This window comes from Papio anubis, chromosome 6 (assembly GCF_008728515.1).
Source record: "Papio anubis isolate 15944 chromosome 6, Panubis1.0, whole genome shotgun sequence".
NCBI classification, from domain to species: Eukaryota; Metazoa; Chordata; class Mammalia; order Primates; family Cercopithecidae; genus Papio; species Papio anubis.
Genome location: NC_044981.1, coordinates 18365082 through 18509260, shown reverse-complemented (window position 1 = coordinate 18509260; position 144179 = coordinate 18365082). Strand labels below are relative to the sequence as shown.

Genomic DNA, 144179 nt, shown 5'->3' with positions numbered 1-144179 from the left:
CTCTGAAAAACATCAGTGTCATATTTAAAGCAGTAAAAGCAGCTTCTGTATCTTCTCCATCTGACTTCACATTCCTTGTGATCAGGGGGTTTCCACAGCACCCAGGAAGGACTCTTGATAAATATTAACTAAGGAAAGACAGACCAGGAAAAACTCTTAGTTTTCTCCCGTCCTGGCACAGTCATTTAACTGTGAAAGGTCACAGGAGCCTTTGTGTTTAGTCTGTTCCTGGAGAATCACCCATCCCCAAAGAGGAGTGGCCCTTCTTTAGTCTGTCTCAGACTCTCAGGTGTTAAACTTTCGTAAACCTGAAAAAGCAACTGTCCCAATTCCAATACCCTCAGAGAAGCAAGTTAATCATGGGGGGGCTCTCTGCCATGCCACCTATCCCAGCAGTGTTTATGTGGGGACGTTTACTGTCGGAACGTTCTAGTGCTTTGTCTATCACTGTGGCCATCTTGCTCTTGCACTCTCTCTTACTCCATCTTTCTACCCAGGTCAGTTCTTTCCTGCATCTCTCCTATGTCTCTAGTCAAAATACCTTCACTTGTCTATCTTGTTTATACCTTTCTTAGAGCACTTACTACAGTTTGATTTGTGTAATAGTTACTTTAAAAGATGCCCGTCTTCCCCGAAAGACCGTGAGCACCTTGGGAATACGGACTGTGTCTTGTTTTCACCACCTCCCCTGACCTTCATCCATAGCACATCGCCCCACCCATAGTGAACATTCAACAGAGGATGCTGAACTAGATTGAACAGAACTCCTACTACTTCATTTGTTCATTTGTGTCTAAAACCAAGTCTCAGGGAACTCTTTCCTTGACATAATATCAGGAGAGAAGTGTTGTTGTTGTTGTTTTGAGATGGAGTTTCACTCTTGTTGCCCAGGCTGGAGTGCAATGGCTCAATTTCGGCTCACTGCAACCTCCGCCTCCTGGGTTCAAGCGATTCTCCTGCCTCAGCCTCACAAGTAGCTGGGGTCACAGGTGCCTGCCACCACACCGGGGTAATTTTTTTTTTTTTTTTAATTTTTAGTAGAGACGGCGTTTCACAATATTGGCTGGGCTGGTCTTGAACTCCTGACCTCAGGTGATCCACCCGCCTCGGCCTCCCAGAGTGCTGGGATTACAGGCGTGATCTACCGCACCCAGCCAAGAGACAGCATTGTTAATAGACAAGAAAGAAGGATCCAGAGAAGTAAGGAAGCTGGAGAGTAGACAAAAAGCTTTCTTGTCCAACATTCATAGCTGTCTTTTCTATTTGTTTGTATGCCACATCTGCCTATTTGCCTAATCCTGCACTACCGATTCAACTACGATTTGGGGACTGGTTTTACCTGAAAAGCAACTAACTCAACTTTCAAAGACTTCCTGGATCTAATGACAATGACACTGCATTTCAATTTAGAATCCTTTCTGCCATATCTCTAAGCATTTTCTAACTAAAGAACCAATCTCTCTTAAATAATATGTTCCGTTGGCTCCCACCCACAATTCTCTCCATTCTGACCCCCTGTAGAGGGGGATGGTGTCCTGCAAAGCCTAACTGCCCACACTGCTCTCTGAGCATCTGTCCACCCCCGTAGTGGTCATTCAACCTGTGCGACTGCTACTGTCGCCAGTGTAACACATGATGTTGCCTGGGAAGCAATGCTGGGAGCCCTTTTGCAGTGGCTGGAACAATATTCCCAACATATGTTCCCACGGCCAGAACAATGCTGAGGCTCCTTCCAATTCTCCTTCTCCCTCCACGGGTTTGGTGATTGCTCTTTGTGGGGCCTGGCTGAGTCACAGATGGACACAGTGTTCTCTGCCCTCACCGCCAGGATGCCTAAGGCATTTGCATATGGTGAATCCCCCAGCCAAGATATTTACAAAAGCCAAAGAGAGGCATTTTTCTCCTTCAGAACTGACAATGGCTTTGATGCCTAGAGTATGTTCCATTAGCAACAGAAGCCAAAAAAGGTTATACAGAAAAGTTTCCCTCACAATGGTTTCCACCCAGTGGTATTTGAAAAGACTGAGTATCCAGGGGCTCTGGGGCTACATCTGAATTCTATCTGAATTCTATCTTCACTTATGCTTCGGACAGTCAGACCATGGACCATGGGTAAAAACTGGTTACAGACCTTGCATAGAGCCTACCATGACTTGAGCAATTAGGATACTGTTTGGAGACTGTCACCTTTATTTGGGTTCTTCCCATCCAGCATATCTGGAAAAATAAACAAGACATCTCAGATTCCTATGTCTATGCCCTTAAAAGGAAATACAGAGAAATATTTGTTTTGTTTTGTTTTGTTTTGTTTTGTTTTTTGAGACGGAGTCTCGCTCTGTCACCCAGGCTGGAGTGCAGTGGCCGGATCTCAGCTCACTGCAAGCTCTGCCTCCCGGGTTTATGCCTTTCTCCTGCCTCAGCCTCCCGAGTAGCTGGGACTACAGGCGCCCGCCACCTCACCCGGCTAGTTTTTTGTATTTTTTAGTAGAGACGGGGTTTCACCGGGTTAGCCAGGATGGTCTCGATCTCCTGACCTCGTGATCCGCCCGTCTCAGCCTCCCAAAGTGCTGGGATTACAGGCTTGAGCCACCGTGCCTGGCCAAAATATGTTATTTATTTATCACGGACTGTGGCCTTACCACGCACAGAGCTGCTGAAATAGAAGACCAGCGTCATTCTGGTTGACTTACTCTCCCCCATATCCAGCAGGTTCATTCTATCTAAATGGCTCTCTTACTCTTCTCTTGTTCATACCCACGATCATATGTTACATCCAACTAATTGTATCAGGTTCATTGATTTTCTTCCTACTTCTCCCTCAACCTCCTTCCACAAAACTATCAGCATAATTTTTCTGACACGTAAGTCTCATCTCATCACTTCCTTGCTCAGACTTCAGCAATGCTTCAATTATCTTGGAGATAAAAGCCGATTTCTTCAAGTCACTTCCGGATTTGATCGTCTCCTACCTGTCCATCCATCCTTATATCCCCTCTACCCGTTATACTCCAGTGATTCTAAACAACTTTGGACTAAGCAAACTTGCTGGGCTCTTGCATACCTCCAAAGATGTCTCTCTCCCTAGAATGCATCTACTCCCTGGTTTGTTCCCAGTCTTCAGGACTGCCAAATATTCAGTTGACTTGCCCAGTTTCATTTTGCTTCCCACTCACCAGCCAGGACACATTAGTCCATTTTTTATCTGTGCTCTGTTTCTTCAATTGGCCAAAGTCAGCAAAAGTTTGAGGAGGAATTAGTTCATTTTCCCTATTCTACCATCCCAAGTAAGAACACCTTAAGGAGCACCCCACAGGGTGGAATCTGACAATGAAGATGACCAAGTGATAGGCAGAACGAGGACGCAGAAAGGAACTGGATTCTTGGTAACTTTGGGTGCCTGAGTCAAGTTTGCCTGGAGCCTACTCTATATCAAGACTTTTCTGTTTCATCAGCCAACAACTTCCCTGTATTGTGTAAGCTTGTTTGAACTGGGTTTTCTATCTCTTGCAACCCAGAGGAGCTTATCTGATGCAACAGAAATTAATATTATTCTCTTTGAAAGAAATATATTTCCTTAAAATAAATGGTAAAATAATATAAACTTGCATGCATCAAAGGAGCTCAGTAAATGCACCACTGATTGGAGTCAGAAAGCTTGAATTCTGCATGAAAATTTGCCTGTAGCTTCTTGAGGCCCTAACCTCTCATGCTTTATTCTTCTATCTATAGATTGACTCTACTCCTACCAACTCATTTCTTAATGTATAACATAGTTGCTAGTTATAAAGTCTGGAAAGAGTTCTGTTGTTCCCTTACATGTGCAGTTATTTAAAAACATTTATTATTTATTGAGCACTTACTGTGTGCTTGGCAGTGGGTGTCAAACAGAGAAAAACCTGAGATATGTTCTAGGCCAAAGTTTGGCAAACCACAGCCCAGGGGCCAAATATGGTTCCTCTCTTGTTTGTATAAATACAGTTTTATTGAAACACAACCATAATGACTCATTTATGTGTTGACTGGCTGCTTTCACACTACAACAGCACAGTTGAGTTGTAACCACAAAGACCATATGGCCTGTGAAGCCTTAAGTACCTACTATATAGCAATTTACAGAAAAAGTTTACCAATCTCTGTTCTAAGTTATTTACCACAGCTAAATAAACCTCCCTTCCCTGAAAAACTGTAGCAAAGTATCTTTCACCCGCTTTCGTGTAATGCAGACCCAAATGTCAAATTACTTCCCTAGAAAATAAGTATAGGGGGGAGAAAGAAAAAAAATTAAACATACATTCAAATGAATGCACTTTTAGTTTCCAGAATTAATTGGTACCACAAATAAGATTCAGGCCCTGTGAACCATCATTAAGGTCTTCCTTGAGAGAGGAGGGGCAGAAACGGTCCCAGCTGGTGTCAATGAAAATGCAAGTGCAGGCAATATGACTCATTACAAAGAAAAGAGGTTTGCTTGGCTTTTTTCTCCTTCATCCTTTCCTCTTGTACAGTTTACTTCTCAGAACAAGGTTCTGGTTTCAGAAACTATAGGCAGAGACATAGATAGATAGATAGATAGATAGATAGATAGATAGATAGACAGACAGACAGACAGACAAGCTTATTTCTAAGTATTTAATGCAAAGGCTAAAATCTAGAAATTAGGTTTCTGATTTTTTTGTATTGGTCTATGATGACTCACAGGTAAGCTTTTAGACTAAATAAGCTGTTCAGAATAGTTCCCATTCCCATTGTGCATTCAAGGTTTTCATAAAGCTCCTTTGCAGTATCAGGAGGATTAACACCATAATCACTTACATTGTTATACCGTGGAGTGGAAATACCACAGGCCATTGAGGCCAACAGTTGCCTGTTTCAACTTGTTTTGCCACTTACAATGTGCACAACACAGAAGAATGTATTCTCCTTCTCCTCTGAACTGCAGTTTCCTTAAGAGTATGTGGAATATGAATCCTCGATTTCTAGAGTTGTTAGAGAATTGGATGAGGTCATGTGGGAAAGCATCTAACACTGTTACAGGCACAGAGCTGTGTTTCCATAAACATGGTTTCTTTCCTTCTCCCTTCATCCTTCTGTATCGGAGCAAATGAAAAGCATGCCCTAGTCTAAACAAGAGAATCACAACTTCCTAATATTCAGTCTTTCCTGTGTTAAATAGAAAACAAAAGTTACAAATTGAGAGATACAAAGAGATTTAATTGTGTTCTGGGACTTTCTCCTCATTACCTCAACTTCCAACCCTAAGATTAAAGATGAGAATAGGTTTCTATTTGTACATGAACAGAAAGCTGCAGGCATCAATCACTAGTAACCACTAATGGAAACTTGGCCACTAGTACCCTCTCTGAGTCTGTCTGACACATTTGGATCTAATTGGCAGTCTGCTTTAGAACAGCCAAAAAATATATTGTCATACACATCATGGATCAAAGCGGAGGCAAACTTGCTCGCAGCCACAGGGTTTTGGTTGCCAAAATTAGGCAAGCAGGTCTGTGGGTTTTGTTTCGAAACAGGTCAATGCTTGCTAGCTTATTTAGAGAAAACCTCTAAAAGACCCTGATTTAGCTAGTTTGGACCCAAAACATGAAGGGACAAGAAAAAGCATTCAGGGTGGCTGGCATCTTGGGTGGTCAGAAGGAAAGCCCAACCTATTATTTTCATCCTGCCTCCAAGTAAATTGGAAATTAATTAATATTTTCTCCGGGCGTCTGAGTGACATAGGTTTTTCAGTAAGAGAAGTGCCCCAGGCCTAAGCTCAGAAATGTCAACTATACCTAAAAACAATTTAAAATTCACTATTTGTAGGACAAAATGAAATTTCTCCTTTTAATAAAAATCAACAAAAAGAATGTGGCAAGTCTAATATCACACAAAAACACCTGTCAAGAAAAAGGTAAATGATGTGTTCTCATTGTATAGTTAATATTTTTAGTGTCACAGTCCCCTAGAAATGGTGTACCCTCCTCCCAGAAAAATACATCACAATACAACTTTACATGCAATTTCAGTAATCAGTGGACTTCCTGAGGACCTCCCATGAACCCCTTGGGTACGATACTTCCTAGGTTAAAGATTCCTGTATGAAATCTATTAAACGGAAGGACAAAGCCATTTACTAAATGATGACTTACCTCTTTCTAGGTCTGCCATGAGTTCTGTATGATTATGCCAGCCTTAGCCTATTCCCACCTGCAAGGACCTCCGGCTTACCAGTTCAACATTACTACCTTCATCTAATATCTTCCTACTCTCAGAACCCATTGGAATATCCATTATAGAGAACTAGGAGAGCCATGGCCCAAACTCTTAAATAATCTCAATATGAAATACTGAAAAAGAGGGAGATATGGGAATCATTCATCCAGTCAACAAATGTTTACTGAGCACCTATTATGTGATAGATAGACACTCTTCAGCCCCCAGGGGTAACAAGTGAACAAAACAGTTATAATATCTGCCTTCACAGAACTTATACCCAGGTCCAAAACTTGGCCTACATCAAATTATCTAAACTTTGTAAGGCTCAGTTTTCCCATAAAAAATGATTATAACTTGCATCTTATAAGTGGTGGTAAATATTGTTTTAAATGGTACTTAGCCCATAGTAGACATTCAAATATATCACTGCTATGGAAAAATAAGATTATGTGACAAGCATTAATTATTCAGATTATGTATCACAGCAAAAAGGTCTTATAAAATCTCCATTCTCCAAAATCTCTACAAGCATTGAAAAGAATTCCAAAAAGAAGGTTTGGGCACAGTTCTATAGTTCTCTCAGCCTTTTTTGGATCACTGTTTCTTTCTCTGGTTGCTCCTTTCTCACTTTATGCTATTGCCTTAGTCTTCTTCATAAAGTGAGAAAGGAGCAACCAGAGAAAGAAAATGATGACTAGAGTTACCATAGAAAGATTCAGTGAAAGGTTGGATTAATTAACTAAGGAACTACAAATTTAGAATTCTGTAGATAGAAAACCACAAAATGCCATTGTTCTGTCAAGGCAGAGAAACAACACCTTGAAGCCAGACATGCTTCTAAATTTTAGACCTCAAGAGAAATGTCAAAATGAAAGTGTCAAAAGTTTACTAAGCAAATATTGCAAGTAAGAAAACCAGTAAACCATCAGTAAGACATCAGCAGGATGAACACTGGAATATGATATGAACTTTCAAAGAGATGATTCATTTTAGAGAAAGTCACAAAAATTTATCCTGTTGTGTCAGTTATCAATTTATTTGCCTTGGGGCTCAAAATCCATCTTTCATATCCTGCTCTGTAAAAATGCATATGGGTCTTTTACACTTTCTTTTTGCCAGCTAGCACATGTTAAGCTTTGTTGGTGGAGGGAGAAGGAGAGACATTGGAGGAGAAAGGGTATTGTTCTCTTGGTGGTTCTTATATGCTCCTCTTCTCAGGCTGCTACAGCACCCAATTTCTTTAGCACTAGGCTTCCGCAGTCATGGCTTTGCCACTGACACCTACAATAAATAGTTCCTATAGTGAAGAGCTCCTCTAGCACCTGGCTCCTGCAGCATATGGCAGCCAGAAGCACTCAATGGCCAGTACCTCCCCCAACATTCCTCAGGTAATGTTGAAGTGAATTGCGAGGCACAGCATGTCCCTGTCAAAGTCTTCCTAAGCACCTCAGAAGAAAGATTTCCAACAAGTTCATCAAGGTATTTCAGGGACTCCTCCACTATCCAGTGAGCCACAGCTATGCCCATTCCAATGAGATATGTATCTTAGCCCTGAGAGAAAGGAAATCCTTTTCCTTGGGTGCTCTATCTCAGTCCTATACATAATGGCTTCTCCCTGTATCTGCAGTTCCTAAATTCTTTAGAGTTCTCTTTACTTTTTACTAGCCAGTCTCTTATCATTCTAATCCCACATGGATAGTCATTCTTCATATTAAACTTGCCTTATTCTAATGACTGTGTGGCTTTTATTTTCTGATTGAATTCTGACTTATACACCTGAGAACCATCTGTGAAATTCCAGATGCACAAAGGCCATTGTTTTAGAAAAGTAAAATGCTGTTTTTCCAGGTATAAATACCACAGAATGAATCTTTGTAGTCAAGATAGAAAATTGAAGCCACAATTATTTGGAACCTTTTTTGGGCCCACCTAAGGACAACTGCTCACTCCCTCTTATGTTCCAGGACTTCACTTGGAATAGACTCTGTTATTATGCTTAGAACACTGTATTAAATTATTTGGTTGCATGTCTGTCTCTTTATTTAGACATTAAAGCATAGCTCATGTTTCATTTGTCTTTGTACTCCATACACCCACCAAAGTTTTTAGTACACAGTAGGAGCTTCATAAACATTTTGTCCAAGGTAAAACAAGGTAATTGTAGAACTAATGTAGTTTTTCTTTCCAAAGCCATATTAATATTTATCCTTTAAGTTTTTCCAGTGATAGAGATTCCAGAACCCTCTATAACGAAAGTATCTCTGAGATAAGAGACCTATTAAGTCAGTCTTCTCTATTATTAATATTGAACTCTTTCTCCAGATTGCTTTGGGTTTATTCTTTGCTGTGACTACTATTACTGAAGTTTTCCTGGTAATCTACTAGAAATCATATTCTCCGCCTTGACCAGATGTTATATTTATCTTAGCATGAAAACTCTAAAGATTAATAATAGAGAAGATCACATGTGAAGGAGAAAGGATTTATGAGAACTCTGTACTATCTGCTCACAATATTAAATAAAATAAATGCTAAAGATTTTAAAATTACAGCAGTTAAAAAGACAATGAAAGCTGTAATATTAATATCAAAGTTAAATTCAAGACAAAAAGCATTAAAAGGGACAAAGAAAGTAATTTTCTTGGCCAAGCATGGTGGCTCACGCCTATAATCCCAGCACTTTGGGAGGCTGAGGCAGGTGGATCACCTGAGGTCAGGAGTTCGAGATCAGCCTGGCCAAGATGGTGAAACCCTGTCTCCACTAAAAATACAAAAACTTAGAACCACATCTCTACTAAAAATACAAAAAATTAGCCAGGCATGGTGGCACCTGCCTTTAATCCCAGCTACTCAGGAGGCTGAGGCAGGAGAATTGCTTGAACCCAGGAGGCGGAGGTTGCAGTGAGCCGAGATCGTGCCATTGCACTCCAGCCTGGGCAACAAAAGCAAAACTCTGTCTCAAAAAAAAAAAAAAAAAAGCAATTTTCTTTTTGCACAAGGTAGAATGTAAAATGTAGGTATGACAGTCCTGAACATATCTGCATCAAACAACAGAGCATTCATGTTTAATTGTATAAAACAGAATTCCATCTCTGAATGGTAGGTCTGAAGAAATAAAAGTTTCTATTTTCTTTCTATGATACCTCACTGTAACTACAGTAATTTTTAAAAGTATAAACCTCCAAAAATAAAGAATAATGAGACCATGCCATCAGTGGATTAAAGAGTTTAATAAATTGCTGGAATACAGAACACAGATGGAGAAACATTGACCAATGGATAAAGCAGAGCAAAGAAAGTAGCCACTTTATGTATAAACGAGGCGGGGAAGGTGCTGCTGCAATGAAGGAATTAACTTACTTGGCTTCCTACTCCAGAATCTGAGTATATACAACAGAGATAAAGAGTGAGAACCAGATCTGAAAACAGGGGAATTTGTTGAAGGTCTATACAAGGAATAGCCAACCACAGCTTCCTATCTGCCTCCTTCTCTTCTTTCAGCAGAAGCTGAAACAAGACATTTATTCCTAGGCCAAAAATAAATAAATAAATAAATAAGTAAATAAATAAACAGTCTTTTCAAAAGAAAATCGATAAAATGTCTGGAGGAAACTAGGGCAATTAGCATGGGTATTGGCACATTAGAGAAAATCCTTCCTAACTGTGACACTCAGAGGGCTACTGTGTAAGGCATAAATTCCCTTTCCACTCAGCTCAAAGAGAAGCCTCCCAGTCAACAGAACCCAACTGTCTACACAGCGCTCCTGACCATTCAATTCAGTCATTCTAAACATAACCAGACAACCAAGAGACATCAAACATTTCGATGAAGCCTGAAATACAAAAGAAAAGAACTGTGGAGAACCTTTTTGAAAAGTAAAATTCTTGTTCATGTCTTTAGAAAAATTAGAATAGAGATTGCATCTATAATAGGATGCTCTGGAAATGGAGAATATGAAAATTAAAAAGAGCTCCAGGAGATTAAAAACAGGATTGCTAAGATACACAATAAAATAGAAGGGCTAAAAGGTAACAATAGAGGAAGAAGTCTGTCATAAAGGAGAACAAAAAGACAAAGAAATGGAAAATGGGAGCGAAATGGCAAGACACATAAGATCAACTCAGAAAACTCAATATTTAATAGGGCTTTTATAATGAGAAAATGGAGGCAAAGAAATAATAAAAGGAGGTTTCCAGGGCTTATTAAGAAACTGTACTTCAAATTGAAAAGATTTACCAGTTAATAAGCAGGATAAAGGAAAAGGGCTCGCAGCTATAAACATTACTTTGAAAGTTAAGAACAGAGAAAAATCCCCTGCAAACAAACTAGATATTGAAAGATACAGAATTCATATCTTTAGATTTCAGTCTAAAATTCAATACTTAATGGAATAATTAATGAAATGTGAAAGAAGACAAAAAAAAAAAAAAAATGTCACCCAAGCAAAGACCCAGAACACTTGCCTCCCACACACATTTCAGTGAAGGATTTACTCCAGCAAAGCAAGGAAGGGGACAAACCAAGAAAATAGAAAGAAAGAAAGAAAGAAAGGATCCAGGGGACAGTAAACCAGAACCAGGAGCAGGGAAGGGAGGTCTCAGCATGACAGCTATGGAACTGACCTAGAGGTAAAGATGGAGGCAGGAAGAAGGAGGGCTCTGGGTGGGAAGTCACTGGGGAAAAGGAAAATACCATTGACTAGATAGAATTTGAGAAGGGGAAGTACCTGAATATGTGATAAAATCACAAGTGCAATAAAAAAGATACGCAACACTCAGAGAAAAGCAAAAAGTTATACAAAAATTCAGGGTATCAATATAAAAGGAATTAACCAATAAGAACAGCACCTTGGCCAGGCATGGTGGCTCACTCCTGTAATCCCAGCACTTTGGGAGGACAAGGCGGATGGATTACTTAAGTCAGGAGTTTGAGACCAGCCTGGCCAACATGGCAAAACCTCGACTCTACTAAAAATACGAATGTTAACTGGGCATGGTAGTGCACTCTTGTAATACCAGCTACTCTGGAGGCTGAGATTGCAGTGAGCTGAGATCACGCCACTACACTCCAGCCTGCGTGACAGAGAGAGACCATGTCTCAAAAAAATAAAAAAGCACCTCAATGGATTCTGAAACAAAAAATAAATTTCAAGCAAATATAGAATAAGTGGGAATTTTAAAAATTATAATGATCTAATACTGAAGATAAATGTTTCTTTTCTCAATTAGAAAAAGAAAAGGCAATCAGAAAATCCAGAATAAATAAAAAGCTTTTTAACAAAGACATGGTCCAAGATACAGCATTTTGAACAATTAATGAGTGTCAGAAATAACAATCTAGTTTGACATTCTCCTTTAAATGTTTATCTAGTTAAGGAAACATAACCATAGAACACAGCTTGACTCTATAATGAGTGTTTGACTCTATAATGAGTATAGTTAAATGTTCATAAAATGAAAATATTTCCTTTTAGAATCAGTTGACAATGTAAGTGTAAAGAATCAAATTATATTACAAGATAGAAAATAAGGCTAGGCGCGGTGGCTCATTCCTGTAATCCCAGCACTTTAGGAGGCTGAGGTGGGCGGATCACCTGAGGTCAGGAGTTCGAGACCAGCCTGGCCAACGTGGCAAAACTCTGTCTCTACAAAAAACACAAAAATTAGCCAGGCATGGTGGTGGGCGCCTGTAATCCCAGCTAGTTGGGAAGCTGAGGCAGGAGAATCACTTGCACCTGGAAGGCAGAGATTGCAGTGAGCCAAGATCATGCCACTGCACTCCAGCCTGGGCAAGAGAGGGAGATTCCATCTCAAAAAAATAAAAAATAAATAAATACAATCTACTTTGATATGTATTGATAATAATAAAAGCAACGAACCCTTAATAAGCATTTACTATATACCAGACATCGAACTTAGAAACAACCCCTAGTCCCAATTTACAGATAGAAAAAAAAATAAAGCACAGTGAGATTGTATAACTTGCCCAAGGTCACACAGACAGTAATGAGTGAGTGGGTCAAAAATAGGAATGGTCTGGCTCTTGAGGCAGAGTTCTTAGTTACTATACTATACACCCTACTCACTTCTTTTTCATGGCCTTTTTTTCAAAGTAGCTTTAGGTTCACAGAAAAATTGAAAGGAAGGTATATTAGTTTGTTCTTATGCTGCTAGTAAAGACACACCCAGGACTGAGTAACTTATAAAGGAAAGGAGTTTAATTGATTCACAGTTCCACATGGCTGGGGAGGCCTCAAAATCATGGCAGAAAGTAAAGGGGAAGTAAGACATGTCTTACATGGCAGCAGGCAAGTGACAGCTTGGGCAGGGGAACTCCCATTTATAAAACCATCAGATCTCATGAGACTTATTCACTACCAGAAGAACAGTACCGGTGAAATGCTCCCATGATTCAATTATCTCCACCTGGCCCTGCCCTTGACACATGGGGTTTATTACAATTCAAGGTGAGATTTGGGTAGGGACACACCCAAACCATACCAGAAGGTATAGAGATTTTCTGTATACTCCCTGCACCCAAACATGCATAGTCTGGCCCATCGTCAACACTCCCACCAGAGTTGTATATTTGTTACAAATGATACACCTACATTGACACATCATGACTACCCAATGTCTATAGTTGGCATTACTGTTCACTCTTGTTGTACATTCTATGAGTTTGGACAATGAGTAGATACAATAATATGTTTTGAGATAAATATTAATATATAAATACTATTATATAACAATATATATTAATGATATAACATATTATTGTATCTACCATTATAATATCATACAAAGTATTTTCATTGGCCTGTTCATAATGATAAACATAACATTAACAGCAAATATTTAATGAGCATTTTAGTATGTACTAGATACTGATTCTTCATATTCTGTTTTTACTTTAAAAAAATTTTTTCAAGTACAACTGATAAACTTTACAAATTAAAATGGGGAGAGGATGGAAAGAGAGGTAGAGAAAAGGATAGGGATGCGCATAACTTTATAAAGTACGGAGTCAAGAGGTGCTGTCTACAGTTGATGGAAAGAGGAATGGAGGTCTTAGGAATTCCTAAGACTGGAAAGATGGCCAAGAAAGGAATGAAAAGTAAGTAATGATGTGACAACACTGGGAGGAGCCAGGAGAGTAGGAGAGAGTGTATAAGTGAGCTAAATCCTCATAACTCATGGCAAGAAATCAATTGATATGGTGGTTATGTCAAATTTAAATTTCCCAAGCAAGAATTTGTGGTGTATACATACCATTTAGATATGCAAAGGCCATTTAGATATGCAAAGGCACCACCAAATAAACTCAAAACCAAAATAGTTAAAAGGGGTTTCCTGGGGTCTACTAAAAATACAAAGAAGAGGTCAGAGGCTCTTGTTTTATTTTATCCTATCATTTTTTAAATTTGTATTAACAAAATATCCTAATATGTTAAAATGTGAATGTTATTTTGATTGAAATTAAATAATTTTAAAACACATAAGCAAGAAACACTAGAAATACAATGAAATCAATAAAAGTGAGAGTATATGGAGAGACCAACACCTTCTTTCCATGTAGATAAAGTAAGCTAAGAGTAAACAAAGACAACATGGAATTGTATAATAGAATTAATAAGCAAGATTCAATGTTTATATGTCAAACTGTGTGCGCATCACAGAAAATACTTACTTATGGAATATTGTCTAATTTTTTCCACAAATAAATTCTCAGTGAATTTCCAAAACTAGAGCTTGTATAGGCAACAAGATTCCAATGCAAAAATGAACGAAATTAGAAATTTGTCATCTTTTTATGGAAAAGCAAAATATACTTGAAAACCAAAGCCTATATAACCAAAACAGTTGTTGAATGAAAGTAGAAATCAATATAATGGTTACTTATTTTGCAGAAACGACCAATAATAACATTATTTTTTCAAGGCTATCAAATTATACTGGAAGGAAAATTCAGTTTTAAACAAACAAGGAAGAATGAAAATAAGTGATGCAGTCAACTCAAGAAGTTTAAAAAACGGCAATTAAAAAACAAGAAAAGCAGGAAGAAAAATTAATAAAGATTAAGACCAAATTAATGAATTAGAATGCAAACATAAAATCAATAAATCTAAGAGCTCATTATCTGAAAAGGCTAAGAAATAGACAAATATCTGGCAATGAAGAAACAACTATGAGGAAACCAAGAAAAATTAATAAAGATTAAGACCAAATTAGTGAATTAGAAAGCAAACATAAAAGTAATAAATGTAATAGCTCATTATCTGAAAAGGCTAAGAAATAGACAAATATCTGGCAATGAAGAAACAACTATGAGGAAACCAGATAAAAACACCATTCTGAGATTCAGAGTTTGTTTTTACTTGTTAAAGACCTTTACACAACTCAATTCTTAAAATGTTCACCCTCTCAATACAACACACAGTATTAACATAATGGATAGAGGAATATTTGCATATAGAAGTGATGCACATGTTTTAACGCATACATATACATATATATAACCCATGTACGTATTAACAGAATTGATAGAGGAACATTTCCAAAATTTATGGAATAATTTAGGAAAACTGTTCAAGCATTTCTCCAAGTTTCACTTATCCTCCCTGAGCTTTAACTGATCAGCACACAAGAAACCTAGGAAGGCTGAGCTTTTCTTACACTTTTTGTTGCATTGAATGCCATGCTGGTCTCTGATATGACAGGCAGCTTCTCCTTTCTTTCCCCTCCTAAAGTAATGGATATTGATTAACAGAAGGCCAATTTGGCCAGAATGCAGTGTTCCTCCTCTCTCTTCCCGGGCCTCTGGGTTCAATCACATTAAGCAGAGCTCTAACAGCTACTGTATCAGACATACAGAGAGCAAAAAGTTTCCATGGGCATAGGGCAAAAGAATATTCTAATAAGGACAAGCTAATCATCAGTTATAGCAGAAATGTTCAGCGGTTTCGTGACAAGCTTTAGTTCTTCACATACAAGATGGAAGTATATAATATCAGATTGCATCAGTTTATCTTACGAGCAGACAGAGTGGCAGCGGAGGGGAAGACACACCTCATACACTTTCAAAGAGAATTTCTTTCCAAATTAATGAAAACAACATGGTCAATTAACTTCCTCAAAGCACTGTCAGAACTCAACTCCATTTCCCGTCTTTGTCAAGCTAGTTATGTACTTCAGTGCTCCTGGCTTTCCCCCAAAAAGGAGAAGGCATTTGGGTTGAAAGCATCTCTTAAATGAATTAATTCATCACTCTAAGAAACTCTCCTCTACCCCCTACTTTCATAAGAATTAACTAAAGTTATAAAACCAAGTGGAAATGCATCTCCCACTCAGTTTTTATGCATCCAATCTGGCTGCTCCTTCAACATACCCTATGAGTAATTGTATTTATTCCCCGCTTTGTTCCAAAAATGATTTAAGGGTGAGTCCTATGAGTAAGCTTCACATTAATGAAACCCTTTCTAAGCTGGCTCTGGGTAAAGACTGATAGCAATTGTATGGAGGTTTTAAGATTGGATACAGTAACATGTTCGAGTACAAAATAACATTACAATGGAAAACTTTTTTAAAGCACTAGTTTGGTGGATGCTATAGTTACCAAAGTGTCATTGGGTTTGGTTTTGTTTTATGTAAGATCTTTCTCATTTGCTTTCCCCCGACCATTCCCTGCAGACACCACCCTGGATCAGGCTCTCATTAAATGATACCTGGACTATTGTAGTACTGTCCTCAAATTGGCTATACCACTTCCAGCTTCTCCCCTTGCAATTTAACCAACAGACAGTTGTCAGATTGTCAGATTAACCTGCTAAAATGTAACTTTGCACATACCACTTTTTTTTTTTTTTTTTGAGACAGGGTCTCACTCTGTTGCCCAGGCTGGAGTGCAGTGGCACCATCACAGCTTACTGCAGCCTCAACCTCCCAAGGCTCAGGTGGTCATCCCACCTCAGCCTTCCGGGTATCTGGGACCACACGTGCATGCCACCACACCAGGCTAATTTTTGTAACTTTTGGTAGAGACGAGGTTTTGCCATGTTGCCCAGGCTGGTCTCGAACTCCTGGGCTCAAGTGATCCTCCCATGTCAGCCCCGCAAAGTGCTGGGTTTACAGGCATGAGTCATTGCACCTTGCTCCACTCTTCAAGCGCAGAACCCTGAAATGGCTCCTCACCCTAAAAAGAACCTGTCAACACAGGAGCCCGGCACTCCAGGTTCTCTGTTTCTGCATCCCACAGGTGCTTTATTTCTGTTTCATTCCGTTATTTCTCACTCCCCATGCCACACTGTTGTTGTCATGCTTCCTCTCTGTAATGCCCTTGCTGATCACAATCCTGTCTTTCAACACTCTGATCAGCACCATCTCCATGAAGTGTGAATTGAAAAGTTCCAACAATCTCACTCCTTCTCCACAGGTTCATGGCACCTGTCTACACCAATCCCCTGGCATGTACCAGGCATGACCCAATGCAGTCATTCCTCTTTCTGTAGATCAACGTGTTCTGTCTCCTAAACCTAACTAAGCCGCTTGAAACAACTAATTGAGACACATTTTGTTTGTACAAAGAAGGCACTCAATATATGCTTGGTGATTAAAATAACAACTTAGTAGACTTGCTCATGCTTCTCAAACAGTTGTATGTGCACCCCAAGGTATTCTGGGATACTGGAGGATACAAGACAAAGATAATGTATCTTTAAGAAATTAATTTTGGCCGGGTGCAGTGGCTCCCACCTGTAATCCCAGCACTTTGGGAGGCTGAGGCAGGTGGATTACCTAAGGTCAGGAGTTCGAGACCAGCCTGACCAATATGGTGAAACCCCATCTCTACTAAAATATACAAAAATTAGCCAGGCATGGTGGTGTGCACCTGTAGTCCCAGCTACTCGGGTGGCTAAGACAGGACAATCACTTGAACTCAGGAGGTAGAGGTTGCAGTGAGCCGAGATCTTGCCACTGCACCCCAGCCTGGGTGACACAGCAAGACTCTGTCTCCAAAAAAAAAAAAAAAAAAGAAAAAAAAAAGAAGTTAGTCTTACTTCAGTAATTTAAAATGTAATCTTTAAAATGAAATCAGGCCAGGTCTGGTGGCTCACACCTGTAATTTTGGGATTTTGGGAGGCTGAGGCAGGAGGATTGCCTGAGTTCGGGAGTTCAAGACCAACCTGGGCAACATGGTGAAACCCTGTCTTTACAAAAAAAATTAAAAAATTAGCTGGGTGTGGTAGCATGCACTGTAGTCCCAGCTACCTGAGAGGCTGAGGTGGGAGGATCACTTGAGCCCAGGAGGTTAAGGCTGCAGTGAGCCGAGATCATCACGCTACTGTACTCCAGCCTGGGCGACAGAACAAGACCTTGTCTCAAAAATAAAAACAAATAAAATCAGGCCAGTTGTGGTGGTTCACACCTGTAATTCCAGCACTTTGGGAGGCCGAGGTGGGAAGACTGCTTGAGCCCAGGAGTTTGAGGCTACAGTGAGTCCTGATCTTGCCCCTGTACTCCAGCCTGGGCAACAAAGCAAGATCCTGTCTCTACGAACAAAATTAATTAAAATCAAAATAGTATGGAGGTTATAATTTTTAATGAATTTTAAATGAACAATAAAATTGAAAAATAAAACCGGAGACCTCAAATAAGTATCTAACCCTCAGCAGTTAACTTGGGACTATGCTTCCAGGTCATCTTCTGTTCCTTGTAGTAGTAAATTAACATTCTTATACCAGTTGAGGATATTTACTGTTTGAGAAATACCCTGCAGGTTATGAATGGGGAGTAGGGGAAAAATACAATCACTTATTTTTATCATTTTCATTTTAAGGTGCAATCAACACACATTTTTGTTTTCCTTAAGATAGATAACAGAAATTAAGCCTGAAGATTTTTTTCTTGTTTTACTTCCTTGGCTATGATACGCTTGTGATATCAGATGTAAATATGAGGACTGAGTTTTAGTATGACCACTCTTAAAACTTTTAAAGCATTCTTTGAATATTTAATTAACTTGTTTTTTAATTAACTTATTTCTTAATTTACTGTTTTCGAAGTTCACAAGTAGTTTTGTGGTCTACTTTTGAAAATCGAAGTCATTAAAGACTGAATAAAAATTTTGTACCAAAGTCGATGTGCCTATTAATCTTCTCATTCACACAAATATACATATATATACTATCCTATATGCTATCAATATATGTACCTTAAATTTAACTCAATTCACAGAAAATACAATGTATACTGAAAACAAAAAATTAATAACAAGCCACTTAGATTAACACACTCATAATAATCCATGGTGTGCTTCAAATGAGAAGACTGAGGTCCTGATATTTTTCGTATAGGTACTAGAAGAAACATGTCCCTGGAAATTCCCCAAGTAACTTCGATTATAGTTCGTTTTAGCCACCAAGAGCTGTAGATAAACCATGAGGTTCAACCATTACGCTTTGAATTTGCTCATCTTAAGTAAATTGGCAATACATTTCATATGCTTCTGGCATTATCCAAAACAGCATCTGGAAGCTGCTTCTGAGGATTACTTTGTCTAAGAAGGAGAATTTCCCTTGAGCTAACCACTGTCATGCATCTAGAGCTCACAGTGGGGGCTAGAGGTTTTTTCCATCTTAGTCAAAATGTTAGGTTTGTACTGATCCTAGGAAACAATTACTTCCTAATATTCTAGATGAGGCAACTGAAGCCAAGAGAAATAGTAACTCGTCCACAAGAGACTAGGAGAGCTATCAAACTTCCCTCCAGTCTTTCATTTCTGGTCAAAAGCATGACTATGCTAGTTTAAAACATCTAGAGCATCTGCCCAGGGTCTGTATTGCTGCACTGGGGGTGGGAGAGGGGAAGAGGCAACGACCTTGACTTTTGTTGCACGTCCCTCAGTAATAGGCAGTGACTGTTAACTCAGATCCATCTGCTTTATTGGTCTGACTTGAATGGAAACACCATCCTGTACTTCAAGCCAGCTCTTGAAAGAGTTGCTTTCCTGAATCCAAAACAAGATTCAGTCCAATCCTGAATCTTCTGAAGGTTTGTTTAGAAAGCTCAGATCAGGTTTTCTTCGGAGTCCATTTAAGAAAATCTATGCCACATATAGACCAAGCGGACCTCCCAAGGACACTAGCCAGAAGCAGAACTGCTGATCTCGTTGGCTATACTAGACCCAGTTGCAACGGTAAGTCATCAGTTCCCAGATAGAAGTTAGATTTTGCTCACTCTTCCCCAAGTTTATATGTCTTCAGGCAGATTCTATTACCCGTGAAAACTCTTTGCCTTCATGAGGCTGGGAAACAGTACAGATTTTAAAAAGCTAAATTTCCTTTTGAAAATGACAAATATACATACTCTCATAGCCACTGAAAATGTAAAATGGAAGCCAGAGATGTGTCAGAAGAAGCAGCCAATGAGATCTGAAGTATGAGAAAGACACAATGAGCTGTTGCAGGCTTGAAGATGGAGGGGGCCACGTGGAAGGTGTGAGAAGGAACTGAATTCTGACAACACCCAGACAGCCTGGAATAGGACCCTGAGCCTCCCACTAGAGGAGAACACAGCCCCATCCAACACCTCGATTTTTTTTTTTTTTTTTGAGATGGAGTCTCACTTTGTCACCAGGCTGGAGTGCAATGGCACAATCTCAGCTCACTACAACCTCCAACTCCCAGGTTCAAGCAATTCTCCTGCCTCAGCCTCCTCAGTAGCTGGACTACAGGTGCCCACCACCATGCCTGGCTAATTTTTGTATTTTTAGTGGAGACAGGGTTTCACCATGTTGGCCAGTATGGTCTCAATCTCTTGACCTTGTGGTCCGCCAACCTTGGCCTCCCAAAGTGCTGGGATTACAGGCATGAGCCACTGCATCTGGCCAACACCTTTTTACCCCAGTGAAACTCTGAGCAGAGAACCCAGCCACATCATGTCAGACCTCTGATCTATAGAAACTGAAGTAATAAATGTGTTGTTTTTAGATGCTCTTAAAAATTAAAATAATGCTAAGAGGTCCTGAGTTAGTTCATGCAAGATGTGGGTTCAAGTTCTAGCTTTGCCACTCACCTGCTGTACGACCTGCACCATGTCTTCTAACCCCTGAGTCTCATCTCCCATCTATACATTGGGGGTGTGGGGTGTGAATAGTAGTATCTACTTTCTAGAGTAGTATGAAGAGCAAAAGGAAACACTTAGCATACTATAAGGCATTATGTAAATACTAAGTTTTTACCATAAACCTTCCCCCCAAGATCAATGTGTTGATATAAATTCTGCATTTCTCTTCACATATTCCCCTCATTTTAATGAAGCATAAACTTAGATCACTATTTTGTGAAATTCTTGTTAAACAATGACATAGGATTTTTTTAAAAAACCTAAAAAGAAAATACATTTACTGAGGGGATCATACCTCTCTCAATACAGACAAGCTTGAAATGTATTTCAGGACTACCCTCCTCCTGCCCCAACTGTGTCCCCTCTTCTCCTCTCAGAACAATGACTGGCTAAAAACTGATTGCTTCGGCAGGGCGCTGTGGCTCATGCCTGTAATTTCAGCACTTTGGGAGGCCGAGGCGGATGAATCACTTGGGGCCAGCAGTTCAAGACCAGCCTGGCCAACATGGTGAAGCCCTGTCTCTACTAAAAATACAAAAATTAGCTGGGTGTGGTGGCACATGCCTGTAGTCCCAGCTACTCAGGATGCTGAGGCAGAAGAATTGCTTGAACCCAGGAGGCGGAGTTTGCAGTGAGCAGAGATAGCACCACTGCACTCCAGCCTGGGCAACAGAGAGAGACTGTCTCAAAACAAACAAACAAAAAACGGATCAACTACACTTACGGCTGCAAGCACACCTAACTCAGTGGCTCGCTCTCCTCTCACTCCCCTAACAACCAACACTTAGAAGCACTTTGACATTCCGGATTTTATTCGATCCACCTAAGCCTGACCTGAGATAGGGATGAAATGACACTATACAATAAAGGGCTGGCCCCAGACCATACCACCGGTCAAGAGCACAGCCAGGCCTAGAGCTGAAGCCATCTTATTGCCAGCTGGGTGTCTGCCTCCAACTGCACACCACCTGGATTGGCAGAGGGCCGGGAGGACAGAGGACGCTGCGCACTTGTTCTGTGGCCAGGGTGGCACCAGTTTGCCAGCCCTCTCCCAGCACCCTGTTCACATGCCCTGGTGGTGCCAAAGTCCCAGGGCTAGGTTGGAATTCAGGACACACCACGCAGGGTGGTACGTGGATTTCGGAACTTGTTTTAAAATGAATTGGCTTGCCTTCAAAACGCAAGTCAAGGCTGATCAATAATCAGAAGTCCCACAACTTATCTCAAAAATACCCTCACGTTCATTTTATCTGAATGTGTTCAGTGCTATTGATGTTAACCATCCCTCTACTCCCCACAAAAGAAAACAGATCTTCTTGAATCATGTCAGGTCCTTAAGGAACTACAAGATAAAACGACCAACATTCGACTTAATTTCCTTCTCATCCAAAGCCTGAATTCCATATTTAACATCTTAAAAGCAAAACTGAGGGCAAATACAGCACTGACAAAAATCGCAAATCATAAAGGCAGAAAATGGAATTGAAAGGACTTCTTTATGGATGAGAAATTAAGTTCATTATTTGGAGTCCCCTTTCTAGCTTCTGAAACTGCCAATTGATTTATTTAATGGTAGGCTACAAATATACATTTGAGTACAAGTTAGTAATGTTAAGAAGAAAGGAGTTAGATCTGAGTTAACAGTCCCTTTGAGTCTTGATTGGAACTTCTGAGAATGTACTTTGTAGGAGAGAGGCAAGCACTGGGGCATTTGGGGTGAGTATATAGATTCAGCTATAATTCTGCTTCCAATATTAGCAAGTCAGAGGCAGACCACTGTGTTATCTTTCTAATTACCTTCCATCTCCTGTCCTTCTCTAGCCAAACCTAAAGGAGTGAGGTGAGGGGATCTCAGAGGTACCCACCAAAACATAGCCTCTAAGTGATGATTTGAAATAATATGTTCTTACGTACATCTCCACTGATACAGATAAATGAGAGGGTACTACGTTCTCTTGGGACTCACAGATTTGGGAGTGAAAGACTCAAAATTACTAATGAAAGAGCATTATAGAACTTTCAAGTCCTAGTGCATTCTTTTCCCGGCTGTCACTCATCATTATGACTCTTAGCAAGACATGAATACAAAACATTGCTTTCTCCATAAAATGGATCTAATCTGCTCCATTTATCTCAAAGGATTGTTCTCAAAAGTTCTTTAGTTTACGTAAAAATATACAAATAAAACATTATAATTGCTATGAACGCATTTAAGCAGATTTGTTTCCTTTTTCTCATAGAGTTGGGCATTATCTTGAGGGTCTAAAGAAAACTAGATTTATTATCTAACAAATGAAAATAATTGAATTACAGAAAAACCTAATTATTATTCTCCTCCAAATCACCAGATTCATAATTTACATGGCAATGAGTTTCCTGGTTAGGGCACTGATTAAAATCACTGCTATATAAAATGGTTCATTCAATATTTCTTTGGGAATGCAAATTCAAGTTTAGCAAACAATAAGCACACTTTCAAAATGAAATAATGTTGACATTCTAGGAGATGATTAAGAAAATTAAGAAACCACAACCCAAAAGTCTTTTAAAATGATCTTATTGATTTCCTCAAAACAGAATGATTAGAAAACGAAATTTGAATTGTACGTCAATTGTAAACCTTTGTATGCAGGTACCATTTTAGAAGCATCTCGCCTTCAATAAAAAGGCTTCTACACCAGTACAGGAGAGTGAGCTTTCGGTTTTGTAGAAACAAAAGCTCTAGTTGTTAAGTAATCTTTGGCGCCCAACTTAAGGCCTGCCTTGAATACTAATTCAAATGGAAATGACCTTAACACTCTAAATCCTTTGTTAAAAAATCGTAACAAGGAAACACATTCCTCTGCCCTTTTGGAAGGTTAGAACTGACCTTAGCATTTAGTCCAACCTTCATTTTACAGAACAAATGGCTTTGACACTTGGCAGCATTTTTTATTAGAATGATCAAAGATCTGTAGTATTCGTTATTTCTCTGGATAATGATCAATTCCTGTGCACGGGCAGTGTGAACTACCACACCTACAAAGAAGAAAGTGTGTAACAAAGACATTACATTTACTCCCGCCCCACCTTTTTTTTTTTGTTTTTTTTTTTTTTTTTGAGACGGAGTTTCGCTCTTGCTGCCCAGGCTGGAGTGCAATGGCACAATCTTGGCTCACCGCAACTTCCACCTCCCAGGTTCAAGCAGTTCTCCTGCCTCAGCCTCCCAAGTAGCTGGGATTACAGGCATGCGCCACCACGCCCAGCTAATTTTTTTGTATTTTTAGTAGAGACAGGGTTCTAATTTTTGTGTGTTTTTAGTAGTGATGGGGTTTTACCATGTTAGCCAGGCAGGTCTCGAACTCCTGACCTCAGGTGATCTGCCCACTTTGGCCTCCCAAAGTGCTGGGATTACAGGCGTGAGCTACCATACCCACCTGGCCCCATTTCTTTTAAGAAGTAAAGTAGCAAGAGTTATTTCTATAGACGGTATTGCAAATTCTGGTACATTTTGTAAATTCAGAACCTAGGATTTAACAGTGACTTGGTTGGTTCTTAGAGGATAAAATTGAACATGCTTAGAATTGTGCAGCGCAACAAAGGTTAACACAATTGATTTCCTGCTCACATTTATTGTGGCTAGAGAGCCTATTTTCTTCTCCAAAAATTGGAAAAATATAACACAATAGCAATTTTTTAAAATACATAAAACTTCCCAGATCATGACATGAGACATAATAGCCTGTATATATCAATTGTGATCGCTTTATAAAATGTCATTCATCTAATGCATTTCTGAAATTGCCCTTAAAGCTACACATACACACATGACTCTATATCACATAAAGGCATCCATTCATGAACAGAAAGAAAAGTCTTTTATAAGTACTGTGTAGGGAAGGCTAAAGTAATACATACTTAGATTCAGAATAATTTTTAAGAAAAAACGTGGGGTTCCAAGAAACGGTGATTTACATTCAAATGAACATGTACATTTGCAAACCTGGATAAGTAATATTTTCATGAAGCACGCTACTAGAAAATTCACACTGAATTATTTGTTTTTCAAAGGCCTCTTTCAAAGTACAGACTCCAAGTCCAAAGCAAATACCCACAGCATGAACAAATAGGATGCCTAAGATTCTAACATTTGCTTCTGCATGGCTTTCCTCCTCACTTCCCTACTTCATAACAAGAAAAAATTTCCTAGATGGGACAATGGTAAGATGTTGTGCTAATACATTCCATAGGATTTCTGGATGCTGGACTATTACATCCAGGTTACAATTTGGGGATGGATTTTTTATATCTATTGCAAATGGACTACACTCCAAACACAAAAAGATTCCTGCCATAGCAGAGAATCCAAATATCCCTAATACAGAAAGAGAATCATTCAGAAAGGACAAAGCTGGCAGACTGAGAAAGGAGGCAAGAGTAAACTCTGTCACTGGCCAATTATCTAAAACAAGAATAGCAGCCTCTGTTATCAAAGTTGCCAGTTAAAATTGTCAGCTGTCAGGCACAGTGACACACACCTGTAATCCCAACACTTTGGGAGGCCAAGGTGGGTGGATCGCTTAAGCCCAGGAGTTTGAGACAAGCCTGGGCAACACAGAGAAACTCCATCTCTACAAAAAATACAAAACTTAGCCAGGTGTGGTGGTGTGTGCCTGTAGTCCCAGCTGCTCAGGAGGCTAAGGTGGGAGGAATGCTTGAGCCCAGGAGGTAGGGGTTCTGTGAACCATGATCATGCCACTGCACTCCAGCCTGGGTGACAAAGGGAGACCCTGTCCAAAAAAACAAAAAGTTGCCAGCTGTCTTCTCTATAAACAGTCTCTAGATTGGTTTGCATCATGCCCTTTGATGCACCAGATATGTTTAACCAACCTAGTTTTGTTGATTCTGACAATCTCACACATTTAAGAATTTACCATTCTTCAGGCACTTTTCAACGTTAAAAAAAATTAAATCCAGTTATTGAAAATCAGTTTGACAAACAACCCCCACTCCGTAGCCCTGGCCAAAAAAAAATAAGCAGCTAATTCGGTGATACGATCTCTGTAAGGCGGCAAATTCCTTCAATTTTCCAAGGAAATAGCATATATATTTTCTTCCATCTTAACTCCAAATTTGGGACCTCTTCCTCTGGTAACACAGTATTTTATGTTACTTGAAATCAGCCCCCATTTAAAAGACTCTTTGTGGCACCAAGCTTAAAGAGTTTACTGACAGAGGACATCGCCACTATTAACATTCTTGTTACAAAAATTCAGTTTCAGTTGAGTTCCCCTGAGCAGTTATAAATGCCTTTTACCTATAATGAGGCAGTAGGCTATGTGTAAAACAAAGCAAATGAACTGTTCAAATATATGTAAATCTATAATTATACTAACATGAACTACACTGATAGAAGACAGTGTTTTTTTCTCTGAAATATTTAGAGTTTCAAAAGAAAAAGACACAATATTAAGAAATTTCTAATAGATGATTAAAAATGATTTTGGTTGGTTGCCATTCCCAGGTTTTCCCAGAGTTCTCATCTATGTTCTATACAATGTGTAAATTAAAATGTACATGACCAATTGATGTACTACACATACATCAGATATCAATATATACATGTGAATTAAAGTTCCTTAAATATACACATCCCCACTTAGGATATATCCTATTACATAGGCAAAGCATCATCCTTTAATAATAGGTCCAAGATAGCAGCAATTTGATATTCTATTATCTAGTTACCTCAGAAAATATCATAGATCCTGGATAGTTCCTGATATGGTATCCCTGGCTTCAAGAACTCTACAGTAACATTTAGCATAGGTCTCATGAAGCACCAGGCTACACTGTCAATAGCAATTATATAATCCTGTCATTGGAGATAAGGTTTTATCCTTTCAAAACCTCGTTATTCAAATCTGACTAATGGTATAATGGAAAAAATAAGTCACAATGAGGTGATATATAAATTTAAACTAAAATATATAAAGCATTTCTATTTTATTTCTTACATGTTTTTGTTGCTGTTTTATCAGTGCCTTGTAACAAAGTATTCAGACTGTCCTAACAGATGCTGAAACAGCAATAATAAATTATGCTGAGAAAAGAGCTGCTCTGTGTTTGAAAATATGTAAATGACTCAGTTATCAATTAGTGTTTTTACAAACAGAGATGGCAGGATATTGTACTAAGTACTGTTTTAAAAGAGTTATGAGTCTATACCCTTGGGTAAGTTATGAACTTACAACCAAAATTCACATATATAATATGCAAAAAATCTTTAGGCAGATTTACAATAAACCATTTCAGTCACAGAAGGATAGAATGGCTCTTAAGTAAACATTTATTTTGTGTGTACTATTGGGTGTATCCATGCATGCTCAATGGATAGAAATTACAGGCAGGCTGCAAGTCACATGGATTCTAGATGTACATAATATACACTTTAATATTTACTCTCCATGTGTACTCTTAGGCCCGATTCCAAATCTACTGGGTATGTGAACACAGATCCTGAGAAAGGTCCCAGTCATCTATGACGGAAGTTTTGAAACTCTACCACTCTACCCGTATTTCATATGAAACAATTTTGTAGATCACAGCTACCGGCTGTAAGAGACAAGTTGGCCAACTTAGAAAACTTACATTTGCCAAGGGAGAGACACTAAATTAGAACATATTGTTTAACAGGCTGCAACTCTTTTACTGGGAAGGGGCAACTCCCTCTGCACAGCAGTTTCTCCTGCTTGAAGCTGAGATCACACAAAGAGAAACCTATTGTGTTTCTGCCAAATCACAGCGGGAACACTGGGGACAGCACACCCAGTAGCCAGCAGAGGCACAACCACCATATCAACTGCTGAGATCAGCAGCCTGCTTTACAGCTCCTATGAGGATTTCTCGTCACACAGTCTTATCCTTCTCCTCATCAGGTTTCCCCTGTGTTTCTCGTGGTAGTCAAATCAACACAGAACAGGCTCTGGCTTCTTGGTTATCTTGTATGTTGCCAACCATGACAACACACTTGTTATATCAAATGTTCCCTCAAGCTCCGTGAATTTGGCTGGAAGTTGAACAGTCCAGTGAGATCCTTTGGAAGATAAAATGGTATGTGCATTCATCTCAAGCAACCCCAAAGCTCCTGACATGCTCCATAGACACAGCTGGACTGTTGAGCCCAGTTCTTGTTACACAGGAATGCTCACACCCAGGACTTGGCCTTTCCTGATGCTGAAGGTGGGCAGGCAAGTTCAAAGTCTGGACACAGAGGCACTTTCAAAGTTGGCAAGGAGAAGGAGGCAAGGTCACTAAATGGGGCGTCATCACTGTGCCATCTCACGTAACTCACACATCTGGGGCAAACGAACACAGAGATCTTTAGGTTGTGGATGGGTCGTGCTTTTTCTTCTTGCCCCGACAGGACTTGCAGACACAACAGATTATACATGGGGAGGCCAGGAGTAACAAGGGTGAAGTAACCAAGGCAATGATGCCCAAGCCTACGAGAATCCCCACCACCTGGAAATTTCAAAGAAAAGCATATCTCAGCAATTAAGTCTTTCAATATGTATACTTATTCCAACTATACTATCTGCTGTGGGCCAAATGTTTGTGTCCCCCTGAAGCTCATATGTTGAAACCCTAAATCCCCGATGTGATGGTATTTGGAGACGAGGCCTTTATAAGCTAGTTGGTTTATGAAGGCAGGGCCCTCATGATGGGATTCGTGCTCTTACGAGAACACATGCCAGAGAGCTTGCTTCCTTTCTCTAGGCTCTATGCCATGCGAAGACACAGCAAAAAAAAATGGCCATCTTCAAACCAGGAAGAGAGCCCTTGCTAGGACATGACCATGCTGTCACCTGAACCTCAGACTTCTCAGCCTCCAGAACTATGAGAAGTAAATTTCTGTTCTTTAAGCCTCCCAGTCTATGGTCATTTGTTATAGCAGCCTGAACAAGACATCATCTCAGGCACATAGAACAGTTACATTTCTGGGATCTTTCAGCTAGTGCCCAGGATTGATCTGAATTGGAGAGAAGCCAGAGAGATACAAAGGACCACATCAAGGATGGAAACCATCCAAATGCCAACTCAAGCTGTCGCAAGCTCAGGATAGTCATGAATTATCAGTGTTGGTGCTCTCTCTACCTGAATTTCCTCAACTAGCTCATGGGGATGTTAATGATTACTAGGATATTAGCACTGACTCCATCCAAAGGAACACGGCCTTTAATAAATATAAAACACTATTAAAAATAAACCATGACTCCTTTTGAACCTGCCACATAAACACACAATGGCATGTACAGAGGGATCTAAGCCCCAGGAAGGGCTCACAGGGTTTCAGAGCACTGCCTGATATGGTTTGGCTGTGTCCCCACCCAAATCTCATCTTGAATTGCAATAATCCCCATGTGTCAAGGGCAGGGCCAGGTGGAGATAATTGAATCATGGGGGTGGTTTCCCCCATACTGTTCTTGTGGTAGTGAGTAAGTTTCATGAGACGTGATGGTTTTATAAATGGGAGTTCCCCTGCACAAGCTCTCTCACCTGCCGCCATTTACGATGTGACTTTGCTCCTCCTCTGCCTTCTGCCATGACTGTGAGGCCTCCCCAGCCATGTGGAATTGTGAGTCCATTAAACCCCTTTCCTTAATAACTAGCTAAGTCTCAGGTATGTCTTTATTAGTAGTGTGAGAACAGACTAATACACTACCTTTGAAAGGTAATATGCCTTAAAGGGCTTTAGGAAAGTCATTCCACTGTTTCTCAAGAGGAAAGAATATCTGCCTGCATTCTGCATGTCACTGTTCATTGCCTGGCAGCTCTGGTGCCCCTGCTCCTCCACTTGTCCTTAAGGAGACCGTGCTCATGAATTAACTTTAGGTAGTTACCCCATTACTTTTCCCTAGTCCTGCCCTGGCACTCTCCAGAAGCTCCCAGGCTGAGATGGGACCTCCCAGGAGGGAACAGTGCAGGGAAGAGGAAGAGGGGGGCTCTTTAAGCCATCACGGTTTTGGTTTATGTCACGCTCCCTGTAAGGTCAGGGTACCTGTGTTCGGTTCCACATCACTGACGCTCTTGAGTGGCCAAGTTTATTCCTGCATGGCCCTTTGTCATAATGTCTGAGGAAAATGTCATTCTGAAAAATAAAAAGATTGGTTTCAGTAAATATGCAGTTTTAAATTGAGAAATGAATACAAACCACATCAGATCACCAAATGGAAGGCAAAGTTTTTCTCTGGTGATATCAGTGACTCCCTCTAGAATTCCAAGCCCATAATCTTTATCTTGGTAGTTATGTAAATCACCAAGTGAAAACAGATCATAATCAATAAGAATCTCAATTAATTTTAAGAAAGAAAAGAAAAAAAAAGAGTAGTAATGACCTGACTACTTATCTTAGCAAGGCAGCTCTGGCAGAGGTCCAGTGGAATGGGAAGACCAGGAACAAGGTAGCTGAAAGGCTGGTGTGGCAAACCAGGAGAGAGAACACGCCAGTGACTGAGGACGGATGGAGAAGAGGAAGTTACAGTCCTAAGATATTAAGAAAGTAACTAGAGAGAAACAAGGAGAAGCAATCACAGAGAAGGGAAAGTGGTTGGGTTGAAAGAAGGCAGTGGCTTTATTGAGAGAAGTGACAACACAGAGATGGAGTTTGTTGGGAAGGTAAGTTTGGACATGTTGAACTTGAGAGATGGTTGAGACATCCAAGCAGGGCTGTTCAAAAAGTTCATCATATAGAACTACACTGAAAAACAAAAACAAAAACAAAACTTGAACCTCAGCAGAGAAATTAGCTCAGGGTCCAAATTAGGTGTAGATAATCTATCTATTTGTTCATTAGACAAATGGAGAAAGGGGTCTCAATTGGGCATCAGTGTACGTGGGACAGAAGAAACCATAGAAGAGACTGAGATTAACTAGGAAGAGGGCTAAACTGAGAAGCAAAGAGGCTGCTGAACACAGGCATTTAAGACTGGGTCAAAGAAGAGGCTAGAAAGGGAACTGGGATATGACCAGAAAAGGTAGAAGAGAAACCAACAGAGGTAGTATCACTGAAATGGATGTGGTCAAGATGTTAAATGCAGCAGAGAATCTAGGTACACTAAGAACAAGTATTATTGGATTCTGCCAGTAAGAAATCACTCAAAATCTGGGAAAGGGGTACAGTCAGGGTATGACTACATGGCCATCCGCGCACATTGCAGTGTTTGGAAGGTAAGTAATGTCAGTAGCAAGAGGTGATTAGGCTTTTTTTGAAGCTTGGCTTCCAAAGGAAAGATAAATCGAGGGGTAGTAAGGAAAAGATGCAGGCTTTAAGAAAAACGTTTACTTGTGTTTAAATGTGACACAGTCGAATGCATGGATATGCTGAGAGAGTGTAGAGTGGAAATTGAAACCACAGGAGAGGAAAGAGATAACTGAACAGCTCAAGTCTCTAAGGCTATGGACAGGAATAGAATTCTAAAGCAGACAATTAAGCATAACTCATCCTCTGAAACTACAGGGGTGAGAATCAAAGCAGGAACAAGCTCAACTCCAACAACGCTCAAAATTCCTGTTTCGTGTCGGTCTCAGGCCTGGATTTTAGACAGTCACCCCTGTCCTGGCCCCAGGCTCTCACACTTTTCTATAAACAGAGATCCACACCATCATCTGATGTAGAACTCCACTTGCGTAGAGAAAAACATCATTACCAACAATCCAATGCCCCTGGCTAAAACTGAAAATGAGATCTTAGAAAACAGTCACCAGAAAAAAGATGCTTCAACATTTGAAGTATGTGTATTCAGCCATTTAACATCTGCACCATTTCATCTCCAGAACCAGAACAGCACAAGAGACAGAACAGCATGTTCTTTGCAACACCATCCCCCAAACACATTTCAGCCAAAGGATGGAGATCTGGTGCACATAATTGTTCCCTTATACTCTGGCCTCCTAAAGAGAACCTCATGGGCTCGGCCTCCTTGTGGCTATGAACCCAATTAATATTCTGGTGAAACCTGAAGGAAAACAAACAAAAAAAAAAACTGTTTTTCACTTGTAATGCATGTGTAATGTACAGTCAATAAAATCCTCATCCAGAATATCACTCATTTAGGTGTGTGCTAGGTCTTAAATATCAAACAAAATTGTAACTCAAGGGCCTATGACAAATCAATTTCTAAATGGAAAATATATCTTCCAACCTGAGCTGCTGAACTTCTAGAGTCTAAAATGTCCATTTTCTTCCCCCCAGTTCATACCTCTTCTTAAATCACTAAGATGAAGGTTATTATTATTATTCATACATGTCATCTTAAACAACATATCGAGTTTTCAGTTAAAAATCAAGCAGGTGGTGGCCAGCAGACATTACATGCTAACTGTACACTCACTACCCACTAAGCTTGTCTGAACTAAAGCACTACACAAATCACTTGTTGGATTAAAGCAAATCAAGCAATCAAAACAAAGAGTGAGAAAAGAATAGCAACTCAATGGTAACTGAGGGCTTACACTGATATGGACATATTTCAGAGGTCCAAATTGCCAAAACAGAGTGTTATCTACAAACAACTTATGCTACCCCAAACTTTAAAAGACCAGAAGTGAAGTAAGACCTACTCACTAACCCTTCACACTGCATTTTTAACTCTGAAGTTACCATTAGCCTTGGCACAGGGCTGAATAAAACTGCACCTGAATGTGAGAAGACTTGATTCATGAATGGTGAGAAAAAATTAAGCCAAGCCCCTTGATCTGGGAAGGGAACACTGTCAAAACAGTAGTGATAATGCTGCATGCCCATGAACAAAAGAAGAGAGAGAGAGAGAGAGCGCGCGTGCATGAGGGAGAGAAGAGAGAGAGAGAGAGAGAGAGAGCGCATGAGGGAGAGAAGAGAGTTAAGAGACACCATTGATTTGAACCATTTTCCTTTGAATTCAAAAAGAAGAAAAAAACCTAATAGTGGTAGGCAGAATAACTACCTCCCAAAGATATCATGGCCTAATCCCCAGAATCTGTGAATGTGTTACCCTATATGACAAGAGGGATTCTGCAAGTATGATTAAATTAAGAACCCTGAGATAAAGGAGATTATCCTACATTATCCTGATGGGCCCAATCTCATCACATTGGTCCTTTAGGCAGAGAACCTTTCCCAGCTGTAGTCAGAGGCAGCAATGACTAAGAAAGAAGGGAGTGAGAGATCTGATGTTGCTGGCTTTGAAGATGGAGGAAGAGGCCACAAGCTAAGGAAAGCAGACAGCCTCTAAGGCAAGAAAACAGATTCTCCCTTAGAGCCTCCAGAAAGAAATGCAGCCCAGCTGACACCTTGATTTTAATCCAGCAAGACCTATATCAGACTTCCAAAGTGAAAAACTGTGGGATAATTTTTTGTGTGTGTGGTATTTTAAGCCACTAAGTATGTGCTAATTAGTTACAACAGCAATATAAAATGAAGACATTAATAGTCCTTTATATAATAGAGACAATGTCCAAATAGCAAGAAATGCCCCTAAAACAAAAGCTTGCCTTTAACACCAAGGTGGCATATGTAAGGTCATCAAAAAGATGTTTTTAGATATCTAAAGTAGCAGACTTAGGAAGTCTCATTAAGAAAAATAAATTCCTTTTGCAGGACAAAAATCATCTCAATATTTTAAAGGAAAATCTGTAGGATATCGGCTGTGGTGCAGATACAGTATACAAAAAACCATACAACAAACCTAGGTGGCACTTACGTCCAAGTTCTGGAGGCAGTACCAGCAAAATGTATGCTTGCAGTTTTTGCACATCATCTGAGCGCAGCCTTCATTGCGTTCAATATAAACCCGGCAAACTGGGCATTGCTTAATGGGGGCTTCTGCATCTGTCCCAAAGAGGGCTCTAGAAACAAAATGGATGAGAAATGGTCATCAGTTGAATTCCCAGGGCTCCTGATGGTTAGATAATGAACTCATAGTTATCCATGCTTAATTCACTTCCAAAAGACAGGGTGTGGGCAAAAACATTATTAGATGTACAGACAACTCATACAAGAAAGAATATTTATTTTGGCTTTCTGTGAATTATATAATTACAGTTTCCACCACTGATTTAACTCACTATTTTGTCAAATTAATATTTCATTCCCTAAGCATGCATTGCCTAAATAAGAACAGCAAGGAGTTGGCTACACAGCAGAGAAACTAGGTTAGGGTCAAACTGGGCGTATATAATCTAATGGTCTGTTCATTAGACAAATGGAGAAGGGGGTCTCAAATATCAACACTTTAAAATAATGTCCAATACTTTCAAAAGACCTTCTCCAAACAGACGAATAGACCAATACAGGCTCACAGCCCCAAGGGGCACAGAAAATAAGCAATAGGAATTGGAGTGGGAGAGACAGATAGGTGAGCGATAGCACCAGGTAACACTTTAGCTACTGCCCATCAAAACTACCACCCAGCTCACAGACATAGCCAATTCACAGAATGTTGTCAAATCTATTATCAGATTTCATATGAACAATAACCTCATATTGTCATAAGACAGTTATTACAGGTTGAGCATCCCTAGTCCAAAATTTGAAATCCAAAATGCTCCAAAATCTGAAACTTTTTGAGTGCCGACATGACAAAGGAAAGGAAATGCTCATTGGAGCCTTTCTGACTTCTGATATTCAGAGTACGGATGTTCAACCAATAAACCTATAATGAAAGTATTTCAAAATCTGAAAAAACTGAGATCTGAAACACTTCTTACCCCAAGTATTTTGGATAGGGGACGCTCAACTTGTATCTTAATTCCCTTATTTTCAGATAAGGAAACAGACTCACAGAGGCTGAGTGACTTCTATGAGACACACAGATGCTAAGTGACAATGTCAGAATGCAAACCCTCCTATCCTCTGAGTTCTTTACATTGCCCTGTGATACCCGCGGAGCTTCCTGCTACGGCCACGAAAATGTAGGCAACACTGGTTTAAAACTGGCTGAGAGGGCACATGCGTGCCACGTGTATTAGCTCTTTTATTCCTCTCCATTTGTTTGTTCTGACATTCAAGCACAGCATCATAGCCAGGTAGCATTACTATTCCTGAAGCCTGGTTCTACACATTCTGGGTGCACTGTGTGATTAAGCCAATGGGGTTACAACACTGGTATTTTGTTCTTGCTGATGCAGAACAACTATAGCCTCAAGCAAAGCAGGAATGAAACACAGAGGTCTCTCACTCTGGGCACTGCTGCTGTCATAAAAACCCTCTGTGTCGTCCAAGTGCAGTGGCTTATGTCTGTAATCCCAGCACTTTGGGAGGTGTAGGTGGGTGGATCACTTGAGGTCAGGATTTCAAGACCAGCCTGGCCAATATGGTGAAACCCCATCTCTACTAAAAATACAAAAATTAGCCAAGCATGGTGGCAAGTGCCTGTAACCCCAGCTAAAGAATCGCTTGAACCCAGGAGGCGGTGGTTGCAGTGAGCCAAGATCATGCCACTGTCCTCCAGCCTAGGCAACAGAGCAAGACTCTGTCTCAAAAACAAAACAAAACAAAACAAAAACCCCACTGTACTAAAAAGGTACAGATTTAATTGCTTCCTATCACAACAAAATCTCAACCTTTACAAAGCATAAAGTATCACAAGAGAACCCTCCTTTCTAGGTGCTGAAAGAATTTAGGACCATTGTTTCTATTCCTGCATTCTTTCTAATATGACTGTCACACATCATGAGCTGGCAATTTAGTCAGCTAAGAAAATTTCTGTCTCATTTTGCAAGCAACAAGAATAATATATCCCAATACAGGCAGATACGGCATCTGAGCAAATGGCTGGGACAAGTCACGATTTCCTACTGAGAACCAGTAGACCGCAGTGCCTTGCTACCTAAAGAGAAAGCAAAACTCATACAAACTTTAATTCCAGCAATATCTGGAAGATTCCTCTGGGGCGAACAACTAGAAATGCTTTTGTATTGGCAACTTACCAATTCTGAGACACTTCTACGGGAAGTTCTGCAAGAAAACAACCAATCTCTAAACTCCATCACAACGTAATTCCTTCTACATGTAACGTATGTTGAGTTTCTAAGAAAACTATTGAATAATCCCAAAGACAAAGTTTCCTTTCTTACCTGTGCTCTGTTGGCAGGACAACAGGCTGATTGTCTCTACAGGAAACCTCTGCATGCCAAGCATCCTTGCAACACGAGCAGAATTTCAGGTGGCAAGAAGGGCATTCCACCAGCACAGGCTGTCCTGGGTCACTCGATGCAATAGGGCACACTGTCTGACAGTCTGCAACAGGACACCATGTTCGGTAGGGGTCCAGATGAACTTCTAAAGTGTAAAGAAAGAAAATGTGATGGTCTGCCCGATTCACATTTGAGTCTTTCTCACCTTCATTTGCCCTTTTATTTATATAATGTATTTGGAACCAGAGTCTCACTGTGTTGCCCAGGCTGGAGTGCAGTGGCACGATTTCAGCTCACTGCAACCTCCCCCACCCGGGTTCAACCAATTCTCCTGCCTCAGCCTCCCAAATAGCTGGGACTACAGGTGCACACCACCATGCTTGGCTAATTTTTGTATTTTTAGTAAAGACGGGTTTCACCATGTTGGCCAGGCTGATCTCGAATTCCTGACCTCAAGTGATCCGCCTACCTTGGCCTCCCAAAGTGCTGAGATTACAGGCATGAGCCACCGCACTTGCCTCATTTACCCTCTTTTTTAAACTGACGTTTATAGAAGTATAAGACTCTCAGTCTTCATAATGGATCCAAACCTATCATTTACAAGGTTGCTAAGCCCTGCCACATTTCTCCAAGTAGGTACTAATGGAATAGTTCACCATTGCCTTTATGAACAGATAAAAAAGTGTTCTCTATAAACAAAATTCACAAAACTTTTAGAATATTTCCCACTTTTGAGCATGTAAAATAGGCAAAAATCCCAAATCCCTTCTACAATTATTTGGGCACTATCCTGGAAGAGAATTGAACATAAAAAGCAAATTTTTAATAAGGCATTTTTCCAAAAAGACTTTGTCCTTTCAGGCACTGAGAAACAGGTAGTGAGATTTCTTCCACATTCCCAGGAAATTAAAGAACAAGGAAGAAAATAATCGAATAGTTGAGGGACCAAACAGTATTTCGTGTGGCTTAGCCAAGAAGTCGGATTACCTGTCAGTTTGGATACTCTGCTTCCCCACCAATACGCAAGTTAGGAACAATGTGTAAAAGACCCACGTGTTCTAGAAACAAAAGGTAGAGACTTTCACAGACCATTATAATAGCCAGTCATAACACATAGGCTAGTTCCATATGACATGCAGGAAAGAAGGTAGAGCTGGAGAATAGACAGCCATTTATTCAAGGATTTGAAAATCTTGCTTGGTATCTCTTTTTTACTCAGTAGCAGACCCCATGTTCTTTCCATATACTGTGACCTTTAAGGGAACATACCATGTAAAAAAATGTTATTTGAGGGGTAGAGTACCCCTTTTTTCTCTGGACTCATGTATTTTGCAAATTTTGAACTGACGAGATTCTAGTTTTAAACCTCCTAGGGCTCAGGATTTCATGATTCCTAGAAATGTACACACATGAGGCAAACAACTCCAAAGGATGGTGCAAAAAGGAAATAAAGGTATTAAGTAGGAATTTAGTTTCGAAAGTCAATAATTTTACACATTCAATATCAGGGAGAAAGTCTGAAATGTTCTGGTAAACTACTGTCTCCACTGATGTCTCGCCTAGAAATGAAATAATTGGATCTATCTTTTATTATTATTATTATTATACTTTAAGTTCTAGGGTACATGTGCATAACGTGCAGGTTTGTTACATATGTATACTTGTGCCATGTTGCTGTGCTGCACCCATCAACTCGTCAGCATCCATCTACTCGTCATTTACATCAGGTATAACTCCCAATGCAGTCCCTCCCCCCTCCCCCCTCCCCATGATAGGCCCTGGTGTGTGATGTTCCCCTTCCCAAGTCCAAGTGATCTCATTGTTCAGTTCCCACCTATGAGTGAGAATGTGCGGTGTTTGGTTTTCTGTTCTTGTGATAGTTTGCTAAGAATGATGGTTTCCAGCTGCATCCATGTCCCTACAAAGGACACAAACTCATCCTTTTTTATGGCTGCATAGTATTCCATGGTGTATATGTGCCACATTTTCTTAATCCAGTCTGTCACTGATGGACATTTGCGTTGTTATAAGTTTTCATTCAAAAATTGTATCCTTAAACATACGGTCTTATCTAGGAATTCTGGAGGGTGGGGGTCAAAGAACAATGAGCCCTTCACACAAATGCAATCACAAGGAGGAAATCCTGTAATTCACAGATGCTCAGACCCCAACAGAGATGGACCCTCCAAGATCCCTAAAACCTTAAGAAGTCAAGGAAACAGTGGCACACATAGGATCTAAGGTCTTGGTCTTTTATTTCTACACCATTTAATATTTTCTTCCAAACTATGACAACTGCTTCACAAATACTAAGCCCAAAGAAATGAAGGTTAGTATGTAACTGAGAGTGAAAGACTCCCATATCAAATATCTACTTAGCATCCCTTCTAAATCAGAGGTCTTTTAAAAGTTTGATGAAAAAGAAGGAAAACGGAAAGGAAAGTTAAAACACATATTACTGTTAAAATGTATAGCATCCCTAGTGATCACCTTAAAAAGATACAAGGATGCAACTTGTTCTCGTAGCTCTAATCAATTAAAACTACTTGGTACAAGTTCTGACTTGTTTCTATCAGCTTATTATTTCAGGTATCTGGGGTGACAAAATGGAAGCACAGACAATAAATAAAGGAGCAATGATAGGTTTTGATGAATTACTAAAAAGAAAGTAAGCAGTGCAGCTATGGTGCAGTGCAGCTATGGCACAGTCCAATGAAAGCAAGGAAAGAGTTTGAGCCACAGAAAACAGTGACCTTCTGTATTTTTCACTATTATGACAGCACATAAAGGACCATGCAAAGGAGTGTAGAAAAAGAAAAATGGGGAAAACATTACAGTTTTCTACACAATTCCTTCATTAGAAGTCCTTATTCCTTAGGAATGGGTTACAGAGCTTAACTAAGAGCAATAGTGGAGTTACTAAGAGACAGATTTTGACTCTATCCAAAAAGGAAATTGACTACTCTAGCCAACTCTGTAGAGTACGTATTCTACATCTCTCCCAACCCCCCTGAACCTTCCTTATGACGAAGACATATCACTATAAAATCTGGACATTCTAGAGATATTCTTTCCCACAATTCCATGAAACTAACTCTTGGGCATGTGACATGATTCTAACCAATGAGAGGGAAAGGCAGGTCCACCAAGGGGCTTCTGGGACTGGATCTCCACCTTGATATGTAGGAAAGAAAGGCCATTCTGTTTGTCTGCCTTTGGACACAACTGTGTGAGGTTATGATTCTTGGACCATCAAAATAATCTTGCACCTCTGAGGTAAAGCTAAGTGATTCAGAGATGCTATTAGGTTGGTGCAAAATAATTGCTGTTTTAATTAAAAACATTAAAAACATGGCAAAAACAGCAATTACTTTTGCATGAACCTAATAAATTAACCAAAACCCATGACAGCCTACCTCTGGACTTCTTATGAGTGAGGTACTGAAATGCCCTTGCTGTTTAAGTCACTTTTAGGCAGGCATTCTGTTCCTTGCATCTGAAAGCATCTTAGCTGATGTGGCTATTTCTGGTAATAGCAAGCAAGTACCCAGTTCAAACAAGGACTATTCCTCCTATGTGGTAGATATTTTATCAAGAAGATTAAAGCATCATGTCCAAGATGACTTTTAAAGTCTTTTTCAAACCAATGATTTTATCATTCTAAATGTGAGGCACATGGAAATGTGTATGTAAGTAGAAATTTAAAAATGCATCCACATACATTATCCTGTAGAAAACATTGTATACAATAAAAAATTTATACACCTTTGTAAAAAGTTAACATGCTATGCCAAGTCTATAAGATTTCTATGTAGGTGAGCAAATAATATACATTCATACAGTTGAACGCCACATAGCTTTTTTTTTTTTTTAAAAAGGAAATCAATATAACAATTTGGAAAGACCTCTAGGATATATTAAATGTAAGAAAAAAAAAAAAAGCAGGCTGGGTGCAGTAGCTCATGTCTGTAGTCCGAGCACTTTGGGAGGCTGAGGCAGGTGGATCACCTGACGTCAGGAGTTCAGAGACCAGCCTGGCCAACATGGTGAAACCCCGTCTCTACTAAAAATACAAAAATTAGCCAAGTGCGGTGGTGGGTGTCTGTTATCCCAGCTACTAGGGAGGCTGAGGCAGGAGAATCATTTGAACCCGGGAGGTAGAGGTTGCAGTGAACCAAGATCGTGCCACTGTACTCCAGCCTGGGCGACAGAGCAAGACTCCATCTCAAAAAAAGAAAAAAAGTGTAAAAAAAGGAGACAGAAAGAGTATAAATGAAACATGCTTATAAAAACATGTATATATAGGCCAGGCACAGCAGCTCACTCCTGTAATCCCAGCACTCTGAGGGGCCAAGGCTGGCGTACCACATTAGCCCAGGAATTCAAGACCAGCCTGGCCAACAGTGGTGAAATCTCATCTCAACAACAACAACAACAACAACAACAACAACAACAACAACAACAAAGTAGCCAGGCATGGTGGCGCACACCTGTAATCCCAGCTAAGTGGGAGGATTGCTTGAGCCTGGGAGGTGAAAGGTACAGTGAGTTGAGATCATGCCACTGCACTCCAGCCTAGGTGACAGCCTAGGCTGCAATCCAACCCTGTCTCAAAATAAATAAAATAAAAATATGTGTATATAGAAATATACTTTAACATTTGCAGAAGAATATTAAAAAAATAAGTTACTCTCGAGTAAAGGCAGGGGTTAGGGGAGGAGACGAAGATTTACTTCTTCACTAAATTTGAATTTTTTTAAAAAAAAGTTCAAGTATCACTTTCATAATTTTTTAAAATTGGTTTTAAAAAGCTACTTTTGATCTGGCATATGCACAGATAAAGCAATTCTGGAACTAAGCTGTCCCTGGAAAATCATTTACTTTTTTATAATACTGAAACACATTCAAATTTCCCCTTTGTTTCACATTCTTCTCCGTATATACAATTCTCATCCTATGCTTTTACTTTGCCTTAAAAATTCCCTTTCTTCTTCACCACGTCATAACCTATCCTTTTTTTTGGAAGCAGAATATGGCTTTGCCGCCCAGGCTGGAGTGCAGTGGCGCCATCTCAGCTCACCGCAAGCTCCACCTCCCAGGTTCACGCCATTCTCCTGTCTCTGCCTCCCGAGTAGCTGGGACTACAGGTGTCCGCCACCACGCCCGGCTAATTTTTTGTATTTTTAGTAGAGACGGGGTTTCACTGTGTTAGCCAGGATGGTCTCAATCTCCTGACCTCGTGATCCGCCTGCCTCGACCTCCCAAAGTGCTGGGATTACAGGCGTCAGTCACTGCGCCCGGCCAACCTATCCATTCTTAAGGGAACTACCTTCTATTGTGCACAGGCCTTAATTTGGGGGAGGGGCATAGAATCAGCATCTTGTTAATTGCTGCTCTCTATTCATTTCATGGAGATGGCCTCTCTGACTGTAGGCAAAGCTGTTTCTTGTACTATTTGTGTGCTCCTCCTTACCTGACACAGTGAGGGGATGCCTACCTATTGATTCAGAGCAGTAATTTCTGGGTTTTTCAAAAGCATATAGATGTATTTCTATGCCAACAATTGACTTATAATGCATATACCAATAATACCATCTTGAATTGCCTTGTATTGGAATTTTCCAGTTCACTTCTAGTACTCTCAACAGATGTGCACAGCATATTAAAATCATTCAATATCAATCCTATTGTTGAAAGCATTTTATGATTTCTATTAGACCATAGATCTCCACCCACCTCAATTAGGGTTCTCAAATCTAGAGAGTCATCAATTTGGTAAGACGTGGAACTTTCCGTATAGCACTTAAACATTAAACCTCCTTTATGAAGTGTCACTTATAAGGGCAACAACGAAAAAAAATTTAACATTAAAGCAAATAACTATCCCTTCTAGAATTCTACTCTTAATATATAACTTTTATTTTACTTCCTATCTCAGCTTAGTCTTGGATGAGCAATTCACATTCACTGGTTCTCATTCCTATCCACTCAAATCCTTCTTAAGTATCTGAAATGAACTTTTGCTCTAAACACATTAACAAACTGCTGTCTAAAAAGTACAAGTGACATCCCTCTATAGTCACATTCAGCGAATGTTTCCAAATCCATCTCTGACCCTGGACTCTTCTCGTCACTCTGTCTTCTATGTGTCAGGCCCTGCCCTCTCTTCTCTTCTCATGGTCCTTTCTCCTTTATCGTCAATACTGCTTTCTTTCTCCCATCCACGGATGGTATCCAGGCCTTACTCCTAGGTTTCTTTCTTGCTTATTTACGGAACTCATATCATAACTAAGCCTCAACTTCAATTAAATTTGGATTAGTCCAAATGACTTCTCCAGGTATGACCTCTTGTGACTATAAGACTGAAAATTAGATACATGTCAATTATTCATTGTTTATTCAACAAAGGACTGGTTTCAGGTAATTGTTAGAGACCCTGGGCATATGAAGATGAAAATAGAGGCTTTCTTCTTCAGAAACTTCACAGTATGAAAAGGGAAATAGATGTTTAAAACAAATACAATGTCAAAAAAAAAAAAAGGGAAACCAAGCAATGCAAATAAATGACAGTGCATCCCATGAGATAACAAAAATGAAAGTATCAACAACTATTGATGAGCATCTCTTAGGGGAAGAGGAAAGAAATATTTAATAGTTACATACGGAAAGTTTCTTATGATTTTTTTTATCCAAATATCCAAATGTAGTTTTCCCTTTAATCAACTCTAAAAACAGGGAGTAAAACTAGTCCTTCCTAATCATAAAACAAAGCAGGAAACACATACTGAGACAAATTACAATGACATTACATTACAAAGAGATAAAGCGCCATATAAACAGATCTTTTTTAAAAAAATCCCTGAGGTAGCAACTTTGCAGGCAGCATTTGGAAGCTGTAGAAGACAGAACAGACTTTTTCTGGACATTAGAATTAAAATTCTGTCCTTAAAGAAAACACTGAACAAGGGCACTGGCATTCACATCCCAAAGTGGGATCTTCCCAGCTTCTCTTTCCAACTCCAAGTTCAGTGACATTACCTTGGTAGCTTAAAATTAGCCATAGTGGAAGTATTAATATTTCACCGTAGAAACTCAGCCAGGTGTGGTGGCTTACAACTGTAATCCCAGCACCTTTGGAGGCCAAGGTGGGTGGATCACCTGAGGTCAGGTGTTCGAGACCACCCTGGCCAACATAGTGAAACACCTTCTCTACTAAAAAATACAAAATTAGCCAGGCGTGGTGGCACACACCTGTAATCCCAGCCACTCGGGAGGCTGAGGCAGGAGAATCGCTTGAACCCAGGAGGCAGAGATTGCAGTGAGCTGAAATATTGCCACTACACTCCAGCCTGCGCAACAGAGAAAGACTCCGTCTAAAACAACAACAACAACAACAACAACAAACAACAACAACAACAAAAAACCCGGCAAGCACTACAATCAGAGTTGTTCCCCTCATCCCGCCAAAGACTGTTGACCAACACCTCATTAAATACAGACCATGGAAGTAATGAATTGGAAGTAAACATACCAATATATTAATATAAAACCTACACTCGGCACAGACAAGTCTGGGAAAGTCAAGTGCAGAATTTGCACAGCATGAAAAGAGGAGAAATCAGAACTGGAACAGCGACAGTTGACTTATCCTTTACAGTCAAACAGCTACACACAGATCATTTACAGAAATTCATAAATGGCATTTTTGGATAAGAAAAGGGAAATTGGTAACTCTGTCTGAAGGCACAAAGAATACTTATGTAATTTGTTTTTCCGTCTTTCTCTATTTTTGATTCACGGTAGGGACCTCTGAGCTCAAAGTACACGTTTTGCTCTTTCAACTGGGTAACTACTAACTTAGAATTGCTAGACAGTATTGTACAACTACAATTGCGACTATACTTAATATATTACATTCTTGAAAAATGCTAAGAAAGTAGGTGTAAAATGTTTTCATCACAAAACAATGACTATATAAGATAGATAATGCACGTGTTAATTTTAGTTATTTCCACAATGTGTATGTATATATATATATATATATTTCAAAACATGTTGTAGACAGTAAATACCTACAATTTTATCTGTCAATTTTTAAAAATTCAGTAAATACATGAACAAATAAGATAAGCTCTTTGTTTTTAGTAAATATATATGCAATACAAATGAATAGAGCTAAAAATATTAAGGGTAAAGCAAGCTTCAACTGGTCTTTAAATAAAGGGATTTTAATTCTTTCTTTACTTTTGTGTATTTCCTAGATTTATCTCTTGTCTATGTATTATTGATTTTTGTGAAATAAAAATGTTAAAACCTTTATAATTTTTAAAGATAAAAAATGCCAGAGATAAAGCCTTTGCGATGATCACGTTTGTGAGAACCGGATGACACTGAGCCAATTCTAAGTCTAGCTTTTGAGAGTTACTGACAGTTGCACATTTTTTAAAATTGCATTTAAACCTATAGGTTAGAACCATGAATAAGCAACCAATCTACAGATAGTTTTGATCTGAAAGATTTCCACATTTTATCCAAATAATGCAAACGGAAATGAGATTCTCACATGTAATAAAGCACTTGAATTTTACAAAAGCAGGAAAACCCAGAGTGGAAGTAGCCTTTTGTTTTCACTGAACCCAGCTAGGGTTATCATAGAAGAAAGTGTGGTTTTACTCACTAGAGAAACCATCTAACACAAGACTTCTTTATTTCCTATAAAATAGAGATGTTCAAGATTGAATAGACACTGTAAATAAGACACTTAACACAGTGCCTGACACGAAGCAGGTTCTACACAAGAACTAGTGAAATTTCCCCCAATCCTCAACCTTCATGTGTGACTTTAAACTCTTTGAAAGGGGACACACAAATCTGTATTTTTTATCATGATGCTTTTCAAGCAATGGGGATTGAGATACCAGTTTAATGGGTTGTGACCAGCATAAAAATGAAATAGATTAGAAAAGAAAATAGAGTGCATCTCACACTAGTTTCATGAAACTTTTGCTGGTTCCATCTTGGTGTGTGTGTGTTTGTGTGTGTGTGTGTGCGCGCACGTGTGTGCTGGCTTTCAAAGTAAAATGCATTTATTATTCTGGGTCACAGTTCTATACTTTGAAAAACAGTAACTTACACAAAGTTGGTGCTCTATTAATATCTGCTGGATGATTTATGAATGGATGCAACCTGGGAGGTATTCTATAAACTTCACGTTCAATATTGTTAGGTTCACTATACTTTCATATTATGTAAAGCTCCTCTTTTTGCTTCAAATCTGCATTACCCCTTTCCTCTTCTCACTCTCAGCTGATGACCCTCCTTATTTCACGTAGGAAACAAGCAATTAGAAGAGAACCCATGCACAACAAATCTACTAGCCCATCTGCATTCATGTCTGTAACCTCTCCACCTTCTTTTCTGATAGAGAATATGACCTAAACCTACCCCCTAGTAAATCCAATCCCTCCACCTGGCACTGAAATCCATTTTCCTCACAATCTCAAGGATTTGGCTTCTGCAATTACCTCCCCCATCCCTCTCCTGTATCATCCCTTTCTGCTGGATCATGAGTTCAAGAGAAAAACAAAATAAAACAAAACTCCTTGAATATTCACTGCACCCATTTTTCTTCTCATAGTACCCTGAACCCTCTCCAAGCTGGTACTTCTCTGTCATTCCACTAAAACTCACTTGTCAAGATCACCAAAGACCTCTATTACCAACTCTCAAACCATATCTCTCCTCATCTGTCAATAGCATCTGACCCAGTGGACACTCTCCTCCTTAAACACTGTCTTCACCCAGCTTCTAGATTCATATTTCTGGCCATCCTTTGTCAGTCTCCTTTGCCAGACCACCTTTTCTTCCCCACCTCTAAAACCTATAGTGTCCCAGGGCTCAGTCCTGAGACTGCTTCTTTATCTATGTTCGGTTCTTAGATGAGCTCATCCCATGTCACAGCTTTAAACCTGACCTCTATGTTGATGATTCCAAAGTTTATACTACTGATCCTGACTCATATAATCCAGATGTATCTCTACCAGGGAATCCTGACAGTTCCACCTTCAAAATAGACTCCAAATCTGGGGATTTTCAATGCTTCTGCTTTCAATATATAATCTACTGTACTGTCTTGGATTCGATCACTACCACAGCCTCCTAATAAATCTCTCTGCTGCCATGTCATTCCATTACCATCCATTCTTGCACAGCAGCCAGAGTAATCTTCTAAAATGGAAATCATATTATGACATTCCCCTGATCCAAACCCTCCAGTGGCTTCCCATCACACTGGGACTTCATCTTCATAATCTGTGGGATCAGGCCCTTGACTACCACTTCCAAATTACCTCCTATGGCTCTCCCCTCTGCTCTCCTAGCTCCATCGCAAGGGCCTCCTTGCTGTTTCCCAAACAGAAATCAGGCTCGTTCTTGCCTCAGGGGCTTTGTACGTACCTTTACCTCTCCCTGAAATGATGCTCTTCCCATAAGTATTCGCATGACTTGCTCACATCAAATCAAGTCCTTTTTCAGATATAACCTCGTCAAAGAGGTCTTCCATGAAAATCCCATCCAAAATAGCCTCCCCCATCTATCTCTTTCCCCTCACCCTTATTTATAGAAAAGGATATATCCCCACCATCTAATATTACTTATTTATTATCTAACCTCCCACATACACACATGCACATATGCAGGATCCTTTAGGGCAGGGATTTTTGTCCTGATGATCACTGTATTCCCCATCAGCTAGGAAAGGATTTCTCAACAGCAGCACTATTGACATTTGGATTGGATAATTTACTGTCATGGAGACGTCCTGACATATCTGTTGAGCCAACACACACACACACACCCCTAAAATAGAACCAATAAAACTTTTATGAATGATGCGTTACATGTTTAGCAGCATCCCTGGCCTCTACCCACTAGATGCCAGTAGCTTCCCACCCAAGTCATAACAATCAAAAATGTCTTTGGACATCACCAAATGTCCCTGGGAGATACATTCACCCTTCTCTGACAATCACTGACCTAGCAAGATGCCTAGAATGATGCATTTGTGTAAATAAATAGAGTGGCATAACAGAAAGATAAGACATAGCATCAGTAAATCAATTTCCCATAATAAAAAAGATAATGATAGCATATGTAGCCAAGTTCTAGATTGTTCAGCCCTACATTCAGATATTTCCAGAGAACAGCAGTAACAACCCAGAGAGATATCTGCAATAGGGCACTTTTGAAGAAGTGCTTCCCCCCAAAAAACAGGGATCCAGACATAGAAGTCTGGCCAGATTCCACTGAAAAGACGTCCCAGCACAGCATGGCACCTACACTTCAGAATGCCCTTCAGTTCAGCTCCTAGAAGAGCAGATACAAGGAAAAGCCAATGTAAGGTATACAAGTGGTCTAGAGGCCAGGTTTAGTAGAAACAGAAAAAATGCAGAAGAGTCATCAGACACCAACAGCCCTGGCATCTAACGGGACTACACAGAACCCAAGCTAAAAGCAACAAACTGGTAGACACCAGTGGGAAGTCAGATTGCTATCACATGAAGAGCTGTTCTTCTTCTCCTTCTCTCCTCACACCAATGATCTGTAAGGAATTTGAGACAAAGTGGAGCCCCATAGGAGTCACAGGATATTTTTTTCAGCACTTTTTATTACTTTTATTGTAAATTCAATTCTACTTCCTGGCTTTTGGCCTAGGAAACACAGTTATAATATAGATATACAAAATGCACAATTATCCAGAAGTTGAAGGTCCGGTTGCTCCCCCTTCAAATTTCTATTCCAATGTTGGAAGAAAGTGAACTGATGCCTAGTCAACTAATTACTTCTGCATCAGCAGTGATGAAAACATCATGTAGCTTTGAGATGGGAAAAAGTTCAGAAATCTAGTAAAAGAGAAACCAGGGACCTGTAAGTCAGCCCCCAAATAATAGTGCCCTCAAAATTTTACATTACTATACATGATTTAGAAGTGATTAACTCTGACATATTTACATCAGAGATAGAGACAAATTGAAAGATGTAAACTGCAATTTACTTACAAAAAGTCAAATTGATTACTGAAGCAAAGCCCCACAGCTATTTGATCTTGAGACTCTGCATGTTCATGTAAATTATGCAATGCAAAGAAAATGCTATTTAAAACTATTTTCTACTTCTGTATTCTAACTATTACTGGGAAACAGAAACATACTGGGAAATTAAAACTGCCATGAGACCTAAAGACCATATCTGACCTTAATGATTGCTTTCAGTTTTCAAAATCTCAATCTAAAACCCTTGGTTTTCCCACCTGGCACCATCCCCATTACATATGCTGAGTTTCCTTTTGATTCTGTTGTACATTCTCTCTCCTAGCAGGAGTGGTTTTCTGTCATTCTCCACCATTGTGCCAAAAAAGACATCACACGAACTTTTATTATTGTGGGAAACACTATGCACTTAATTTAATTATCAGCTGTAATAAACAAAACTGTTTTAGTAGACTGAGGTATGGGAGGTATTTAAAAAAAAACCAAACTGAGCAAAGTACTTAAGCATCACACAGTCTAAAAATAGGGGGAAAATCACTAAAAGAAACTACATAACTACATAGGGAGCTCCGATGGAATAAAACCTTTTATGATCAGATACAAAAGCTGGGGTGGAAGCATGTCACCAAGAAGAAATAAAAGAGTAAGGTGAAACTACAGTTATGTCATAAATGTGAAGACACAAAATGAAAGGAGGCTTGAGGAGAATGCTGAGAACAAAAGGGCTTTCAAAGAAAGATGGAACCACAGCTTGAAGAAGCACTGGAACGGCACCTGGCATAGGATAGACACGCAATACATCAGTAAGCACGTAATGAATACAGGAGTGAAGCCAGTAATATTAACAGACAACAACAGAAAGACAACTTCCTATTTCACTTTTTTTAATGAAGGAGAACAATATGACACAACCCCTCTGTAAGAGTTCTTAAACTGCTATATGATAATATAAATAAATATTCAAGAACAGATACATCACCCTAGCGAGGAACAGTTATAGAAAGTCAAACGAGGTCACAAAAAAAGGAAAAGTGCTTAAGAACTCGAGATGGATCATCTTAACCCAATTTTCAAAAAAAAAAAACTATTTTGGAAAAGTAGACTCTGGAAACAAGAGGCAAGAAAAATTCTAGCATTAATCATCAGGCATGTACTTGGAGAACCACTGGAAAGTAAAGCAGTGGTCATTAATCCATGCCAAACTTAGCATTCCCTTTTCCTTGTTAATACTGGAAAACTGATGCAGAAAGAGAAAGCCAGAAACATAGTGGTAGCCAGAGGAAAAGTCGCAGATGGGTGGAAAGTGGGTAGAATAACCAACCAATATCAGATAGTGTTTCTTTGAGTTGCATAAGCAGCAAGATGATTTTTGTGCAATCCTATTCAAAATATTTTCTGTCAGACTTAGCTGAAGACAAAGACATAAAGGACAAGCTAATCAAATACGTAACACAAAGCAGAGGACAATTCACACACTGAACAACAAGCTAAAGACTAAAAGAACTTGGCAGACACTAATTAGAAAAAACTAAGGATGATTTTTCATAACTAAGAAATAGTGCTGCATCTACTCTGATTCTACGTTTTTCCAGAGCAGCAGCTATCTCTACAGTTCTGTCTCACAGTCCAGCAATGAGATTTTCTTTCAGTCAATTCGTCATTTAACTCATTAACAACATTAGTGGGTATTTAATGCACCCCCATATCCCCTTATAAACGGTTTCACTTTAAATATACATTCACAACATAGATCTCAAAGTCACCTAGCTGATGAAGGTCTTGAGTTTGAGGTAGATAAGAAGTCTATTTTATATACTTTAGATAAAGTTTAGATAGGATTAGATAAAGTGTATCCCAACCATGTAAATTCCATTATGTAGCACTCTATTAACTTAAATTTACTCTTACTTGAAATGTCCATTTTCCAATAATAATTATAATGGATGGTAATGAAGAATTACATGATTACAAATTGCCTTCCAAAATCACCTAAGAGGCCGGGCACAGTAGCTCATGCCTGTAATCCCAGCACTTTGGGAGGCCGAGGTGGGTGGATCACCTGAGGTTAGGAGTTCGAGACCAGCCTAACCCACATGGCAAAACCCCATCTCTACTAAAATATGAAATTAGCCAAGTGTGGTGGTGGGCACCTGTAATCCCATCTACTCTGGAGGCTAAGGCAGGAGAATTGCTTGAACCCAGGAGGCAGAAGTTGCAGTGAGCCAAGTTCGTGCCACTGCAATCCAGCCTGCACGACAGAATGAGGCTCCATCTCAAAAAATAAAAATAAAATAAAAACAAAATCACCTACGAGGAAATTGTCTCTGGGCCTCAATTACGTTTTTTATAAAATGAGGGGTTTAAATCAAAAGGTCACTAAATCTAACACACTGCAATACTTTATGACAGTAAGATGTCTAATTAAATTTATACTTAAATTATAGGGTTTTACAATTTGGCAGTTCCTCAAAAAATAAATGTAAAATTACCATGTGATCCCATAATCCCACTTCTATTACTTTACCCAAAAGGACTGAAAGCAGAAACTCAAGATAGTTACGCCCCAGTGTTCACAGCAGCATTGTTTACAGCAGCCAAAGGTGGAAACAACTGAAATGTCCATCAACAGATGAATAAACAAAATGACGTTAAAAACATAAAATGGATGACTCAGCCCTAAAAAATGAAATTCTCATATGCTACAGCAGGAATGGAACTTTGAAAAACATTTATTAAGTAAATAAGACAAATACAAAAGGACAGCTATTGTATGGTTCCACTTACATGAAATATCTAGGATAGGCAAACAAGAGAAAGTGGATTAGAGGTTATTAGGGGTTGCAGAGAGGAGGAATAAGGACTTATTGGTTAATGGCTACAGAATTTGGGACCACGAAAGAGCTTTAGAAGCAGTGGTGATGGCTGCCTAACTGTATGAATGTGATTAATGTCACTGAATTGTACATCTAAAAATGGTTTAAATGTCAACTTTTATGTTAGGTATATGTTTAATAACAAAAAGAAAAGTATAGAATTTTAACATTTGTATAGATGAGGAAGGTTAGCCACAGGCTATGTGGTCTTAGGCAAGTCTCAATCTGCCCTGTTTTCAGTTTCTTCATCTATAAAGTAAGAACAACAACATGAATTGTCAATGCATGGGATCCATAGTGGGGCATCTGCCTAGAACTCGTGAGAAAAAAAAAATAAATTCCATGTATGAATAAAACTATTTGATCAATTTGTAACAGAGCAAAGTAGAAATATGCCATCACCACCTAAGAAAGAAAGACTGGCTCAGAGGCTTGCCCAACTTAATTGTAGCCAGACTGAACATATTATCATGTCTAATGAAAGAATAAGCCAGTCACAAGTAGGTTTGAATACTACTTGAAAACTCAAAAAGCCAACCACTATCTGGGGAAAGAGTGAAAATCTTGGCCAATGATTTTCCACATCTACCTTGCCCCACATAAAGATGGATGGTGCCAATTAACTTCAAGTGTTCTAATCCCACTGACAACAAGACAATCAATAATATCTATTTCAGTATGATGTTTCCTGAAGAACAGTATGGTTATCTCATGGGGGAAAAAAGTGTACAGGAGAAGAACATTGAGAATAATTTAATTTAAAGGTGCTAACTTTAACTTATTTTTATTGCCAACGACTGTTAAAATTTTGAACACTGAGACACAGGAAGCACTCACAGGAAGTGCTTTACAAGTATTAATTTACATAATCCTCATCACAAACCTATGGTTTAGAGATGCTCGTTATCCCCATTTCACAGATGAGGAAGTTGAGATGCAGAAATATTGAGGACCTTATCATGGTCACACAGCTTACCAGTGGTGGAGCCTGCAATTGCACTCAGGCTCTTAGCTACCATTCTAAAATAAACCAAAACTTTATATTCATCAGTGAGAAGCAACCCACAGAAATCTGTAATTCCTGGTAATATTAGAATATTCTAATTACAAAAAGCCATTTGAGGTAACAGATGTGTTACCTAAAATGTAAAACAATTAGGAATAAGGCCTGTTGCTGACATATGGGACAGTGAAGTTAGCCGGGGAAGTAACAGGCAGTCATGGGAGAGGAGAAGTGCTGATGGAGGCATGAGAATACTGTAAATAGACTGAGTCCCAGTGACTGAGTAGGACTGACATGGTTGATAGGTCACATCTCACCATTTAAGCAGCAACCTGAAAATCCAACCTAACTCTTTAGGCTTTCTCCAGGTAAAAGCCCTCAAATCATGGTACTTGCTACAGCCAGTCATCCACAGGGTGAATACTGGGAATGTCCATGTTCTAATTATAATTGATTTTTATAGTGGAGGATATTGGGATAAAGTGGGAAAATGGCAGGGCAGATGGCTGATGCTCTTATCTTTAGCTATCACATCTGGCGTTATAATACTCAATCTAATCAGCCCATGTGGATGGATTAGAGAGGGTCAATATTAACTACTCCCATCATTAACTTATCACAGGACAGAAGCATCAGATTACATCATCATCCATTAAACCTAAAATCCGTCTGACTCCCTGGTTCTGATTCCATGTTCAACATTATAAACTATTATTCCTACTTCCCATCTGGATATACAGCTAAAACGTACCCACCATTTGGAATTCAAACAACCTAGTCCAAGATTTTTTTTTTTTTTCCCTGTAAATTTAGCTTAATATATCAGCCTTATGAGTTAAGTAATCCACCCATGAGATGAATCTGGTTTTGGCTGCTGGATTTAAAAAAAACACACACATGCAAAAACAAAGTCAGTGTTCTTCTCCTATAAGACCAAGCCAGATCTAGATCTAAGGTTGCGATTAACAACCTATGAATCCCCAACAAGCATTCCTACTCTACCCCTCTTCATGCTCTTATGTTTTTTTTTCTTTTTTCCTGTAAGAATTATTTTTCAGGGTAGTTGTAAAAAGTAAATGAGATAAAAATAATTGTACTGACCAAACTTATTGGCACAAGACAAATATTCATTCCCCCTCCCCCCCGCCACCCTCACCTCTAGACTTTACTAATCCATATTTAAAAGTTAGCAATCAGAAAACTTTATGTTCATGCTAGGCTTCAGTTTAATATACTCAATGAGACTATACCAGTCCAGTGAGTTCTGGGAGAAACAATTTTTTTCCTACTTCTGAGACACTAAGAAATAGTCCATTTACCTCAAAAATAGATTAGGGTATGACAAGAGGGAAATGGCTCCTAAAAAATATCTGTCAAAAGCCAAATGAAGTAAAAACATAATTCTTATAGCTAAATAGAAAAGCTATATAAGTTACCCCAAGTCCAAAGTCAGAAAGAAAATCAGTCCAATACATTGTAAATTGCACAAGAATGATACATATCCACAGTCTGTTATTACATGATTACAAAAGTAGTATCAAAAAAGCAGGTGGTATTTTGAGGAGCAGTAAAGATGTTTTGGCTGGTAATGTTTCCAAGTGATCTTCAAGAATCGAAAATTAGTGGTAAAACCCATTTTGAGAGTCACTTTCTTTTGTATTATTGTGATTACAAAGCCATCTAAATTTCGCAAAACCTTTCTTACATAAGCCAAATTAAAAATACAAAACAAACAACATAAGGAAAGTTTCATGCTATTCTGCGTTTTTTTCTGGTGGTAGCTGAGAGGCTTGAAATTTTATGTTGCAACTACAGTATCCTCCTTTCGGAGTACCCGTGTGGCTTTGTTGACAGCCGACAGCTGCCTTTATCTTCCATGCGAGTTAGTGTAAAAATGACACATGTAAAACCACATTCACCATCAGGAAAAAAAGAAGAGTTCATACCTCTTTCAAATTTTAACCTCTGATAAAGCTGAAACTGGTCCACAGGTACCAAACAGGCAATCTGAAACCAGAGACATAAAAGGTTGAGACTTCAGTCATCATAGGGCCCTGAGTTACCAGCCTTTTGATTTCTCTTTCTGGCTTTGCTTATTATACTTCCTCTACACCAACTGTTTGCAAACCTCTTTTTCTCTACACTGTTCATGTAGTAAAACACATGCAACAATTTTCAAGTCATCCCCACTCCACCACCACAGCTGAGAATCACTGCTCAAGGGTTCTCATTGATCACCTTCTATCCTTCAGTCAGTAGCTACCAAGACCGGACAACAAAATTTTATTACAGGTTCTTCTAACACTATTCATATTTATATATTACAGATGCTTCCTTTCTCTATATCTTCATTTAATAATTTTTTGAAGTTATAGTTCTAGCTTTGGAATCCTTAAAAACTAAAGTCAGGTAGACAGCAACTCAGGAATTATGCAAATGTCATTTGTCACCTAGGAAAGATTACCTTTTAAACAATATAAAAATCATTTATTCTGACAAGAGTCACTTCCTGGAGCCCCCGGTTATGGGACATTGACATCCCAGACCCCAGTAGAAAAGAAATGCCTAAAATATTTCTTGCAACTAGACCCCTATTCCATTTCAGATGGCAATATAAACCTAGTAAACAACAATTCATACTTAACTGAATGACATTTCAAATTACTCATTTTTAAAGGCAGATGCAGGAAAAGCTAACTGCTCTTAAACCAGCATTCTAAACATTTTAATTCCATTGACATCAAATGTAAACATATTGACATAACTTAAAGATTTACATATGAGAAAATTAAAGGATTTGATATTAGCCTTCCAGACATCCAGTGAGTTGATACAGGACAGAGTTTTAGTCCTGACAATTCCAACTCGAAACCATCAACTTTTTTTGGCACAAAATATACCTACATTGACATTCTTGCAACTAAGGAAAGGACATCTGCTTTGAGAACACTGGAGTAAGAAAATGATGCAGCTAAAATTGTACTTAACAAATATTATACCTTTTATAATGCATTCAAAATCTAATCCTTTCCCTTATTCATTTCACAAATGAATCTAAGTTAGCTAAAATGTATAAAGGACCACAAAACAAGTTTGGTCTTCCTCATTCCACATAAAGTATGGTAAAACATAACTTTAATTATAAAAACATTTTTATCCAAATTTTCTTTCTCCAATTGGGGAGAAAATGTTGCATTTTCATGTGGTACCTTAAATTAAAGCTCCTTAGCATTTTTACAAAAAAACAAATTATGCCCAATATCATGTTATATGTATTTTACCATAGTTCTTTCAATGGTATGGTTGGACTTTCATCACATTGAAAGTCAAGTTTATTCATCTGTTATAATGCTACCCAGACAGCTTTCCTGAAAGACAAAGGTGTCTCAAATAAAATTCAGAGTTGGAGACAGAAGGTACAGGCAAATGAAGTGATAGGAAGCATTTAGGAGCCAGAGTTTAGTTCCTGAATTTGTCACTAATGCATCATTGGTGGAAGACAAACAAATGCTATGTCAACTGCTGGATCAACATGACTTGGGGATGATACCACCTGGGCCCAAGAGACTTCAATAGTATTCTATGAATCTTTTTTTAACCACCCACCCTCTTTGATTCTAGAAGACAGTCCTGTACCCCACTCACCCTCATCTAAAATAGTTTTTGGATTGATGACCTCCTTTTAAATCCTTCAAAGTCAACCCCTAAAAATTCTGATTCTCTTTTCGATGATGAGCAATTTATATAAAAGTCAAATACAGTTTATGGAAGACAAGGCAAACAGAAGATGTTTTAGATACAGATGAAATGCTAATGTGAAAAATGACAGAAATTCATGCAGTAAAAAGTAAACAACTGTAGAGATGAATGTTTAATTTTAAATTAGAAAAATAAATTTCATTGGAGTACACACTATTGCCAACAGGGAAGTCATAGATTTCTAATTTTTGGTATTTTATGCTACTTTGGATTTCTTATTGAAGCCAAAGGTTGTATGGAACTAAGACTTACTAAGGTAAATCAATTTTTTAATTGAAAGTTGTGATTACAAGAAGTTAATTACATTGCTTCTCATTCTATTTTGTCCTTTTGGAATGAAGACACCCACAGAATGCACCATTCTCTTCCCCAGTTCCCCTCATTTAGACTTACATCTTTTCTATTATTATTGTTTTTTAGGAGATGAGGTCTCACTTTGTCAACCCAGGCTGGAGTACAGTGGCACAATCATAGCTCACGTTAGCCTTAAACTTCCAGGCTCAAGCAATCCTCCCTCCTCAGCCTCTCAAGTAGCTGAGACTACAGGCACGCACCATCATAATTGGATAATTTCTTAATTTTCTGTAGAGATGGGGTCTCACTATGTTGCCCAGGCTGGTCTCAAACCCCCAGCTTCCAGTGATCTTCCTGTCTTGGCTTCCCAAAGTGCTGGGATTACAGACATGAGCCAACTGCACCCAGTCACATTTTTTCTAAATATCTGTTGACAGCTTACCATGAGTAAAGCTTTGGTCTGGAAGCCTGGCATACAATGAGGCAGGACATACAGAAGTACACTCAAGGGGCTGAAATTACTTAGAAAGCAATAAACATAAGATTCACAGAAGGTCTACCCCTTGATTTTGTCTGTTGGATTTTGCAGAATAGAACTAATTTTCTGAAATATTTCTATTATACTTTTGGCTTTAGATGAGAGCTGCACAAAAACAACAACAACAACAACAACAACAAATGATACAAAATGTTAAATTACTGGTTCCACTGTCATTTGGAGCTAAGTCACTATTGCTTGAGACCTCCATTTCTACAACTGCAAAATTGAAATATTAATCCTTGTGTTAGGATGATGATTAGAAGACTGAATCAGGCTGCAGGTAAACGGGCTACAACCAATTTTTTGAGGATATTCACAAGTACTCTAAAATTGACTGCTACACCTGACAATCCTAGAGAATAAGAGAGATTATAAAGAGGTATCTTGTGGTATACATTTATCTTCTTTCTGCCAACCGAGAATTTCCAAATCATTCAAAATCACACCAGACCATTACATAAAAAGTTGCAAAACTTGTATAGAGTTACCAAATGCCAATCCCTCAACTTCCCCTAATGATAACACTTTCTAAATTTAGTTCCTAAATGCCATTCCAACTTCCCCTAACGATAATCTTAGTACTCAAATAATGAAATTTATATTTTGACACAATAGAATTAAAACATCTTCAGGCCTTATTCAGATTTCACTAATTGTCCCACTAAGGTCTTTTATTCAGTCTAAGAGCCAATCAAGGTTACCAACTTGTATCTAGTTGTGGTATCTCCTTGACCTTCCAATCTGGGACAGTTCTTCAATTTATCTTTGCCTTTCGTGACTTTGATGAGTTTGAAGAGTCCAGGCCAGTTATTTGTACAATGTTCCCCTAATTTGGATTTGTCTGATGTTTTCTCATGATTAGACTGAGGTTATGCATTTTTGGCAAGAATATCACAGATGTGTCCTTGGGGCTATCAGGAGTTACATGAGGACAACATGTCTCATTATTGATGATGTTAACTTTTTAATGTGGTTAAGGTGGTATCTGCCAGTTTCTCCATCATTTGGAATTAACAAGTATCTTGTAGGGAGATATTTTGAAACTATGCAAAATCCTGTTTCTAATCAAACTTTGCCCACTAATTTTTGTATCTACTGATAATTCTTGCCAAAAATAATTATTACTGTAATATTTGCTTAGTGATTTTTCTATTTCCATCATTCATTTTGTACTGGTGATTAAAATTCCACTGTAAGAGAAAGCTGTCCCTTCTCTATTTATTCATTTTTTAAATTTCAGTCAGCATAGACTACAGACATTTATTTTATTCAGTGGCTTCTAATTCATTACTAACCAAATCCATGTTCGAGCAGTAAAAGCAAAGCTCTCTAGGTAATTCTCAGCTATCATGAGACCACTATCCTCAGATCAACTACTTAACAGTCTTCAAAGTTAATTTTTGCTACTTCTCCTTTGAAAGCTGTGCTAATTTAATGTTAAACAGAAATTTATCTCTCCTCCCATCCAAGCACAAAAGACAACTTTTGCTCCTCATCATCATTCTAGAAACTCTTTCCAAAGGGGGGGAAAAACCCAAACTTTAATTCAAAGATAAAATACATTCAGTTTCATGTTAATAGAGTAAGAGCAATAATATCAGAATAATAACAACAAAAGTTACTAACTTTAGCTCATAATCACTATTTTGTTTTGTTTCATTTCTGATAAAAATGAACCTTATGATCCTTCTTAAATACTCAGTTCTGCCCAGGTAAGGTGGTTCATGCCTGTAATCTCAGCGCTTTGGGAGGCCAAGGCGGGCGGATCACTTCAGGTCAGGAGTTTGAGACCAGCCTGGCCAACATGGTAAAACCCCATCTCTATGAAAAACACAAAAATTAGCCGGGCATGGTGGTGGGCACCTATAATCCCAGATACTTAGGATGCTGAGGCAGGAGAATTGCTGGAACCCAGGAGGTGGAAGTTGCAGTGAGCTGAGAACATGCCACTGCACTCCAGCCTGGGCAACAGAGCAAGACTCTGTCTCAAAAATAAATAAATAAATAAAGAGAAGAAGAAAAAAATACTCAGTTTCTACTCAGCTGAATGTCTTCCCTTTTCCATTCCATCTCTAGCAGAGCATATCCAGGGAAGCCAGACCACATCTACACACAAGAGTGCTGTAACAGTTACACATAACTGTGAATTAATCTCTCTAACGTACACAACCAAGAAGAAATGGAAAGTCAGGCACACCCTGTTAATCAGTATTAACCACAATCATAACATTTAAACAAGCATCATCATCTACACTAACACTGACCTTACCCACCTCCCCCCACCCCCCTGCAAAAAAGAAAGAGAGGCAGAAAGGGGAGCCTGCTCACCACAAAAGTATTGATGCCAAAAGTGGAATGAGTACCCATAAGAAATGTTAATAAATACAATGTATATTGCGTTTTAGTTAGGAAAAAAACACTCAATTAAAAAAGTGAAACAGAAGTTGGGGATAGGCTTTAGAGAAATGTTACCCATCAGAGTCTGGAAAGTCCGGACAGAAGGAAAAGGCGCCCAGACTTCACTTAGGTTTGGTCCTTCAAATCATGCTTCCGCTACAGTTGCTTTTAAAAAATTAAACAGGGCAAACAAATAATAAAACATATCAGTGCATCTGGAGATGGAATTGACCACTAGTAAGTAGATCATTACAACCTGTCGAGGTTTGGGCAATTTGGAGGATGCTATGACTTGCAAAATACAAGGCAGGGGAAATAACACTCACCTTGCGGATCAATGTCTAATCACATTAACATAGGAACTAAAAATGTTTTCATAACCCAGAGAACGAGAGCTGGTCTTCCTAACAGAGAAGAAAAACAGCACATTCGCCCATTCACCTGAGTGAAACTAACAAGGTGAAGTCTCTCAACTGAATATTAGATAAAACGTCCTGATTAGAAACCACATGTGGGCATCACTGTCTGAGAGGCAGAAGGCAAGAAATGGAATTCCAGCACCACAGATCTTCGCAGTCCACTGTAGAGGGCGGCTTTCGCTGTTCTTCGTTTCACGTGTGCTACAGAAGTCTCTGTACATGATCTAACCAAGATCATCTTTCCACATATCATCCCCTGCCTTTTCTCCCTCCACTCAGTCATAAGTAAAAGGGACACATCCATACACTCACGTGACACATTCAACCCATTGTGGCTTAGTTTTCTATGTGCCATTAGTTAAAGAAGAATCTTAGAAATCTTATTACCCACTTACACAGTTTTAAGTACATTTTAAAACACAGTTTTAAATACTTTCTAAAATGTAATTCAGCCAGGAAACTCAAAAACATCTACTAACTCTGGCTTGGCGGATTCCTCTATCCCCACCATCCCAAAGGTTTACTTTTCTCCAGCCAAGACATATTGCAGCCAAAGGTTATTACAGACACACTCACCCCTTCCCATTCAGATCCTTACACCACAGTAACAGGAATATGGCCTCTTGCCTGGGCATTCTCATCCTTCCTTTGCCCCAGCTTCCCACCATGACAATGGGAAGGAAGAATGTTAAGAGATGGCAAGTGGAGGCAGAGGATGTGGAAAAAACACTTGGATTCCCTATCATTGTAGCCAACTTTCCCAAAGCCAGCCAAATAAACATGCAATCTGAGTAAAAACTATATTTATTTTGCAAACGTAACTTCAAATTCCCCAGTACTCGATCCCTCCTCCACCATACCTCTAACCCAGGTCTCCAGAGTGCCCCGCCCTAAATCCCCTCCTATAGAAATTCTGAAGCCTCCATTCTTGGGCAGAGCAGCTGCACCCACCCTTTCTCTGGTGCACACTGGGGCACTAGCAGTAAAAGGCAGGCTGGTCATTTCAGTGTTCCAGGGCTAGGAAAGAAGATTAGTGAGTGAGAAGCTCTTCCCTGCCCTCCACTGACACCTAGCAATTGGAAGAAGTTAAAATTCTCAGGCCATGTAATGGCAGGTACTATTCAAATAGGTATATGCACTCACCACTCAAAATTTACACAGCCCAGACAAATGGTTCAGGCTTCCCCAGGAAGTGATGGATGCTACTTCAATAAACTATATGGGAACTGCTTAAATTAGACATCACCTTTTTTAACAGGGCTACTAAATTCAAGTAAGGGCTTTGCCTGAAGTAATGCTATTGGAATAAACAATCTGTGTCCTGCTTTTCATAATTTCATGTTGGACACGACTACAAGATCAAGTACATTGGAAAAGCTCTGCAGAGCAAAAGCTAAAAGTACCAGATGATGCAATAGAGGAAAGTTTTACTTTTCCCTGGCTCCTAGTGGGTTCACCTCTAGCCACAAGTCCTCCTGAGTCACTATCTCTCAACAGCTTCCATGACACTGAAAGGGAAGCTGCCATTTTCTACCATTTCCTATACAAGGGAACAGTAGATGAAGGACACTGGTTCCAGGACCTCCCATAGATGCTTAAGTCTCTGAAATAACATGGGGTAGTATTAGAATATAACTTATGCACATCCTCTCTCCTGTATAGTTCAAGTCATTTTTAGATTACTCATAATACCTAATACAATGCAAATGCTAGGTAAATCATTATACTGTATTGTTTAGGGAATAAGGACAAGGAAAAGTCTGTACATGTTCAGTAAAAATATTTTTTTCTGAGTATTTTCCATGTGCAGTTGAATCCCCAAATGCAGAACCCACGGACACTGAGGGTCAATTGTACTTGAACTGGGCATTAAGTGCGTCACTAAGGAGGCTACTCTTGATAGATAAAAGTTAGGAGGCATAATCACAGCTGAGCCAATTTGGAAAAATCAAGAAGGCAGATACATGGAACATAGACAATTTTGTAAGTTAGACCTGCATAAGGAAGTGCTCAGAGGAAAGAGCTTACATTCCTGCCATCCTTTGAAGATGAAGAAATGTTAGACTTAAATGCATTTGGTAAGACAATGAAGAATGAAGAATCACGTAGCAGCAGGACAAAGGGAACCAGGCTTAATCAGAATTATTTTTAACAAGCAAAGCATATTTATGTGTTACCTGTGTAATTAAACATTTTTTAAAAGGTGGAAGGCAAGTAGTAGTCGTGGAGATAGAACCTAGTCAAGCATCTGTGAATGAACCCCATTGTGGTATATTCAATAATACATAGATTATAAGCCACATGTTATAATTGTATGCAATAAAATCTTGATCTCAAGCAAGTTAGAAATGAAGGTGGTACAGTCCAATTCATGTGTGTGGTATTTACTTTCAAAGGGGGAGGCCTATGTAAACTGATGCAGCTACCTACATCTCCAATATAATCTTCTATTCCATTCTCAATTCAAAATGATTATCAATCATCACTACCACATATTTTTATCACTGAAAAAGACAGTAGCAAGTTGATAGAGAACATTTGATTCTTTTTTTTTTTTTTTTGAGACAGAGTCTTGCTCTGTCGCCCAGGCTGGAGTGCAGTAGTGCAATCTCGGCTCTATGCAACCTCTGCCTCCTGGGTTGGGAGGCGTAATTCCTGCTGGGATTACAGGCACCCGCCACCATGCCTGGCTAATTTTTTTGTATTTTTCATGGAAACGGGGTTTCACTGTGTTAGCCAGGATGGTCTCGATCTCCTGACCTCATGATCCGCCCACCTCGGCCTCCCAAAGTGCTGGGATTACAGGCGTGAGCCACCGCGCCTGGCCTCCTTTTGTAATTTTTAAGACTCATTATGGGTTTGTCTGGTTTTAATGCCTAAAAGTAAAATTGTTTTTATAGTAAAACTGGATAAAGAGAACCAGAAAGACAGAGAAGGTATAGAGCGGGGAAAGGATAAGGAGAACAAAGGAGGGGGAAAATACAAAGAGAAAATGTCTATTCAAAGAAAATGAAGCCAGGTGTGGTGGTTCACACCTGTAATCCCAGAACTTTGGGAGGCTGAGGCAGTAGGATTGCTTGAGCCCAGCCTGGAAAACATAAAAAGACCCTGTTTCTTCAAAAAAAAAAAAAAAAAATTAAAAATTAGCCAGGCATGGTGGTGCACATCTGTAGTCCCAGCTACTCGGGAGGCTGAGGTGTGAGAATCGCTTGAGCCCAGGAAGTTGACGCTACAGTGAGCTGTGATTGCACCACTGCACTCTAGCGGGGGCAACAGAGGAAAACCAGGTCTTAAAAAAAAAAAGAGAGAGAGAGAGAGAAAGCAAGAAGCAAGAAAAAAAGAAAATGAGAAGACTACTTAAGCTCTGCTCTAGAGAACTGCAAGACAGACACTACAGCCCGTCCTGATCCACTTGTCTGGGTACACTGGTCCCTTACATTAGGTCCTCAAAATGTCAGTGCCTGGTGGCTACCATTTACTGAAAATTCTAAAACACTAGCCACGTGAACTTTCTGCACTGACGGAAATATTTTATTCTGTGCCATGCAGTCTGGTAACCATTAGCCACATGTGACTGAACACTCAGCAATTACTGACTAGCATGATTGAACTAAATTTTTAATTTCATTTAAATCAGTCTAGGTGTAAACAGCCACATGTGGCTAGTGGCTACTGGATTAGTCAGCACAGGTCTAGAATACAGGTATCCAATAAATTTCATGGGCTGTTTTTGAAATTGAGCTTCCAATTAGTAAGTCGTTTATCATACATTCTATCTACCTACCTAGTTCTATGCCCCCACTCCCATTTTTCTTTAAGAGATGAAATCTCACTCTATTGCCTATTTATCTTTAGGGTATTACAATTTACAAGACGACTCACTATTCAGCCTCTGTATGAGTCCATTCTCACACTACCATGAAGAAATACCCAAGACTGGGTATTTAATTGACTCACAGTTCCACAGACCTGGGAAGGCCTCAGAAAACTCACAATCATGGCAGAAGGGGAAGCAAACACGTCCTTCTTCACATGGCCGCAGCAAGGAGTAGAGCTGAGCAAAGGGCGGAAGCCCCTTATAAAACCATCAGTTCTCACAAGAATTCACTATCATGAGAACAGCATGGGGGAACCGCCCCCATGATTCAATTATCTCCACCTGGTCCCACCCTTGACATGTGGGGATTATTACAATTCAAGGTGAGATTTGGGTGGGGACCCAGAGCCAAACGATATGAGCCTCCTAACTTCACATTTGGTAAATTTGATTTCTGGCACTTTTGCCTTCAATACAGCTTCTTCAATACTCAAGATGGTATATGTAAATAGAACTGAGATAAATGACAGCTTTAACAGTCTGTATAAAAAATCCAAAGGTATGTTGCAATAAAGTGCTCCTTTAAAAAGTTAACCTCTGTATTTTCTTGCTAGACTCCCTGGTAGGGAAATACATCAGGGCTCAAGATCCTAATAAATAACATAAATAGGAAAGAGGGGAAGATAATGGCAGTCATTCATACCTCAGCTTCCTGCAGGGTCCCGTGGTTTAGGCACACCATGTCAGGGCAAGTGATGGGAGATCCACATCCTTCTCGGATTGCCAGCTGCATGTACTGTTTCAGGCACTGGAAGTTAAGAAAAAAAAGACAATTACCTATCCCATTACAGTAGCAGAAAGGTTATATAACAGAACCACCACTGCCTCTTCTTCCTTAATTGGCTGTCCTGAGGCTCTTGTACTCAGGAAACTTAAGTTATCACAAGTGTGAATACTAAGAGCCATCACTTTGGAAAGAATGCAGACAGGCAATTAATTATGCATTACTTCATCTTAAGAGTTTATTCAAGTCAGATTTCCCTATGCTCACACATTTCAGCCACCATAGATTAGGAAAAGAAAAAACACTATTTTCTAACACTAAAGGCCTCCTCCTTTTTGAAAAAATCCTGTATGAGTTCCTAAGTCCATTTTTACCTAGTGGTCCTCTCCATCAAAGTTTACCCAAAACTAGAACAGAATGCTGGGACCCTTGCACTGAGCTAGCCACACAATCAAAGTAAGCTTAAGGCAGTGACATTTCTAGGACCACTCTTAAGAGCAAGTGCACCTGGAAAAGATAATGTCAAATTTGGGAAAGTCAGGTGACTTCCTGCTGACTGGGGACAGCAAAGATAATTTGCTTCCCAAACACAATGATGCATTGTCCCAAAGACATTATCTCAAAGACAATGAGACCTTCCCAAAAATATGGGCCTTGGTGGATGCCATGTAAAGGAGGTTTGAGTAGGAAAAAAGGCACTGGTCCCCAGGGGAAAGAAGAAATTAAATAGAAAAAAAGAAACCCAGAGAAGAAATTGAATAGAAAAAAGAAACCCAGAGAAGAAACTGAATAGAAAAAAAGAAACCCAGAGAAGAAACTGTATAGAAAAAAGAAACCCAGAGAAGAAATTGAATAGAAATAAAAAGAAACCCAGAGAAAAAAATGAATAGAAAAAAGAAATTCAGAGAAGAAATTGAATAGAAAAAAGAAACCCACAGAAGAAATTGAATAGAAAAAAGAAACTCAGAGAAGAAATTGAATAGAAAAAAGAAACCCAGCGAAGGAACTGAATAGAAAAAAAGAAACCCAGAGAAGAAATTGAATAGAAAAAAAGAAGCCCAGAGAAGAAATCGAAAAGAAAAAAGAAACCCAGAGAGAAAAGGGAGAACACCAGGAACAAAGTTGGTCTGCTCACTGCCTGTTGTGTCTGGATGTTGGACAGTGGGTGGAGATGTGAGTCTGACTGAGAAGTTAGGAGACGGACTGATAGCTTTATGGAAACCTCTAACGCCTCCCCCTATCCCTCTCTACCCGTCCGCACAAGAAATTGAAGGCAGTAGTTCCAGGAAATAAACCTCTAAGTAATCCAAAATTGGTTCTTCAACTTCCACTAATTTGCTCATAATTGGTAAACCTTTTCTACATGCATGACAAAAAAAAAGTCAAGCTCAAATGTTTGAGGAGTACCTTCCACCAAAAATACATAAGCCAGCCACTGAAGCAGCGACTCTTACAAAGTGGTGATTATTTACAACTGGGCTTACATTTTTCAAACTTATACATTTATGTATCAACTTACTGCATTAAAAATATTGTTGTTGCACCAACGTTTTAAAAAAGCACGAGCCTAAAGTAAAATTCTAGGGTCAGAATACTGATGATGTAATTATGAAATCTATCCCTGTTACTGACCATCTTTACTCATTTTTTCCATCTGAAAATAAAACTAATATCACTATTATATTACTTCAGAAAACTAATCACGTATTTATCTGATTATAAATAACTTACAGTGTACTGATGAATCAATGACTAGGGCAAACCATTTAAACCAGACTTGTATCTCTTCAAATAGTTAACAGGTTTTTTCTCCAAGGAGTTAATTTTTTCTATAATATTCACCACAGCAAAAACTAGAAAATAACCTAAAGACCCAAAATAGAACACTGAAATAAATGTTGCTAAATTTATGCGATAGAATGTGCAGAATCATGAAAAGAGTCTTCAAATGATGTTCAAAAGACATGCACAAATGCTCATGATTTAGTATAAACTGAGGAATAAAAGGTATCTGGGAACAGAGATCCTTTGTGGTCACTCCTCCATTGCACTTGACCGCCATATAGATACTGTGTTTTAACCCTGACCTTCTTGTTCAACAGAAGGGAGAAAAATCACTTGCTCTAGGATTTACTGTGCCAAACATGGTATCCACCAGCAGCAGCAATGGGACATAGAAGAGAGCAGCAGAAAGGAAATATGAGGAAGAATGTCAATGGGCAGGCTAACACCCAGGGGAACCATCAAGGCGGCTCACCAAAAGGAGTGTCGTGCCAGGGGACAAATGAATAAACAGTGTGAAAGCCTGTCCATCCTGTTCTGCTGCTGAGGACATCTCAGCCTTCCATCAGCCACACCTGCTCCATTGTTACTGCCTTGATCTTCCCGCTGACCCCCAGCAGCCACTTAAATAAATTTAAGTAAAAAGACTGGAAGATATAGTTTCCAGGCTCAAGGGGAAGGTGTTTGAGGAAAACAAAGTGAACAGTGCAAAGAACTTCAGATCCTAACACCAGGGTGAAGGATCCACTTTACTAGGTGACAACGGGAAAACGACTTAGCCTATTACCTAGACTTGCTTTCCTTAATTTAAAAAGTAGGGACAATAATACCTGTTGTAGTGACCTCACAGGGTTTAACACACACACACACACACGTGAAATTTATATATGGAAGCTCTTCATGAGTTTGCAAATTACAGAAGAATAGGTCATTTATTACTTCTCTTCTCCTGTTCTTAGACTTTTCATGAAAGACTTTGTGGGAAAATGTTAATCCTTTGGCCTTCTGAGATATCCTTTCTCCACTCCCTGCAAAGGACCAGTTAAACCACTTAAGGTGGAGAAGCTATGTAGACAGAACAGATATTTGTAACAGAATATCCCAGGTGCCTCTATGCAAGGCTCTTCTTAGAAACATTTGGGTCTACAGAATAAGTTTAGCATTAAATAGGAACTAAAGATACTATGTGAGTCCTTTTAGGCAAACACATTCATTTCAAATATAACTGCAAATGTGTTAAGTTGAAATATACACCTTCCCAAGAACTTACAATGGATGTGCCTCTTACTAATAATGTAATGTTCCTAGGTACACTACAAACCACAATATATCAACTAAATGAATTTTGAAACTTCATATAAGCACTCTCCTGACCACAATATTATATGACCCATGATTTTGGGGTGAGAAGTTAGACCTCTGTACACTGACTCCAGGGTTTAAGTACATACACCCTTTATTTTTAATGCTAAGAAACAGTGGTTCAAGATAGAGATTTGTAAGGGCAGGTTGCTAAGTAGTCCTACAGCACAGGCACTTGACACTCCATCAGTGTGGGCATGCACTTCTATTCAAAGGCAAAGAGGGGAAACAACCAGCCCTAGTTATTGCTTTTTACTGAATTTTCAAGTACCCCAGGCTTGTTAAATGCCATCCATTAACTTTTACTAAAATATTTAATCTCGAGTGTCCCTCTCTTCTTCTGTATCTCTGGCTAAAAAGTGCAAAATAACTGAAAACATTGACATGCATCCGAAGTGCATGTCATACAAAACATAGGTAAATGGTGAACAATTCTAGGGGGAAAACTGGTATCTAGCTTATAAAGAGAGAAACACAGAAAACAAAAACAGATTATAGCAATGCAAGAACAGCAAAATAAAATAATAAATATTTTTTTAAAAAACTACCATCATTTAGTTACATTTTGAAAATTACATTTATTAAGTAGCATTCAACAGATACTTAAATATGCAATTTTCTTAACAGGTAACAAATTTTAAGGAAAATGTTTCAAATAGAACATCTCAAAACTCAAATGACCCAAGGAAAAAAAAACTTTTTCTTTTGAATAGTCAACATTTAATTAGTTTAGTAAAACACAGAATTATTTTTAGGCCATGAAGGGTCATGCAAAACAATAAGGATTGTTCATCAAACTCACTCCACAACCCTTTAAGGACTCATACGGAATCTAACCAAAAATGTAACCAAACACCTGGTGAACCAGATGACTCATATTGTCTCTTCCAACTCTGAGAGTCTATGAAGTGTATGCAATAGAATCTTCTCAGAAACAGGTGTCTCCTAGACCCCTTTCAAGGGTATTAGATTCCGACGTACCGAAGTCACAGGCATCCTTCATATAAGGCGTTCTCACCTATTATGATGGATGTGGCAAAAAGGGTCACAGTGTAAAGACAAAGCTACTATGTACCCACCCAAGAACAAATCACAGGAGCAGGCAGGGAACATATGCATATTTTTAAAAACTTACTATATAGTTCCTCATTCTCTATCACTAAATTATGCCCTTCTTAAAGTTTTTTTCTAAGAAAAAATAAAGCATTCTAATGAATAGCCAGTGGAACTGGATTCCAACCATCCAGGTTGAAGCACAAGCTCTAAAGTCTCCTCTGCATCTTGAGCGAGTCATTAACCTCTCGAACTACAGTGCTCTCATTTATAAAATGGGACAATCTCACCTGTCTAGGCTGATCTCAGGGAAAATGGAGAAAAGTGAAAAGAGGTATGCAAACGTAAAGTATACTTGGAGAATGGAATAGATGTTTCTGAGTAGGCAGGAAGCAGAAACGAAAGTCCATAGACAAACAGGAACCTTAGAAAAGCTTCCTGAGGGTGAGGTGAATAGGTAAGAGAATAGGTACTGTTGAGAGGAAAGACATAATGAGTGCCATTAGTTGATTTTTTTTTTTTTTTTTTGAAACTGGGTCTCGCTCTGTTGCCCAGGGTGCAGTGGCACAATTATGGCTTATTGCAAACCTCAAACTCCTGGGCTCAGTGATCCTCCCACCTCAGCTCCTGAGTAGTTGAGGCTACAGATGCCTGCCACCACACTCAGCTATTAATTGATTGATTGAAATGGGGTCTATGTTGCCCAAGCAGGCTGGTCTCAAACTCCTGGGCTCAAAGAATCCTGTCGCCTCAGCTTCCCAAAGTTCTGGGATTACAGGTATGAGCCACCACAGCTGGCCCATTCATTGAAAATTTAAGTTGACTTCCAGGATCTTAGATGCTTCTGGATACGGGCACTGGGGTCCTGTGGTCAAAGGAGGACTGTCAGCCCACCTGGCTTGAAGCTGAGTTGGTGAACTATTGACCTAGGTTTTCTCATCCATAGCTCAGCCAAGTGGGAAGGAAGGTGATGAGGGGGAATGTGCCTAAAGGCCAAAACCCAGACAGGCCTTGAGTACCTGTTTTGCTTTTTATCACTCCAGGTACAATGCAAACATTGAAGTAGATATTCCATAAAATGTAGACTAACATTTCCCTGCCTCAGTGCACAATGACATCACAATGTTTCCAGTGTGTTCTAAATAACATCTCACACTGAGGCCAATATTCTGTTTATTCCACTTCAGACTATGATCTGTATACATGATCCAAGAATAAAGCTGCCTTTGTTAGATGCTGTTGAGTTAAATTATTAGTACAACTCAAGATAGTATCTCTCCCTACTCAAAAGCCTATCCAACACACCAAAAGTAATCTGGTTTGAAAACATTCAAACAAATTAACAACCTACAGCTAGGCAGGAAGCTGTTTCCTGGTATAGTCTGATCCTAAAATTTTTCTTACAAAACCCCTTTCAGATACCTTGGGTTTTTCACCAATATGAGATTACCTAGGTGACCAACTTCCCCTTGTAGGTGTTTGCCAACCACAGAGGACATCAGAGGACTGATAGGAAAACCTGGCGCCAAATGATTAAAGGAAAAAGCACCAAATCAAACAGCAAGCCATAAATAAGCACAGTTTAAAAGAGACCTTGGTTTGACAGTAGTCGTCCCTCAGCCCTTTTTATTCCAGAAGCCTTCCCTGCCTCATCCCCTAGTGAGGCAGCACACCCAGCCCGTCTGCCCGCATAGCATCCTAAGGCCCAGCTCGCACTGTATTTTTCAAACTGGGTGCAAGGGTGTATTATTGGGAACCCAAGAGTTTTTCATGGCAAGATTTTCCCCATTTTATGTTTATTCAATGCTCTTACTAAAAGCATGCCTGGGACCACCTCGGGAAATTCCCTATTTCCACCCAGTGTCCGTGCTAACCCTCGGTCTGTGGTGCCATCCTGCTTTGCCAGGTAGGGGTGCTATCATTGTCACAGGCAAATGAAAAAAAGAGAAGAATCTGGGCCCAGTGAATGCTGAACACATCAAAATTTTTAGTGATTCCAACAGAGAAAGATGACAAGATCACTGAATTACCACTTAGTCATTGGAACACATCAAACTCAGAGCCTAACTGGAAAAAGCAATTTAACCAAAGTTAAACATCACTCATCACATTAATGTTAACTTAAATTTTATTGCTCTGTAATTTTATTTTATATATATATACACACACACACACACACACACATATATATATATGTGTGTGTGTGTATGTATATTTGAGATGGGGTCTCACTCTGTCACCCAGGCTGGAGTGAAGTGGTGTGATCTCAGCTCACTGCAACCTCTGCCTCCTGGAGTCAAGCAATCCTTCCACCTCAGCCTCTAGCTGGGACCACAGGTATGCACCACCATGCCAGGCTATTTTGTATTTGTGGTAGAGACAGGGTTTTGCCATGTTACTCAGGCTGGTCTTGAACTCCTGAGCTCAAGTGATCTGTCTACCTCAGCCTCCCACAGTGCTAAGATTTCAGGCATGAGCCACTACACCTGGCCTTATCGGTCTGTAATTTTAATCAATATTCAGTTTGTGTATTTATTGTGGTATTCTTATTCTTTAAGAGATATATGCTTAAATATGCTTATTTAGTACCTTGTATCATGTTTGTATAAGTTTTGGTAAGACTCTAATAAAGGAAATTTTAAAATAGCTTGATATTAAGTTCCAATTCTTTTCCCCTTCAAAAGGAAGCCACATAAAATCATCAAAAGGAGGGAGAATGGAATGATTCTCAATAGCAGTGAGGCTGGTGGTATTGCCTTCTCACTTGGGGACATACTCAAATATCAGACTATCCAGAAGGAGTTTTATAAGTTATTCAACCTCCCCCCTCCCCAAATTCTCCAGAAGACTTGGTTTTTTCTCCTCTACTTGCCAACCTTTCTATGATGACCGTAGGTAACACCAGATGTTTATTGTACCCATGAGCAATGTAGCGCCCAGCATGCTGCATTGCAAATGACTATCAATTTGCCTGCCTCCTCTATAGCCTAGAAGCTCCTTCAGGATCTAGATTATATCTGCTCCTCTTCATGCTCCCTACAAGCATCTAATCAATCACAGGACCTGGCACATAGTAGACACTCAGGCTTCTCTGGGAGCTGGAAGCCTGAATTCAGCACTTACCGGTTGAGTATCCCTAATCTGAAAATCCAAAATCTGAAATGCTCCAAAATACAAAACTTTTTAAGCACCAATATGGTGCTCAAAGGAAATGCTTATTGGAGGATTTTGGACTTCAGATTTTCAGATTAGAGATGGTAGACCAGTAAGTATAATGCAAATATTCCAAGAAAAAAAAAAATCAGAAACCCGAAACAGTACTGGTCCCAAGCATTTTGGATAACGGATACTCAGTCTGTGCTCAGCTTTGTGGCCAAGCTCCTTCACCTCTGATAATGAAACATATAAACCCACCCACACACACATCCATCCTCTGTTCTTCTTTTCTTGACACATAGGACCCAACTCTGCTTTTCTGGTTCCCATTTCCTCCTGCCTTTCAGGAAATTAACTTATTCACTATCTGTTTTCTTTCCTATGCCTTGAATTTTGTCCTGTCTAAACTTGAACATGTTCAAAATATCCTGATCAAAGAAAAGTCATAATAAACCAGCAAAGAACAACAGCCCTCCCTTACTCCTCTTCCTGGCTATATACTGCCTTCATTCCTCAGCTCTTCACAATCAAATGTTTGAAAGAGTTGTCTTCCCTCACGCCTTCACCAATCCCATCCCAACCTCTCCCTACCACTCAACTGAAGTGGCTCTAGGTCATTGAATCCAGTACACACTTCTTCCTTCCCAACCTCTCAACAGCAGTATCACACACAGCTAACCATTCCCAGCTTCCTGAAATCCTTTTTCCCCTTGTCTTCAGGATTCCATACTCTTCTGGTTTTCATTCTTCCTCTCTAGTCATGCTTTCTCAATCTTCTGCATTTTCCTCAACTCAACTTTTAAATGCTGGAATTTCAGGAAAGGACCTAAACTCTCTTCTTTCTACACTTTCTTCCTGGGTCACTTCATTCGCTATATAGAACCAATTGTGCTAGTCCACTGCCTATTTGCTCTCAGGAGAACATATTCCAAAAGGCCAGTGGTTCCCTAGCAGAGAGCAGTGCCCCCAGAGAAAATGATCTAAGCCTGGTATGTTTTTATAGACAAGAAACACTGGAAGATATGGGACACTGCTGGGAAGAGTATCCTTAATAAAAAGCCACAGGCAGGAGGAGGAGGGGTGGATGGACAGAGGATAAGGAACTTCAAAGATAACATCCGCCTGCCTTACTATTCAACTACCTTACTGACAATGTTTCTCAGACTTGAATATTCATCCAAGTTATTCAAGGATCCCATCAAAAATGCAGATTCGGATTTAGTGGATCTTGGGTGGGGTCTGAGGTTTTTCCCTCCTTGTAAGTTCCCAGGTCACGTTGGTGCCGCTGGCACACAAACCGCACTTGTAAGTACCAAGACCCAAGTCAAAGATTCTCCACATCAGCTGTTTCATAGAATTATCTGGGGAGGTTTCCAGAAGTCCAATGCCCAGGCCATACCACAGACCAATTAAATCAGACTCTCTAAGAGAATGATCCAAGTGTCGGTTTATATTATATATATATAGTATTATTATATATAATATGTAATTATTATATATCTTATATATGTCATGTATGTTTTATTGAGATATAATTCAGATACCTATAATTGAGATAAAATTCATGTACCCATACAATGCACCCATCTAAAGTGTACAATTCAGTATTTTTAGTATATTCACAGTGTACACCTATCACCAAATTTGATTTTAGAACATTTCATAATCCCAAAAGAAACACTGTGCCCATTAGTACATGCTCCCAATTTCTTCCCCAGATCCTCCATGCACAGCCCTAGGCAACCACCATCCAACTTTCTGTATGTATAGATTTTCTTACTCTCTACATTTCATATAAATAGAATGATACAATGTGTGGTCCTTTATCAATGTCTTCACTTAGCATAATGTTTTCAAGATTCATACATGTTGTAGCATGTATTGGTACTTCATTTATTTTATTGCTGAATAGTATACCATTGTGTGAATATACCACATTTTGTTTATACTTTCATCAGTTGATGGACATTTGGGTTGTTTCCAGTTGAGTGGCATTATGAATTATGCTGCTATGAGCAAGTTTTCATGGGGACATACATTTTCATTTCTCTTGGATATATACCTAGGAGTAGGTATGGTATATGGTAACTCTATCTTTGCCTTTTGAGGAACTGCTAGACGATTTTCCAAAGCAATTGTATCATTTTTCATTCCCACCAGCAGTGTATGAGAGTTTGGACTTCTTTAAATTCTCACCAAAACCTGTTATTTTCTGTCTTTTTTATTATAGCCATCTTAATGTGAAGTCGAATATCATTGTGGTTTTGATTTGCACTGCCCTGTTGGCTAGTGATTTTGAGCATCTTTTCATGTGCTTATTGGTAATTTGTACATCATCTCTGAAGAAGCCTCTACTTAGAACTATCTATACTTTCATCCATTTGTAACTGAGTTATTTGTGCTTTTATTACCGAGTTGTAAGAATTCTTTATATAGTCTAGCTGTATCCCTTATGAGATATGATTTGCAAATATTTCCTCCAATTCTGTGAGTTATCTTTTAACTTTCTTGATGATGTCCATTGAAGCATAAAGGTCTTTAATTTTGACGAAGTCCAATTTATCTTTTTCTTTTGTTGTTTAAGCTTTTGGTGTCACATCTAAGAATGTCTTGCTTAACCCAAGATCATGAATTTTTTTCTTTTTCCGATGTTCTCTTCTTCTAAGAGTTTTATAGTTTTAGCTGTTATATTTAGGTGTATGGTCCACTTTTCTTAATGTTTGCCTGTGGTATGAGGAAGATCACAGACATCTTAATTCTTAATTTTTTTTTGCAAACAGATATCCAGTTCTCCAGCACCATTTGTTGAAAACATTTCTTTCCTCCTTGAATTGTCTTGGCACCCTTGTTGAAAATCAACTGACAAAAAGTAAGATTTATTTATTTATTTCTGGACTCTCAAATCTATTCCATTTATCTATCTGTCCATCCTCATGACAGTATCACAATGTTTTGATTACTGTCACTCTGTCATCAGTTTCGAAATCAGGAAGAGAGCTCTCCAACTCTGTTCTTCTTCCAGATTGTTTCACTATTCTAGGTTGCTCAAACTTCCACAGGAATTTTAGGATAAGCCTAGAATTTAGTTGGCATTTTTATGAGAGGTGTCTTGAATCTATAAATTGATTTGGGGAGTACTGCCACCTTAATAAATCTTCCAATCCATGAAGATGGGATATCTTTTATTTAGTTTTTTAAAATTTCTTTCAAGAGTATTTTGCAGTTTTCAGAGAATTTTGTACTTTGTTAAATTTATCCCTAAATATTTTATTCCTTTTGATATTGTAAACAGAATTATTTTCTTGTTAATGCAATTATATTACTTCTTACTAGTATATGGAAATACAATTGATTTTGTACATTGATCTTATATTCTGCCACCTTGTTGAACTGTTATCAATATTTTTAAACTATTGAAGTGATTCCCATTTGCAACCAAGTCTAAGCACCACTAGTTCAGTACCATCGATGCCCTCCATTCTAATCAGGGAAGATACTTTTATGTCCCTCATCACTCTTTTCTACCCAACCTCTCCATGGAGAATACACGCATTCAGCTAGTTCCAAAAGAAACAGCAAAGAAAGCTTAAGGGGGAAATTATATATGCAAAATTTTAAAACTCTGATTGAGAGCCTTTAAATACTTTAGCCCAAAATAGTGCCGTTACTTTTTCTGGAAGAGATTACTAAGATCCACCTTGTAAGTTTGAGAACAGTCATTCAATATGGGAGATTAAATCTGGACTCCAATCAAAAGTACCTCCAGTTCCCACCAACCAAGAGTGATCAAACGCGTCTATCTTTATCTCAAGTGATCATGAAATATCTAAATTAAGAAACTCCATGACAGAAATAGCTCTGAAGAGAAACCCATTGGAAATGCTGCAGCCCGGTCCAGGCTTCAGAAAAAAGCCAAATAAATTTGCTAAAATGGAAGAACATTCCAATCAGAGCAGTGAACCGACATTAGCGTTGGAAAAATCTGCTTCCAACTTGAGTAATTCAATCACTTGTCCGCTAACCTTTCAGAGGAGTTTTCTTTTGTCCCATTTGTGCTGCCTTTCTTAACAGAAGGAGGCCGCACTTTTTATACTAGTCTCAAAGAGATCCCTCTGGCCTAGGTGCTATCTTATGACACAGTATGCTCAGAAAAGCAACTGACCATTTCAGGAGAAAGAAAACAAGAAGACTTGCCAAGTTTACATCCTTCTACTTCCTCCAAAGAAACATTAGCCTTCAGAACTGTAAGCCCTCAGCTGACACCAAAGCCTTAGCACACAGACCCAGCACAGGCAGTGAGAATAAGCATACCACGGATTCAGCATAGCCAGATTCCACTGAATTCATTTGCCACTTCATTCTTCCTCCTACTGTTAGAGTCTCTGCTTGAACTGTTAGCATTTCTGAATCTCTAAAAGGTGCACTTAAGGTCTCAGCAACACAGAAAAAAAAAAAACAAAACAAAAAACCTCAAGTTAGTAAAGGTTCAAGAAACCCCTCAGACCATGAGGTATGGCTATGCTAGTTACCTGAATAAAATATAACTATTCAACCCAAAATAAGCAAACACATTGAGTACTCACATTCCACTAGAGAATGTCGAATGAATATTAAACTACACCATGCAAAGGACAGCAGGCTAAATAGACGGAGAGATGTGTGATAAAGCAAGCAAAAAGTTAAGGTTAGAATCCGCTATGATTTCAATGATGGTGTCCCCTTCAAAATTTATGTTAAAACTGAACCCCCATGGGAGGTGATTAAGTCACAAAGACCCCACACTCGTGAATGGAATTAGCACCCTTATAAAAGGGCTCAAGGTTAAAGGGAGTGCTCTCTTGCCCTTCCATCTCTTCTGTTATGTGAGGACACAGAATTTCTCCCCTCCAGAGAAAGTAACAGTAAGGCGCCATCTTGGAAGCAGAGAGCATCCCTCACCAGACACCAATCCTGCCAGCACCTTGATCTTGGACTTTCTAGCCTTCAGAACTACGAGAAGTGGATTTCTGTTGTTTATAAATTACCCAGTCTCACATATTTTGTTATATCAACACAAAAGGACTTAGGCAGAGCCTAAGAGACAGTTGGTATACGGTCAGCCACCCATCCTCAGATTTCACATCCATGGATTCAACCAACCACGGATAGAAAATATATTTTTAAAAACACAATAAGAAATACACAAAAAATACAGTAGAAAAACCACTTATATGGATTTACATTGTATTAGATATTGTAAGTTACCTAGAGATGATTTAAAGTATATGGGAGGATGTACACAGGTTATATGCAACTACTACACCATTCTTTATGAGAGACTTGAGCATTCATGAATTTGGGTATCTTTGGGGTGGGCAGTAGGAAGGGGCTTGGAACCAATATCCTGAAGATACCAAGGGATAATTCTATAGGTATTTGTGGTAAAAATCTTTTATCTTGTTTTATAACAAACTGTTGTATATTTTTTTCATATTTTTAAAAGTTTTTGTTCTTTTTCACCTTCAAGAATAGAAACAGGATGTTGTACAATTTTTTAAAACTAAAAGCAAAAGATAAAATTTATACCATTCATCAAACCTCAGATTTCAATACTGCTTAAAAGCAGAAATCCTATATTTTAAATAAAATCTGTCTCAGTATTTAAACCAAAGTTTGAATAAATTATAATGAAATAATGTCTTAATTAAAGCTAATCATAAATATATATATACCTACTATGTAGCTATATAAATTATAACATTTTTAAATAAAACTAGTGGTAGCAATATTAATAACTATCTGAATATTTGAAATTTTAAAAGAATATTAACATTGTATAAGTGACAGAATAAAGCTAACTCATCACCAGCACTTTTTTCTACAGGATATAACCTACAAAGCTAGCATGCAAAATAGCTCATATTAATGACCCAAAAGTTGGGAAAGAGTGACGCTTTACAGTTTCCTCAAGAAGATATTGTTTCCATACATGGAATGACAGGAACAAGGGACATCAGTTAAGAATAGACTTAACCCTTAAACTTCCTCTTTAGCTACATTACAAAAGAGAATCTCTTAGATTTAAGAAAACTGAACTCTGAAAAAGTAGAAAAGATTTCGAATAGGTTGGTTATTCGAAATCTCATTTTATTCAAAATTATTTTGAAATAATTATATGCAATGAGTCCCTAGCAAAATTAGAATCTTTCTAATTATAATTTACATTGCATCAAGACTGCGACTATTCCTTATCTCATCATATTCCCCTGAGGATTTATCCTGCAAAACCTGGAATTTTTTTTAAACATTTTCTAAAAAGCAAGTTTTTAGAAGTCAAGGGGCTTCATATTGAGTGGGCTTTTCATATTAAATGCTATAATTTGAACCAGTCTTCCTTTTCTGAAGGTTATCAATACCGTAAACCATAAGATAAAGTTTTTCAAAAGCTAGACATCATTCCATATTAAAACAATCTTTAATTAACACACTACCTAGAGAAAGCAGATGTTAAGCTGTAATTTTTTTTTCCATTTGCAGAAAAGTTCTCTGTGCTCTGCAGTAACCCATGCATTAAACACCCTCAACACAGAGGAATCACTTGGAAACAACCGTCAGACTGAGGTCCTCTTAAAAACACCAGTAACTTCCAGACACAATGCGCCTGGAGGGTGGGAGAACATCACTCATTGAGGCAGAAGGCCTGGCCTTGAACCTTGACTTCAGTTTCAACATCTGAAAATATGCTAAATGCACTGGGAACTTCCAGTTGTGTAAATCAGACCTCTGAATGTCTCGGCCTTGGTTTCCTCAAATAACTTACCCGAAATCACACAGTGGAAAGTTCACAGAACACTCCCGTTCATGCTCAATTTCTAATCTGAGGCTATGGCCACCACTATATTCTGATTACATACTTTCTGTTCTCCAAAAAACTCCTTGGATTTTTTAAACCAGTAGTTCTTTACATTTGTTTTGTACTGACTAAATTTTATATATATAAAATCAGTAGCCAGCTGTCAATTTTGCATTATATAGGACATTGTCAAGCTTTAGACATCTCAGGTTAAGATCACAAAAGCCTTATATGAGCTTTCATCCACTTTCATGCTAACAAAAAAAAATTTAGGGACCACATACTATGTGCTAGGCCGTATATTATATATTTTCACAGAGGTTGTTTTTATTTCCTCCAAATGAAGCTATGATGCAGGAATTAACATTATAGCTCCTGGGCAAGTTATTTAACTCTGAATTGGTTTCTTTATCTGTAAACTGGAAGAGTAAATGGGGAGAAAAATAGTACCCTTGCATATGACATATTATATGAAAGGTACTCAAATGCCCTTGCTTTTCCTGCCTTAATTTTTTTTAAACAGATGAATAAACTGAGGTTTAAGCAGATTGAAAAAACACCCTACATTCATGTAGTACATACCTCACACATATTTTCCAGAAGAGTCAAACCAAAAAGACCTCCTTACTGTGGGTGGGAAACGATTCAAAACCACCCGGGCTTTCAGTTAACACAGAGCCATGTATTTCCTTGGAAATGAGGCACCGTGTCTCACCTGATTCCAAGGGGTACACTGCATATCTGGAATCCACATAGATAAGCCTGATATAACCAGTCTTTAATGAACTGAAATATACAGACGGGATTTTAAAAAACTGAATTTTCTAGTTAACTCACCACCCTTCTTCAACTTGCCTAAATGTTTTAAACCTCCTTTTCCTACTTTGTAACATTTTGTCACTGGACATGAATTTTTTTTTTTGTGATGAGGCATCTCCCACAGTCTGAACATCAATATTTTTTCATTCCTTCATGTCTTCTATGTGTAATATACTTTTCTAGATATGTCCCATTTTTTTCTAACTTGATTACTATTAATACCAACGTATAAAATCAGTTGCAACTATACTGGCACTGAACATACTGTATGTTTTTTAAAGATGGATTCATGAGATGAGCTTCTCTTATAACAATTTGCTTCCTCCTAAAAAGAGGAAGTATGGATTAAACAATGAGATATGTTCTTTTCACATACCAGATTAGAGAAGGTGAAAAGTTTGAAAATACCCAGTGTCAAAAGAGAGGCCTCTGTTCCTGCTCGGTGGGTGGAGTTGCTAAGCTGGTGCAACAGTTTGGAATAGTAATTTGGTAGCACATACTGATTTAAAATGTACATCTATTTTGGTTAGGCAATTCTATTTCCAAAAAGTTATCCTAAGGACAGGTATTTTCACATTTATATAAGTTAAAAAATTTATTCATAATAGCAAAAACTGGAAACAACCCTAAAATCCATTATTTAGGAGGGGCCCGGTTAAACAAAGTTTCATACAACCATATCATAGAACACTATACAATACTTAAAAAGGAAGGTTGGTCTGTATATTTTTGCACAGAAACTTGTCCACAATGTACTATGTTTGTAAAACTCAAGTTAAAGAAAAGTATCCGTAGGTAAAGATCCCATTTCTCTAATTAAGTGATGTGCATAAGTACACAGGGAAAGAGTCTAGAAGAAAGTACAGGTGGACCAGGCACGGTGGCTCACGTCTGCAATCCCAGCACTTTGGGAGGCTGAGGCAGGCAGATCACCAGAGGTCAGGAGTTCAAGACCAGCCTGGCCAACCCCCTCTCTACTAAAAATACAAAATTTAGTTGGGCGTGGTGGCGCATGCTTGTAATCCCAGCTACTTGGGAGGCTGAGGCAGAAGAATCACTTGAGCCCAGGAGGCAGTGGTTACAATGAGCCAAGATCACACCAGTGTACTCCAGCCTGAGCAACAGAGCAAAACTCCGTCTCAAAAAAAAAAAACAAACAAAAAAAGTATAGGTGAGTCATCATGCACACACTTTTTGAGGTTTTTTTAATAATTTATTTTTAAATTAGCATGCGTTACATTTATAATTAAAAATTATCTTCAATTTAAAAAACCGAGAGAGCCCTGAAACATGATATTTTGTACTTTCGGGGTCCTATTTCTTCTGTGAGTACTAGCCATGACTTTTAAAAATGCACTTTCACTGGGCACAGTGGCTCACGTCCGTAATCCCAGCACTTTGGGAGGCCGAGGCAGCAGATCAGGAGGTCAGGAGATCAAGACCATCCTGGCTAACATGGTGAAACCCCATCTCTACTAAAAAATACAAAAATTCCCCGGGCGTGGTGGCGGGCACCTGTAGTCCCAGCTACTCAGGAGGCTGAGGCAGGAGAATTGCTTGAACCCGGGAGGCAGAGGTTGCAGTGAACCGAGATCACGCCACTGTACTCCAGCCTGGCAACAGAATGAGACTCTGTCTCAAAAAAAAGAAAAGAAATCTGACAGTATCCCAAAAGGATAGGAAAAAAGAGAAATTGGGGCATAAAAATAATTTAAATACTCCAGACATCAAAACTGCAGTCTGCCGTACACATGTATCCTAAGGTGATAAGGACGTTGTTCTCTGAGCTCTGTTTCAGCCTGCCACAGTTCCCTCCTCCTGCTCTGGTCCTGTCCACTTTCAGTCCATTCTCTACCCTGTACCGACGCTATTCTCCCTATCTCACTCCCAAACAAAGCCTTCCGGTGGCTCCATAATGTTTTTTGAACACAGCATACCAGCCCCTCCATCTGGTCTCTTCTTGCCTCTCTGGCCTCCTGCCTGAGCACACCCACACTTCCAACAACGTGTCCCAGGAACATCTTCCGGGTTGGTTCCTCAGCAGGTCACTCTTTTCCCTGGAGCACTGTTCTCACCCACAGCCCCATCAACAATGCCATCAAGCAATCCCTATTATCTTTCAGTCTCAGCCCTTAGGAAACCTAAGACCTCTGGGAGTCTCCTGTTTATATACACTCCTTATTACAATACACTGTACTTCCCTTATCAGAGGGTCTACTGCCCACATAACAGCAGGGCTGGTTATGTCTGATGATTGCCACTTGCTCCACAATTAACACCATGCCTGGCACACACTAGTACCAAATGGATCAGTAGAGCCTGGAAAAAGGTGGAATATTGGAATAAGAGTGCAACTTCAAAAGAATAAATACATAAACTTTGGTGACTTAGTGGCGACAGCGGAAAAGTTCTCTCATCAGAAACCAACTTTTGCCTGTTCTCTGGTCATCATTTGCATGTTTGGCCAGCCCATTACATTCTGATATGTGGTTTGAAGAATTAAACTTCAGCAAAGGCACGCTTAAGGGGCAAACAAGTCTACATAACATACAAGCACAGATCACCGAACTATCTTTTCATAACTTTCTTTGTAAAAAAGAAATAAAATCCTGTTCCACATTATAACATCACTCCTTTTCCTGATACCAAGCCTAAAGTACTTGTTAAGCCTATGATCAAAGTAAAAAATGTTATGTAGGCCTGGGCACACTGGCTCACGCCTGTAATCCTATCAGTTTGGGAGGACACGGCGGGCACGTCACTTGAGGTCAGGAGATCACGACCAGCTTGGCCAACATGGTGAAACCCCATCTCTACTAAAAATACAAAAATGAGCCAGCGTGGTGGCACCTGCCTGTAATCCCAGCTCCTCAGGAGGCTGGGGCAGGAGAACTGCATGAACCCAGGAGGCAGAGGTTGCAGTGAGTCAAGATCATGCCATTGCACTTCAGCCTGGGGGACAAGAGCAAAACTCCATCTCAAAAAAAAAAGTTATGCAAGTGAAGCTTCTCCCAAAGGAATTCTGTCAACCAAAGAGGGTGGGGGAGGGCATAAGTTACTATTTCTTAATAGACCTATGGCAAGAAGGTAAAATATATTAAAGTATGTTCAAAGAGATCTACCCAGAAAAAGAAGAGTTTTCCAGGGTCTTTTTTTTTTTTTTTTTTTTTTGAGAGTCTCACTCAGGTGCCCACGCTGGAGTGCGAGTGCTGTGGCAAGATCTCAGCTCACTGCAATCTCCACTTCCCGGGTTCAAGCACTTCTCGTGCCTCAGCCTCCCAAACAGCTGGGAGCCACCGTGCCTGGCAAATTTTTGTATTTTTAGTAGAGACAGGGTCTCATCATGTTGGCCAGGCTGGTCTCGAATTCCTGGCCTCAAGTGATCCGCCCGCCTCGGCTTCCCAAAGTGCATGAGCCACCACACCTGGCCAAACTTTCCAGTTTCTACATAGAATTGTGTAAATATCCTAATAAAGCAGGAATGTAACACACTTAAGGAATATATCATACTTTGTTAGTTAATTTAGAGGCAATGGGATGAAAGGCAGACCCTGTAGAAGTCATGAAATGCTCATTTTGCAGAGAAAAAAAAGGAAACACTTTTCTGGACTATATAGGTAGAGGCATTACCAGAAGAAAAATAATAATTCACAGATTTGTGTCTTCAACTGTGTTCCCTAGAAATTGATTCAGGGATGGAGAATTCCATTGAGAAGATTTACAGGGTATACTCTCACCAAAGTCATGCCTATAATGAAGTAAGGAGAATACAAGTGGGCAGAGGGAGATCCTAACCCGCCATGCAGCTGCAGCCAGGGCCTCATCTGGTCCTACAATCCAACAGGGTACTCTGAAGGTAGGAAGGGCCCTTCGCAGCTGCACCTCATTAAGCTGAAAGGGAAAGACCTTTATATCCCTGTAGCAATCAGTCATTGTTCCATAAGCTAGTCCCTGGGAAATGGGAGGATAGAAACATTGCCCTGAATAGGGATCCAAGTGAATGCCACAGTTTCCACGACAGTCATGTTTCCATCCAAAATGGAGTAAGATCATGCTAATTTGGTTATAGGACCTAACTGTAAAAGATAAATGCATATTAAAATAGTAACTAGTAAGATGAATGATGTATCTTCCTTAGCAAACTGAAACCTCCCATAGGAAAATAATTTGGCTGGTTAAAGTAATTGAGGATTCTCAGCTTAAAGAAGAGAAAATGATGAAGAAAAAGAAATCATGGTTTTAGAAAAATCCCAGGCTGGGTGCAGTGGCTCACACCTGTAATCCCAGCACTTTGGGAGGCCAAGGCAGGAGGATCACTTGAGGTCATGCGTTTGAGACCAGGCTGGCCAACATGGTGAAACCCCATCTCTACTAAAAGTACAAAAATCAGCCAGGCATGGTGGCAGGCACCTATAATCCCAGCTACTCAGGAGGCTGAGGCAGGAGAATCACTTGAACCCAAGAGGCAAAGGTCACAGTGAGCTGAGATTGCACCACTGCACTCCAGCCTGGGCAACAAAATGAGACTCTGAAAAATAAAAGAGGCCAGGCGCAGTGGCTCAATCCCAGCACTTTGGGAGGCTGAGACGGGCGGATCACGAGGTCAGGAGATCGAGACCATCCTGGCTAACACGGTGAAACCCCGTCTCTACTTAAAAAATACAAAAAACTAGCCGGGTGAGGTGGCGGGCGCCTGTAGTCCCAGCTACTCAGGAGGCTGAGGCAGGAGAATGGCGTGAACCCGGGAGGCGGAGCTTGCAGTGAGCTGAGATCCAGCCACTGCACTCCAGCCTGGCAACAGAGTGAGACTCTTGTCTCAAAAAAAAAAAAAAAAGAAAAAAGAAAGAACTAAAAAGAAAAATTCCAAACCAAGCCACCATTTTTACAAATGAGGAAATTCTAGAGAAACAATTTGATTCGAGTCACACAGTTATTGACAGAATTGGAACTAGAGGCAGGCCTAATTATCTCACTACTAGAGATAGCTCACTATTTCCTACATTGGACTGAGCACTATAGGAGAATTTTTCATGAGTCAGCTGACGTTCACCCTCTAAAAAAAAGATAACCTTCATTCAAATAATATGAAGCTAGTGAGTAAAATTAGATTTCAACCAGGAATAGTAAAATTATTCTAACCAATTTTATTTTAGAGAGCGGAAGTAACACTAACAGTTAGAATTTACATAGAAACCAGTTTCAAATGAATGTAGAGCAAAAGATGGTTTCAATTTAGAAATTTCCAATAATTGAATAGTCAGTACTATGGTATGGCCCAATCCTGGAAATTATCAGTCAAAAGCTAGATGACCACACTAAAAAGAGTAGAGCTATACATGCTAGTTGTATTCTGGCACTGTACTAAGTAATTTATCTAGATTATCTACTGTCATCTTCTATATAATCTTATGAGATGATTTCTTTTCCCTATATTATATTAAAGAAAATGACCCAATAGACTGCCCAAAGACATTACCAGCTTCCAGGCCACTATCATCTCTGGCCTGGATTATTATGTTTGCCTTCTAAGTAGTCTTCTTGCTTTCACCCTGGCTCCTGTAGTGTATTCTCTATGCATAAAGGTTAATTTTGTGTGTTAAACTGGCCACAGGATGCCTCCTATATGCCTCAGTTCTGGGCATGTGTGTGTGAGTGTTTCTGGATAAGATCAGTGAGACAGCTTGGCTCTGTGTCCCCACCCAAATCTCATCTTGAATTATAATCCCCAGGTGTTGAGGGAGGGACCTGGTGGGAGGTGACTGGATTATAGGGGCAGTATTCCCCATGCTGTTCCCATGATAGTGAATTCTCACGAGATCTGGTTGTTTGATAAGTGTGGTGCTCTCTTTCTCGCCTGCTACTGTGTAAGATGTGGCTGCTTCCCCTTCCACCATGATTGTAAGTTTCCTGAGGCCTCCCCATGAACTGTGAGTCAATTAAACCTCCTTCCTTTATAGATCTCAGATATTCTTTATAGTAGTGTGAAAACAGACTAATACAATCAGCACTTGCATCGGTAAACTGAGTAAAGCAGTTTACCCTCCCCATTGTGAGCAGGCATCATCCAATCCATTAAGAGCCTAAAAATAACAAAAAGAGGAAAGAATTCATCTCCCTGCCTGAATGCCTAAGCTGGGACATCAGTTTTCTCCTGCCCTCGGACTGGGACTTATACCATTGGCTCTCCTAGTTCTCAAGCCTTCAAACTTGGACTGGAAATACACCACTGGTTCTCCTGGGTCTCCAGCTTTCAAAGAGCAGATTGATTACAGGACTTAGCCTTCATCTCCTACTACTCCCCCTACACACACACACACACACACACACACACTTCTCCAGCCACACCAGCCTCTTTGATACACCAAGCACACTCCCAACTTAAGACCTCCATACTGCTTCCCTCTGGCGACAACCCTCTTCTCCCAGATATTTTTATGGCTTGTTCCCCATTTCCTTCAGGTCTCTGCTCAAATAATACCTTATCACTGAGACTTCCCTGATCATCTAACAAAGTAGAAGCCCCCTTCCCCACAGCACTCCCGATCCCCCTCACCCTATTTTTCCATAGCACATACCATTACCTGATTTCTGTATTTACTTGTTAGCATCTATGTCACATACTAAAAGTTGAGTTATTTGAAAACCAGGGCTTAATCTGATTGTTCACCACTATATTCAAACCATCAGAACTATGTAAGACACAGCAAATATTTGTTGAATAAATAAAGCCTAAGCTACCAAACTCGAGACCCATTCTCTTAAATGCCAAACCATACTGGCATCCCAGTAAAGGACTTCTTTCATTAGGAGGGTGGGGGAACTAGAAGATCTAAGGTCACTTCCAATTCTAGGACTATGATGCTATGACAAAGACATTAGGGCCTTAATAGTATGGTTTTCTTCTGCTGTTCTTTCCTCTCTTGCCACATTTTACTACTTTCCTTGAATAAGTAAGTGGTAAGCATTAGGCATGGATGAGATCATAGGTCCAGGAAGCCAGCTCCTCCTTGAGTCATCTCTAATCCATTTCTCATGCTGTTACTGTTTGCTCTTTTTCCACAGATGCCATCTGACCCTGCAGTGGCTCCGTTGTCAGTGGAAAAATATAGTGCCAATAAAATTGGCATTGTATACCTATGACTTGACCGATAAATACAAAAGTCACCATAGTATTGTCATTAAATCTCTTAATAGATATAAGCAGTGAGTATATTGAAGTTATTTCACAAACAAAGATAAATTCACTGCTAACCGCCACAAGCAAAGCTAAGGGAAAGCATAAAACTAACCTTGTGCTGGGCATGGTGGCTCATGCCTATAATCCCAGCACTTTGGGAGGCCGAGGCAGGCGGATCAAGAGGTCAGGAGTTCAAGACCAGCCTGACCTACATGGTGAAACCCTGGCTCTACTAAAAATACAAAAAAAACATTAGCCAGGCGTGGTGGCACATGCCTGTAATCCCAGCTACTCTAGAGGCTGAGGCAGGAGAACCACTTGAACCCGGGAGGCGGAGGTCACAGTGAGCCAAGATCGCACCACTGCACTCCAGCCTGGGCAACAGAGCGAGACTCCATCTCAAAAATAATAATAATTTAAAAAAGAAAGAAAAAAAGTAACCTAGCAAGCAAGCATATTTGGGTACCAGAAACTAACAGAATAATACAGTGCTTTGAACTGGCAGAATTTACTTAGGCCCATTTAGTAGTAGTAGAAGACATGGGAATCTGGAGCTGGAGAATTTAAAAGCTTTGGGAAAGGTTGGCAGGTCTCATGACCAGAAGAGGGGACAGAAAATCGTTCTGTGACATTGGCCTTGAGTAAGATCCCTCATTATTTCTGGTGGTTCCAGAGAGTTCTCAATACCAGGTACTTAAAATGATACTAGACTAACATATCAAGCCAACAAGTAATTATATTATTATGTTATTGGAAGTAAGCAAGTTCTTAAATATATGGTACTTTGAAACATCCTTTCATCTGAATCTTTTATACCCACCAGAAATGTGCTCATCTATTTACTGTCAAAGCAATATTGACGCTTTTTTCCCCTGTAAGTCCTAATTCTAGATATTTAGTTTAAATATTTCAAAGCCACACTTTGAACAAATCCAAAAGAGACATTTCTCTCTATCTTAACTGCTAATCTCTGGGTATCTCAGAATACTAGTGAGGTTATAATTACCCATATAACCACTTTTTTATTAAAGGCTAGTGAGGAAGCCAGTTAAATTATTATAGGCTTTCCCTTCTCTGAAATCTTCTTGAAGAACATAACAGCTCAGCACACTGATGGATCTTAGGAAATAAAGGTAGGTATTCTCAACGCCTCCCTCCCTCCATCTTACAGGCAAAGAAACCAAGGTCTAGATAAGGCACACAACTTGCCTCAAATCATACACCATCAAATGACAAAGCCTGAACTTCAGCCTGGGTCTTCTCATCCCCATATCTGCATTCTAACACACTATGGTATACTGCAAAGGAGAAACAGAGGTGGAAACAGGAAAGTGGCATTCCTTTCTCCTAGTGTAGACAAAAGTTAGAACCCAGGAAAGATCCACCACGGATTCATGCTTCATTTGAAAGTTACCAAACTGTGTGTGCACATACACATTGCAAATCCTCCCAAATGGTAGATGTCTCTGCTATGGTTTGGATATGGTTTGTGTGTCCCCACCAAAATTCACACTGAAATTTGATCTCCAATGTGGTAGTGTTGGGAGGTGGGTCCTAGTTGGGGAATGGCTTGGTGCCACTCTCTGGGTAGTGACTGAGTTCGTGCTCTGCTGGGAATGAATTAGTTCTTGAGGGAATGAATTCTTAATAGTTCCTGCCAGAGTGAGTTGTTACAAAGCCAGGATGGCCCTTGGGTTTTGTCTCTTTGCACATGTCCACTTTCCCTTTGACCTTCTCTGCTGTGTTTTGACCTAGCATGAGACCCTCATCAGAAGCCAAGTAGATGCCAGCACCATGCTTCTCTAACTTCCCACCTGCACAACTGTGAGCTAAATCAACCTCTTTTCTTTATAAATTACCTAGCCTCTGTATTCTGTTATAGTAACGCAAAATGGACCAAGACAGTCTCCCAAACCAACTCCGGGCTTTTCTTAAAGGTCACCCGACAGGCCCCAAGGGAAAGAAGGGCTTGGTCTAAAATGTTTTATATTTCCTCTCACTTTTTAAACATTGGAAAATCCATTTGGCTCCAAGAAATGAATAGTAAAAGAAGTTCTAACTACCTAGAGCCAATAGAACGTAATGGAAAAAAGGCAAGAATATGGCTGGACTTTATTTTCTTTTTGCTTAGCACATCCTGTATTTAATCTGAAAGGTAAATAGGCCATGCCCAACATACCGACTCTTTTCAGGTGAAATTATCTAGGTTATAAAAACAAGCAACAACTGTGTTTTCACTATTCCTTAATTCACGGCTGACAGAAATCACTTCTAAAATAAATCAGAAGCAAATATTGTACATAAGGGAGCAAACCCATAAATTTCCATTACTTTGATAACTGATTTGTGAATTTATTTCACTTGAATTAACATTGTGTGGCATTATCTGAAAGAACGTGTTGCAAACCCAGAAAAGGAAAGTTAGAATTGTCATATTTGGGTTATTTAAATATACAGGCAAAAGAGAAGAAGGGAGAAACAGATACTCTTTCCATGTCATTAATAGACAAACATCCCTGAGATATTTAACCTTCAAAATAGAACAAGTAATTATGCTACATCTTTTTTTCTGTAACACCAAGACATCAACCTCTTTGGTTCTGTAATACAACTCATGTTCTATGACGTCAGTCATGCCAGTAAGAACTATGCCCCATTTTTCCTGTATATGCAGCTTCTCTTACTTTATATTACACTTTATTCTCCATATTAAAGCTGAGCAAATAGTCTAGCAGAAACCATCTTCACAGCTAGAACATCCTTAACAAGAACCTAGATAATATCGATGGTTTATTTGAAACAACATCTACCACATTCCTTTCCCTGGATGTTATTTCAATCAAGAATCACCTACATGAAATAATTTAAAGCAGTGTTCTTCAGAGCATCGGTTGTGGGCAATAGGTGTTTCACTCAAAGGGGTGGCAGGGTCAAATGGAAATGCTTCATCCTAGAAGCTAAGCAAGATCCCCCTGCTTTCCCTCTAACTACAAGATTTCACAGAGCCTCTAAAATGCAAATGTGCCTTACATCCCTCCAAGAAAGGAACAGAAGAACATTGTAGTTCCCAAGCTAATTTGACTATGGAACATTTCATTCAAGGATATCTCTGTTTCCCAGAGCTGGTGGTCCATGGAACACACTTGGGGTGGGGGCATCCATTTAAAGGCCAGGTCTCTCTAAAGATAAGGAAATAACTGATTAACATTCAATGGTCAAGTCAAATATTCCACATCTGTCCCTCTGCATACCCAGAGTATACTGCCCCCTCTTTGGAGCACTGTGAAGGATCCTAGCACCTTCATTTTACACATGAAAAATCAGAGGCCCAAAGAGATTTATCATGTGCCCAATTACACAGCTGAGTTGGGGTACAGCTGGAATTGGAGTGTGGCAATCCTGGGAGAAAAAAAAAAAAAAAAAGCTAGGCTCGCAGCAAAATGGCCAGGGATGCCTCTTACAGAAGCCAGAACAATGACAGAATGTTGTTAAAGCTTTATTAAATCCAAGAAAATATACCAGTATAGATCCTTTTGTAGTTCATAAGCGTGATGATTGGTTTCTCAGTCACGTAAGATATGCAAAACCTTGTTACACAGTAAGCACATTATCCATCTAACATGAAAAGAAAAAATACACACATTACATATACCAGTATATACCAGCGTAACATCAAATCTAGCAGGAAGATCATTACATGTGGATACTCCCTGGGGCAAGGGGGTGGTTCTCAGTAAAGCCATTTTAAATATATGGTAGGCACAAGCAATTGGGAGATGTAATCCAATCCTATTTAAAAGTAGAAGTCAGTAGTATGTGGCATATTAAAAAATTACAAATTTCTTTTTAGTCTCAAAAACACAAAACATTTGACACTGTAATACAGATGCAAAATAAAGTCTGGGAAGTATAAGGTACATTTTAAGTCATTTTTTAAAAAAGCAGAAATAAATCTCTAACCAAAAGAAAGTTAGAGTAGTATTTCAGGCGAGTCTGATTCAAATTACAATTTTACAGACGCTAAGGTAATCATACATTGCTTACTATTTTGGCAGCTCACAGGTAATAGGGTAACAGGATGCCAGGGAAAGTTAATGTTTCTAGGTGCAAAAAGATCCAAAATTGAGGGATACCAAAAATATTAAGCCATTTGACTTTCTGCTTTTGAGCGCTCCCTAACAATGAGGAAGTGTGAATCTAGATGACTGAATAAGCTAACTGTACTAACTCCTACCCTCAAATTGCTGAAAGAGAAATGAGAAGCAGCAATGCTGTTTTGAATCAGGAACTAAAATCTATTGAAACAATAACAGGACAGGGTTAGCTCCCTGTGAAGATGAAATACAGCCTTCACCGTGTATTATTTCCCCAATGTTGACGCACACACTTAAATTCTGCACTATTAAATGTCATAGCAAAAACTGAATTCTTTTAAAACAGCAGTAACCCTCAGCAAAATATATGCATCCTGGTTTTCACCAAATGTTGTTTCTGACTCATTTGTTTCAAGGATTAGCAAGGGTTAGAAAGTCAGAGAAATAATTGTTTTGAAGGACAGCCTTCAGAAACAAAGCAAGACCAAAGGAAACTGAAGTTGCTCTCAGACAACAAGGCCATTTCCTCACTTCCTATAAAGCAACACACACTAACAACAAGAGGAAGGAGAAGCCGCACAAACATTACTCCTCAGCAAAGCCTACTTCTGACCCCCCACCTAAAACAGCAACATCCTCTCAGCCCTGAACTCCTACATAATGTTCTTGGATAGAATGTAAGCTCCTAAAAGCAAGAAACTTCGCTGGGTTTTGTTTCCTTAACTGATAAATCTCGGTGCCTAGAACCAGTCCTGGGACATAGTTCCTGCTCAATAGGTATTTGTCGATTAAATGAACAATGCTAGTCTCTGTCATCACTGAATCCTACAGGAACTCAGTCTGTTTCCTATCTTCATACCTTAACCAACCAACCTTCGAGGAAAAGCGGCAGTAAAGGTCACAGGTGTCGATACCAGGTGTCACACTAAAAGAGATAAAGCCCACTTCTGCAGGTCTATAGGGCTCTCATTAAGTGGAATAAGAAGCATTCAGCATATTGTGAAAATAGAATAAAAGAAGCTATGACAAAGTACAATTTATACTTTGTGTGTTGTAGAAGATGAACAAGTATATGAATGAAAATTCAGTACATAAATTACTACCTGACTTCTCTTATCATTTAAAATACCTGGTGAGTTTCTTATAGGTGGTAGTTAACTACAGCATGTTAATTTTTTATTTTTTTTTTGAGACGGAGTCTCGCTCTGTCGCCCAGGCTGGAGTGCAGTGGTGTGATCTTGGCTCACTGCAAGCTCCGCCTCCCGGGTTCACACCATTCTCCTGCCTCAGCCTCCCGAGTAGCTGGGACTACAGGGGCCCGCCACCACGCCCGGCTAATTTTTTTGTGTTTTTAGTAGAGACGGGGTTTCACCATGTTAGCCAGGATGGTCTCGATCTTCTGACCTTGTGATCCGCCCGCCTCGGCCTCCCAAAGTGCTGGCATTACGGGTGTGAGGCACCACGCCCAGCCACCATGTTAAAATTTTTCTATTCTATTCTATAGTTTGAACCTTAACAGAAAGACTATTTATTCAACCAATAATTAAATTTCAAACATACATTATACTTAGCTAAAACAAGTAAACTCAGGATTTACCATTTAAGATACTATTTGGAAATAGATTCAAAGATTAAATGCTTTCCAAAGCAGGATCATATTGTAGCAAACTCTGGCTTCTCAGTAAACTGCAGAAATAGATCCTACTTTTATAATTTTTCTCTCTGTATTTTCTCATAGTGAAAGCATCAAGGAAAACTTACAGCTGTGCAAAAGATGCACCGGCATTCCTGGAGTGTGGTCATCTTGTCCACAGACTGCTCACACAGGCAGAGTTTGCAAGTGATGAGGGGGGCCGGAGCCAGATCTCCAGGAGCGGGATTTTCAGCAGTCATGGCGAGATAGTGGAGCCTACCAGCAGAGCCCATCAGCCTGTCTTCAGCGTTCTTCAGTCTCCTCAATCCCTATAGAAAGGTCCAAAGCAGAAAATACTATATGGATTGATAAAGCTATTGTTTAGCCAACACATCTGGAGGTCAGTTGATCAAATTCTCACCCTCAGTGATCCCGAAACTTACAGCTAATGCACTTCTGGGAACCACGGGCTAGAGAGTGGTTCACCTACCTCAGCAAAGTGTCCCTGAAGTCCTGAAATTTAAGCTGACCTCACTGTCCTGATTCATATCATATGAGCTATGGAAATTAAAAGATCACTAAGGTGGGGTGAGAATGGGGAGATGTTGGTCAAGCTTACAAAGTTTCATTTAGATGAGATGAATAAGTTCTGGGAAGCTCTCATACAACATGGTGACCAGAGTTAGTAATAATACACTGTAATGGCCGAGAGATTTTAAATGATCTCACCACACATACACACACAAAACAATGTGAAATGATGATGTTCATTAGCTTGATTTAAGCATTTCACAATGTATACATATAGCAAAACATCACACTGTATACTGCAAATGTAACTTGTCAATTATACCTTAATAAAGGTGGGCGGCGGGAAATATCACCATGAGCAAACGTATTTAGGAGTTGCAGCACTACAATCAATTCAACAGACTCAAAAAGTACTTAAAAATAGAATGTCATTCAAAAAGTTAAACAAAGAGGTAACATATGATCCAGCAATTCCACTTCTGGGTATATATCCAAAAGAACTGAAAGCAAGGTCTCAAAGAGATATTCGTACACACATGTTCATAGCAACATTATTCATAATAGCCAAACAGTGGAGGTGACCCAAGTGTCTATCAACAGAAGAATGAGGCTGGGCGCAGTGGCTCACGCCTGTAATCCCAACACTGTGGGAGGCTGAGGCAGGTGGATCACTTGAGGTCAAGAGTTCAAGACCAGCCTGGCCAACATGGTGAAACCTTGTCTCTACTAAAAATACAAAATTTAAAAAAATACAAAAATACAAAATTAGCCAGACACAGTGGCACATCTGTAATCCCAGCTACTCAGGAAGCTGAGGTGGGAGAATCACTTGAACCCAGGAGGCAGAGGTTGCAGTGAGTCAAGATTGTGCCACCGCCCTCCAGCCTGGGTGACAGAATGAAACTTCATCTCAAAAAATAAAAAATTAAAAAGACAGAAGAACAAACAAAATGTGGTATATATACATACATACAATGGAATAAAAGGAAATAAAATTCTGACACATGCTACAACATGGATGAACCTTGAAGACATTGCCTAACTGAAATAAACCAGACAGAAAATCAAATATTATATGATTCCACTTAAATGAGGTACCTAGAGTAGTCAAATTCTGAGAGACAAAAAGTAGAATCGAGATTACCAGGGACCAGTAGGAGGGGGAAATTAAGAGTTACTGTTTGTGGGGTTTTCCTCCTAGAGACAGGGTCTCTCTCTGTTGCCCAGGCTTGAGTGCAGTGGAACAATCATAGCTCACTGCAGCCTCGAACTCCTGGGCTGACATGACCCTCCCGACTCCACCTCCCGAGTCAGGGTACGCTTCCTCACCTGGCATGTTCAATGGGTACAGAGTTTCTGCTTGAGGTGATGAAATAATTGTTTTCCTCATTTTATAGATTAATTGTGGTACTGAGAAGTTAGGTGATCTGCCAGAGTTCTCAGAGCTTGTACATGGCAGAGCAAAATACAATCCTCAACCTTCTGAGGCCACCAAGCCCAGTGCCAGATCCATTACACCAGAGCTGCCTTACGTGGATATCACATGAACAGACGAAGCAGGGAAAGAAAGGAGGAAGGGGTATAGAAAGAGGAAAAGAGTTGGAAGTCCATGACTACAGTTATCCTTAAGGTCAAAGCTGTACAGGAACAAAATTTGTCTCTACACATGGCATGACTATGGGAAAATATATCTTTAGATGAAAAATAAAAACTGCTGGCAAAGTTCCTCTACTAGATTGTTTTTATTCTGAATCTTTAACAGAGACTAAATAATTGTGAAAATAATTTCTCTACATATTCATATTTCATATCACATCAGGAAATTTCATGTTCTGATTAAACAAAAGCAAAATCCTATAGTTCTTACTATTTTTAAAGAGTGGCCAATTCTAATAAATTCTACCATAGAAATAATTGCAAATATACCTCCCCCTACAAGAACCAAGCTCTTTTCCTCTTAATTTTCAGACAAAAGAAATTACATGTAATCATTTGCTACCTAGTCCCACAACAGCTTAAGTCTCAATAGGTAAGTACAAAAGTACTAAAACAAGTAGAGGAAAATCAAATTTGATTAGATGGAAAGAAAAAAAAATAAATGAGATATTTGCTTGTCAATCTGTCCACATTCACTTTCTTAATGTCATACCAGAAAGTCAACAATTACTAACTCTAGCAACCTGAAGCATTTAAGGTTTTTCACCTACTCCCAGCACTCAGTACCAGAAAACCTGATTCAAAATAATTAAATAGGAAGCTAACTAATGGCTAGTTTCCATGTGGAAGGCATTGTTTTTTCTCAGCAAAGGCCTGATAAAGTTCAAGACACAGCGATATTCCATTAACTACTGAGGAGCTGTCATCCAAGAGCAAATTAAATTCAAATAGACCTGCACGTCGAATTCAGGATTTCGAGTTTTTTTAAAAAACCTCTCTTTATGATAAACGTAGGGGTAAAAATGAATGACTTTACCTTTTCCTTCCTCCCAGTTCATGCTTAAACAACTATCATTAGCTTGTGTCTCCAATACTCCGCGGCTCATGGCACACAGTCCCACCAACTTCCCCAACTGCTGTCTTCTCATCTCTACATTCTCAACACTGCTTCACTGCTTATGTAACCTATTCTGAATTATCTTTCTTTCAAAAGAAATCCCAAGTAAAACAACAAGAATAAACGTGGTAGTAAATGCTTCCTGAGTAGGGGAAAAGGGGTAATAACACAGGCCAGAACCACTCCACACCCCAAATGTCAAATACACTTAGCCATTTGTATCTGGTGTGAATAGTCAATCCTGATGTTCTGACCTAGCAAGAGATCTAGGTACTCTTCAAGAAATCCAAGTATTTCTCAGTCTTACTCTATATTTTTTTTTAGAAGGAAACATTAAACAGGCCAAAGTTTTAATGTACTCTTGAAAAACAAAGACATAATTGGATACCTCTTAGAAATTAATTGGATACTCTTGAAAGACATATTGGATTCCTCTAATAATACCTCATTATCCATAATTGAATACCTATAATTAGATATTTCTTAGAAATAGTCTTCTTTTGAAGGTAGAACTAAAAATTGTGGTAATCAAGACCATGTGAAACATAATTATCTCTACTATAAACAGTACGAAAGTTTTTACTCCTTAAAACTAAGGAGTTACATGCCTATAGGCTATGAAGTCAAAGTTATAAAAAATACATATAATGTAAAAATATTTTTATAATAGAAAAACCTTTACATAGCAGAGATGCATTTTGTTTTTTTAAGAATTCCAAGCATTCCAAACAGGCAGGACTTGTCACTCAGTGACATATAGGAAAAAAGTCACATATTTCATCTCTTTGAGATGTGAACAATTCAAAATGCTTCTTCAAAGAGTGATTTAGAGGAATAACACCAATTCCCTAAGGCAATGGCTCTCAGACATTTTTCAAGCAATAAACTTTCAGAAAAAACAAAAATCGTAGTCAAACCACCACTGTATAAAAGAGATTCAGGTAGACAAGTGCCAGCACCCAATAGTGGGTGTTTAGAGCCAGTCCCCTTGACCTTCCCCACTCAGCAGCCCCCCAGCCACCATCACAGAAGCCTAAACCTGCACCATGCACAGATTGAAAACCAACCCTTTCGTTTTTCACTTTGGGCAAAACCAACAATGAATGTTGAAAAAATGAATGAAATGCAGTGAGGACTTCATTTAAAAAAAAAGAATATCAAACAAGAAATCCTTTCACCATTGAGTCATTGCAAAATGAGCTCTTCAAGCAGTAAATAGGAGAATCCTGAAAGCCTCTCATGAATTTCCTCACACCTGAGATGCCTGTGAATGGCTCCAAGGTCTCCTTGCTTTTCTTCCTTTGTGTCATGTTAAGATTCACCAGTCTTCACAGCATGAAACCCCCAACAGTAGAGCCTCAGGAAGCTCAGGACATTTGATAACACACTCCCAGCTCCTCCTGTCCCTCCCATCAGGCCACAGCTTCACAGGGGCACAGATAATTCACATCCACTCCCCTCCAGGTTTCAAGAAAAGTCTTCACTCCAGAGAGAGGCTAACTCACTCTTACTGCCTCATACCTCACATTTCTATCAAAAATAAGAAAGTGACTTGAATTATCCACCCTACCACTTGATTTTAAAAGCTAACAATTATAATTACTTTTACAGTGATTATAGATGTGACTGTGCGTCTCACTGAGTGTCAAGAACCCCTTGTGAAAAGGATTTTGGCAGAAAATGCAAGGGGCACCTTGGAAAGAAAAGAAATCTGACAGCTGCCTTTCAAGTTTAGGCATTCTAAGGTTGGTAGCAGGTATCACTTGTTTACATATTCCCAATCATAGAACAAGACAGATTGGTTGGGCCATGTAAGGAAGGAAAGCCATTCTAAAATGTCTGAGTTTGCACTAAATTACCAGGAAAGGAGAACCAGCAGTTAGTTCTACGTGCTCTATGTGTCTCTTGCACTATAGAGTGTTCATTATATGAGAAGCAAGTACTATCTGATAGGAAAGAATAGAAAGTCACCTTTTCCCTCATGTGTTTTCATTAGAATTGCCAAAGAAAGGAATACTTCAGCACAGGATGCACAAGGAATTTTCATATTCTGCTGGTGGCCTGAAAAAGCAATCTGCTACAAAAATGCAAATGATGGGAGAGCCAACATTCAAAGCCTTTTTTTTTTTTTTTTTGGCCGGGGGGTAGGGGATGGAGTCTTGCTCTGTCGTCCACGCCAGAGTGCAGTGGCACAATCTCAGCTCACTGCAACCTCCGCCTCCCGGGTTCAACCGATTCTCCTGCCTCAGCCTTCCAAGTAGATGGGATTTCAGGTATCTGCCACCATGCCAGGCTAATTTTTGTATTTTTAGTAGACACGAAGTTTCACCATAGTTACCAAGCTGGTCTTGAACTCTGACCTCATGATCCGCCCACCTCAACCTCCCAAAGTGCTGGGATTACAGGTGTAAGCCACCGTGCCCAGCCATTCAAAGTATTTTTAACCAATGTAGTTTATGTCTGTTTGATTATCTAAAATCAACAGTTATTCCCTTACACAAAAAGATAGTGTAATTGGAAGGGATAATGTTTTATTAGGATACTTACCCTAATTATTATTAGGACACTTATCCCTAATTATTTTGGAATTTTTACATTATTATGCAGAAGCTTTAACATTTGGAGAAACTGCTAAAGCACAACTAAGGAGACTAAGAGAAATAGAAAGCTACTAAAATGAATCAACTGGATATTACTGATGTCACAGGATATTAATGTAAATAAAAATCCAGTTGATCTGCACTGAGGTCTTAATTCCAAGCTATGCTATGAAATTCTAAGAGTTACTCAAGTACAGGGGACAAAACAGAAGAGGAGACATATGAATATTCTCAACATGTTTATATGCCTTTGCGAGACTTGGAGTCATCGCTGTGAAGTAGCTAGAATAACAGATATGAATGCATAAATATGAAAGTGAGGTAGCAAAGGGGAAAGTTTTCAAGAAGGGTGGGTGGTGATGAAGAAAGGCTGAAGTGTTGCCTTGTAAAATGGAGACATATTCTCGGGAAGCTAATATTCTAATAAAGCAGAAAAAAAGAGCAGCAATCTAAAGGCCCCACCCTTGCCTTGTTAGGAAAGCTCTCCTCATACCAGCTAAGAACACACCAGGCAACCAGTTTCCACTCAACACAATCTGAAAATCAGCATTATGTTGATCTTGGTACTTCTGCCCAATAGAGTGGTTTAGTTAGCTACTGGTTCCTTTTCCTAACAGAAACTGTTAGTGAACCCAATGGTACTAATTGAGTCTAGTAAAGTGCTGACCATTATCAGCCATTAGCTGAAGTTCTACCCTAAATACAATCTAAATACAATGGCAGGGTGACCTGCTGGCTGGTAGCAGTAGCAAAAGCAATGAAAGAAGCGAGGGCTTATGGTAGACCTCCTTTGTGGCCAGTGTTGTAGCTCTACTCTCTGCTTGTATCACCAACCACCTATCTGGTCATTCAAGGACAAGATGAACCTGCATACATCCTTTCAATCAGAAAAACAGTTCTAATGTATGCCCTGAGAGGACATGAACAAATGGAAACATAGGCTTCCCCTCTCGTAGTCAGGGAACTGCAATTACTCAAATATATTGTATATCTATTAATTACTTTTTTTTTTTTTTGAGATGGAGTCTCACTCTGTCTCCAAGCTGGAGTACAGTGGTATGATCTTGGCTCACTGCAAGCTCCGCCTCCTGGTTTCACACCATTCTCCTGCCTCAGCCTCCTGAGTAGCTGGGACTACAGGCGTCCACCACCACGCCCAGCTAATTTTTTGTATTTTTTAGTAGAGACGGGTTTTCACCGTGTTAGCCAGGATGGTCTCGATCTCCTGACCTCATGATCTGCCCTTTTTAAAAGAATAATGCTGAAACCCAATGAGTACATACATGGTATCACACATGAGATAAGTTGTCATTATTTGAAAAAATAGATTAGAAAATATCCTCGAGCATAAGCAAACCCAGGAAATATTTAGGTCTTAGACGTAAGAAAGTAAATATTCACCTATTTAGGCTCTGTGAAGTGGCAGTATTGTATTGCTGTGCCTCCTGTAGTAGGGAAGAGGACTTCTGATTTCTCTCCACTGTTTCATGGCTTAAAGTGCTCAAAAACCACTTTAGTCTACAATTCCTTACTTTTAACATCGTCATCTCAACAGTTTCTAGGATGGCAATGAGATAACAACTTTATAACTTGGAGACTATTACCTTCTAAAAATGGAACTGACATGCAAATATAGCCCTATTAACCTTTTTGTAGGTTTAAAAAAAAAGCAGGTACTTCATCAGGAAAGAGAAGCATCTTAAGGTATTAGCAAGAACTGTTTTCTGAACAGTGTCTTTGCTTCTTGAAATTAGGTTATGAATGAAGTCTGTTACAACTAATTTAGTGAGATCTAATATTTTTTCCCACAAAATATATATTGGTGCTGATATCCAAGCATGGCCAACGATGTACATGACGTTGTGATAAGCTAACTCCAGAGGACAGAACATCTGGCACATCTAGTTTTTGTTTTTGTTTTGTTTTGTTTTGAGACGGAGTCTCGCTCTGTCGCCCAGAGCTGCAGTGCAGTGGCGCTATCTCAGCTTGCTGCAAGCTCTGCCTCCCGGGTTCATGCCATTCTCCTGCCTCAGCCTCCCGAGTAGCTGAGACCACAGGTGCCTGCCATCACACCTGGCTAATTTTTTGTATTTCTTTTTTTATTAGAGATGGGGTTTCACTGTGTCAGCCAGGATGGTCTTGATCTACTGACCTCGTGATCTGCCTGCCTCAGCCTCCCAAAGTGCTGGGATTTCAGGCGTGAGCCACTGAGCCTGGCCCTTGGCACATCTAGTTTTAACATTTGCAAAATGCTGTTCCTTTTTTTTCTTTTTTTTGGAGACGGAGTCTGACTCTGTCCCCCAGGCTGGAGTGCAGCCGCGAGATCTCAGCTCACTGCAAGCTCCGCCTCCTGGGTTCACGCCATTCTCCTGCCTTAGCCTCCCAAGTAGCTGAGACTACAGGTGACCTTCACCACGCCTGGCTAATTTTTTGTATTTTTAGTAGAGACGGGGTTTCACCATGTTAGCCAGGATGGTCTTGATCTCCTGACCTCGTGATCCGCCCACCTCAGCCTCCCAAAGTGCTGGGATTACAGGTGTGAGCCACCGCACCTGGCTCCTTTTTCTTAAAAGCACATTTCTTCTTACCTTCTTTCCATGTTCTCATTACACTACAGGGTAAGGCCCAAGAGGCAGAAATCCAAATCCAGTTTTCCAAACAATATAAACTTATCAAAGAAGGTAGGAGTGAATATGAGAATAATAGCTCAATGATATTTTTGGCATGGCAACTTTGCATTCATCATGATAGCTACCTCTTCAATATCACCACTGTGCCTTGCCCACTCCTGTTTTAATCAGTGGTTCCCTGCCTCCCACAATTATTCACACAGCCCTGCTAAATAATTCTCTTCCTTCTGCCTGGCATAACAACAAAGCTCAGAAGCAGGAAGGAATGCCACTTAAAGGCAGGTCAGACAATGATGTAATTAACCGATCAAGGAGAAGTGGTATTTCAAAGAGCCTTACAGAGCAAGACCCAGGCTGATTTCTTGGGTCAGGACATTACCAGAAAACCGGAGCTGCTAAAGCACGAATATCTAAATCAAAAATTTTTTTCAAATGAATAAAAGCATGTGCCAATATTACCCCCTCCTGTGAAAGTTAAAAGTTTCATATAGAAATTTTAATTAGAAACAAATTGGAAACCAGTTTGGAAGAGGAATCTTCATCCCACCTGAGCAAAGTGCAGGTGTAGATTTTTGTATGTCCTTGCCAATTAATTTCCTATAACAGGAATTTATCATGAAGGAAACAAAGTCAACACACAAAGTTAGGTGCTAGGGATGTAAAGGACGTAAAGGTGATTACACCCAGCTCCTACTTATTAAGAGTCAACTAGTTGAGGAGGTTTTCAATAGAGGATTTCATATAATCATATGCAGGAGAATGTGTGGGTTTAAGGTTTCAGCCACAAGTCCAACAGAGAGGAATGAATTGTCTTGTTCTATCTTCCCAAGAAAAACAAAGAACAAGTTGATGAAGGGCTGGGACTCAAACTCGTGACTTCAAAAGATTTAAAAAACAATGGGACATGGCTTTCAAAGTATGCTCTTAATAAATACTATAAACCATGTGATCAGAAGTATCTCCAACTATGAATAAGAAAAGTGTATTTCACTTAGATTGTTGTGTTTTGCATTCAAGAAAGAGATCTGATCATAGATGAGAAGCTCCTCATTCCATGTTGCAGAAGCATTGGTCATTTTTACTCATTTAATACATAGTTATCCATTTTTTAATAACCATTACGATATGATGCATTAGGTTCCAAAGTACTCACCGAAAAGGTAAATAGCAAATGCCAAAGTTAATGAAACTAAAACTTTAGTCCAAGACCTCCCACATACATCTAAAGGTACAAAATATGAATTAAAATATGTATATAAATTAACTTAGGTGTCATATACCTCTTTGGCTGCTTAATGGTCAAATGGTCAAGGTGACACTACCAAGAAAATTAAGATGATTGAGGTGACAAACATCAGAGTACTTTTTATAATCTGGCAAAGCAACCTGAATTAAGAACTACCACTCTAGACCCAAGTCACTTCTGAGCTTATAAGAATTTCTTCAGGACACAGACCACATCTTAGCCATCTTTATATCCCAGCATCTAACATAGCACCTAGCAAATCACAGTCACTCAGTAGTAGAGTGGATAATTTTTCTGATTGTACGTGGAGGAGATAAAATATTAAAGGCCTGGTTCTCATCTGTATTCACTTCCAGAAATTCGCAAGCTGAAAATATTGACCATTTGTTGTAGGCAAGGAGCTTCTATAAATTAAGGTAGGCACCTCTGAAAGAAATGTTTCAGTACTTAGGGGCAATGTCCACAGATACCTATTCCCCAAAGCCCAAGTGAAAAGCATGACTTGTCTGGCAGCTTGGCCCTTTTCCCACACCCAAAATAATCAGTTGCACAAAGTAGGCTTAGTCCCAAAACTGCTCGGACTTTGTTCCTTCACTAACATCTGGGTTCAGCATGATTCCTGACCTCTATCTCAAACTGGAGATTTCAAACACTAAGAACTTCACTCACCAAGACAATAATGTCATAGTCAAGGCCAGGGGAAACAAAGAAGCCAGGATTAGCAGAAATACTTCAGAGAAAGGATTCTGACATACATATAAATGTTTCTAAATGTCTAAAATATTGAAATGACTTTTCAAGAAGGAAATTTGAAGTGCACCTCCTCAGATGAAAAATATTCATACTACTGAAGAGAAAGATGTTTTTCAGGAAGTTAAATGGTCATACCAGGCAGATAAAATAAGCTTTTTCTTCCCAGAGAGAGCATACTTTTCTCTCTGCTGTAGAGTCTGGCTCCGAAAACCTGGTTCACAATCTGAGACCCAAAAACTGATTATTTTAAAAAGACATGTCTTAAGCTGACCTAGTTTGGAAGCCTGAATGCCTTTAAATTGCCAATGAACTGAAACCATTCATGAGAATGGGGCTTTTGAATGCTGAGAATGTTCTTTGGGGCTCAGCACAAAGATATTTGGCATAGATGACTGTAAATATTTGTAAAACTCTGGGTAAATGGGCAGGATTTGACCACACTCAAGCCCTACTTCCAGCACAGTAGTGTAGGAGAAAGTTATCTAGGGCGATTGGTTTGGGGTTTTGGGGGGTTTTTTTGGTTGAGTTTTGTTTGTTTTAAATAAAAAGCCAAGCAACCCAATTCTACTACTCAACATCTTTTTCACATTCACTATACATGTTTACCTTTTTTTGAATCATCAAGATCATTAATTAGTCAGAGACTACTTTTGAAACTGAGGTTTTACCCTTTCCCACTTTTCTAAGTTTATGCCCACTACAAAAATCAAAAATAAAATAAAAATGCTAGTCAAAGGTGTGCAAGGGCAGAGTAGGAGTTGTATGAAACCATGACCTTGGATTTCATAATACGATTATCTACAAGTGGCTTTGTGGATCTGCTATAGGTTTTTCTCCCCCTCAAGATAGTTTCAGAAGTATTTAAGGCACTGCTACCCATGAAAAGGACCCAGGTTGTGAAGGAAAGATAAACTAAGGGAAGGAGGGACTCACAGAGGCATTAGATGTGAAAGGGACCAAGAGGCTCATTTCAGTGAAAGCTGCGGCAGACAGATACTCTAATTAGCCAGCAACTCAGTTAGGACTGGCTAGGTTCCTTTTGCCTCTTACCCACACCCTAAAAACTGAGTCATCCCAAAGTTCATTTATTTTGCTTCTGGGCAAAGACACCCCCTAATCTGCTTCTTCAGAAATGTTACATACATTGTCATTTAATTTATACCTCTCAATGTTCAAATAAACGTCCACAAATGCCAAATCGGAAGAGCAGAGATAGTCCTGTTAAGAACCTCAGAGCTAATGTTTTGATAAGATACATGTGGCAGAAAGCAATACGAAACTGACAGTCTGTTATGGGAACATGACGAAAGAACGTTTCCCCGAGAAGGGAATTAATTTCTGGGAAATCTTTATGTGAAGAGTATATATGCCTGAGGAGTAGACTTACAGCAGGATCCTTGAAACTCATGAGAAAAACAAAAGATGTCGTAGAAAGAACAAGTAAAAGATACCTTTTCCCTGTAGAAACGACAATCAGTTCGATTTTAACTTAAATTTGAGAATGGCTCTTGTAGAATCAAGAGTTTCACTGTTTAATCAGCAATTACCTGATAAAATAAGCACTATAATGCATAATCCGAGATTATGCCAACTTTTGGTCTCCCCTTAAGACGTGGGGAGAGGTCTGGTCTAATCTTGGATTCTATAATACATTCTATTATAGAAACTGTTTTATTAGAAATGAAACTACTTTCCTTTAACAAAGGCATTTTTCTTTTAAGTTAACAGGTGTTTAAGGCATTCAGAATGAATTCAGTTCTGTATGGTTTGAGCACTAGAGACAGAAAATCGAAAAATCATGGTGTCACAGATAGTCTCCTGTCCTTTTCCCTTAGTCCAGCAATACCATTCCGGTCTTGCAACGCCTGTAGCCTTTAAAAAGCTCGCTAAACCTACCTGGCAGGAGACCTGCGTTCCTCCGCCGCCGGGCTTCTCAGTAGCCTCCCTCGAGCTCACCGCCAGTCCGGGCTGCTGGCACACTGGACAGGAGGAGCTCTTTCATTCTCTCCGTCTTTCCTCCGTGCTCTGCGGCTGACGGCTTTACACTTTGCAAGACTGCAACAGGACTCGCACTCCCAGACCTACGGGTCGGGAGGAGGCGGAGTCCCCGACTGCCTCCAAGTCTTGACTGGCAGCTGCGATGCCCGGGAACATTGCAGCGCGAGCGTGGGGCACAGCTCGCCAGCAGCAGCGGTAGCAGCGCGTTTATTTATACAGGAAGCTCAGGCGCCGCACTTCCTACTTCCCATCTGGGTCGTACTTCAGCTGCAGGTGATGGCCTTAACCCTATCCCAACCCGGGCGCGCTGCACCGGCTCTACTACTTGTCAGGACCTGTCTCTTGTTCTCCGGGGACTGCTATTGCAGGAATTCAGAGCAGCGGGTGCAGGCAGCTGCCCCTAGCGCCCTTCTCCTGCTCAGACAGGGACAGCTCACCTCCTGGCCTTCAGCGCCTGCTACCTCTCTGTCTGTACATATCCTCACAGGCCACCTTTCTTTATTTTCTCCCTCCTTCCCAGCTCTTTAAATCTCTTCCTTCTACTTCTAACAGCCCAGACCTGCCTTCCCACATGGCAGACAACTGTTTTATAGAAACAGTTCCTATGCACATCTCATCAAAAAACAGCTTGTATCTGACTGGTCCTTTTGCATCTAATGATGAAATTAGAATACCTGTGGATCAAATCGGGAATAATCTTAGTTTACCTCATAAAATACAGACACTTCTTGATGAAACAATGAAACAATGATTTCACTTGAAGTGCTTTGTAACTTAACTGGTGGCACCCTCAATTAAACAGAAATGTAACAAAATAATCTAGAAGCTGTGAGGTATTATGAAGTGCTTCCTTGCTCCAAAACCTTGGACATTTCATTTGTGTGACCTTCATAATGAATCGCATACCTACTCACTAAGATCGAAATCGCCTAAGTCTGCTGAGCATTGCCATTTAGGAATGTCGCTCTGACATAGGAATCTGTGTTCACTCTGCAACCCCTCTCTACTTTTGCAACCACTGTCAGGAATGTGCTTCCTAAAAGGAAAGGACTCACAGGCCCTTTGTGGAAAGGATCTGTGTGCGCCAACGGGCACCATTCCAAACGACACAAGCAAACACTGCTTCTCAGCCCTCCAAGTTGAAGAAAACCTCTAGGTCAAAGCGAAGGGCTGAAGAACACAGTGTATCTACATGTGCCATGCTAGGACAGGCAGGAGGACCAGCTCACCAGTCAGGGAGGAAGAGAAAAAGGACAGGGGCAATAAGATGCTAAGAGAACCCACAGTAGGGTATTTGAGCTTGAAAAGTCTTCCTAGCTATTTTAGCAAATAACCTGATTTTAAAGATAAGTAAATTGGGCTGGGCATGGTGGCTCACATCTGTAATCCCAACACTTTGGGAGGTCAAGGCGGGCAGATCATCTGGGATCAGGAGTTCAAGACCAGCCTGGCCAACATGGTGAAACCCCATCTCTACTAAAAATACAAAAAATTAGCCGGGCGCCTATAATCTCAGCTTCTTGGGAGGCTGAGGCAGGAGAATCACTTGAACCTAGGAGGCAGAGGTTGCAGTGAGCCGAGATTGTGCCACTGCACTCCAGCCTGGACAACAAAAGTGAAACTATGTCTCAAAAAAAAAAAAAGAAAAATAATAAGGAAACTGATGTCCAGGGAGATTTTTAAGAGATTGGCCCAAATGAGACACAGGCCAAGCTAGAATGAAACCTAAATCTGAGTTACATGAGGAAGGTGAATGTTAATGAAAACCATCCCAAACGATGTCCAACCTTCAGACTGAGCAATGGCTTAGCTTCTGAGATAATCTATTTCAAGGCATTTTATTGGCATAGTGACCATTTTGGTGGACAGGAACTAGGAAAGAAAAAGCATCCTCTAAGAGGTTAGTTTATTCGTTGGTGTTGACGCAAATCTCCTGAGCCTTCAACCAAAGTTCAATACAGAGTCCACTTTTCAAATTACCATTCATAAATGATAATCTCTTGTTAACAGGGTAAGGGAAGAAGCTGCTGCCAATATGAATGAGAACATAGGTTAAGCACGAATAGTGCTGCCTATTATCCCAAATATTTTGCACAACTGAGTAACATCACCACTGATTATTTTCAACCATGCAACTATGCAAATTTTTAAAAATTGCAGTCAAAATTTAATAAGACTAAATAAACATGATGAATGCTATAATATTATGTGAACAAACTCTCTCAGATCTTCCTAAGGAGTCTACAGTGTGAATGGATATCCATTCTCTGGAGCATTTATTGATCTCCTCCCAGACAAGCTGCTACGTGCTATGACGATAATGATATTAGAGATGGTCTCCCTGTCCTCAAAGACCTCTCAACCCAGGGAAGGAGTCAGACAAGCAAATCAATTATCAGGGTACTGATAGTTGTACCCAATGTGTGAGCGATACATGATGTGTGATATGACAGACTTAAGCATGATGTGCTATTGGGAATACAGAGAAGAAGAATTTAAAGGAAAGGAGTTGATGAAAAGAATCAAGTCTTCTCTGAGAAGGTGATTGTATTAATCTGTTCTCACACTGCTATAAAGAAATAACTGAAACCGGGTAATTTATAAAGAAAAGAGGTTCAATTGGCTCATGGTTCTGCAGCTGCACAGGAAGCATGGCAGGGGAGCCCTCAAGGAGGTAACAATCATGGTAGAAGGTGAAGGGGAAGCAGGCATGCATGTCTTATGTGACTGGAGCAGAAGCAAGGCATGGGGGGAGGGGTGGGGAAATGCCACACATGTTTAAACAACTAGGTCTCTCAAGAACTTACTGTCACAAAAAACACCACCAGGAGATGGTGCTAAACCATTTATGAGAACTCTGTCCCTATGGTCCAATTACCTCCCACCAGGCCCCACCTCCAACATCAGGGATCATAATTCGACATGAGATTTGGCTGGGGACACAGATCCAAACCATATCAGTGATTTAAATCTGAGTCTTCAAGTAGCCCAATAGGGGTGGTAGAGAAGGGTAAACCAGACTGAGCAAACAGCTAAAACAAAGGCTTAGACATAAGACTCCAAGTGAAGCTTTTCATAATTCGGATAGAGCTGATACATCCAGAATAAATGAATGAGGGTCTGAGCTAATGCAGTGACAACTGCCTTGCAAAGGAAGAGAACCAATGGAGAGAGATTTCAGAAATGGAAGTGATGGAACTTGGTATCTGATAAGATGTTATATTAGTCCATTCTCACATCGCTATAAAGAAATGCCTGAAACGGGGTAATTTATAAAGAAAAAAGATTTAATTGGCTCACAGTACTGCAGGCTTTGTAGGAAGCATGATGCTGGCATCTGCTTGGCCCTCTGGAGAGGCCTGTCACATGGTCAAAGTAGGTGCAAGAGAGCGAGTTGCGGGGTGAGTTGGGGGGGGGCGGTGCTACACACCTTTAAATGACCAGATCTCACAGGAACTCACTCACTATCCCCAGGACAGTACCAAGAGGGATGGTGCTAAACCATTCATGAGAAATTTGCCCCCACGATGCAATCACCTCCTACCAGGCCCCACCTCCAACAATGAGGATTACATTTCAATATGAGATTTGGGCAGGGACACACATCCAAACTATATCAGATGCAGGGGGATAAGAGAAAAAGAATAGCCCCAACTGCTGGCACCACTAAGAGGGGGAATAAAAGAGAAGTGATAGTAAGGAAACCATGATAATTCAAATTAAGACCTGTAGAATCAGAGATGCCTCCGGGGAATACTGGCAGAACTGACAGTAGGCTACCAACAGAGAGAGCTCTAGGGTGGAGAGTCATTTGGGAATTGCCATCATTTAGGTAGTGGCCATAGATGAGATTACCAAAAGCTAAGACAACCTACATGCTATAGAGGGAAGCAGAGGCTTTGGTCCTTGGCAAACTCCACTACCCATTCATTATTATGAACCTTAATGAAGTTATTTAATACACTCGAAACTCAGTTTTCTCATCTATAAAACAGGAATGATGACATTCATCTCACAGGCTGTTGTGAGGGTAAAAGTGGTTTTTTAAGTAGCTACCATAGTGCCTGATACACGGAGATGCCTGCACAAATCAAATCTCGATGGGCCAGGGTGGTGGTTGGGGTAGAGGCAGTTACTGGCAGCTCCTGGAATTGTGTACTGCACAACCTGCTCAGCTGTACACCATGGTCCTGGCCTGATACACATTAGGAACTCAGTCAGTGTTATTTATCTAAGAAAGGGAAAGGGGAAGGAAAAGAAAGCGTTAAAAAAGAGAACCTAAAAGAACATCAGTATTTAAAGGGTAGGTTAAAAAGGAGTCCTCAAATAAGTCTAAGAAAAAATTGCTTATTTTATACTACAAAAATAAAGGTAGGCCAGGCACAATGGCTCACACCTGTAATCCTAGCACTTTGGGAAAATCGCACGGCCTAAGCCCAGGCGTTCAAGATTAGCCTTAGCACCTGTGATAGTGAGAGCCTATCTCTACAAACAATAAGAAATAAATTAACCAGATATGGCGGCACATACCTGTAGTTCCAGCTACCCAGGAGGCTGAGGCAGGAGGATCACTTGAGCCCAGGAGGTTGAGGCTGCCGTGAGCTGTGATCACACCACTGCACTCCAGCCTGCGCAACAGAGTGAGACCCTGTCTCAAATAAATAAATAAATACATATATTTTTTAAAAAATAAATAAATGTAACACTTCATATTTCAAACCGAGATGTAAAATTCAGACACTACAAACTACAAAAATATTTTTTAACTTTCTGAGCAATGACATATTACAAACTGTTCACCAGAGATTGCAATCATGTTGACCTTCATCATAACAGGGAATTATTTCCTAATCTGAATTCCAGACCTTTTTTTAAAAAAGCATACAAAATTTTAACATTAATAGTAAGCCATCCAAATTGTATTAATCAGTGGCCAGGCAAGGTGACTCATGCCTGTAATCCTAGCACTTTGGGAGGCCAGGGCAAGTGAATCATGTGAGGTCAGGAGTTCAAGACTAGCCTGGCCAATGGCTCACGCCTATAATCCTAGCACTTTGGGAGGCCAAGGCAGGTGAATCATTTGAGGTCAGGCGTTCAAGACCAGCCTGGCCAACATGGTGAAACCCCACCTCTACTAAAAATACAAAAATTAGCCGCGTATGGTGGGACATGCCTGCAATCCCAGCTACTTAGGAAGCTGAGGCAGGAGAATTGTTTGAACCAGGAGGCAGAGGATGCAGTGAGCTGCAATCACGTACCACTGCACTCCAGCCTGAGCAACAAATCAAAATAAATCTAAAACATACTTAAAAGTTTTCCCTGCATGTGAGGCCAAAAAATAAATATAATTTACAGATCCTATATATGTGTAAGATACTGAAATAATATATATCATACTACATAATATATAATATATAATAGGTATATAATATAAAGTGCATTATACCCCTACATAAGAATCAACAAGTAGAATTTCTTCTTTGGAAAATTATTCTCTTTAATTAATAAAGAAAAGTCTGGAGTTGTTCTTGATATTATCCTTCTATTCTACCTTAGTACCTACGTTAGAAACACATACCTTAGACTTTACATCTTCATTACATCCTGTGGTTAAAACATAATTGTTTTTTTTTTGTTTTTTTTTTTTTGAGATGGAGTCTGGCTCTGTGGCCCAGGCTGGAGTGCAGTGGCCGGATCTCAGCTCACTGCAAGCTCCGCCTCCTGGGTTTACACCATTCTCCTGCCTCAGCCTCCCGAGTAGCTGGGACTACAGGCGCCCGCCATCTCGCCCGGCTAGTTTTTTGTATTTTTTTAGTAGAGACGAGGTTTCACCGGGTTGGTCTTGATCTCCTGACCTCGTGATCTGCCCGTCTCGGCCTCCCAAAGTGCTGGGATTACAGGCTTGAGCCACTGCGCCCGGCCCATAATTTTTTTAAATGGTTTGTTTGGTCTCAATAAATCAGATTTAAGAATCCAAGTATTGGGAAATCAGCTTCTGCAATAGATGCAAATCTCTCCCCACAGGAACAGCTATAAGACAAAGGTCATGGTGTTCTGACAGTTTGGTCATTTCTCATTTCCAAATAAATACAATTTCATTTGCATTTTTCTATTGCATCTAACGGCATGGATCTTATTCTTTCAGCATTATTGAGTGTTTTGCATCTAGAACTAAGAGAGACAATACAAAATAAGACTATTACAAAATAGTATGATAGAATCTATGCCAGAGATGTATTCAGGTAGCACGGCAGTCAAAGAACAGATATCAAACTACATAGAAAGTGAAACTGTGGGTTGGGCACAGTAGCTCATGTGTGTAATCCTAGCACTTTGGGAGGCCAAGGCGGGTGGATCACAAGGTCAGGAGATCGAGACCAGCCTGACCAACATGGTGAAACCCTGTGTCTACTAAAAATACAAAAATTAACTGGGCATGGTGGCGCATGCCTGTAATCCCAGCTACTCCGGAGGCTGAGGCAGGAGAATCACTTGAACCCAGGAGGCAGAGTTTGCAGTGAGCTGAGATGGTGCCACTGCACTCCAACCTGGTGACAGAGCAAGACTCTGTCTCAAAAAAAAAAAAAAAAAAAAAGTAAAACTGTGACCGGAGGACATCATCCAGTTACATACACACATATAGGACATACATCTAGTCACGTAGTATAACATAAGTTTCACAAAACTTGAGACATGTCATCTTGGTTCTATTTCATACTTAACAAGAAGCATCACAATGCCTTACAGAGCAAGTCAAAACCAACTAGGACCCAACAAGAAAAAACAGAATCATCTCCAACTGCCATTGCCATTATTCCACATGAGAGCTGAATGAGAGAGCAAGACTCCACAGGACTGTGTTGTCCAGGACTCTCATACCCTACATGACACCACTAGCAAGTTACAGTTAAGGACCAATGAGATCGCGGAGTTCAGCACCTCACTCTCTCTAGAAAAAAAATGACTCTGCACTAGCCCTGAATTAAAATTCTCCACTAGAGAGTCATATGAAATTGTCTTGATAATCCTTATGTTTGCAAGGTTTATGGTAATCCTGCTATTACTGTCACCTCCAAATTCCTGCATAAGACAATCAATTTTTGGGGGGAAAAAAATCCCCAATGTTCCCATAGTCATCACTACAGCCAATGCATTAACTAGTTTACAGGAAATGAAGCACTTGGTATGTGCATCTGCATCCAACATTGACACAGAGCACTGCCCTGAATTAAGATTCAAATTACTTCTTGGCTTAACAGATGGGGAACTCAATTCTTGGAATTCAGACTCCACCCTACAGACACCAAATTACTCACAGATAGGAATATTATAGATGTTAACTTTCCAGCAGGACTTTATTTTGAAAGGCACCTTAAAAACTTGTTTTCTCTATGACAGAAATGTCACGTCCTTCTTTTCCCCACCTTCTCCTTTCCCCATCTCCTCCCTCTTCCCACAAAATAGTGAATCACCAAGTCCCCAGTGAAACCAGGAAACCAGACGGAGTTAACAAACACTACCATCTGCAACAGATCAAAGAAACAAAAGTGAAGACATGGAAGCCAGGGATGCATGGAGTATGGAGAGGAGCAGAGAACCACTGCGTGGGGCAATAAATGCAGGTACTTCAAGGAGGAGGGACCCTGTCCTGGATCCTACAGGAGAAACAATATTCCCTATGCTGGCAAAGTCTATTTCCCTTCTACAGTTACTACTGGGCACCTGCAGCCCTCCATACCCTCCACACCCATACCTTGAGAATATGTCTCAAGGGGGTTGGCTGTTGTTTTAATACATCTCCCCAAAGCGCATGTCACAGGACAGCCCTCGAGAAACATCTCGTGGCCTTAGCTAGTGCAGTAACAACCACAGACTCTGTGTGCCACCATGTTTACATCTCCAACAAAATGGAACCTCAGAGAGGTCCTTCTTATACATCAGCAGTCCTAAAATAGATCTTTCTCATTCTCCTGGAGAGGAGTCACATTCAGATTAAACACATGACCATGGGTTTAAATAAGCAATCATCAGTCACGTGACGTGTCTTTGCAAAGCGCCTTTTTCCAAGGGTCTCAAAAATAACTTTTAAATTCTTATTGCGCTTGATCAACAAAACTATGCTAATCTCATGAAAGTCACCATGTCCCTAGATGCAAGGAATTATCTCGAAAGGCCAAAAGTGAAGAAAACACCTTCTTGCCCAGGGTCATCTCCACTCCAATGCACAGTCTTTTCCTCCCTCCTCCAACACAGCTTCCGGTATTCCTCTTCTGTGGCACTTATAAAGCACTCTCATTGTTTACATGCCCATCTCCTTCAATAGTCCTGCAAGAAGAGTGTCATCATATATATATATATATATATATTTTTACTTTCTATTCACATCAGCTCCTCACTCACCTCTTTTCCTAGAGGGTCTTCTAACCATTTGCATTTTTCTCTGTGCTCCTTCATCAGACTACGTATGGTGTACACAAACACACACACACACACACACCCTATCATATTAATTCTGTGAATCATCTATTTATTCCCTTTATCCATTTTGCTTTAGTATAGCTTATATTTTTCCTGTCAATTTATAAGAGCTCTTTGTAAATTATCATTAATAGTACTTTTCCTGCAGTATATTTTACAAATACTTTTTCCAGACAGAGCTGATGTCTATTGATTAAACATTACTGCTGCCACACAATGGGTTCTGACTGCATATATCTGATATTTATTCCTTTTCTTATATAGTTTCTGGGGTTTCCATCCTTAAAAAGGTTTCCTAAGCTTTAGCTTGTACATGTGTGTTTTTCTGGATTTTTCTGTGAAATGGTAATTTGTTAAATTTGTTTTTCATCCATCAGGGAATTAACTTTATATCGTTTATGATGAGTCCTGTTGTATTTTAACCAGATAGAGAACTACCTATGCCAGAATAATTTGTTAACTCATGATTTTTCCACTGAATTGGACTATAATATGTTTCAAATATTTTCTGTATTCTGATTTATCTATTCTGAAGTATCTATATTTGAATCTATTCTGTTCTAACATTTGTGTATTGCTAGGCCAATACTATCTTAATTACAGTGACTTTATAGCATTCTTATTTTTCATACTTTTCTTGAATAGGGCATTTGACAATATAAAGCCATACAGTCATTTTATGTAATTTTTGAACACTAAGTTGCTATTCTATTCTGAATTGCAAGAACTTTATATATTATGTTTATTTTTAGAGTTTTATCATATCATTTAAGGGAACACATATCCCCATTTCTTAGTGCTTACTGGTAAAATAGAAGATTTCAGGTCATATATTTATCTTGCATCCAGCCATTTTCCCAAATATTTTACTAATTCTACTAGAGTGGCTTTTTAAATTTAGTCTTATGTTTGGTGGTGTGTGCACAATCATGTCAGCAACAACAAAAAAAAAGATGCTTTTATTTTTTATTTTCCAGTAAATACATCAAAAACACAACTTCTTGTCTTGTTACATTTGTTAGAACACAAAAGGTAATGATAAATAAAAAAACTGATCACAGGCTTTCCTATCTAGATTCTTATGTAATTGTTTTAATAGTTCATCATTTATAATAAAGTTTGCTAGTTTTTTCACAAACAGTCTTTATTACATTTAAGTAATTTCCTTCTATTCCTCCTTAAGAGTTTTATTAGGAATAGTACTTTATTAGGAATAGAACTTCATCAGATGGCTTTCAGAGACTTGATATAATCATATGTCACTCATCTTTTATAGTTTTTATATAATGGACTAAGTGGCTGGATTTTCTGATATGAAACCAAATTCATATTCCTAGAATAATACTTTCTTGATCATATTGTATTATCCTATACTGGTATTCAAGATATGCTGGTTGCATAAAGTGAATTGGGGAAATACTTATTTTTTTCTATAATCTGGGATAGGTTGAATAACATTGTAATTATCTGACTTTTAAAGACAGAATGACTATAAATTTCTCATTCAAACCAGGACACTTTAACAATGAAAGAAGATGCTAATAAATAATGGAAATGATGGAACTTTTAAAATATACACTAATTGACAAAATAATTGGTTTTATTGTATTGGTGGACTAATAAAATAGTTCAAAAATGATCTTCAAAAATAAAACTTTTCTTAAACTTTTTTTTTAAGAGATGGGGTCTCATTCTGTTGCCCAGTCTGAAGTGCAGTGTTGGAATCACATCTTACTGCAGCCTTGAACAATTCTCCAGCCTTAGGACTACAGGCACATGCCACCATGCCCAGCTAATTTTTTAAATTTTTTGTAGAGATGGGGTCCCACTGTATTACCGAGGCTGGTCTCAAGAAATAGTCCCACCGCAACCTCCCAAAGCACTGGGATTACAGACATGAGCCACCACACCCAACCTAAAATATTTTTCTATTGATTAAAGTTTATATTGAATTACAGTTGACCCTGAACAACACAGTTTTGAGCTGCACGGGTCCATTTATGTGTGGATTTTCTTCCACCTCTGCCACCCGTGAGACAGCAAGACCAGTCCGTCACTCCTCAACCTACTCAACATGAAGACCACAAGAATGAAGACCTTTATGATGATCCACTTCCACTTAATCAATAATAAATATGTTTTTCTCTTCCTATTTGGAGATTGGAACGTAGCATCCTACGATCCTTCAATTCCTTAATCTTCCATCGGCACTCCAATCCCCAAATCTGGGTCATTTCATTATTCCCATTCTCTGCTCATCTTGCTCCTTTTTCTTTGAGACCGGGTCTCATTCTGTCACCCAGACTCGAATGCAGTGGTATCATCTCAGCTCACTGTAGCCTCAAATTCCCAGGCTCAAGCGCTCCTCCTGCCTCAGCCTCCCTAGTAGCTTGGACCCCAAGTGCCACCAGGTACCACTATGCCTAGCTAATTTTTTTTAAATTATTATTTGAAGAGACAGGGGTCTCCCTATGTTGCCCAGGCTGGTCTCAAACTTCTGGCCTCAAGTGATCCTCCTGCCTTGGCCTCCCAAAGTACTAGGATTACGGGCATGAGCCACTGTGCTTGCCTGAATTTTTTTTAATACAGAATCCCAGGCCCCACTTCAGACCCACTGAATCAAAATCTCTGGGAGATGTTGATATCTAAAGCTTCCGAGGAAGTTTGTGATGAAGCCAATCCATAGATTGACATTAAGCTTCCACGGGGATACCCTACTGACTGTACTTTTTTTCAGGACACAATGAAAGGGATTTCTTCACTGAGGGGAAATCTAGGTTGGAAGGCCTGCCTTTACAGTGTGTTCCAATTGTTTCTTTGTCCTCAGCTTGAACCTGAAGCCTGTCAGTGTTGCTTACGCTCCATTTTTGTCCCACTTTGGCACTCAGGGCTCAACAATTTCATGCACTTGGAGAGGAGTCCCCTCTTCAAGGGTTCCCACCAGACAGTCCAGAAATGACCACAATGGATGCACGTGTGAATCCTGCTCATGGCACCTCTGCCGACATGAAGCGCACACCATTTCTTAATTTCCCCACTAATATGGTTGGGCTACTGCTCTTTATCCTCCACAGCCCTCCTGCTTCATTTATAATGGCTTTATGTTAGCCAAAATAAATGTTTCTTTACTTCTGCCCTTACAGCAAAAGTCAAAGCCAGAGGAACATGCATCTTTGCTGGACTGAATACTTCAATACATTTGTTGCTGCAGTTGGCCTCAGTGAACTCTATCACAGAGAGCAGCTTATGTCACTGATTTTGAAACATATCTATGGTCAGTGAAAAGATCAAGCATTACCTCTAGTGATGGCAAAATCCAAATAGCCAGTTCCAGTAACATCCCTGAGTATGAGTCATATGTCTCATCGATTGATTTACCATAAATCTCCCCCACACATATCTTGTTTTAAAAAAAAAAAAAAAAAACACTTTGGGAGGCCGAGGCGGGTGGATCATCAGGTCAGGAATTCAAGACCAGCCTGGCCAAGATGGTGAAACCCCGTCTCTACTGAAAATACAAAAATTAGCCAGTTGTGGTGGGGGGCACTTATAATTCCAGCTACTTCGGAGGCTGAGGCAAAGAATTGCTTAAACCCGGGAGGCGGAGGTTGCAGTGAGCCAAGATGGCGCCACTGCACTCCAGCCTGGGTGACAGAAAAAAAAAAAATTTCCAGGCCAGGTATGGTGGCTCACACCTGTAATCCCAGCTCTTTGGTAGACCAAAGTGGGGGAACTGGTTGAGTCCAGGAGTTCAATGCCAACCTGGGCAACATAGTAAGACCTCAGCACTATAGAAAAAAAAACCAAAAATGCCTTTTCTGCTAATGGAGCAAACAACTTTAACAGCTAATACTTCACTTTTTATATATGCATAAGAAAACTTAAAATCGAAAATGGCGAAAATCTATTTAGAAAAGTCATTTGATTTAAATGAAAAGTCATGCTTCACAGAATGAAATAAAATGGCACCTCCTGCAGCCAGCATGTGTTAAATCTTTGTCTTTGAGCAAAGTATTCTTAAAAACAATGACAAACTTTTGAAGTAGATACTGAGGCAGCTTCAGAAGATTTGTGAATTACACATTCATCAACATCCTTGAGAAACAGAAATCTGCTACTTAATTTTATTAAACTTTCCCTTTTTTAGCTCATTTCCTGACAAAAGGGTTTATTCCAAAATAAATGTTAAAACAACAGTTACAGATTTACACCATACAAAAATGGCAAAACCATACCAAGAGCATTCAGACCCCACATACTTCCAACTGACCCACCAAGTCAGCCTGGCCGCTTCCAGCTTTCTGCAGGTCCCTGTGGGGACCATGGCACAACTGACTGGCACACCAAGTAGCTCACAGAGGTGGCAGCATCAGATACTTCTCCCAGCACCATCTAGACTGGAAGGAGTTGGCTGTCCTTAGCCAGCAGGGTAGGAACGTATTTCATTTTATCAGCCAGTTCTTGGCATGCTGTTCTTTAAAGGGAGGTGTAAGTTAACTTGCATTGAAAGAGAAATGGGGGGAAAGCAGGGTTATACGCATCACACCTTTCAAATTTAAACACGAGTAAAATTACTCTTCACAACACAAGCACCTTACACACCACTAGAAGAGACCACAGCAAAACCCAGTATACAAAGTGGAGGGCCACCATCCCATCTTATTTTAATGTCTTGTTAGCATAATACTTCCTTAAAAATAAGAAACTCAGAGCAAATATCAAATGGGACACCAAGAGGCTGGGACTTCTACGGTAATTGATGTTTTTGAGTCTTCTACTTGAATCAATTTTGGTCATTTGTATTTTGCTTATGAGTTATCCGCTTCTTCCCTATTTTCATATTAGTTTCCATAGAGTTTTGCTCCTAGTGTGCAAGAGTGTATATATATATGTTTTGTTTTGTTTTGTTTTGTTTTTTGAGATGGAGCCTCACTCTGTCGCCCAGGCTGGAGTGCAGCGGCGCGATCTTGGCTCACCACAAGCTCCACCTCCTAGGTTCACACCATTCTCCCACCTCAGCCTCCCGAGTAGCTGGGACTACAGGCACCCGCCACCACGCCCAGCTACTTTTGTTTTTGTGTTTTTTTAGTAGAGACGGGGTTTCACCATGTTAGCCAGGAGTGTCCGTGTATAATTCTTTCCATCTTTCATGCATCTGTAATGCATTTATTTCTTTGTTCCTAATCTTGTTATACTCTTGCTCTTTTTCCAGTATTTTGTCTCATTTAGCCTTCCTACATTTTTTCCTTATTCCATTAACTATCACTTGTAACTTTATCAGCCCCTCTTCCCACCTTGTGTGTATGTTGTTTGTTTGGTTTATGAGGGGTTGGAGGCAGGTAGGTGTTCTGCTGTCCTCTTCTTCATGAATAATAAAGATATTTACTGTTATAAATTTTTTTCTAAGTAAAGTTTTGAGTGTATGCTATGCCTTAAAGATTTGGGTATAAAGTATACTTTTTTATTCCTTTCCAAAGAACCTTTTGCTTCTCTTTTATTTTCTCTTTGATCAAAGGTTTATCTGGGAGAGTGTTTCTTAGTTTCCAAGTAGTTATTTTCTGGTCATAGGTTTAGTATTGGTTTCTAATTTAACTGGGTTGTGGTGAAGAAATGTGATCTACAAAATCTCTACTTTTATATTTGTTATGGTTTTACTTTATTTTGGCCAAGTAGGTTAATAAGTCTATTTTTCTAGTTATTGGGGCTTGGAAAATTACACATATCCAAAGAAATGCTCCCTGAAAAGCCTCATGGTGATGTGGCCAGGGAACCTGCCCTGCCCCCTAAACATTAAATCACAGTAACAATTGCCCCTGTTTCATTGCCCCATTGCAAAATGCATTCTAACTTGCAAATCTGGAACCATTATACCGCTAAGTAGAAAACAAGGCAATTAATTATTTTTAATAGTCAGTTAATTATTTTTAATAGCCTGATGATTGTATCATCTTGGAATTTAATCAAAACAAACCAAAGGCATGCAATACTCCTGAGTTATGCCCAGCAATAACTTGGTTTAAGTTTTCATTTTCCAACCTGGCATCTCAATTCCTACTCAGTATTAGTAGCTCAGGCAAACCTGCTGCCCACCCACAAATCCAAAACAAAACTATCTGTCTCATACCTCAGAAAAGCCTCAACATGATTCACTGAACCCTTGAGATGAAAGAGATCAGAACTAATTCTTTTTTCTCAGCTCACTGCAACCTCCGCCTCCTGGGTTCAAGTGATTCTCCTGCCTCAGCCTCCCGAGGAGCTGGGATTACAGGTGTCTGCCACCATGCCTGGCTAATTTTTTGTAATTTTAGTAGAGATGGGGTTTCACCATGTTGGTCAGGCTGGTATCAAACTCCTGACCTCAGTTGATCCACCCACCTCGGCCTCCCAAAGTGCTGGGATTACAGGCATGGGCTACCGTGCCTGGCCAGAACTATTTCAAATACAAGTAATCCTGAAATATTTAGTCCCACTGAGGTTTGAAGATTCTGTACTCAGATCAGTCTTGGTGATACAGGACTCATACAATGAACACACTTAAGAGCGGAAATCTTGTTTAAAATCACCAAGGAAATTCCAAACTTCCACAAAAGAATTAGCGGATATTTTAGCAAGGGTACACTTGGAGGCAGGATGTTATTTCTTCTGAAAGTTCATAATGATAAAGTGGAAGCTTCCTCAGCTGTCTGGGAGTTTGAGGAAAAAAACATATTATATTATTGAATACCTATTGTGCCAGGCATGGTACTTGGTACTAAGCATTCTACATACATTATTTCCTTTATGTTTACAAAAGTAGTCATTATTTAAAAAATAAAAAAAAATTTAAAAAAAGCTTATCTACTTATAAACTGCTGATAAGTATCACATTTTTAAATGGTTAGTAACTGATACAACAGGAAAGCCTCACTGAGGCATAGTATTAGCTATAAAGTTGTCCCACAAAATGGGACATTCACTATTTAACCATTTAGGGTTAAATTGAGACTCCTAAATTGCCTTTACATCAGGAAAAATTACCTTAAAATTTCTATGGTTTCAGTTTGTGATTTCAGCAAACATTTGTTTCAAACACAAACTGTTATACCCACCCATTTACTTTTTTTTTTCTTTATAGAGACAGGAATATCATTATGTTGCCTAGTTTGGTCTCAGACTCCTGGCCTCAAGTGATCCTCCTGCCTTGACCTCCCAAAAGTGCTGGGATTGCAGGTGTGAGCCACCATGTCCAGCCCATTTACTCTGAGGTAATTGTTACATAGTGAATAAAATATTCAAGCTCTTCTAATCAAATGAGCTCATGAAATCTAATCCCACACCTGACTTTTATTTATACTATTGAACTGAGCACCACAGAGGCAATTCTAACTACTACCTAAACAATTTTTTAATTGGCACAAAGTTCAAATATACAACCTGCCTTTCATTTTAGATTCATCTTCTTTTCATCCATCTTCACTTTGCATCTCAGTTTCAGCCATGCTAAATATTTCTAAGTACTCTAAATTTCACATTCACAGATTCCTTGGTTCTCCATTTACCAAGGCCATTCTTCCCTACCTTTTCCACCTGACCAATAGCTCTTCATTCCACACACACACACAGAAAAAAATGTCACTCAAGGTGTATCTTTTCTGTAATCTCCCTCCTACTCACCTTTCCCCATCATATAGTTAGACACCCTCTTCCAGGCTTCCTCTCTTCCGTAATGCTCTTACTTTTATTGCTCTATTCAACAAACACTTCTAAAGCTTCTATTATCTACAGGTTCTTTATTAGGTGCTGGGAATACAAAGATAAATAAAACATAAGACTTCAAGTGGTGTCAAAAAAGACAATCAGGCCTGTCAGCTGGTCAGAGTAGCACCAGGTTTCAGGAAAGCACTCAGCATTTTGAGCCCAGCCCTGTAAGACCTGGAGAATTTCGTGGGTAGAAATGTGGGAAGACAATGGAGAGAAGGAGGAAGAAGGGCCTTCTGGGCAAAAGGAATTACATGAGCAAAGTCAGAGAGGTGGGTAAGAGGTAAGCTTTGTTGATGGCAGAAAACAAGTTTCTCCATCCCAGGCATTTCATTTAAAAAACAAACAAAAAAACTTGAAAACTCAGGAGGCTGAGGCAGGAGGATTGCTTGAGGCCAGGAGTTCAAGACCAGCTTGGGCAACATAGTGAGACCCCAGGTCTTAAAAAATATTTTTTTAAAAAACTTTAAAACTACTTACTTATAAACGTTTTCAAGCTATAATAAAAGCAAAAGATAATCATGGAAAGTAAACCCTAGTTTTATTCCTAATTGTTTGTTAATTTCTGGTGCTTTCTTAAACCCAAAGAAGGCTCATTAATTATCGCTTATGTGTTAACAACACCTAATTTTCTAATTTTATCAAAAGACAAAAGAAGTATTTTATACTCCTCTGATAAGCACTGTGAATAAAGATAAGTAGTTCAGTCATAACTGGTTCACCCTCACCTCCCCATGTAAGAGGGAGAACAAATCAAAACAAGTAAGAGAAACTTTGGTGCAAGGCTCCCAGACCACTCTAGCAGGATGAGGTGGTCCTTGTCCAGTATCTGTCCTCCTTTTGTAGGACCTAATGCATACACAGGCTGAAGCTCTCATTCTCAGTGGTTATGTTGAAAATAACCAATCCAAAATCCTCTTTTGACGGAAGTAATCCACGAACCGACCAACAGAGACAAAACTTTTGGGAGTGAACAACATTACTACATAGGGTTACTTAATCCTTAAAAATATCTTCCAGTCTTTTCAATCTGCAATTTTTACACACACTTCTACAGGACCTTGGACAATATATATGTGGCAGCACATACCTGAGGGTATCAAAATTGGAGAGAGATAAGGAAGCAGAAATCAGATACCATCATGCCCAAAAGAATGCAGTAAACTTGGATGGCCAGCTGCCCAGTTCATTATTATCTCAACAGTTCAGATGGCTTATGGTGTTCCTTTGATATTACATCAGTTTATGCCTCTTACCAGAAAGTGTGCCGGCAATAAATAACCCCAAGTGAGCAGGATGAGGCATTGTGATCCACAGCATGTCCCGAATTAGAATATATTTTATATTGCATTTTTTAAATGGCGGCATTAGCAGCAGCGGCTGCGCGGGTGTCTACGTGGGCTCGCGGGGTCTTGCGGCAGCGTGGTGGACTATCTGATCAGCTAAGGCACCTGCTAGGTGCCTGAGGACGGGCTCACCCTGCAGCAGCTCTTCACCAGCGCTGAGGGCCTCGCCTACAACGATGTCCTGATTCTCCCAGGATTCATAGACTTCACAGCTGATGAGGTAGACCTGACCTCAGTCCTGACCTGGAAGATCACGCTGAAGATGCCTCTGATGTCCTCCCCCATGGACACTGTGACAGAGGCCGACATGGCCATTGCGATGGCTCTAATGGGAGGTCTTGGTCTCATTCACCACAGCTGCACCCCAGAGTTCCAGGCCAAGCAGTGTGGAAAGTCAAGAAGTTTGAACAGGGGGACTTCATCACCGACCCCGTGGTGCTGAGCCCCTCGCACACCATGGGTGATGTGCTGGAGGCCAAGATGTGGCATGGCTTCTCTGGCATCCCGATCACTGAGATGGGCATCATGGGCAGCAAGTTGGTGGGCATCATCACCTCCTGAGACATCAACTTTCTTGCTGAGAAGGTCCACAGCACCCTCCTCAGTGAGGTGATGACACCAAGGATCGAGCTGGTGGTGGCTCCAGCAGGCCTGAGGTTGAAAGAGGCAAATGAGATCCTGCAGCTTAGCAAGAAAGGGAAGCTGCTTATCTCCAATGATCGCAATGAACTGGTGGCCATCATCGCCTGCTCCGATCTGAAGAAGAACTGAGACTACCCTTTGACCTCCAAGGATTCCCACCAGCAGCTGCTGTGGGGGGCAGCTGTGGGCACCCATGAGGATGGCAAATACCACCTGGACCTGCTCACCCAGGTGGGCATTGACGTCATAATCTTGGACTCATCCCAAGGGAACTTGGTGTATCAGATCGCCATAGTGCATTACATCAAACAGAAGTACCCCAATCTCCAGGTGATTGGGGGGAACGTGGTGACAGCAGCCCAGGGCAAGAAACTGATTGATGCTGGTGTGGATAGGCTGCACGTGGGGATGGGCTGCGGCTCCATCTACATCACCCAGGAAGTGATGGCCTGCGGTCAGCCCCAGGGCACTGCTGTATACAAGGTGGTCGAGTATGCCCGGCACTTTGGTGTGCCCATCATAGCCGCATGGCGGTATCCAGACCGTGGAGCATGTGGTCAAGGCCCTGGAACTTGCAGCCTCCACAGTGATGATGGGCTTCCTGCTGGCTGCCACCACGGAGGCCCCCTGCGAGTACTTCTCAGACGGGGTGTGGCTTAAGAAGTACTGGGGCATGGGCTCACCGGATGCCATGGAGAAAAGCAGCAGCAGCCAGAAACCATACGTCAGCGAGGGGGATAAGGTGAAGATCGTGCAGGGTGTCTCATGTTCCATCCAAGACAAAGATTCCAATCAGAAGTTCATGCCCTACCTCATAGCGGGCATCCAGCACAGCTGCTAGGATATCGGGGCCACAGCCTGTCTGTCCTTTGGTCCATGATGTACTCAGGAGAGCTCGAGTTTGAGAAGCAGACCCTGTCGGCCCAGATCGAGGATGGCATCCATGGCCTGCACTCTTACACGAAGCGGCTGTACTGAAGACGGTGGAGGCCGAGGTGACAGACAGGGCACACCCCAATGTCCCCCTTCAGGCACAGCCTCCCTCCATAACTGAGTGGTCCACAGATTTGCACTACAGGTTCCCCAGCTACTTTCCAGGGAGAGACGAGGGGAGGTCCTGAGGGTTCTGCAGCCCCTCCCTGGGCATCCTCTGCTGAGTCAGGACTGCTCCCTGGGCCAGGCTGCCCTGGGAGCCCCCCCACACCCTCACCCCAGGCTCTCAGGCCCTGTGCCTGCCTCAGGTCTTTCTTGCTGCAGCCTGCTCCAGCCCAGCCCCCACCCCAGGGGCAGGCAGCCCCTCCTGGCTTCTCCTATAGGGTACCTTCCTGCCCCCAGCCCCCCAGGAAATGGTGCTCTCCAGGCCCTGCTTCTGGTCCTTCCCGGGCTGCTGCCCCCTCAGCCATGTGGCACTTTTGAGCTCCAGACCTAGGCCAAGGGGAGGTCTCTGACCCCTTCCTCGGCCCTGGGCTACCCTTGGGACCTGCTCCTCGGGCCACTCCCCTGTCCCTGGCCCTGGGGAGGAGGCTGCCCTGGTCATGGCCCCCTGCCCATCATTCCTGACTCACCACTGTTCGCAGGTGTACCATTCCTGCCCTCTCCTCAGCTGCAGTTGAAGGCTTTAACTCTGCACACTTTGGGATCACAGTTGTGTCACTGTGTATTAAAAAATCGGAATAAATCAAGCAGGTCTCAAAAAAAAAAAAAAATGGAATCACAGGTCAACATTATTACCCCTCTCCAGCAAGGACTGAATAAAAGGCAGTGAGCAAATACACTTAGTTTAGAATAAGTAAATCTTTAAGTAGATTAATGACTTCTTGCTCATTACAAACTATTTTGTTATAGAGGAGGGATAGTTCTAATCTCTGAAAATTAAACAAAATGATTTAATTGCTGCCACATCCGTACACAATAATGTTCCTGAATCTGGGTGGCAGAACTGGAAGAATGTGGTTGTACACTGATTTTGCTTTTGCTTTCCATGAATGGCCAAGTCGGGCAAATCAATGTACTTCAGCAACTCATAGTGGCATTTCACAGACATACAAAATGAAAAGACCATAAGCTGCTTCTTTCGTTTCTTCTTAAGGAATGTAAAGAGCAGAAGGAATCTCTTTTTGGAAGGACAAACAACATATCCCCTGTTCAAGACCATCCACTGTTGCATTAGCTTTATCATCATCAACACCAACATACAATGGCTCCTTTTTCAGAGAAATCCTTGCCAGGCCTTCAACTTTTCAAGTTTGGGTGGCAGAAAAGAGCATAGTCTGTTTACGTGTTGGCAAAAGTTTAATAACTTGCTTTAATTCCCCTTCAGACTCAACATCCAAGCTATGATCAGCTTCATCAATAAGCAGACACTGCAGGTTTTTATACATAAACCCTGGGGTATTCTGCATATGGTCCAGCAGACGGCCTGCTGTGGCCACAATGATGTTGATCCCATTAGCAAGTTTCTGTGCTTCAACAGATCTGTTACTGCCACCCATTATCAACCCATAAGTATGCACATGGCAAGTCATTAGCTCCTTAAGAACACCAAACCAAAAGTTTGCATGGCTAGTTCTCTAGCAGGTGAGAGAATAAGGACTCCCGTTCCATCCCTGGGCATGAACTTTAACTTAACAATGAGTTCAACTGCAGGGATGAGAAAAGCCAGGCTTTTACCACTGCCTGTTTTTGCAGCTGCTGGAAGTCCCTGCCTTCCAGAAGTGGTCTGATACTTTTATGCTGAATTTCAGTCATGTTTGTAAAACCCATTTCTTTTATTGCCTTCAGAGTGTTTTCACTGACAGGATTACATAGAGAAACAAATGAAGTATCCTCAAAAGCTCCTGTCAGTCCCGGGGTAGGCTGGGCACCTCACTGTCATCTTCATCATTATCTGGCTTCTCCACATTATTTTCTGTTTCTTTAGGAGTCTCTGCACTCTCTTCTTCAGATTCCCCTTTGTTTGCAGTTTTTGCTTTTTTTGTATCAGGCCCAGCATCATTTGGCATTTTCCTCTTTTTCTTCTTCTTTGTGTTTTTTGATTCTGAATTAGGAGAGGGCATGCCCTGCTCATTTTGCGCCCAGAATAATTGGGTTTTCTTCGCTACTTGAAACAATCCAAGGTTCCATTAAGTGAACTTGACTTTTCCTGGTCTAAAATTTCTGACATTCAGTCCCAGCTTGAGAAACTGATTGAAAAGAACTACTTTCTTCATAAGTCAGCCCAGGAAGCATATAAGCCATACATATGAGCCTATGATTCCCATTCTCTGAAACAGATCTTTAATGCTAATAACTTAAATTTGCCTCCAGTTGCTCTGTCATTTGGTTTCAAGGTACCTCCCTTTGTTGATCTGAACATCAACTGCAATGAAGGCAAGCAGAAAAAGTGAGGGGGTGGTGGTAGATTTGGCTACCGGAAAACCAAGAAAATTGAGAAGTTCAAAATCTTCAAACACATTAGCAAGAAATCATCCGACAGCAGGCAGTTCTCTCACTGAAGACATGCCTTCCTTTCATCTTGAATAACTTTATCCTAAAATGAATTTTCCCCTTGATTTAAGAGGATTTTTGTAGCCTTTAGAATTTGGACTTATCTAACAAGAGTATAAATTGACTTGGGTTCCAAGCACTGTTACTTCTATCAAGTCTCTTTTTTATTTTGGGGATATAAAACAGGCTTTACTTTTCTTGGATGCCCAATGGCAGAGCAAGGAATATCTGGTCTTTCTTGTGATTATATAATATTTTAATTTTAAATATCCCTCCCTCATACATACAAATGTATGTTACTGTTTTAATATAATTCTTTTTGTGCCTTAAAAAAAATCTATGTTAATACAGCAATGTTATCTCATCTGAATACTTTTACAAATGTCATTTCATTTAATACTTACAACAACCCTTCAGTTGAGGTTTTATCATTCCCATTTTACAGATGGGGAAACTGAGCATTGAAAGAAAACTGACTTTCTGAGGTCACACAGTTACTGGCACAATGTGCACTGGAACCCAATGACCAAGTCAAGTGAGTTTCAGCTAGAGCAAGCTTGTATAGCCTTTAGCCCTGTGACCCAAGATGGTTTTGAATGCAGCCTAACACAAATTTGTAAACTTTCTTAAAACATTATACGATTTTTTTTTCAATTTTTTTTAGCCCATCGGCTGTCATTAATATTAGTGTATTTTATGTGTGGTCCAAGAAAACTCTTCTTCTTCCAGTGTGGCCCAGGGAAGCCGAAAGATTGGATGCCCCTGAACTACAGCACCCCTGCTTCCCAAATAAAGTTATAGGTAAAATCAAGCTCCCCTTTTTTCTCATGTCAGGATCTTTTCTGGAAAGAGGACAAAAACAAGTTAATGTAAAACTTTTAGTTCTATTTTTAAACATCGACTTAGGGCAAAAGGCCAGGTGTTCTGCCAAAACAAATTAGATAATATTCTTATATTGGCAGACTCTCAATCTTGACCAAGAAGAAAAATATCCAACATAACATATATTGAGAAAAGAGTCCAAGAACTCTGAGTACACTGAATTCTCAGCCTTGGCCTTCTGCAAGAAGGAAGAGGCAAGTTTCCCGTATGAGAGAACAGTCAAGGAGTATGACTCAAGGACTATTTCAGTACGAGATCTTATTTCAACCCTGTTGTCCATCTGTTTGCTGAGAATGTAAAGTTGTCTGGTTCCAAGTCAGAAAAGAGGATGAAATCATCTATTAAAGCCACATAAACAGGAGCCCCATAGCCGTGCAGTGAGAGGCCAACGCACACCTTCCCATTATCTGGCTGGATTTCTGTGTGGTCATGGTGTCTTATCCCAGGGAGGCAAGTTCAGGGACCCAGCTAAGCAAATGATAAATGCTGTAAAATTTATTCTCTATTTACTGCAGGCTAATGGAGAAGAAAGATAAGCACAGCGCAGTGGCTCACACCTGTAATCCCAGCACTTTGGAAGGCCAAGGTGGGAAAATCGCTTAAGCCCAGAAGTTCAAGACCAACCTGGCCAACATAGGGAGACCTCATTTCTACAAATAATCAAAATATTAGCTGGGTGTGGTGGCATGCATCTGTGGTTCCAGCTGCTTGGAAGGCTGAAGCCGGAGTATTGCTTGAGCCCGAGAGGTTGAGGCTGCAGTGAACCATGATCACGCCACTGCACTCCAGCCTGGGTGACAGAGTGAGACCCTGTCTCAAAACAAACAAACAAATAAATAAAATAAAATAAAATAAATGGGGGGAGGGGAAGAGCAACTCAAAGAATTGCATACGAAAAACAATATTTTAAATGCAGATATTGACTACAGACAATATCTATTTATCAACCATTGCAGCCAGCCATTCTTTCCTCCCTATTCCTCTTCACCAGCCTCCTCTTTTTTTGAGCATCACTAAGGTCATAAAACTCACTACTTTCTACTCAGTCCTATCCTTCTTTTTGTATCATCTAGTGCCACTGGAATACCTGGAGTCAACATTCATCATCCACTTACATACCTCTATGTTGTTCCCCTACCTCTTCTACAGTAAGAGGATAACAGAGATTCCAGGGAGTACCATACTTTAGAGAAGCTTAGGGGAATGAGTATTTAGAAAGCTAATGAATTCAGGCTACTGACCAGAAGAGTTCAGACTCTAATTTTAAGAGTAAGGAAAATTTCAAGGTCATAATTAAAGGTCAAATCAGCTATGTTGTAGGCCAAATTATTATTTGCAGTTTGGCTAGAAACCTAAACCAGCAAGTACAGTATTGTTTCCAAAATAAAATAAGTTCCAAGTTCGAAACAACTAGAACCCTAAACATTTAGGAATCCTAAACATTCATAAGTTTGGGACCACCTACAAAAAAATGTAACAATAATTCTTTTCCTCTTGAGTTTTTTTCTTTACAGCTGCAGAAGAAAACAGAAAGTATACATGTACATAACTGGGTGTTGAGATTTGACCCCCCTTCCATTGGATCAACTTCAATTGAGAAAAGAGTTGGTGACCACCATTTGTTCCTAAGAGCCCTCATAAATTTATTCCTCTCAGTGTGCCCAGTGAGAATAACTGGACCAACTTCTGGATAAGTAGTGACAATTGGGAAAAGGACTCTCAACATTATCATAGAGAATAAGCTCAACAAGTTTGGGGAGGGTTTTATATTGGCAAAGGGAGTCAGTTGGAGCTGTAGCCCAAGTGAAAAGTTGAGCTCCAAAGAAAGTGGGTGATTTCTTTTGAGCAGATACTCTAACTGTATTCCTATATGAAAGAGGTGGGGTGGGGTGGGGGAAAATCAGGCTATAAGGAATGAGATTGTGGAAACAATGAGGATGTGTTTCCAAAGAAGAAAACCACTGTCATGTCAGCATATTGGCCACGCCTGTCCTAGTCTTATTTGCTCTTCAAAGAGCTATAATCGTGGGTCAAACCAGAAAGGAAACTATTAGACTTCTCCATGTAACAGAGTACACAGAATAGGCTGCAGCCATACCAGATGAGCAAGGAAAGATTAGAGTTACACATTCCTACCAGTAAAAACTGGTGCCATGAGTGGCAGCCATGTTTAGATTATGTAATTCTGCCTTCTTGGCTAAAAGCTGATTGGACCCATGATGGATGTCTGTTGAAAGCAGAGCCAGCTAGGTGCAGTGGCTCATGCCTGTAACCCCAACACTTTGGGAGGCTAAGACAGGATGATTGCTTGAGGCCAGGAGTTAGAGACCAGCCTGGGCAACAGAGCAAGACATTGAAGAAAAAAAAAAAAAGGAAACAATGAATGAATGAAAGAAAGAGGAAGAAGAAGGAAAGAAGGAAGGAAGGAAGGAAAAAAGAAAAGAAAAGAAAAGAATTAGCTGGGCTAAATTAGCTGGTAGCATGTGCCTATAGTCCCAGCTATAATACTTAGGAGGCTGAGGCAGGAAGATCACTTGAACCCAGGAGGTCAACACTGTAGTGAGCCATGATGGTGCCACTGTGCTCCAGCCTGGGTGACAAAGCAAGGCCCTGTCTTAAAAATAAATAAAAATACAAATGAAACAGAGCCAATCAGATTTTCCCTGCTAGGAATCTGGATTTAGGGACAGCTCATCTCTGTGCTTGGTCAAAGCTGTGCATCAGCCACATTCCATCATCTATACACGCAGCAGAGAAAGCCAGAGACAGAACATAAAGCAAATGTGCAAGACAGGAGGGAAGAGTCAGAGGAAGAGAACTCTAGCTAAACAGTTCTCAGTTCCAGTTCCTCCCAGAAGCCAGCTGGAGTCCTATCTTTAGGTTCCTCAAGACATTCCTTGCCTTTAAAACAACTTTTCCTTTTTTAAAAAAGCTAGTTCAAATTTATTTCAGTTATTTGAAACTAGAAACCCCTGGAGTAAAATCACATTACCAAAAATTAAATGAAGATTCTGCAATGAAAAGAGCATAGACTTTTGAATCTACCAATGCTGGGTTCAAACCATGGCCCCCCTGAATATCAGCTGTCTAGTCGACAGTAAGGACACTACTAGTTTCCTAGCCTGTCTGAGCCTTGGTTTCCTTACTAGAAAATGCAAATAACGAAATGTCCTGTCTGACAGCTTTGAAGAGAGTAGTGGTTCTCCCAGCATGGAGTTTGAGATCTGAGAACGGACAGACTGCCTCCTCAAGAGGGTCCCTGACCCCCAAGTAGCCTAACTGGCAGACACCTCTCAGTAGGGGCCGACTGACACCTCACACGGCCAGGTGCCCCTCTGAGATGAAGCTTCCAGAGGAAGGATCAGGCAGCAATATCTGCTGTTCTGAAGTATTTGCTGTTCTGCAGCCTCCGCTGGTGATACCCAGGCAAACAGAGTCTGGAGTGGACCTCCAGCAGACTCCAACAGACTTGCATCTGAGGGTCCTGAGTGTTAGAAGAAAAACTAACAAACAGAAAAGATATCCACACCAAAACCCCATCTATACATCACCATCATCAAAGACCAAAGGTAGATAAAAGCACAAAGATAGGGAGAAACCAGAGCAGAAAAGCTGAAAATTCTAAAAATCAGAGTGTCTCTTCTCCACCAAAGGAACACAGCTCCTCGCCAGCAACAGAACAAAGCCAGACAGAGAATGACTTTGACGAGTTGAGAGAAGAAGGCTTCAGACGATTGGTAATAGCAAACTTCTCTGAGCTAAAGGAGGATGTTCAAACCCATCACAAAGAAGCTAAAAACCTTGAAAAAAGATTAGATGAATACCTAACTAGAATAAACAGTGTAGAGAAGTCCTTAAATGACCTGATGGAGCTGAAAACCATGGCATGAGAACTACGTGACGCATGCACAAGCTTCAGTAGCTGATTTGATTAACTGGAAGAAAGGGTATCAGTGATTGAAGATCAAATGAATGAAATGAAGCCAGAAGAGAAGTTTAGAGAAAAAAGAGTAAAAAAAAATGAACAAAGCCTCCAAGAAATATGGGACTATGTGAAAAGACCAAATCTACATCTGATTGGTGTACCTGAAAGTGACGGGGAGAATGGAACCAAGCTGGAAAACACTCTGCAGGATATTATCCAGGAGAACTTCCCCAACCTAGCAAGGCAGGCCAACATTCAAATTCAGGAAATACAGAGAACGCCACAAAGATACTCCTCGAGAAGATCAACTCCAAGACACGTAATTGTCAGATTCACCAAAGTTGAAGTGAAGGAAAAAATGTTAAGGGCAGCCAGAGAGAAAGGTCAGGTTAATAGCAGATCTCTTGGCAGAAACTCTACAAGTCAGAAGAGAGTGAGGGCCAATATTCAACGTTCTCAAAGAAAAGAATTTTCAACCCAGAATTTCATATCCAGCCAAACTAAGCTTCGTAAGTTAAGAAGAAATAAAATCCTTTACAGACAAACAAAACTGAGAGATTTTGTCACCACCAGACCTGCCTTACAAGAGCTCCTGAAGGAAGCACTAAACATGGAAAGGAACAACTGGTACCAGCCACTGCAAAAACATGCCAAATTGTAAAGATCATCAATACTAGGAAGAAACTGCATCAACTAATGAGCAAAATAACCAGCTAACATCATAATGACAGGATCAAATTCACACATAACAATATTAACCTTAAATGTAAATAGGCTAAATGCTCCAATTAAAAGACACAGACTGGCAAATCAAGACCCATCAGTGTGCTATATTCAGGAGACCCATCTCATGTGCAGAGACACACATAGGCTCAAAATAAAGGGACGGAGGAAGATCTACCAAGCAAATGGAAAACAAAAAAAAGCAGGGGTTGCAATCCTAGTCTCTGATAAAACAGACTGTAAACCAACAAAGATCAAAAGAGACAAAGAAGGCCATTACATAATGGTAAAGGGATCAATTCAAAACAAGAAGAGCTAACTATCCTAAATATATATGCACCCAATACAGGAGTACCCAAATTCATAAAGCAAGCCCTTAGAGACTTACAAAGAGACTTAGACTCCCACACAACAATAATGGGAGACTTTAACACCCCACTGTCTACATTTGACAGATCAACAAAACAGAAAGTTAACAAGGATATCCAGGAATTGAACTCAGCTCTGCACCAAGGGGACTTAATAGACATCTACAGAACTCTACACCCCAAATCAACAGAATATACATTTTTCTCAGCCCCACATCACACTTATTCCAAAATTGACCACATAGTTGGAAATAAAGCACTCCTCAGGAAATGTAAAAGAACAGAAATTATAACCAACTGTCTTTCAGACCACAGTGCAATCAAACTAGAACTCAGGATTAAAAAACTCACTCAAAACTCACAAAAAAACTCAACACATGGAAACTGAACAACCTGCTCCTGAATGACTACTGGGTACACAACGAAATGAAGGCAGAAATAAAGATGTTCTTTGAAACCAATGAGAACACACACACAACATACCAGAATCTCTGGGACACATTTAAAGCAGTGTGTAGAGGGAAATTGATAGCACTAAATGCCCACTAGAGAAAGCAGGAAAGATCTAAAATTGACACCCTAACATCACAATTAAAAGAACTAGAGAAGCAGGAGCAAACACATTCAAAGGCTAGCAGAAGGCAAGAAATAACTAAGATAAGAGCAAAACTGAAGGAGATAGAGACACAAAAAACCCTTCAAAAAATCAATGAATCCAGGAGCTGATTTTTTGAAAAGATCAACAAAATTGAAGATCACTAGAAAGACTAATAAAGAAGACAAGAGAGAAGAATCAAATAGACACAATAAAAAATGATAAAAGGGATATCACCACCGATCCCATAGAAATAAAAACTACCATCAGAGAATACTATAAACACCTCTATGCAAACAAACTAGAAAATCTAGACGAAATGGATAAATTCCTGGACACATACACCCTCCCAAGACTAAACCAGGAAGAAGTTGAATCCCTGAATAGACCAATAACAGGTTCTGAAATTGAGGCAATAATTAATAGCCTACCAACCAAAAAGAAGTCCAGGACCAGACGGATTCACAGCCGAATTCTACCAGAGGTACCAAGAGGAGCTGGTACCATTACTTCTGAAACGGTTCCAATCAATAGAAAAAGAGGGAATCCTCCCTAATTCATTTTATGAGGCCAACATCATCCTGATACCAAAGCCTGACAGAGATACAACAAAAAAAGAGAATTTTAGACCAATATCCCTGATGAACATCGATGCAGAAATCCTCAATAAAATACTGGCAAACTGAATTCAGCAGCACATCAAAAAGCTTATCCACCACGATCAAGCTGGCTTCATCCCTGGGATGCAAGGCTGGTTCAACATATGCAAATCAATAAATGTACCATCATATAAACAGAACCAAAAACAAAAATCACATGATTATCTCAATAGATGCAGAAAAAGCCTTCAACAAAATTCAACAGCCCTTCATGCTAAAAACTCTCAATAAATTCGGTATTGATGGGATGTGTCTCAAAATAGTAAGAGCTATTTATGACAAACCCACAGCCAATATCATACTGAATGGGCAAAAGCTGGAAGCATTCCCTTTGAAAACTGGCACAAGACAGTATTCTCACCACTCCTATTCAACATAGTGTTGGAAATTCTGGCCAGGGCAATCAGGCAAGAGAAAGAAATAAAATGTATTCCATTAGGAAAAGAGGAAGTCAAATTGTCCCTGTTTGCAGATGACATGATTGTATATTTAGAAAACCCCATCGTCTCAGCCCAAAATCTCCTTAAACTGATAAGCAACTTCAGCAGTCTCAGGATACAAAATCAATGTGCAAGAATCACAAGCACTTCCATACACCAATAAGAGAAAGAGAGCCAAATCACGAGTTAACTCCCATTCACAACTGCTTCAAAGAGAATAAAATACCTAGGAATCCAACTTACAAGGGATGTGAAGGACCTCTTCAAGGAGAACTACAAACCACTGCTCAACAAAATAGAAGAGGACATGAACAAATGGAAAAACACTCCATGCTCATGGATAGGAAGAATCAACATTATTAAAATGGCCATACTGCCCAAGGTAATTTATAGATTCAATGCCATCCCCATCAAGCTACCAATGACTTTCTTCACAGAATTGGAAAAACACTACTTTAAAGTTCATATGGAACCAAAAAAGAGTCCGCATTGCCAAGACAATCCTAAGCAAAAAGAACAAAGCTGAAGGCATCACACTACCTGACTTCAAACTATACTACAAGGCTACAGTAACCAAAACAGCATGGTACTGGTACCAAAACAGAGATATAGTCCAATGGAACAGAATAGAGCCCTTGGAAATAATACCACACATATACAACCATCTGATCTTTGATAAACCTGACAAAAACAAGAAATGGGGAAAGGATTCCCTATTTATTTATTTATTTATTTTTTAATTTTTATTTATTTATTTTTTTGAGACGGAGTCTCGCTCTGTCGCCCAGGCTGGAGTGCAGTGGCCGGATCTCAGCTCACTGCAAGCTCCGCCTCCTGGGTTCACGCCATTCTCCCGCCTCAGCCTCCCGAGTAGCTGGGACCACAGGCGCCCGCCACCTCGCCTGGCTAATTTTTTGTATTTTTTAGTAGAGACGGGGTTTCACCGTGTTAGCCAGCATGGTCTCGATCTCCTGACCTCGTGATCCGCCCATCTCGGCCTCCCAAAGTGCTGGGATTACAGGCTTGAGCCACCGCGCCCGGCCAGGATTCCCTATTTAATAAATAGTGCTGGGAAAACTGGCTAGCCATATATAGAAAGCTGAAACTGGATCCCTTCCTTATACCTTATACACAAATTAATTCAAGATGCATTAAAGACTTAAATGTTAGACCTAAAACCATAAAAACCCTAGAAGAAAATCTAGGCAATACCATTCAGGACATAGCCATGGGCAAGAACTTCATGACTAAAACACCAAAAGCAATGGCAACAAAAGCCAAAGTTGACAAATGGGATCTAATTAAACTAAAGAGCTTCTGCACAGCAAAAGAAACTACCATCAGAGTAAACAGGCAACCTACAGAATGGGAGAAATTTTTTACAATCCACCCATGTGACAAAGGGCTAATAGCCAGAATCTACAAAGAACTTAAACAAATTTACAAGAAAAAAATCAAACAACCCCATCAAAAAGTGGGCAAAGGATATTAACAGACACTTCGCAAAAGAAGACATTTATGCAGCCAAGAGACACAAGAAAAAATGCTCATCATCATTGGCCATCAGAGAAATGCAAATCAAAACCACAATCAGATACCATCTCACAGCAGTTACAATGGTAATCATTAAAAAGTCAGGAAACAACAGGTGCTGAAGAGGATGTGGAGAAATAGGAACGCTTTTACACTGTTGGTGGGACTGTAAACTATTACAACCATTGTGGAAGACAGTGTGACGATTCCTCAGGGATCTAGAATTAGAAATACCATTTGACCCAGTTGTCCCATTACTGGGCATATACCCAAAGGATTATAAATCATGCTGCTATAAAGACACATGCACACATATGTTCATTGTGGTACTATTCACAATAGCAAAGACTTGGAATCAGCCCAAATGTCCATCAATGATAGACTGGATTAAGAAAATGTGGCACATGTACACCATGGAATACTATGCAGCCATAAAAAAGGATGAGTTCATGTCCTTTGTAGGGACATGGATGAAGCTAGAAACCATCATTCTGAGCAAACTATCACAAGGACAGAAAACCAAACACCGCATGTTCTCACTCATAGATGGGAACTGAACAATGAGAACACTTGGATACAGGGTGGGGAACATCACACAATGGGGCCTGTCGTGGGGTGGGGGGAATGGGAAGGGATAGGATTAGGAGAAATACCTAATGTAAATGACAAGTTAACAGGTGCAGCACACCAACATGGCACATGTATACATATGTAACAAACCTGCACATTGTGCATATGTACCCTGGAACTTAAAGTATAATTAAAAGCACAAAAGAAAGAAAATGTAGATAACAACTGTCATAAATAGTTGCTGTGAAATCAGAATAACATATGTACAGCATTTGGCACATAATAAACATGAAGTATAGCTTCTAGAACAATTCATTGGAGTAGTAATCATGGTGGCAGTAGTGGTATTGCTATGGCCATCTTAATAGGAGGGCTACATTAAAAAAAAACAGAACTTATGAATACTCAGAGATGTTTTTCTTAAATTCCTTACTTCACAAAATAACTGAACCCAAGTTTCCTTAGTGAGTTAACCTAGCACATTACAAATTTTTTTAATTTATCATCTGCAACAGATGACTTCTGTATTTTGGGAGAAAGTCCTAGGGAAATCCTGGTACAGGATCACTTCACCAATTCATCTCCCTCCTCCATCAATTTATACATTAGAACAATGGTTCTAATTCTTATGGCAATCCTAGGCCCCTTTGAGAACATGGTCAAACCATAAGCTTTCATTTCAAAAGATTCAAGTACATACACATGAAGTTTTGCACATTTTCTGGTGTGCATGGTCCTGCCGAACCACATCTCTGAATCCCCAAGGACTGAACAGTCTGATCTATTTCTTTTCTTGGCATTTCTTCACATTTTCTAAATCTCGGAATGTGCCCCTGGGTGTGGCCTACAGACAAGAAATAACCTGCCTCAACACCCCCACTGCCACTCAGACTAACATCCTGTGTTGCTAAAACACAATGCGGCAGGTCCCTGCTTGTCTGGGAGTAGGACCTGGGTATTCTCAAGGTAGTCTTTACATATTTACTCTGCTTACTCCAGCACTTACACTGCTGTATTGTAATCATTGGCTTACTTGCACGTCTCTCATACAAAACTGAAGGAGGGCAGAAAATGTGTGTCTTTTCTAAGATTATGCTTCATATAGAAAGTATTCAATAAATATAATTATAAATAAGCACATAATGGTTTGTAAATACAAACCATGATTTATAATGGTCTTTCACTCAATAAATAACACATTCAAGATAGCATGCAGGCAATTAAAAGGTTTGGGTCTACCTTAGAACATCCCTCAAAAATGTAACTCAGCTGGTCTTGGTCACTTATAATCCTAGCACTTTGAGAGCCTGAGGTGGGAGAACGGCTTGAGGGCAGGGGTTCAAGACCAGCCTAGGCAACATAATGAGACCTCCATATCTACAAAACACAAAAGATTAGCCAGGCATGGTTGTGAACAACTGTGAGCCCAGCTACTAAAGAGGCTGAGGCAGGATCACTTGAGCCCAGGAGGTTGAGGCTGCAGTGAGCTATTTTCACACCACTGCACCCCAGCCTGGGTAACACAGCAAGACCGTGTCTCAAAAATAAAAAATAAAAATTAAAAAAGCAATTCAATTCACAACAACCCTATCCAGGGTGAAGGAAGTTTCTGGATGGTCAATTCTAAAGAATTAAATTGTCTAGAAATGGAGTACTATACAATTACAACTTCTGTTTTTCTATGATTCTGCTTAAGACATTTCTAAAATATACACAACCATACACACAAACATGTAACCATACACATATACACACCACAAATAAGTTCCAGATGTTCGTGGGATTGTCTTGCATCATAACCAACCAAAATATATTCCTTTACTGCCCTTCGCGTATGTGGAGCATAGTGGTGGAGATGAGAGTGAGAATTAGGGTGTAGAGGCATCTCAAGACACATGTACTGCCCTCAATCAGATTTTGAATGAATAAACCAAAATCAAACAAACTTGAAACTAGATAAAAATAGATACCAAACCCTAGTCTCACCTCTATTTTATTACTGCTTTATTCTCTAGCAAGCAGACTCAGAAAAAAAAAATATATATATATATACTGCCTCAATTGATCGATGGATAATCTAGACACCACTTTCTTCCCCAAACTTAGCCTTTTATTCATTCATTCAACAAATATTAAGTAAATTCTTATTATGTACCATAGTGCTAGACCCTAAGGGATACCAAGGTAAACAAGAAAGCTGGGGTGCCTGGCCAAACAAAGAAGAATTGCCATTCTTTTCAGCAGGAAAGACAAATTTTTTAAAACCAATAATAAAGTATGATAGGTGGTGTGCTAAAGGCTGCACATGTGCTGTGGAAGCACTTTGCCTGAGCTCAAACTTAGTCTAATCTAGAGCACTGGTTTCAGAGTGTGGTCCCCAGATAGCAGCATTATTATTACCTGGTGACAGGGATTAACAAGCCTTCTAGGTGATTCTGATTCACACCCCATCGGAGAGCAATTAAATTGGATCATTGATTAAAAACAAACAAACAAACAAACAAAAAAAACAAAAGAACTTTCCCAGCTAATTCTAATTTGGAGCCAAGAGCTGACAACTACTGGCCCGCAAACTGACATTTAAGCTGACACCTGGATGAATAGGAATCAAAAAGTTTCAACACAGAGATAACTGCATATTTAAAGGGCATTAGGCAGCTGCATTTGAAGAGTTTAAAAAATTCAATAGGGCTGGATTGTAGAAAGGTTGAGGAAGAGCGTTTTGAGACTAGGGTGAAGGGGTTGGCCAGATGATAAAGAAGGAATTTGTAAATTTGAGAGTTGAACTAAGGGACCATGAGCAGCTTTTTTAGGCAACCTGACATTACCAGACCTGTATTTTTTTTAAATCATCATCCTGGCTGCAGTGAAGAAATTGGTTGAAGGGAAGCAAAATTTAATGCAAGTGCTTCCAGGTGAGAGCCTGTTACAGTACAGGTGAGAGATGAGCAGATGGTAGCAATGAGTCTGGAGAGAAGTGAACAGCTTCACACATTACTTATGAGAAAACTGCTCTCTTAAGCAATATGCAGGATGCTTTCCTTTTCAATGATTCGTGGGGAATCTGCAGAATGTTGGAGATGTTGGGGAACTCAACAGTTACTTCCTTGTTTCTGATCAAAGCAATTGAGTGGTTTGGGAGGAAAAAATCCAAATCCAGACTTAAGCATGTTGGATTTGAGATAAAATATATAGTGTAAATGTCTAGTAGGCTTTTTAACACCAAGTCTGTAAAAATACTGATTTAGAAGTCTGCTTATTTATGGTTATTGAAGCCGTAAATGTGATTTAACCTACAGGGTAATGCAAGTTTGAGGTGAAGAAAGCTTAGAACCTATCCTCTTAAGAACAATAATGAATAAAGGAGAAAGAAATAGAAAATAATTTCTGGGTTTCGTTGTTGTTGTTGTTGTTGTTGTTGTTGTTGTTGTTTGAGATGGGGTTTTGCTCTGTCACCCAGGCTGGAATGCAATGGCACAAAAATGGCTCACTACGAGCCTCCACTTCCTAGGCTTAAGCAATCCTCCCACCTCAGCCCTCAGAGTAGGCGGGACTACAGGCGCATGCCACCACATCTGGCTAATTTTTTTTGTAGAGACAGGGTCTCCCTATCCTGTCCAGGCTGGTCTCAAGCAATCCACCCGCCTTGGCTTCCCAAAGTGCTGAGATTACAGGCATGAGCCAACATGCCCAGCCCCAAAAAAGCATTTTTTAAAGGAATGGTCAGAGCAGGAAGGGGAAAAGCAAGCGACCAAGTGAGTGTCATACATGAAAGCCAAGTGAAGAGAAAGCTCTAAGAGGAAAAAAGAGGATCACAGAGTGTGAAAGTTCAAGCAAGAACAGACCAAAAGGGTCCGTTGGATTAGGGATGTTAGAGGTAAATACTGACAAGAGAAGTTTCACAAAGTGGAAGAGATGAACACCAGCTTGGAAAGTGCTGAAAAGTGACCTGGAGATAAGAAAATGAGGATGACTAGTAGGCAACATGGTCAAGAAATTTGATTCTAAAGATGAGGAAATCAATGGGAACCTAGAGAGGGATGTGGAAATAAGTGAATACTCTTTAATGAATATTTAAGAGCAAAATGAAAAGGCAGAGAGAGAAAAGATACCTGAGAGAGTTGGGATAAATTACAGTACAAGGCCACTGAAAAAGAGGGAACAGATTGGACCACGAGTCCAAGAGCACAATTCGCACGACTTAACCTAAGGAACAATATTCCTTAGATAAAAGACTCATGGGTAAGACTTTGTAGTGGGGCACACACTCCTGTGTTCACTTTCTCTGAGTGTTTTCATTAGGTCAGTGATGAAAAACCCTGGGATATTTGTAAATACTGTTGTCATACTTATTATGGGAGCTGCTGAGAATGAGTCTAATCTGGAGCTGTGGTGTAATGAGGAATATATTTGGTCTATGTCCCCGGGTCCTGGCACAGAACTCCAAACACTTTTGGAATTTCTTGAGTGATAATGGTTACAGGAGCATACAAGTTCCTAGGTAGCTTCAGGATGGGGGCTGGTGACCAGAAAGACCAAGCCTTATGTCTCAAAAAACCACCGCCCCCAACCCCCAATCCCAGGCAAACTGGAACAACTGGTCACACTAAATCTGGCTCAAAATGTAGCTTCTTTGAAATGAACAGAGGCTGTGTCCACCTTAAGTTCTAACTCTTAGAGTTTCCCCTTACTGAGTAAAGCAGTAGTCCTTTTTATTCCTTTCATGGCACCAGAAAGAGGCAGTGCTAATGACACAATTCATTTGTTCTATTTCTAATCTCATTTTCTAAGAACCTGGAATGTCATGCAGTACATGTCCAGCTTACTGATGTGTTGAAATTTTTTGCCTTTTTAGGAAACTTGTTATCCAATGCAAAGTACAAAACATAATTGAACTTGCAATAGAAAGAAAATATTTTATTCAGCCCTTAATCATTCAAAATTTTGTGTTTTGCAAACTGGATAGACTCCAAAGGAATAAATTATATGAGATGCATGAATACTCAAACATGAAAACAAGTGTGTATTTTAATTAGAGTAGACAACATAATCTAGATATATATCTGTGGTTAGGCTACTAATAAACCTAATGATTGTTGAAGGACAGGGAGGAACCAGAGCAATTTAAATAAAAGAACAGAATTAAACTGATACAGTGCGATTAAAAGGAGGCCAAAACAAGATGCTCTTATAGCAAACTGCACCACAAATTAGCAATCTCAAAAGGAGAAAATGTTATGTACGAAAGTTGGTGCTTTTCACGAGTTACATTTAAAACCTTTCAGAAGTAGTTGTTAATGTAAAATATTAATGAAGTGAGTCCCCCCCATTCTTTCTCTATAGCTATAGACACATACAGTTCTGCAAAGTCTTACACACATCAACAGTCATTTTGAAATGATTTAGGTCTTCTTTTTTTTTTTTTTTTGAGACGGAGTCTCGCTCTGTCGCCCAGGCTGGAGTGCAGTGGCCGGATCTCAGCTCACTGCAAGCTCCGCCTCCCGGGTTCCCGCCATTCTCCTGCCTCAGCCTCCCGAGTAGCTGGGACCACAGGCGCCGCCACCACGCCCGGCTAGTTTTTTGTATTTTTTTTTTAGTAGAGACGGGGTTTCACCGTGTTAGCCAGGATGGTCTCGATCTCCTGACCTCGTGATCCACCCGTCTCGGCCTCCCAAAGTGCTGGGATTACAGGCTTGAGCCACCGCGCCCGGCAGGTCTTCTTAATAGGAAATCACGCCAACATATCAAAGACACTGAAGTGAAGGCTGAACGTCCATACTACTGGAGCACATGGTAAGACTTCAGCGCCTGGGCCGCTTCCCGAGTTCTGTCCCTCATAGTGTGCCCCACCACAGCCTACCCTCCGGCTCCCTGCCATTTCATCTGCCTTTCCCCATTAATACCACGCGCTAGTGCTATTAATGAATATGAGACCTTTTTTTTTTTTTTTTTTGAGACGAAGTCTCGCTCTGTCACCCAGGCTGGAGTGCAGTGGCGTGATCTCAGCTCACTGCAAGCTCTGCCTCCCAGGTTCACGTCATTCTCCTGCCTCAGCCTCCCAAGTAACTGGGACTACTGGCGCCCACTACCACACCCAGCTAACTTATTGTATTTTTAGTAGAGACGGGGTTTCACCATGTTAACCAGGATCCACCTGCCTCAGCCTCCCAAAGTGCTGGGATTACAGGCGTGAGCCACCATGCCTGGCCAAATATGAGACATTGATCCATAAATCACAATCTTTATAGTATGCATTCTAAAATAAAATTAAAAGTTAGTATTCTAAGACTTTGAAAAAAGGGTTGGAACTAACAGAACACTATAGAACACTATAGGGAAGGGAGAAATCACTGTCAAGTAGACGTAATTGATAGCCTGGGAAATCAGGTTGGGTTTTTTATCCCCCACTGATTCTCCCCAGCTACCCTTGCATTAAATGTGCTCAGGGAAAATAAAAATCTAAAAGCCACCCTTGTTCTGCCTCAATCCAGCTCACCTATAGGTCAAATTTAAAGGCACATTTATTTAGCCCCCAGCTCTCTGCTGCTAAGCTCATTGTAATCTCCGCTGATTACTCTGAGAAGTACCGTTCAATTTGGTGGAGGGAGGGAAGTATGGAAGGCTGGAGTTCCACTTATTTCCTCAGAAGTAAAGCCAGAGAGTGCAGCCTTCAGGGACAGTGTCATTATCTGGATGCTTTCTGAGTCTCAGAATCTGCTAATATCCACATTATCATTCCAATCTCAAAAATTACTTCAGGCCAGGCGCTGTGGTTCACTCACGCCTGTAATCCCAGTACTTTGGGAGGCCGAGGTGGGTGGATCACGAGGTTGGCGGACCACGAGGTCAAGAGATCGAGACCATCCTGGTCAACATGGTGAAACCCTGTCTCCACTAAAAATACAAAAATTACTGGGCGTGGTGGTGCCTGCCTGTAGTTCCAGCTGCTCAGGAGGTTGAGGCAGGAGAATCACTTGAACCCGGGAGGCAGAGGTTGCAGGGAGCCGAGATCACGCCACTGCACTCCAGCCTGGGCAACAGAGCAAGACTCCATCTCAAAAAAAAAAAAAAAAAATTACTTCAATGGCTAAAACACAGATTTTGTTTCCATTAGTTTTCTTTTGGGTTATCCTGAGGACTGTTCCCTTTCCTAACAGAGCTACAGAAGTAGAACAAGTGTCATAGTGGTATCGGAAACCACAGTTCTTCAGAGTAGTTACTTGGAGGAGACAGTATCAGTTAGAAGAGGGGTTCTCAAACTTGGTCACACATGAGAATCACTTAGGGTGCTTTTTAGGAAGGACATTTGCCTAGTTCCTATGCCAAACCAATGAAATCAGAATCTCTGGAGGTGAGAGTCCAAGCAGTAGAATTTTAAAATATATTCCCCAGATGCTTTTAATGTAAACCCAAGGTTTATTAAGAATTAGGTTTGGCTGGGCTCAGTTGCCTATAATCCCAGCACTTTGGGAGGTCAAGGCGGGAGGATTGCTTGAGCTCAAGAGTTCAAGACCAGCCTGAGCAACATAATGAGACCTCGTTTCTACTAAAACTAAAATTTTTTTAAAAATTAGCCAGGCATGGTGGCACACACCTGTAGTCTCAGCTACTTAGGAGACTGAGGTGGGAGGATCGCTTGGGCCAAGGAGATAGAGGTTGCAGTGAGCTTGATCATGCCACTGTACTTCAGCATGGGTGATAAAGCGAGACCCTGCCTCAAAAAAAAAAAAAAAAAAAAAAAGCTTTGGTTGCATATAAAAGAAAAAAAGGGCCAGGCGCGGTGGCTCACACCTGTAATCCCAGCACTTTGGGAGCCCGAGGCAGGCAGATCACGAGGTCAGCAGATCGAGACCATCCTGGCTAACAATGGTGAAACCCCGTCTCTACTAAAAACACAAAAAATTAGCCAGGCGTGGTGGCAGGCGCCTGTCGTCCCAGCTCTTTGGGAGGCTAAGGCAGGAGAATGGCATGAACCCAGGAGGTGGAGCTTGCAGTGAGCGGAGATCGTGCCACTGCACTCCAGCCTGGACGACAGAGCGAGACTCCATCTCAAAAAAAAAGAAGAAAGAAAGAAAAAAAGAACATGTCTTAAGATAGGAGGGATTTCTCTTTCATATTAAAAAAATTTTGGCGAAGCCCAGTGACACATGCTTTTAATCCCAACCCTTTAACAAGCCCAGGCAGGAGGGTCACTTGAGCTCAGGAATTTGAGACCATCCTGAGCCACACAGTAACACCCCATCCCTACATTAAAAAATTACAAAAATTAGCTGGGCATGGTGGTGTGTGCCTGTAATACTAGCTACTAGGGAGGCTGAGGCAGGAGGATCGCTTGAGCCCAGGAGTTCAAGGCTGCAGTGAGCTATCATTGCACTACTACACTCCAGCAGCCCAGGCAATAGAGCAGACCTTGTATCAAAAAATAAATAAATAAAGCTTTTAAATAAACAAACTTTTCAAGTCCGTACACAATCATGCATGCATTGCAGTTCCTTGAGTCATTCAGGATTTGAGCTTATTCTGTCTTCCTGCTCTGTGATCTCACATCAGGCTTCTATTTTCAATATCACTTCATGGTCCAAGATGCCTGCTACAACCCCAGCCGTTACGTCTGGGACCAGCAGAAAGAGGAAAGGAGAAAGAAACAAAAAGTCTACCCTTTCTTAAAGGGCCAAGTTCAATAGCCTTTCTGGAGCTTCCCATACACTTTGACTTACATCAGCTTGACTGCAAAGGAGGCTGAGTACAGCCTTTAACTGAGCTAACGTTCTGTTGCTAAAGGAAAAGTTGAAAATGGAATTTGGGAAGGCAACTAGTAGTCCTTGCCACAGACTGAGAAATCAGCAGCTAGGCACGGTGGCTCATGCCTATAATCCCAGCACTTTGGGAGGCTGAGGCGGGCAGATCACCTGAGATCAGGAGTTCGAGACCAGCCTGGCCAACACAGCAAAACACCGTCTCTACTAAAAATACAAAAATTAGCTGGGTGTAGTGGCAGGCATCTGTAATCCCAGCTACTCAGGAGGCTGAGGTAGGAGAATCACTTGAACCCAGGAGGCAGAGCTTGCAGTGAGCCAAGATCGTGCCCTGCACTCCAACCTGGGAGACAGAGCGAGACTCCATCAGAAAGAAAAAAGAGAAAGAAAGAAGA

General features: G+C 40.1%; 1 protein-coding gene and 3 pseudogenes across 2 annotated transcripts; 2 read left to right on the top strand and 2 right to left on the bottom strand.

Moving 5' to 3' along the window:
• Positions 1-23928: 23928 nt before the first annotated feature.
• Positions 23929-103985, bottom strand: RNF144B (ring finger protein 144B). The gene is made up of 8 exons (XM_003897103.5): positions 103543-103985; positions 91461-91661; positions 63344-63448; positions 53360-53420; positions 35431-35635; positions 33057-33201; positions 29378-29467; positions 23929-27840 (listed from the first exon to the last, which is right to left on the bottom strand). Exons 2-8 carry the CDS (start codon positions 91623-91625, stop codon positions 27700-27702), a joined length of 912 nt encoding a protein of 303 aa, XP_003897152.1. The 5' UTR covers positions 91626-91661; positions 103543-103985; the 3' UTR covers positions 23929-27699.
• On the top strand, positions 89133-89226 carry LOC116275608 (annotated as a pseudogene).
• A 17367-nt stretch (positions 103986-121352) lies between the features above and the next one.
• On the top strand, positions 121353-122825 carry LOC116275250 (annotated as a pseudogene).
• On the bottom strand, positions 121961-126837 carry LOC116275249 (annotated as a pseudogene). Its single transcript, XR_004184205.1, has one exon. The product of XR_004184205.1 is annotated as an ATP-dependent RNA helicase DDX18 pseudogene (transcript).
• Between the last annotated feature and the right edge of the window lie 17342 nt (positions 126838-144179).

Bases quoted from the DNA above. Each gene is read 5' to 3' on its own strand.
- RNF144B (XM_003897103.5), bottom strand. From the start codon at position 91,625: ATGGGCTCTGCTGGTAGGCTCCACTATCTCGCCATGACTGCTGAAAAT. The intron at 63,449-91,460 runs GTAAGTTTTCCT...CTTAACTTCCAG, and splicing joins GGTGCATCTTTTGCACAGCT to TGCCTGAAACAGTACATGCA. The intron at 27,841-29,377 runs GTACCCTGACCT...TGAAATTTCCAG, and splicing joins TGATGTGGAACCGAACACAG to GTGGTGGGGATTCTCGTAGG.